The sequence below is a fragment of the Panthera onca genome, chromosome C1 (genome assembly GCF_046562875.1).
Source record: "Panthera onca isolate mPanOnc1 chromosome C1, mPanOnc1 haplotype 2, whole genome shotgun sequence".
Lineage (NCBI taxonomy): Eukaryota > Metazoa > Chordata > Mammalia > Carnivora > Felidae > Panthera > Panthera onca.
In genome coordinates this window covers 51287680-51417848 of record NC_138346.1, presented here as the reverse complement: position 1 = coordinate 51417848, position 130169 = coordinate 51287680, and the positions used below count along the sequence as shown (strand labels likewise).

Genomic DNA, 130169 nt, shown 5'->3' with positions numbered 1-130169 from the left:
CTGAGTGTCTGTCAATGGATGAATGGATAAGAAAATATCACATACACACAGACATACAAACACACAATGGAATATTATTTAGCCTTTTAAGAAAGGATATCTTGCCATTTGCAACAACATAGATGAACTTAGAGAACAGAGCATTATGCTAAGTGAAATAAGAATTTTTTTGAAGCTTTCTTTTTCTTTTTCTACCCTTATATATTGGATATTTTGGGCTCCTCACAATGATGCTCCCAGAACTCATCCCTACCATTTCTTATTCTTTCTAGGCCCATAACATTCTAGATCTTATTCATTCAAGGCACAACATAGTCCGGATGGAGCAGTACAAGACCTGCTTCCTCAAGAAATAGTGTGCACACAAAATGAGTTAGAAGAACTGCCAATTATTAGTGCAGAAACTGGAAAAATCCAAATAAAGTCTGTAGTAGAGTTAATGGTATAGTACCAATTTTTAAACATTAGATTCACAAATGTCCCATGATTATGGAAGGTGTAAATATTTGGGGAAACTAGGTGAAGAATATACAGGAACTCTCTGTACTATCGCTGTACCTTTTCTATAAATCAAAACTATTCCATTTTTTAAATCTCATAGAAAAATGTAAAAATTTAGAAAATAATAGAAGTTCCAATTCATATTGACCAGAGCCCAGGAAGCATGTAGAAAAATGAGTTCTATTTAGACCAAGAAGTCTAGAATATACTATTCAGTAGGGCCAAATTCACTGACATAAGTTCACTCACTTAAGGATATCATGTCTAATATTTTGGCATCAGCGCCTGTTAATAATCTGTTAGGTTAGCTAAATGAAGCCTAGATTAAATGATTCCTTGTAGTTAATGAGGTCTAAATGTCAGAACTTTCCTGGAATACTATAGAGGAAGAAGTCTAAAGGCTCAGGAAAACGGATAAGTTGAAATGGATCTATGATATTCAGTCTACCCTGCCACTCCCAAACCATCCCTTCAGGAGGAACAAAAGAACATTAACTTAACCAAAGTATTAACAAATACATTGGGAGAGGGGCAGTAACATCCTTAAAGAGCTCTGTGTTAGCTATCCTCTATTGGCCAGAAATGATGGTGGAGAATATTGCAGTAGAAATGAGTTGCTGATTTCATTGAGAACAATAAGATCCCAAAACTGTAGAGCCCAGGTGATAGGGTTAAACTACCAGGGATAGGAGGGTACAGTTATTACAGAAATGGAATTAAAATAAAGTGTTTTGATCTTCAGTGATTGTAGCAATGGCTCATTGACTATAGGGTCCCAACAAATGTAAATGATAGGCAGCTATTTACTATTTAACAGATATAGAAGAAAAACGTCTAGATATTCTGGACAGAAAAATAAGTTACCATAGTGGAGATTCACAGACTTCCTTAGCTCCCAGACTGAACCAACTCCAAGACTTCAAGTGAGAGAGAGAGACTTGCAACATGAGAACAGGAATATACTATGAATTTTCCCCCTTTAGCCTGCCCCAGGGGAACCAGTGCCCTTGTCCAGACTTACACTTCCCTTGGGAAAGGAAAACAAACCAGACCTTCTGGGAATTTTTAGACAGTAATTCTGAGTTTTTGTTGATCCCTAGCAACCCAAAATGCCACCATAATCTGCTAAGCACAGTAGGGTTCATAGAGTTTAGCCTGAGTCTAATAGTAAGTCTAAGAGGATGTAAAACCATTCTATGGTTACTTCCCTTGCCCTAGATTGTATAATATAAATATGCTTAGTAACAAGCAAAATCCCAGCATTGGTTCCTTGAGGGAAGGTAGAGCTTTTATCCTAGAAAGGGTCAACTTGAAGCATCTGAAACTGTTTGACACAGACACAAAGAAAGTAAACTAAAAGGAAAATTACACCTCAGGGTGAATTTCAAACATTAGTAGCACCACTGAAAGTCTGAGACATGCAGGACTGGTGATTCCTAACATATTCTCATTTAACTTGCCTTTTGGGCTAGGGCAAAAGTCATTGGTTCTTGGAGAATAAAATGATAATGCTAAAGAAAGTTACATTTTCAAATATATTTTCATAGCTGAAAAAAAAATCTAGCACAATCTTTGGCACCTGGTATGCAGTTAGTAATTAACCTGTTAAATGCTGGGTTTTTTAGTTATAGAAGAGAAAACGGAAACAATTTCCATGTACCTGGCACCACCAACAGCATATCTCTATTACCTTATTCCAGGACTATGTTAAAACTCTTACTGTCATAATATGGTTTGGAGGGAATTTAGTCATTCCAATATCCTAAGACCATCATACAGATCCACTATATTGATTTGGAATAGATAAGCAGAATGTAACAAGTCCATACATATGCCAGAGAATAGGAGATAAACTTCAGGACCCTGTCATATTGGTAAGATTTCTAGAGGTCCAGTGGTCCAGAACATGATGGAATATCTCTTTTTTTTTAATTAATTTATTTATTTTGAGAGAGAGAGAGAGAGAGAGAGAGAGAGAATCCAAAGCAGACTCCACACCGTTAGCACGGAGCCCAATGTGGTGCTTGAACCCACGAACTGCGAGACCATGACCTGAGCTGGAACCAAAAGTTGGATGCTTATCCAACTGAATCACCCAGGTGCCCTGGAATATCTCTTTTAAAGTGTTATAATGGTATGAGTTGATATAAGTTATAATGGTATAAGTAGTGTAAATGGCATAAAGGTATGGGTTGCTGCATCAATCAGGAAGGAAGAGATTCAACATTGGGTGGTTTCTCAAATTTTGGAGGCAGTATCCACAATTTATAGATGTGTTACTTCAACTCATTTGCCAAGTAATTCATGAGACTGGCCAGTTTTTGATGGATCTGAATTAAGAAAGAGTCTGAAATAAGTAGATCTAAGCTGTGATGCAAATGGTTCTTTCTCTTGAACCTTATGAGCAATAGATCTAAATGATACTGAAATGCCTGTGGCAGACTGAAATACTGTAAGGTGCTTCTAATATGCCCCACTAGGAAAATCACAGCCTAGGCCTTTAGAGTTTACATGGCAATGGTGTCCTTTCATAACAATTATCAACATGAAAGTAGTCCTCAGCTTTCTATAGACCCTGGAAGATAGTGAATGCCTGACTGTGGGTTACCAAATGATTATGCAATTCAAACAGTTATCATAAGTTGTTATCTGACCCACCAAACCATAAATCAATTTCTCTGGGATCTAGGACTTTCCCTGTTGTCACCACACTCTCCCACCTTTCATGGAGCTAATAATGAGTACATGTATCATAAGAACGATAACTGCAGTGACCACACAATAGAGTGTCTGCATAAGTGCGGAAGTGCAATGTCTGCATCTAGAAGTGCAATATAACAGGGGCAAGGTAGAGAGAGGGGCCACAACAGTGCATCTAGGTTGGTGTCTACCCACCCACTCACATAAGATGCAGTCTGGGCTTCTTAACTAATTGATCAAGTCAGGGTAGGAAAGAAAAGGAGAGATTGTGGGAAGTTGTATGTAGGCTGAGGTCCTGCACTGTATTTGTTCCACTCCAGATACTTCCATGTCCCACATTTTCTGGATTGCTAAAACATGGCTAAGAATGGATAAATCTTTGAGGAGATGTACCTAGGGCAGATATAGCATTACGTAGGTGGTCCAGCCAGTCTACCAATGGCATGGTAAGCAACAGACTATTGAAATTTGTCTTTTTTAGGCACCTGTTCCAGCACTTTATTGCCACACACTCTGCAGATGATATGTGCATGCAGTAGTCATAGGATCCTACGCTGGAAGGCCTAGCTTATTATTTTCTGGGCCATAAAGTGTAATCCATGTCTGATTGGAGGGTCTTTGGATAGCCCCAAAGTAAACAGTATTATACTCTCAATGCTTTAACGGTGTTATGTGAGCATCTGCAATTGCACAGCTTTAATAAATGAATCATCAGTCAAGTTGGGGATCATGGTGGGGTGGGATTGGTTAGCAGCTACCATTTGGCCCCTTTATCTAAATGCCATAAACACATAGCCTTCCAAGGGGTAACCTCATTATGGAGGCCAACCCAGAAATTCTGTTAGTTCACTTAGTCTATCACTCACTTGGTCTGATTTAAGGTTATCACTTTCATGGAAGCAGGGAGCAGATGGGATGATAATAATGGCCACACACTTTAAACTTCCCCCTCTTCTTGCTCTACATAGTGACCTAAAAGCATTATCTATCTCATATTACATAGTGTTGACAGAACACTGTTTATGCTGGTTACATGACAACCTTCACTGCTCTAGTTATAGAAAGTGGACTAGAGAAATGGTCTATTTATTTGGTCTTACTTTATCTAAAATTCTTTGCACATTCCACCCACCAGAATATTCAACTAGTAGTTTCACCTGAAGTTCCGGATCACGCTTCTTCTGTGTCACATCTTATGCAACTCCCTCGAAGCCCTTAATAACAGCCACGGGATATTGGCAATCTTTCTCCCCAAATCTTGGCATTCTCAGCAAATTTATTATTTAAGAAACTTGAGACTCCAAAGGACTAGTTCTTGTAATGTTAGTAATTATCCTTCCCAATCCTTGAAACTAGTCATACTGCCCTATTTGGGCTTTTCCCATTTCTAGAGTAGGTCTTTGATCTGCAGACCTTGGTATGCTGGCCCAGATGCCCCGTTTTTTTGTGCCAACTGTTGAGGGAACAATGTCAAACAACCAGACATCAAACACACCAGGCCTGTGATAAAACTCCTGAGAAAGAAACAGTAGCTGTTCAGGTCCTCCATTGCCTATCACATTCTGGGCAAGGACCCAGGGATTTAGAAGGCCACCCATCAGATTCAGAAAAGGCACCCTAGTCCTAGTGCTGTGGGGATTTTGATTGGGAAAACACTAGCCCCTCTCTGTCATGATCAGGGTTCTGGATCCCTGACTGCAAGTAGCTGACATTCTAGTAATACAAGTTACATTTTTCAAAAAAAAAAAATTTTTTTAAATAAAGAGTTAACAGGGCACCTGGGTGGCTCAGCCAGTTAAGTGACTGACCCTTGGTCTCGGCTCAGGTCATGATCTTGCAGTTTGTGAGTTCAAGCCCCACATCTGGGGCTCATGCTGGCAGTGCGGAGCCTGCTTAGGATTCTCTTTCTCTCCTTTCTCTCGCCCCTCCCCTTCTCGCTTGCGCCCTTTCTCTCTCTCTGTCTCTCAAAAATAAAAGAGCTTTTAAAAATTCCTCCTGAAAGGAAGAAAGAAAGAAAGAAAGAAAGAAAGAAAGAAAGAAAGAAAGAAATTAAAAAATTTTCTCCCTGTGCCCACTCCCAGAAAATCAACTGTGTACATCTTGGGATGCACATAGCCCACTCTGCGTACACTCCTTAACTCCCCTTGCTATTACTATGCACTATACGATCTCCTTTGTGTTGACAAAGAAGGGAAAATGTGCTGCTGGGAGAATGGTGCCAATCACTAATTTTCTGAATATGGCATCTCCTTCCACCTTAGCAAACTAGGGTCTTTCCTTGACACCTCGAAAATGCTCATTTCCTCACTCTACCTGTCTGGCAGAAGATGCTTCCACTATGCACTACTCGATTGGTTGAAGTAGAGTATTAGAGGAAGCTAGAAAAAAGTTATCATAGTAAACCTGAGATTCTCATTCTTGGAAAGTCTTGCTTGGAAAGTTGGTCCTTGCCTGGTGTCTGGGAATTTGGCTGAGAACTTCTGGAGGAGGGGGCGGGGCGGGGACACCTTTCCTGAATGGCTTGCTGTGGCTGAACTCTAAAACAATGTAGTTTGTGCTGAAAATCTATTTTCCTTCTGGGGGTCTAGAATTTTGGTGCATGCTAAGCAAAGGATGCCTACATTCCCAGCTCCCAGGAAAAATTTTGGTCACTTAGTCTTTACTGAGCTTCCCTTGAACACAACCCTTTGCACATGTGGTCACAGCACTTTGCACGTGTTGCCACAACTGGCTGCTGGAGTTGTGTCCCCTATGTGACTCTACTGAGAGAGGACCCTTGGAAGCTTCCACCTGGTTTCCTCCAGACTAAACCTGTGAACCTCCTCTCTTTGCTGATTCTGCTTTGTTCCCTTACCCTGTATTAAATCGCAGCCATGAGTACAATTATATTCTTATTCCAATGGATCATTCTAGTGAAGTGTCAAGCCTGGGGATGGTCTTGGGGACATCCCACACAGGGGACAACCTGCATAGCTATCCTAAATGCAGTGACTCAACCAAAAGACACCTATAAGCTCCCTCATTCCCATGTCCTTCTCTTCATTAGTTACAAACATCCAGAGCCATTCTCACATTTTACAGTGTTTTTCCTTGTGCTTTACTCAGTGATTTCTTCTGTCGATACACATTTCAGGGATTCCTCAAAGTTTCTGGTCCAATGAAGAGGGCACTTGTTCTGCAACAATGATGTGGATTTTTTTTTTTTAAATAAACTTCTCTATCATCTCCAAAAACCTGGGATATAGGTAGGCTGGCAGGCACATTTTATCAATTGATAATCTTATCTCCTGGCCCCCTATTGTTTATCGAGTAAAATGGAAAGACAAAATATTTCCCATATTTGGGACTGTCAACCCATATTTGCTTTGTACTTGCTTTCATTTCAATTTAGCAAGTATTTATGTAGGAATTAGTGCCAAGAAAAACCATCATTTACAAAATACACATACATGTGTGTGTTTGTGTATATATATGTGTGTGTGTGTGTGTGTGTGTGTGTGTATACGCATATATGTGTATGCGTGTGTACATTCCTGTCTGCTTTATTTTGACTTTTAGTTTAAGGGCTTAGTTACCACATAACTTTTTTTTAACACTAAAAACTGTAGTCTCAAAATAATTGAGATGTAGGGAAACAAGCATAAAAGAAAGGTTAACTACAGCTAAAGTTTGACCTACTTGTTGGAGATGAGAATATGAAATTATAATCATCACGGAAATATAAGCAACCACAAATTCAAATATTTTCAACACATATATCAAATACCAATTCCATTAGTGGATGCTGTAGGTGATTTTAAGATATCAATTATTGTGTCCTTACAAATTTGATATGGTCTAATAAGCTATTACAATTTACCCCCAAAATGAAACACTTGTGACAGGTTATTATGTTGTTTTGAAAAAAATATATGGAAATAACACCTAATTTTAGCTTAAATAAATGTTGTCAAAAATATTTCAATTAATTGATTGTGGTGCTCCTTACAGACTCCAGATCTAGACCACCCAGGCTGAAATCCAACATCTGCCACTTACTAACTGGGTCACATTGGTCAAGTAGCTTAACCTCTTCTAGCCTCAGTTTCTTCATCTGTAAAATTGATGTAATAATTGCACTTACCTCACAGAATTGTTATGACAATTAAATGTGTTAATACAAGTAAAGTGCTTGATAGAGTGTCTAGGACATATAAAGCACATGTAAGTTTTATTGTGATGATCATTATCATTTCACACTGGTTGGGAAGACAGGAAACATAGGTTATATTCTCATTTCATCCATTTACATTTCAGTGTCTTTGGCAAGTACTCATCAACTTTCCTGGGCCACAGTTTCCTCCCCTACAAATTTAAAGAATGCACTCCATCACCTCAAAGATTTTACTTGGTTCTGAAACTCCAAATTTATTATGTATTTTTTTTTGAAATTCAAAAACACCCATATTGCACCCTCATTTGATTCTGAGCTATTAAGCCCCAACTTGAGTCTTTATAGAACTTATTGTTTATACCACTCATTTGATATTTATTATTATATTATATTTCTACATGTGAACGTGTGTTCTTCATGTCCCTCCCCTTTGGCCAGATGATAATGACTTTAGGAACAAAGGTCCATTCTTTCCTCTTTGCACATGATAAATATTGACTTTTCATTCCATCATAATGCATGCATTGAATAGGCACCAAGCACTGTTCTAGCTAGACCTTGAGGGAAAAAGTAAATAAAATCTAATTCCTGATCTGAAAGAATTCATTATAATAGACCAACCAATGAAACATAATTACTATATGGAATGATAAATGCAATAATAATGGATGAAATCCTCAAATATGCTTGAATGGCTCACAGAAAATTATTTTTTAGAAGAAACATGAACAGGTCTTAAAAGATGAGTAGCAATGCCCCAGATGGAATAAAAAAAAAGAAATGAAAACAGTCCCCTTGTTATAACATATCTCATGCAGATATGATAGAACAAGGGTATCAAATTTTGATTTATATTATACTGATGCTGGTAAGGCTTTGGTTTCCCTAAAGCAGGTGGACATCCCGGATGTCAATTATCTGAAGTATAAATGTGTCTTCAAATGTCTTTCTCTTACCCTACCATGACCAATTCATCACCAAATTACATATATATATATATATATGTGTGTGTATATATATATATATATATACACACACACATATATATATATATATCTCCATATATCCTCTTACTTTTTTCTTGAATCTATTTATTTCTCTGCACCTACACTAATTCCATCATAGAATTTACATTCTGTTTTTTAATTTGTAAATTCTTTATTAAGGTATAATTGAAATATTAGTTTCAGATATGCTACATAACATTTATATATGTTGTGAAATGACCACCAAAATAAGTCTAATTAACATCCATCCCATACATAGTCACAGAATTTTTTCTTTTTTTAAAAATTTTTTTGAATGTTTATTTATTTTTGAGAGAAAGACAGAGCATGAGCGGGGGAGGGGCAGGAGAGAGGTATATACAGAATCCGAAGCAGGCTCCAGGCTCTGAGCTGTCAGCACAGAGCCCAACGCAGGGCTTGAACTCATGAGCCGTGAGATCATGACCTGAGCCGAAGTCGGACGCTCAACCAACTGAGCCACCCAGGCGCCCCAGTTTTTTTCTTATGGTGAGAACTTTTAGCATCTATTCTCTTAGTAACTTTCAAGTATGCATTACAATATTATTAACTACAGTCACCATGCTGTACATTACATCCCTAGGACTTATTTATTTTATGACTGGAAGTTTGTACCTTTTGACTTTCTCCATCCATCCCACCCACCCCCTACTCCCAGCCTCTGGCAATCAACAATCTGCTCCCTGTATCTATGAGTTTGGTGTTGTGTGTGTGTGTGTGTGTGTGTGTGTGTGTGTGTGTGTGTGTGTTTTAGATTCCATATGTAAGTAAGGTCATATGGTATTTGTCTTTTTCTTTATGTCCTTTTTCACTTAGCATAATGCCCTCAAAATCAATCCATGTTGTCACAAATGACAAGATTTCATTCTTTTTTATGGCTAAATAATATTGTTTTACATATATACTACATTCTCTTTATCCATTCATCTATCAATCAACATTTAGGTTGTTTCCATATCTTGGCTATTGTGAATAATGCTGCAATGAACATGAGGGTGCATAGATCTTTTCTAATAAGTCTTTTCATTTTCTTAGGGTAAATACCCAGAGGTAGAATTGCTAGATCATATGGTAGTTGTATTTTTAATTTTTTGAGGAACTTCCATACCGTTTTTCATAGGGGCTGCACCAATTTATATTCTCATCAACAGTACAAGGGTTCCCTTTTCTCCACATCCTCACTAACACTTGTTATTTTTTTTCTCTTTTTGATAATAGTCATTCTGACTAGTATGAGGTGATATCCCATTGTGTTTTTGACTTGTATTTCCCTGATGATTAATGATGCTGAACACCTTTTCATATGCTTCTTGGCCACCAATATGTCTTCTTTAAAAAAATGTCTATTCAGATCCTCTTCCCATTTTAAAAAATTTTAATGTTTATTTTTGAGAGAGAGAGACAGAGTGCAAGCAGGGGAGGGGCAGAGAGAGAGGGAGACACAGAATCCAAAGCAGGCTCCAGGCTCTGAGCTGTCAGCCCAGAGCCCAACATGGGGCTATGAAACCTGCCTACAAAACAAACCGTTGAGATCGTGACCTGAGCCTAAATTGGACACTCATCTGACTGAGTCACCCAGGGCCCCACTCTGCCCATTTTTTAAATTAAATTGTTTGGGGTGTTTGCTATTGAGTTTATAGGTGTTTATATTTTTTGGATATCAACCCTTTATCAGATATATAACCTGCAAATATTTTTCTCCCATTCCAAAGGCTGTCTTTTCATTTAGTTGATGGTTTCCTTTGCTGTGTAAATTCTAGGTATCAGAATTCCCCAAGATTTTATCCTTGGCTCACAGCTTTTATTCTGCATACTTTCTCTGGGTACTCTTATTTATACTCATGGCTCCAGCTACCACAGATTATTTGATAATCTCCTATTTTTTTCTTCAGTCTAAATATTCCCCATGAGATTTAGGCCAGATATATTTATTCGGACATAATCTAGGATCTTTGAAATAGATATATCCAAATCAGAACCCTTTATTTTTTCCCCCGATCCTCATTCAGTGCATGTATTCAGCTACCTATACCAGAACTAACCTTAGATCCTTCCTCTCCTTTATTTCCCATATCCAAGCAATAACCATTTCTTGCCAAATTTACCTTCTCTAGCACTCACTCTTCTAATTGTTCTTCCTTTCTCATCTGGTTCCCTTTGTATTCACTTTCCAAAAGCTACCAGAACAATCTAAAATACAGCCTGAGTCCCTTACTTTAAAAGCTTTAAGGGGCTTCCTCATTACCAAAAAGATAGTCTATGTTCTCATCATAGCATAAAACCCACTGTGATCAGCTCCCTGCTTGATTCGCCAGTTTTCTATTTTGCTTTCCAATTTACTCTAAAGATTTTGTTGGTACACACACAGTGTGACATAATGATTAGCATCGCAGTCTTTGGAGTCAAGCTGCTTAAGTGTGAATCCCAGGTCTATCACATATTTACCTGTTTCCGCAATTGTGAAATGGATATAATTATAGTCAAAATAATATAAGAATATTTGGAGGACTGAATTAATACGTGTATACTTAGACTACATATTTACTATTACATTAGGCTCTTCTAATATTTCTGCCTTTGTTCACCTCCTTCCTTCTCTTTCTTGCAATGTATTAGTTCAGCTATGGATCCCATTCAGTCAGTTTTTTATAAGCTTACATTTGATTTACTACCCATGAAATTGTTACCAATTACAACGTATTTCATATTAGGGTTAATGTCTTAAGCAGGCATCCTCACAATGTTTTTTTTTCTTTTGATGGTTGCAAATGTAGCTACTTCCACTGTTCTGTGTTCCACAGATCAAAACTGAAGTTTTTGTACCAAACCATTTAAATGTAAAGGTGAGAGAGAGAAGTATGGATAACTCCCCAGTTTCTAGCGTGAATGACTAGGAAACCAGACAATACTGTAGAATGCTCAAATGTTTGTTCTAACACACACACAAATATTTTTATTTCTCCCAAGTTTCCTACTGACTCTTCAGCCCGCTAGATAAAGCTCCCCTTTATCCACAAAATTTCCCCTCTCTGCCACACCCACCCACCAACCAGAAAAACGCTCTATAGCTCTAATTTCCCTTTAAGAATATGGCCACACGGAAATTGCACGCCTAAACCCGCCTCCCAGGTTTCCCTGTCACCATAGCAACGGGAGAAGGAAGGGGCGGGCTCCCTCAACCTACGTCCGGCCTGCCGCGTGCGCCAGCCGGTTTAATGCGGGGGCGCGGGCTTCTGGGGTTGAACAGGTTTTTCAGCTCCGGGTTGGACCCGGAGCCGGAGCCGGATTCAACGCTGATGGCCACGTCAACCTAAAGCTAAACCGCCCTCCCCACCCAGCTGCCGCCGCGCCCGCCGAGTTGCTGCGGGTGTTCCCAGGCCGCATCCTCTCCGCCTTTCCCACAGTGCCCCGCGCCAGGCCCCGCCCCGGTTCGCCGTGGGGACCGGGGCGCGAGGAGCCGACTGGAACTGCAGCGCTCGTTGCTGCCGGTGCGGCTCGTCCTCCCCCATCCCGAGCGCGGCGGCCCGGCGGTCGGAGAGTGCGCGCTTTGTTAACGCGCGCATAGCTTGCGCTCGGCCGGGTGGGGTCCGCCGCCGGGAATTGAGGATGGGGGAGTAGCTGCAGGAGGCGACCCCGCTACACTGAGGTGGGCATGGGCCGGGGCCCGGGGCTCTGTAGGAGCCGGCGGCGGCCTGGGCCCTCCTGGAAGGGAGAGCGCAATGCCTGTGCACCTCAGTCTCCCCTCCCTTCCTCTCTGCCCCTGCGACGGGTTTTGTGTTCTCGCTCCCCATCTTTTTCTGATTATCTACATCATCACCCTTCTGACCTCGTCTCCCCACGTCTTGCTACAGTTTCTCTCACTTAAGCCTCAGTCACTCAGTCTCTTTTCACCCTAACCCGGCCGGAGACTTCACACACCAGCAGCACTTCTTGGTCTCTTTCACGGGACTTCCCCAACTTTCCCCTCTCCCCGCATCCTATTCTGGGGTGATGGCAGCCAGAAATCCTTCATACTGCCTTTACCTGCAGCTTCCACCTGTCCCCGAAGCTTGGCGGAGATCAAGTCAACCACACCCACGCTGACTGAGAACGACCGCTAGCAACACCACTTGTCCCATAGTGGTATTGGAGAATATGTTCTCTATTTTCCTCTAGTTTTTTAGTCTGATACTTGTTACTCGCCATCACTATGCTTTACAAAGTTATGTTTTGGTTGCATGAAACAAGTTAGAAATGAGCCAAAGACCGTTCGCAGGTAAGGAGAAGATTTAGACATTTAGGATTAAATGAAGAAAGGAGAAACAATGCTAAGAAGGTTAGATTTTTCAAAGTGTTTTGGTATCTTTTGTGATCTGATGAAGTGGAGATTATTGACCCTACACAGGTGAGCATGTTAAAGTAACTGATTCCTTCTCCTTTTCTGTTTCCTTTTCATTTTTATTTATCTTAGATGTAAACTTTGCGATAAAATTACACTGTTAACTTGTAGTTATTATTCGACTATTTATATAAAGTAGTCCCTACTTACATGTAGTGTAAGGACCTTTTGAGAAAATTCGGAACAAACCGGCCATACTAAGTATGTTGTCTAACAATGTAAATTCACTGCCCTTGTTGGAAGAGGTGTATGAAAAATACTCTTTGAAAGGACCCTTCCTTCCTTCTAGTCCTTCCAAAGGATATTTTCTACAAGTGAAATCTGATTAAAATGAAAACGATGTAGTCTTACAGTGGTAAAAGAAGTGGCCAAAAAGGAAGTGGTTTTACAAAAGAGCTGTGCTTAATTAAGCTAGATAGAAAAGGAAGGAAACGTTTTTTTCCCAGACTTGTGTTCTGGTGCTGATCAGAGCAAATCATTGAATTTGTTTTCAAAGTGTTCTAGCTAGCTACAACCGCACACTACCCTTTACACTTACCTCCTATCTTGAGTGGTTTCACAAATCTGGCTACCTGGATATGGAAGCAGTGAAGGGGCCCCCAAAGAATAGAGCCTGGGCACTCACCCTGATTTGCCATCAAATGGAGCTTGTATTACTGGCCATGTTATTTAACAGCGTTATTGCTGGGTTTTTTTGTTTGTTTGTCTTTTAATGTATTTTTAACTACCTTGTTTCCTCTCTTTAGATTGACATTTTGGGAGGAAATTTCATGATGCTTGATTCGCCCTGGGAGTAATGTGAACAGAAGTTCTCAAACCTGCATATTCTATCAGTTGGAACCAGCGTGTATCTTAATGTTCACTTAAATCAGAACTTGTGTAAGAAAAAGAATGGGAGTCTGGTTAAATAAAAATGACTACGTCAGAGACTTGAAAAGGGTCATTCTGTGTTTTCTAATAGTGTATATGGCCGTTTTAGTGGGCACAGATCAGGATTTTTACAGTTTACTTGGAGTATCCAAAACTGCAAGCAGTAGAGAAATAAGACAAGCTTTTAAGAAATTGGCGTTGAAGCTACATCCTGATAAAAACCCGGTAGGTAGTTTTCTCTTTAAATACATCTGATTAATGTATTTCAGTGAAGTTTTGATACATAGTTAAATTTTAAGTGCTCAAAATGCTTAAAAACAATCACATGTCAAAAGTCACAATTTAGCTTCTGTACTAAAAAACAGAAGCAGCAAAATATTCTGGTTGAGAACAGTGTGAAAGAATATTGATATCAAAAATGCAATTCCCTGTTAATTTGAAAACTGAGTTGTACCAGTTCCATTACAGATGTTAATTCCAAAACCAACGATAATGTCTATGGGGTAGTTGAAGTAGTTTTCTCAGTAAAGTAAGTTAAGAACAAGTATTTTATAACTGTAATAGGAAAATTACTCCCTTAGAACTTGGAAGTTTCTTGCTAAAAATGGCAGTAATAATAATAACATGCTTCAACTTGTACTGTTTTCTCCATGCACAAATCCCACACCAGAGTCAGAAATTATTACAAATGAAAACTTAAGAGCAGCCAAATCCAGGTAATTCCAGGCATAAATATTTGATTATGTATTCAATTACGTCATCTTTCAAAACTAATTTAGTTTTAATACTTATGGTATTTTTTATAATGTATCTAATTATTTTAATGAGATTTAACTCCTCAAGGATTTGAAAGGTATGGTTTATAATTTTCTGTTTTCTATATAAAATGCCTAAAAGAGGGTTATTTTATTTTGATTGCATAAAGTTCAGCAGTAGAATCAATATTTCACTAAAACTTGTTAGTTGGTTATCTTTCCCTGGAGATTTACCTTCTATTAATATTTAGAATTTTTATTTTTTCATATTTTTCTTTAAAATTTCAGAAATATGATTTTTAAGTTTCCATATGAAAGATAGTAAACCTTTTACATCTAATTATTATTTAGATGAAAGCATTCTTCAAAAACCAGTTCTGTGAAAGAGTAACGAATGAGGAACATTTCCAATCCAGTTTTTGAGTTTTACTCTGATACTAGTCTCATTTAATCATTTGATGGATTGGGGGACATTTCTGTTTGTTTGTTTTTGGTTAATATGTTGATTTTGCCTCAAATAGAAAAATTACCTACAAATTTCTTTGTAATTGTCTTGGGATAAAAAATAATATTTACAAAATTAAAGGTTTCAAGGTTTTATTAGTTTTTCTCAATTGCATTTCATGTAAGGAATGACTTATATTGTAGGGCCATATCTTTCAGCTTTTTGAGGCCTCAATTCTCATTTCTCTGTTCTTTTCTTATTCTTTTTTTTTTTTTTTTTTTTTGGAAGATTATAGTTCTTCAAAATACTTTCTAATTTCAATCCATAATAACCCATTTCATACTGTATTCTTCCTCCTTATTTTGATGTCTGTTCTCCCAGAAATTTCAAGGTTAAATTAAAACTTCATAGAGGTTTTGGAGATACTTGATCACATATCTGAAACAACTATTATGTCTAATATTTTAATAGAATAACCCAAACGCACATAGTGATTTTTTAAAAATAAATAGAGCATATGAAGTACTCAAAGATGAAGATCTGCGGAAAAAGTATGACAAATACGGAGAAAAGGGACTTGCAGATAATCAAGAAGGTGGCCAATATGAAAGCTGGAATTATTATCGTTATGATTTTGGTAAGGTGATATGATACTCTGTGAAATCTTGTTTTTTATTTGAGTAAATTTAGAAAATTAATTTTGTTTCACCACTTAACATAGGCAGTTAACATGTGTCACCTTGACTCTGTTTAATGTAACATGGGAGCTGCGTTCAAAAGGAAAGTCAGGTGGTATGTAGATATTGTCTGCACAGATGTGAAGGTATTTTGGTTATGATCTTGTTAGATACTTTTAAAATAAGGATTGTAGTTTAATTAAAAAAAGAATATTTGCAGTAGATGTTAAATCCTAAAGCCTTTTAGTATTTTTAAAGCATCATATTTTCCAAGAAAATCTGAAGTTTCCTTTAAGTTTAATAGTGGTCAGTTCAGTAGAAATGCCATCCTTCTCTTGTGGAATCCTTATTAATAATAGGATTGACGTGTTGACAGGAATAAGAAATGAGGGAAGTGTGGAGGGAGGAAGCAAGTTAAAGAAATCAAGGGCAGGTAAAGTAAACACAGGTATCCAGCAAGGCTAGAGGGAGCATTTGCTTACCCGGTATTTCTCTTCATTATTGATTAGCCTCAAATGCACACTAAGAACTGAGGTATGCTTTTATATTAGACTACATAAAATATTTTAAATTCATATCTGGAGTATTTGTTTCTCAAGACTGCCTTTTTTTTTCCTTCAAAATAGTATTTTCTAATATATCACTGCAGCTCAGTAGTATATATCTGATATCAGTAGACTACATTTCATGGGCTAAAATCTGGCCAGCCACCTGTTTTTGTAAGGTTTTAATTAATCCTAGAATTATGAGAATATGATAATTAGAATAAAATTATGCTCATTTATTTGCATATTATCTGTGGCTTCTTTCACTTCAGGGGCAAAATTGAATAGTTGTGACAGAAACCATGTGTCCCACAAGGCCTATTTAACTGGCCTCTGCAGAATAAGTTTACTGACACCTGGTTTATATCCATCACTAGTATTATTTTGGTATCTTATATAGAAACAAATTTTCTCACACTGGTTTTAATTACGATAAGTAAAATTTGTATTAATTAAGTTGGTCTTTGTCTCTATAAGCATTCTAATAAGACTTTTAACAGTAGGAAATACTTTAGTGATACTATTTATTTAAAAAAAAACATAATCAGAAAAGGAAGTGACGTCTCTAGTTAACAGTAAGGTATCAGTGTCAATTTCCTAGATTTTGTTGAAACTACATAAGTCATCATTAGGGGAAGCTGAGTGAAGGGAACATGTAAGTCTGTGCTATTTTTACTACTTCCTGGTAGTCTATAATTATTGCAAAATAAAAAATTAAAAAATAATAGAAATTTTCTGTGGAGATGAAATTATGGGTATTGGGAACCCCCAAACATAGCTGCAACAGTCCATATCGGGAAACTAATTTTTTGTTTTTTATCATTCTTTAGATGCATTACCAGTGGTATTATTTACTCTTGGTCTTTCTGTTTATTGCACTTTCTTCAACTTTGACATTTAGTATAGTAATCTGATTTTTTTGGTGTTTAAAACAAGACCTAAGTAATCTGTTTCTATGTGGTAATTTATTTTTATGATAAACTGTTAATTTTATAATGTTTGCTTTTAAATTAGGTATTTATGATGATGATCCTGAAATCATAACATTGGATAGAAGAGAGTTTGGTAAGTTTGTGGGCATATGATTTTCTAAAACTGGTCCAAGACCAGTCTCTTACCTAAAACTCTTGAGGACAGATATATTTGAAATTTAGAAAATTTTTTGATTGCAGCAAGATAATGTGGTATTGTTAACTTTTTAAATATAATAGTTTTACTAGCAAAAATAGGTTTATTCAGGAATAGCAGAAAAAGTAATGTTCTTTTATGGAGGAGGAGGAGGAAGTTCAGAGGGGTTGTTTTGAATGAAAGTCCATTAGAAAAGCAGGAATTCAAAGTGATGACAGTTTCTCATTAGCTGATTTGCAGGGGTAGTCAATTTCTTATAAAAATTCAGTGTACATCTTTTCCTGTTCTGACCTGATCATTTTTTCCTTTGATAATTCTTGTGTTAGGGTCTGCAGTTGATAGTTTTTCCTGTAATTGACATTGAGTCATGTGATTTCCACCTTTTCACTTTCCCAGTCCACTTTAGTGAGGTTTTCCTGTATTAATTTTTACATTTCCCCCTTTTGATCAAGATCTTTTTCTGAAAGTATACCTAATCAAGAGTCAGTTATTTCATATTTAATGGTTTTGTTCCTCAATCCCAAGAAGGATCTTTCAGGAAGGTACATAGCAGTTAGAAGCCACTTATGGCCTCATTTCATTAATGAGGAAGGCAAGGAAAGAGAACTCTCATGCACTTCTCGTGTATAGTTCATATTTATAAAGATCGTAAACATTGGAGATCATTTCTTTATTGGGTACATGATTGTTACAAAAGATTGGCAGACAACAAAATACAACACTTAAGATATATGCAAAACAAGAAGTAACAAAATTCTTGGTTCTAAACCAAGACCCGAGATCTGAAAGTAGCTAACTGAAAATATTTATTGGCATTTATTCCAACTTCAGGGAGAAAAGTTCTCCCTGCAGAGTTATGGGTGCCTTCTGGAAGTCCCACTTAAAGTGGCCATGAAAGCAAAACGGTGAATACTGCAAAAGCACACTGAATTAACCAAGTGCATTTGGGAGGATACTGTGCAAGTATAAACATGAAGTAATAGCTAATCAACTTCTTGCAAAAAATAACAGAACCTCAAAAAAAAAAATAGCAAAACCTCAAAGATGTATTAAAACAGTATTGTTATCTCAAAAGAACTGTTTGGAAACAAATGTTACCTAATAATACAGCCTGTAAGGTTGCAAATTGAGAGGCCATGAATTTAGATAAGAGTTTTAGAGTCAGATAATAAATGAAAGAAAGACTTGTGGATTCCAAAGCTTCTAATCCTTCAGAAAAAGCAGCTAAAGAATTAATGTGATCACAGAATCATGATGAGGGTGTTTCTGAAAGGCCATAATCAGAAGAAGAGATTTCCCCCTTTTTGCAGAGGTTTGGGAAATGCAGGCAGTCTTCCCTTCTCTCTCACATGCAAAGAGAAAAAAGGGAAGTTGGGTGTCCAAAAGCGAGGGACTTCATCAGGTTTTGTTTTGTTTTTTAAGTCCTAAAAGCTGTGCTTGGTGTTTCCAAATAATAGAGTCAGGTTTGTCTTTTTTTTTTTTTTTTTTTTTGGTAAAGCATATAGAGGTTGAGCTATAAGAGAGAAGTTTGGAATCCAGTTTCAACATTGGCTAGTCAGTCCAAGAAAACGTTGTAATTAAATACTGGTTTTAGATTTGAGGGAAGTCAGGATGCAATGAAGCCTCCCAGAATCCAAATGTAGCCCTTATTCTGAAATCAGGTTTTGTTCCCTGGTTTTGTTTGTCTACACCCTAAGTGTAGAACCTAAGTTTGAGCAAACTGCATTTTTTCTTTGGAGACTTTATGTCCAAGTCCAAAAGTTTTAAAGGGTAGGTATTGTCTTCCTGTGAAGAGGTTTGAGAAGGGCAGCAGAGAAGCAAATGTAACAAAGTAGAACCTGAGAAAACTATGTCATCCAAATCAGCTTTTAAGGTTTGGAAAAAATGAGAAGGACTCTCTGTGACACCTTAGAGCATTATTGTTCAGGTATATTTCTGTTCTTCCAGAATACAAACAAAAATAAATTGGCTAGCCTTACCAACTGGAATACTAAAAGTGTACTATATAGATAGTAGTGAAAAATTTGCTTGTGTGGGAATAGATACCTGTAGCCTATGGGGGTTAGGAACAACAGGGTGCCAAGTGATAAAAATGTTATTTATTGCTTGGAGGTCCTGAACAAACCTCCTTTCTTGGCCATTTAGTTTTCTCATAGGTAAAATAAGGATGTCATGGGCACTAGTGCAGGGAATAATGAGACCCTGAGCCTTGTAATCTTCTGTGTGGGCTGGATGCCTTGAAGGACTTCTTTAAGGTATTCATTAATTCTGGGGAGGGGGTTGAGGGATCTGTTTGAATCTTGATGGGAGATGCACTGTAGATTCTGCCAGTATCAGTGGAAGATCTTGCACATAAAGAGGATGGTAGCCGATCCAATAGGAACAAATGATCATTGTCCCCAGGCTCCGCTGTGGTACCATCAGATATGATAAAAGATGTTGAAGGGTCGTTTAACTTACCTGGTTGGGTATTTTAATTACCAATCTCAAATTGTAAAATTATTCCCCCTTTTGGGAGAAAGGAATTCTGGCATAATATTTTCTAAGAAATCTCAGCCTGATAACTGAATGGGGTGGCAGAACTAAGGAGAAAAAAGTGTGTACTCCTTAAAGGGCCTAGACAAAAGGGGATAGGATGATAGATAGGAACCTGCAGAGGTTGATTCAAGACCCCCACTGTTTGAACTGTTTTAGTATGCTGAAGCAGGTCTATTTCATAGCAGTGAGATGGAGCTTCCAGACTGTAGCTCTGGTGTCAAGGACAGAGAGAAATGCATTCCCAATCTGGAGAGTGATTTCCCCAACCTGATGAAGTGGGAAGATTGGGAAGACCACTTGTAGTTCCTTGGAGTCCCATCATTGGGAACTAGGAGGACATTGGAAAGGCTAGCTAGAGGGCTGAAGATGTCTGAAGCATTTAAGAGGGTAACAGTCTTTTTTCCAATGTTCTGGCTCTTTGCAGTAATAGAAAGTAGGAGGTTTTTGGTTTTGCTTAGGGGCTTTCATTTGCTGGAGTTGAAAATTAAGAATTTTAGCGGTCTTTCAGGTAATTCGTCTAGGGTGCAAGGAGGCTGGTTTGCCAAATTAAATCTAGAGGGGACATAGTTTCACATTCATCTTGGTTCTTTTAATTAAAAGAAAAAGACCCCAGTTCAGCCTGCTAATAAACATAAAGTTAAATGCTACCTGTGTGGATTCAACATCTACAGCAAGATCAGAATTTTCTTTAAAGACAGTTTGAATGATTGTAATAGTCATGAATAGATTCATCAGGCTTTTGTGCAAGCCTAAATTTAGTTCCAATCAACAGGCCTAGGAAAGGCCACTGTAATTTCTCCGTGGAGGTTTCCAGCCAAGTGTTCTGATGTCTTGCCAAAAGTTAGGGATCTGTTTGTGTATTGAATCCCTTTCAGGATGTTTCCACTGGGCTAGTTTCTCCACTCCTTGGCCTGGCCCAGTTCATCTACAAGCATGTAGACTAACTGATATATATCTGAGAAACCAGGATGGTAAGTTTGAATAACACTGCTAAAATCTTCAGCAAATCTATGGGGGTCCTCAGTCACTTTAGGAAACTCTTTAACTATGGCTTGTGAATTCAGCCTTAGTCCAGGGAACAGAAGAAATTTGGGGGTTATTTGGATCCTCAGAAGTCTCTAATGGGGCAGGTTTTAAAAGGTTTAGGAGAGGAGAGAGCTGGGAGAGATTCTGAGGAAGAGAAGTTCAGTGAGAGAATTTGCATGAGGAAACCAAGGGTATAGAAGAGGTGAGGCGTGAGGGAGGATGATGGCAATGGAGTTGGGCTTGAGCAGGAGGGGGGCTGCCAGGAGTCTTGAGACCAGATGGGTTGGGGAAGGGAGGCCTTGGAAGCCTTTTTGTCTTTTTTTAGTTGTTTGCCTCAGTCAGTGTAGAAATTATATTTTATAGAGGCAATTTTAGGTTCCTGATAACGTTTGGATGCTTCCAAATGCCAATCCATGTAGACATCTCATTCAGTTTTGACAGTTGTAGAGCCATGTCTATCCAATTTAGTTTTGCGAAAAGTCGGTTTAAGGAAATCAAAAGTTCACTGTAATGGCCATTGAAGTTCTAAATTATGTTTAGTTAAGTGGGTCCATTTAGTTAGAAATAGGCATGAGGAAGGACCGTAGTTTTAAACATAAAACCAGCTGGGGCCCTAGAAGTGGAGGTGCCCTAGAAAAACATTTTGATGACTGGGATCCCATTTCTTAGAGGTTTTTTTTCTAAGGCAAAAAGAAAAATTCCAATAGATACAGCCTGATTCCATAAGGAATCAGACTGAAGACCAGCACAGTTCCAACAGGAACAGTCCAGTTCCAGAAAAGAGGTGACCGAAGGCTAGCACTTTCCCAACAAAAACAGTTTCTATAGAAATGGTGTGTCACAAAAAGGAGTTGAGCCAAAGGTCGACACAGTTCCAACAGAAGCAGTCTGGTTCTAAAAAGGAGTTGGACCAAAGGCCAAACAAGTACTCTTAAGGACAAAGCCTTGAAACAAATCCTGAATAAAGCTTGGAGAGCTTAGAACACAGAGAACAGAACTTGAAATCCAGGAAAAAAGTTAACCTCAAACTCCAGGTTTGTAAGGAAGCAGTATGCTCAGTTGGCTCTGTGGATACCTGCGCTTGTTTGCTCGCCAGTCTCCTGGTTGTTGGGGGTCCTGTCTGGATCCCATGGCTGATCACCAAGTAATAATAATGTAACATTAAAATAGTTGTTTTACTAGCAAAAGAATGGGTTTATTGAGGAATAGCAGAGAACTGCGTTTTGGGATATGCAAGCTAGGGCAAGATTGTAGGCAAGGTCCAATAAACAAAGGAGAAGAACGTTATTTTATGGAGAAGGAGGAAGTTGGGAGGGGTTCTGAATGAAAATCCATTGGGAGGAAAGCAAGAGTTCAGGGTAATGACAGTTTCTCGCGGGCCGATATGTAGAAGTAGTCAATTTCTTATAGGAAATTCAAATACATCTTTTCTTGTTGAGGCCTATAATTGATGATTCTTTTCTGTTGATGATGATTCTCTTGGGGTCTGTAATTGACAATTCTTCCTGTAATTGATGCTGAGAGGTATGGCTCCTCATTCTAGTCTCTGACTCTAGTGAAGTTACCCTTTAATAATTTTCACAGTATAGGGGCACCTGGGTGGCTTAGTCAGTTAAGCGTCCCACTTCAGTTCAGGTCATGATCTCGCGGTTTGTGGATTCTGAGCTGATAGCTGAGCCTGCCTCAGATCCTGTGTCTCCCTGTCTCTTTGCCTGTCCCCTACTCGCACTCTGTCTCAGAAATGAATACATGTTAAAACAGATTTTTAATTTTTTTAAATAATAATTTTCACAGTATACACCATGTATCAAATAATGTTCTTTGCAGAATGTGGGGCAGTATACTTTTTTAAGACAGTGTTTTAATTTATTTGAGAGAGAGAGAGAGAGAGAGGGACGTGCACATGCAGAGAAGGAGCAGAGAGAGAGAGGGAGAGAGAGAATCCCAAGCAGGCCACTTGCTGTCAGCACAGAGCGTGACACAGGGCTCCATATCAGAAACGTGAGATCATGACCTGAGCCAAGATAAAGAGTTAGATGCTTAACCGACTCAGCCACCTAGGCATTCCTAAAACGTTATAATTTCTGCCAAGAAATGCATAAGTATGTATACTAAAAAAAAAAAAAAAAAAGTAAAAGTAATACATAGCCCCAGATCAGGTCAGGACAGGTTTGGAAGCCCGGGGAACTTGCTGCGAACTTGCAAACTTCCAGTTTGGGAGCTTTTGGATTGCAGAGTTAGGGGTAACTTTGTGGTTATTTTGGAAGCAGATTTCTTTTGACTTTGATTTATGTGAAAATGGATATAAAAATACAGTTCTATTGCAGTTTTCCATTGCATTTTAGAAAATTTTAAATACTGGATTAGTCTTACACTTTTCAGAGTTTGTACAAGTATAATGAAATAGGTTTACTCTTTTCTATTTTGATCAGTATATTTTATTTCAAATTTCAATTGTTTTGCTCTATTATAATCTCTAATTTAGAAATGAAAAATAGCATCTAGCTGCAATAAATGTATATGTATGTTTCTTACATACATCATTATAAAAATATATATTATAGTTACTTGATTTTGAACAGTTTCTTCTGACCAAGAATTTTATTCTTAGTTTTTACATCCTGTCGGTAAGCTCCAGCCTACACAGAGCTATCTAGTACATCACTTTGTCCATAGACTCAACACATGAACGCTTGTTCAAGTTCTGAGTGGAGTGAATAGAAAACGTACCTTCCATCCAAAGGAGATTGAAGAAACTTTGATTATTTTAGATTGTTGGTAGACAGAACTGATGGTATGAGCTGCATGTAGTTGTAGGAACCTATTGCCTTCTTGTATGGTTATTATTATCGCTCGTCTGTTAGTCTGCCAGTGAGTGTTTTGTGGACCAGTGGGGCAGAAAACTGGATTTGGAGATATAGTTGGAGGCACTGAACAGAACTTGCAAGCTAATGAGCCCACCCAGGAAGGGGAGACTTCCCTGATGTACACTGTATATGGGTTCAAACTTTTTTCAGTGTGTCACTATGGAACAGTTAAGAATTGCTAATATTTCATATAGAACCCCAAGGAGTAGTTAAAAATACAGCCACAAAACCTTAGAGGTAAGTTTTCAAAAGCAATAAATAATACTGATAGGTTCAGTGTATAGTTGTTGCCATTGCATCTCATGTCTGATACTACTTTGTGTGTTACTGGGGTGAGACTAGCTGGTCCTGAGTGAAGTTTTAGTTGAAGAAGCTGAGGTGAGGTGGCAAGAGAGTAGTATCAATTTGTACTTGTATAAATATCACATTAGCCTTCTTGGTTGTGGGTCTCTTTCTATTACCAGTTATTTCTATTCGTTTGGGTTACTCAGGCTTGTCTTTTGTATAACTAATCACACGTATAATTACAAAGATATTTTAAAGTTATGTATGTTCTCTCTCTTGAGAGGAGTTACGCTATCTTCTAGGGTGAGGTCACTAACAATCTCAGATCAGCTTTATCCAAGCAGGGACTGCGATCGAAAAGCTGAGCTTTTTGGACTTTGAGAGGACTGGTCACTTTCCAGTTCATCTTTATTCACAGGACGCTTTCTTCTATGTGTCCACTCCCATTTTTGTCCCTCTAGCCTCCTGAATGTATTGAAAACTCTGCTCAGTATCTTGCCTATCAACTACCTTTTCTAACATTGGCTCTGTGATTTCCACCTGCTCCCATACTTTGGCCCCCCAATTCTTTACTACATTGGTAATTCTCTGATGCTTTCAACAGAAATCTTTTATATTTTGTCCAATTTTGCAGTTGTATTGGGAGAGTTAGTCCAAATTACATAGTTCACTTTTATCAGGAGTGAACTCCAGAATGCTTAACTATAGTACAGAAGAGAAAATGTGTTTAATAAATTCACTTTGAAAGCTTTAAAAATGTTCTTCTTCCCCTTGAACATGGTGCATATTATCTTTTTACATGTCACAGAAGAATATGATATCTGTCATGATAAGCAGGTTCTAGACAGTATCTGCAGGAGCAGAGGACATCTTGCACTTACACTAGTCATTCTGAGTAGTGCCTACACAGTATAGGCATCCTTTTGAAGAAATGCTCAAGAAATGACAGAGGAGCTCACAGCGCCTCTGCCTCTTTTTTCCTTTTTCTTCTTTTTTTACATCCCCATCATTTCCTAATAAAGAGAAATCTAGGATTTTGTTCAATTAAAGTTTGTCAGAAAACTTTTCTTTGGAGAGTAGTGTTATTTTCAGGGTCTTCTTATCATGAACCAGACATACTTAACACTAGTTAACACAAGGTATAAGGGCATCTAGCAAAACTTTCCATTCAGTGTGTTGGAAATGATGCAAAGCACAGCCCATAAAGGGTGAATTTCTGAATATTCTGGGCCTTGTTTGCTAGAGTAGGTGCAATAACTGGATCCTTAGTTAGGTTTTGAAGAATCTCAGGAATGTGGGCTATACTGGATTGCTTCTCATCGACGTAGGCTTTTTTTTTTTTTCTTGGAACCCTTTTCCTTGGACCAAGAATGATGAAATTCTAGCATTGGAAACAATTACACAAACTTCCTTTAACTAATATACTACATTTTCTACCTTTTTCCCATAATATATCAGGGAGTGAATTATTCCTCAGTCAATAAAATGAATCAATGAAAAATTAAATATCCTCTAAAAGGCTTCATTTTGAGGGACAAAATTGTGGCAAAGTTTTTTTTTTTAAAGTGTAGTGTCATAGAGCTGTTGTTGTTTCAAAAGAGTGCTGTCTGCCAGCAGGTCCTGTGCTGCCTCTTTCTGAGTTGTTACAACAAAGTCCTGTCAACTAATATGTGGTCATATTAGAATGTTTTGTAGATAAGTAGAAGAGAATGATATTAAAATACTGCTATAATTAGTGAGCAAAAGTTCCTATTCCAGGCAATTAATATTTATCATATTTAATCCTCACAACAGTCCTCAATATTACTAGTTTTATTTTCAGAAATTACAAACTGCATTTCAGGAAGAAAACATATGCTTAAGTTCAGCTAATAGGTATTTGTGGTATATTTTATTTTAATCATCTATGTTGATTGTTTATCCTTGAGGTGCTCCTTTGTGATGGAGAATTATACATCCCACTCTGTAGAAGTCAGGCGTGACTATATGACTTGCTTTGGCTGATGAAATGTGAACAGAAGTAATGGATGTCACCTCTGGCCAGAAGTTTTTTTTTGTTTGTTTTAATTTTTTTTAACGTTTATTTTTGAGACAGAGAAAGACAGAGCATGAACGGGGGAGGGTCAGAGAGAGGGAGACACAGAATCTGAAACAGGCTCCAGGCTCTGAGCTGTCAGCACAGAGCCCGACGCGGGGCTCGAACTCACGGACCGCGAGATCATGACCTGAGCCGAAGTCGGCCGCTTAACCGACTGAGCCACCCAGGTGCCCCCTGGGCAGAAGCTTTAAAAGCTAGCATGTGTTCACCATTTTGCTCTGTCATGAGAAATAAGAATGTTCAAAATAGAGCCTTCTCCCTGCCAGGGGTCAGCGGTGAAATGATTTGGAAGAGCGTTGCAGCCAACTTAGTGTAAGATTGTGATAGATGGTAGAATAAACCTTTATTGTCAGCCCATGACATAATTGGAATCATCTGTTTTCTGTAGCTTAACCTTTCCTGACTGACACAGTACAAGACAGGACATGCGCTCAAATTCATGTCAAAGCCCATGCTTATGCTACTCTTTTTTTTTTGTTGTTTTTTAAGGGAAATAAACCTATTAGCCTAAGAGTTATTCATCAATGTTTTCTTATTGACCTATACCCTATACTTTAGTTTTCTCTTACTTTGTAATTTATGCTTTTCACTCTTAGATCTATCTCTGTTATCTCTTCTCTTTGTGACCTCATCCTATTTTGACGTTTTTCTGGGCCACAAAGTTACTAGCTGTGTCACATTTTAAAATATACTTGTTTTATTCTATGTTGCTGGGTTTTGGAAAAACATCCCATTGAGCTTTAATAACATGGCATTAAGAATATTTTTAATCTTAGTCAACAAGAGTGGGAACAGAGCAAACATGATAGAAGTGCTCTATGAAAACGAAGTACCAAATAGACATTTTTTCCCTCTGAACAAGGTTTTGTGTCAAATGCCATTCAGATTTGTTATATGTCATATTTTTATTGAAGACTTATAACAGTCCTATTTTGTCTAATCATTACTTTATCTTTTCATATATAAATACCCACCTCATTAGTTATTTATAGCTAATGAAATAATCCCATTTCTGTTAAAGTTTGCACTAAGTTTATTTAAATTTCACCTAAATTATTACCAGTTGGGGGCCTAAGTCAGGGTGGCAATTATTTCAACCACTTAGAGTGGTTTGTTGGTCATACTTTCTAAACATTGCCACGGAACAACTTATCCTAAATTACACACTTTACCTGTAATATACAGATTAACTTTTTTTTCCATAGATCCATGTGTCTTACAATTGAAGGTAAACATTGAATCTTGCACGTTTCTATCTAACCTAAATTAGTTATGCATATTTAAAATAGTATGTTTGAGGGGCGCCTGGGTGGCTCAGTCACTTAGGCATCTGACTTTGGCTCAGGTCATAATCTTGCGGTCTCTGAGTTCAAGTCCTAGTATGGGGCTCTGCTGACAACTCAGAGCCTGGAGCCTGCTTTGGATTCTGTGTCTCCCCCTCTCTCTGCCCCTCCTGCACTCACATTCTGTGTCTCTCTCAAAAATAAATAGTAAAATAATAATAAATAAAATGGTATGTTTATTTTGGTATCTTACTATAATTACATAATTTATGAAACTTCCTTAAAATTACTAATAACTGATTTTGATAATGAAATTATACAGAAACACTTATACCAAAAGCAAATTGTCTTTGCCTTTTTACCTTGAATGTTAGAGTGCATCCTTACAGGGTTAAAAAAGTTTTTGTTTATTTTTTGAGTATAGTTGACACGGAGTGTTACATTAGTTTCAGGTATACAACAAAGTGATTGAACAACTCTGTATGATGCTGCTCTCACCACAAGTGTAGCTACCATCTGTCACTGTGTAACTCTATTACAACAGTGTTGACTATATTCTCTACAACTGTCTTTTATTCCTGTGACTTATTCCATAACTGGGAGCCTGTATCTCCCACTTCCCTTCACCCATTTTGCCCTTTGCTCACACCTTCCTTCCCACTGGAAACCATCGTTTGTACTTATATGTCTGATTCTGCTGTTTGTTTATTCATTTGTTTTGTTTTTTCGATTTCACATTAAAGTGAAATCCTATGGTGTTTGTTTTTCTGATTTATTACAGTTAGCGTAATACCCTCTAGGTTCATCCATATTGTCATAAATGGCAGGATCTCCTTTATAATGTTTATTTTTGAGAACGAGACAAAGTGAGCAGGGGAGGGGCGGAGAGAGAGGGAGACACAGAATCCAAAGCAGGCTCCAGGCTCTGAGCCATCAGCACAGAGCCCAATGCGGGTCTTGAACTCACAGACTGCAAGATCACGACCTGAGCCGAAGTAGGATGCTTGACTGAGCCACTCAGGCGCCCCCATGTACACCACATTTTTAAATCCATTAATCTGTCAATGGATACTTGGGCTGCTTCCACATCTTGGCTGTTACAAATAATGCTGCAATAACCAAAAAGATGCATGTTATCTTTCAAATAGGTGTGTTTGTTTTCTTTAGGTAAATACCCAGTAGTGAAATCACCAGATCATATGGTACTTCTGTTTTTAATTTTTTGAGGATCCTCTCTGCACCAATTTACATTCTCATCAACAGTCCACCAGTGTTCCTTTTCCCCATGTCCTTACCAACATTTGTTATTTTTTGTCTTCTTGATTCTAGCTGTTCTGACAGGTGTAAAGTGATATCTTATAATGGTTTTGATTTGCTTTTCTCTGATGATTAGTGATTTTCATATGGCTAATGGCCATCTGTCTGTCTTCTTTGGAAAAACATCTGTTCAGATTCTCTGCACATTTTTAATCAGATTGTGTGCTTTTTTGGTGTTGAGTTGGATAAGCTTTTTATATATTGTAGATATTAATCCCTTATCAGATATATCATTTGTGAGTATCTCCTCCCATTCAGGAGGTTGCTTCTTTTGTTGATGGTTTCTTTGCTATGCAAAAGCTTTTTATTCGGATGTAATCCCAGTAGTTTATTTTTGCTTTTGTTTCCTTGGCTTTAGGAGACATATGTAGAACAATGTTGCTGCAGCCAGTGTCCAAAGAAATTACTGCCTGTGTTCTCTAAGAGTTTGGATCGGTCATTTTATAGATTATAATGCATAATGTGTTGTTGGCTGGATATCATGTGGTATTCAGATCCATTAGCTTAACAAATACATATTTGTTTTAAATTGTTAAAAACCTTGATCTAATACTTTTTAATAATACAGTTTTCCAAGGTAAATGACTTAAGGGCAAAGTTTAAATTTAATCCCCACAGTCCTACTATATTGTGTAGTTCTCGTCTTTCATCCCCTCAGAATTTGAAGTAGCTGTTGGAATTGACTGACACAGGTATTTAAGCTGTGCTGCAGATAGTAGATGAACTTCAGTCCCCATCTCTCACTGTTTCTCTTCTTCATCTCTCTCATCCACACAAACTCCTGGATGAGGTTTGGCTGCTGATGCCTTGTGCCACCTCTTTTCACAGTTTCATGGTGACAAGTGTCCTGAAGCTCAGGGTTGCTCTTTATTCAAGTATGTGCTTAAAAGGTTTTTTTTTTTTTTTAAGGTATTGTCAGTTTGATAGCTGATACACGGCTGACCCTTGAACAATGAGGAGGTTGGGGGAACTGAGCCCCCTGCCTCTGCAGTTGAAAATCCAAATAAAACTTTTGACTCTCCCAAAAGTTATTAATAGATTTCTGTTGATAGAAGCCTTACCAATAACGTAACAGTTAACATATATTTTTCATGTATGTTATGTACTGTATATTTATAGTAAATGAGAATAAATTATTAAAATCATAAGAGCAAATACATTTACAGTACTATACTGTATCAGAAAAATACACATATAAGTGGACTACACAGTTCAGATCCATGTTGGTCAGGAGTCAACTGTAGTCTGTTCTCTTTTTATAGAAAAACTTGTATAGAAAATGACAAAGGCAGTATGAAAGATACAGGCCTGCCTTCTTCATTCTGATCTTAACAAAACTTTAAAGTATGTAGAAACCTTTAATAAATAATTCTAAGTTGTTTTGGTTTTATATACTTTAGATGCTGCTGTTAATTCTGGAGAACTGTGGTTTGTGAACTTTTACTCCCCAGGATGTTCACACTGCCATGATTTAGCTCCCACAGTATGTATTTTTTACATCCTGATTATTAAAGTTTTATTACTTCTAATCTGTTGAGTGCTTTTTTAATGTATGAGGATTTTTTTCTATTAATAGTAATGATAACTATCAATTGTCAAATACTGCATACTTGTATGATTTTAAAATACTAATAATACATAATGAATGAATGAATGAATGAATGAATGAATAAATAAATAAATAAAAATACTCTCCTTTGAAAATGTATAGGTTGGAGAGTGTTCAAGCAAAGACAGATTATCTTATCAGAGAAATACTTGTTCATTTTTTCTCATAGTGGAGAGACTTTGCTAAAGAAGTAGATGGATTACTTCGAATCGGTGCTGTTAACTGTGGCGATGATAGAATGCTTTGCCGAATGAAAGGAGTCAACAGTTATCCCAGCCTCTTCATGTTTAGGTCTGGAATGGTAAGGGGTAAAGTTGGCATTTTTTCATTTGGAACCTTAATGATAAAAATACTAGTGAAAAACCACTATGTCGTTTTGTAGAATGTTTTGGTTTTTAAATCCTATTTTAGGTGCCATCTACCTAGGCTCTAGTCATAGTAAACATTTTGGATTATGTTATGAATACATTCAATGCCATTACTTTGACCTTTTTTACTTCAAAATTAAATGTTTGCCATCAGTTTCTGTCTTAACACAATTTAACCATTATAAATGTTGTACTCTTGAGAGAGAGTGCTTATTGTATATAAAATAATGTACAATTAAAAGTATTCAGTAATACTTTCAGTGAATTTTTAAAAGAAATAGTAAAAGATGCTTCTCTTTTTACAAAAAAAATAAATAATAGGCCGCAGTGAAATATCATGGTGACAGATCAAAGGAAAGTTTGGTGAATTTTGCCATGCAGCATGTTAGAAGCACAGTGACAGAATTATGGACAGGTAATTTTATTTTCTTCATTTGTTTTATTTTCAAGGATACTTTGAAAATGGTATTTTAAGTTTTCTCCAGTAACAGGGTTAACATTTTGGTCATATTGAAATTTTAAAGTATCTTTTCCATGTTTTTTAGAAGGGAATTTTGTTTTTTAATCTGACCTCTGCTAAATAATTGGCATTTAACAAATGAATCTTATCTGTATAGAACAAACAGTTAAGATGTGGGAAATGAATATGATGTGATGTGAGGTGAAACAACTTTCAAAGTAGAACTGAATGTCTAGTTAACGAAGTGTTTTATTGTTCTCGTAAGTGTACTGCATCAGGCCATCACTTCCTGCCCAGCCAGTGTAATTTGAAAGTTTAAAAACTCTGACTTCTAATCTTAGACTTCTGATGCATCAAGTGACTTTAGGTGGATTATTTAACTACTCTGTGGTACCCATGAAATGGTAGTATTCACATCTAGTAAGGTGTTCGTGTCATTCATTAAATACAAGTTACGTCTCGGAAACCGTGTTAAATGTTAGAGCTGCAGTAATAAAATATATAATCCCTGCTTCAAGGGCCTCATTATTTTAGCAAGTAAGGCATGAGTAAAACCATTAAAACGCAATGTAGTAACTACTATGATAGAGGCAATCTTAGAGAAACATGAAGAACATAAAAACTCCGATGTGGAAAAGAGGAAGGGTTAGAAAAGACTTCTTGAATGAAGTCAGACCCAACCTGCCATGGAAATGAAGCCTTTAAAGATCACTGTGAACTTGGTAAACTGGCAGTGCTTCATCATGAATCTGACAAAAAGACGGGCAGTGAGTGGAGTGGCCTGGGGGGAGACATGGCTAGCTGAATGGGCAGACAAAGCTCAGACCACAGGGGCCTTGGTTGCCACTTTTAGTTTCTTTCTTAATGAAATGATGAATTTAGATTTTATGTGATGAAAACAATGGAGAGTTAGTATAGGAATTTGACATGCTTCAAGAGGATTTTTATGAATTCCGGAATTCAAAAAATAGGTAATTTGCTTTATTTTCTTTTAAGGAAATTTTGTTAACTCCATAGAAACTGCTTTTGCTGCTGGTGTTGGCTGGCTGATCACTTTTTGTTCCAAAGGAGGAGGTAATTTTACTTGTTACTTTGTTATGTTGAAGAAATCATAACACTTAATTTTTAGGTGGCAATATTTTTTTCTTCAGTTTTATTGAGATATAATTGCCTTATAACATTGTGTAACTTACGGGTATACAACCTATTGATATACTACGTATATTGCAAAATGATTACCACCATAGCATTAGCTAACATCCCCAACCTGTCACATAAGGACAATTTCTGTTTCATGGTAAGAACATTTAAAATCTACTTTCTTAGCACTTTTTGAGTGTATAATATAGTAGTATTAGTTATAATCACGATGTTCTACATCACGTTCCCAGAACTTGTTAATCTTATAACAGGAAGCTTGTACCCTTTGACTAGGTGTCAGTCTTAAGTATGCTACCATAATTGATTATTCAGTACTTCAAACTATAATATATATCTGAGCATAATTTTTTATTTATTGAATATCTACCTTTTTTTGTTATTTTACACTTGTTATAAAATTATTAATTTGTTAAAGTTTCATTTATAACTTTGTTTGGTGGACAAGTTTTCCAGCTTAATTACATTCATTATAATTATACCTTCAGATAGCCACAGATGTGTTTGGCAGTTTGCAAAAATGATTAGTCATTGGGGCGCCTGGGTGGCTCAGTTGATTAACCTTCCATCTTCGGCTCAGCTCATGATCTTGTAGTTCGTGAATTCAAGCCCTGCATCGGGGCCCTGTTCTGACAGTGTGGAGCCTGCTTTGGGTCCTCTGTCTCCCTTTCTGTCTGCCCCTCCCCCACTTGTAGTTGTTGACAGATGTAACCCTCCCCAAATAATAATTTTTTGGTATTATGGACTTTTCTTCATACTTAACATATAAAAAATGTATGTATGTTTGCCTTATAAAATTATATACTTGAAGATGATAACTTTCCATTTCTAGGAACCTTTCCACCAGTAAATTAACTTGAAAATTCAGTACCCCATGTACCAAACCACAAACTCCATTCAAACAATGAGATTGGCCCAGTGTTACAAAATTCATTAACATGTTTTTATACGTTTAATCCTAACATGGGTCTTTAACCCAAACTTTACCTATCAGCTTTATACTGTTCTGTTGCAAATGAATTGCCTTGCAGCTAAAATGAATCACTCACCCTATCCTGTAAGACCCATGTTAAGAAGGTATTGCCTTCAAGCAAAAATAACCCTTAGTCTAACAGTGAGGGATTTTGTTCCATTTTGGCCTAATGCAGAAATTTCTGTTCATTCCACATATTAAGAAAACTTAAACTTTCTGATATTCTTTTACTTTTCATCCCAGGTAAATTGATTTTACGTGTCTTTATAGGCTCTGTGGTGCTACAGTTTCCTTCTAAATCTGTCTCATTGTATCCCAATATTCATTTTTTTTTTTAAACGTTTTTATTTATTTTTGAGACAGAGAGAGACAGAGCATGAATGGGGGAGGGTCACAGAGAGAGGGAGACACAGAATCTGAAACAGGCTCCAGGCTCTGAGCTGTCAGCACAGAGCCCGACGCAGGGCTCGAACTCACGGACTGTGAGATCATGACCTGAGCCGAAGTCGGACACTCAACCAACCGAGCCACCCAGGTGCCCCCCAATATTCATATTTTTAAGAGCTTCCGTGAAAATGAAGAAGAAGTTATTTTAAGATTGTATAATATTTTAGGAAGGAAAGCTTCTATATTCCTTTTGTGAGATTAGCATTATCCTGATACCAAAACCAAAAGACCCTACAGAAAAAGAGAACTACAGGCCAATCTCTCTGATAAACATAGATGCAAAAATCTTCAACAAAATATTAGCAAATCGAGTCCAACAGTACACTAAAAAAAAAAACATTCACCATGATCAAGTGGGATTTATTCCTGGGATGCAAGAATGGTTCAACATTAGCAAATCAATCAGTGTGATACATTACATCAGCAAGAGAAAAGATAAAGATATGATCATTTCAGTAGGTACATAAAAAGCATTTCACAAAGTACAACATCCATTCATGATAAAAACTCTCAACAAAGTAGGTTTAGAAGGAACATACCTTAACATAATAAAGGTCATATACAAAAAACCTACAGCTAACATCACACTCAATGATGACAAACTGAGAGCTTTTCCTCTAAGATCAGGGACAAGACAAGGATGTCCCCTCACCACTTTTATTCAACATACTAGTAGAAGTCATAGCCACAGCAGTCAGACAAGAAAAAGAGATGAAAGGCATCCACATCGGTAAGAAAGAAGTAAAACTTTCACTGTTTGCAGATGATATGATACTATATATAGAAAACCCTAAAGACTCTACCAAAAAACTATTAGAACTGATCAATAAATTCAGTAAGTCACAGGATACAAAATTAGTATACAGAAATCTGTTGCATTTTTATACACTAATAATGAAGCCACAGGAAGAGAAATTAAGAATTTAGAATTGCACCAAAAAAAAAAAAAAAACCAAAAAAAAAAAAAAACAAAAAAACCTAAGAATAATCTCAACTAAGGAGGAGGGAACTAAGTTTAGTTCCCTCAACTAAGGGAAGACCTGTACTCTGAAAACTATAAAACACTGATGAAAGAAACTGAAGATGATACAAGCAAATGGAAAGATATTCCATGCACATGGATTATAAGAACAAATGTGGTTAAAATCTCCTATGCTATCCAAATCAATCTGAAAATTTAATGCCATCCCTCTCAAAATACCAACAGCATTTTTCACAGTAGAACACATAATCCTAAAGTTTGTATGGAACCACAAAAGACCCCAAATAGCCAAAGCAATATTGAAAAAGAACAAAACTGGAGGTATCACAATCCCAGATTTCAGGATATACTGCAAAGCTGTAATAATCAGAACAATGTAGTATTGGCGCCAAAAAAGACACATAGGTCAATGGAACAGAATAGAGAACCCAGAAATAAACCCATGCTTATATGCTCAGTCTGTGACAAAGGAGGCAAGAATATACATGGGAAAAAGACAGTCCCTTCAACAAATAGTGTTGAGAAAACAACCACTTTAGTACACCATGATAAACACTAATTGTTTAATCCCTATATTGTACACCTGAAATTAACACTGTGTGTTAACTACTGTAATTAAAATTAAATAAATAAAAGACTGTTATATTTTAAAGGTTCTTTATATGTTTTTATCATATAGATTTGTGACATTTTAGTTCCCCAAAATCATGAGATCTCTTCGATAAAGGGGATTGTTGATAGGAGCAGATTTGAGAGTAAGATCCAAAAGCGATTCTCTTTAACTAGAAACCTTAGGAAATTAACAGGAGAGAATGGAAAAATGTGTGAGAGTGCGTATGCACATGTGTGCTTGTGTGTGTGTGTATATGCACATGTGTAGTATGAAACTTAGTAAATGTGTCATTCTTACCATTGGAGTCCAGTCAGTTGCCTTAGAATCAACATGGTAGTTTGTGGGAGGAAAGTCAAAAGGAAGTATAGACTTAATAAAGCTAAAATTATGTCATAATTTTTTTTTCCTCCCTAGATTGTTTAACTTCACAGACACGACTCAGGCTCAGTGGCATGTTGGTAAGCATCAGCTATTTTGCAAAACTATATGGCCATGTTAAGAAAGACATTTAAAAATTGATTCCAAATATTTCTTTGTAGTTGCTTGAACATTTAACTCACTTATTTATAAATTTTGTTTTTTGATAAGTGTATTCATAGCTATAAAACTTCCTAACTAGAATTTTGGTGCTTTTATTCACTTTGAATATTCTGTAATTTAGTTATGAATTCTTCTTTAAACAAAGGAGTTTATATTTAGTGTTCGTATCATCTCCCAATTTTTTTTTGTACTGTTATGTTTTGTTATTTTGTTGCATATTTAGCTCTCATCATGCTATGGTTGAGGACATAATATGTGTGTTGTTGATACTGTAACACTACTGAAGTTCCCTTTGCTGCCTGGGAGTTTGTCAGGAAATTTGTGAAAGATCTGTGTGTGCTCAATATGTTTTCTGTGTCTATTAGGTATAATTTTTTTATCTACTAGACCAACTTTATTAATCATGTTACTCCAATCTGCATCATTTATATTCCAAGTAAAGTTTTTTAAAAGTTTTAAATTTACAGTACAAAAGTTGGGGCTTTCTAAATAAAGCTAAATCCCTCGAACTTTCTCTTTTACTTACATGCGACCTATTTTTTGTTGCTTTGCATTGTAGGATGGTCTTGTTAACATAGGATGGATGGACTGTACCACCCAGGACAACCTTTGTAAAAGTTTGGATATTACGACAAGTACTACTGCCTATTTTCCTCCTGGCGCCACATTAAATAACAAAGAGAAAAGCAGTGTTTTGGTATGAATTACTTTAATTTCTTTACATATAGGTGAGCACACACATTCAAACATAATACACCATTTTGTAAACAAGGAAACGAGTCCATTTATAATGTTTAATTATTTAGAACAAATATTTAACTTTTGGGATTCTGTTTAATGGTAAAGTCTACTTATAAGGATTATTTTTTACAATGGTATCAACCATTAAAATTTACAGCCCAAAAGTGTGGAAAACATTCTTAGGTTGTATGAATTTTCATTGGTTTTCATTTAAGTGTGTATTTTCTAATGTTAAAATATAGATCATTTGTAGGTTTGGCTCAGAGTCAGTATCTGTTTTTTTTAAAGCACCCTGTTAGATTTTCTGGTATATACTTAGTTTGGAGATCACCAGTATGGTTCACCTCCCTAATTTTATGAATGAGGAGACCAAGGTTCAAGCTAGTTATCAAGAAGCTGAGATAAATAATGGGATATTGGATAGATCCCCTAAAGAACCTCAAAAGAAAATAATAAAAGACAAACTTTCATAAGTTTGTGTCTCTGTATTTTAACTCTGCTTTTTTGATGTTGACAAAAATAACATATTCATTACTGAAATTCATTAATGGGTATAGACATGTATACAGGCTGGGCACCTGGCTGGCTCAGTCAGTGGAGCATGTGACTCTTGATCTCAGGGCTGTGACTTCAAGCTCTACGTTGCATGTAGAAATTACTTAAAAATAATATCTTTAAAAAAAAAATGTATAAAGACAGATGGAAAATTCACTAAAACCAAATCACCCACAGACAAGCACCATCAAATCTTGATAAATACTCTTCCAGATCTCTACTTACATATACCTGAATTATGACTTCATGCTGACAACTCTCCAGTTTTATCTGTGGCCCAGACCTCTGGCCTCCACTCCAGATATATATATATCCTACTGCCTGAATTATTCCACATCTCCCCTGGGATATGAATTGATGTCTCAAACTTAGATGGCTATAACTATACTCCTAGTATTCTCCCATAAATCTGCTCTACCCACAGTTTTCCCAATCTCAGTTGATAAAAACCCCATCCATTATCATTCAGGCCAAATACTTTGGAGTCCTTCTCGATTCTTATTTTTCTCATATTCTTCTGTAACCTATGTCAGGAGAATCTGTGGCTCTTTAAAATCTTTCTAAAATCCACTCCCACTGCTATTAGAGCATTTATCACCTTATAATATACACTAATATCTTACCTTTTTATTTTTATTTTTCTCCCACAATACATTTTTAAATTTGGATGTTTTTACTGTTATATGTCAAATCCCTAGAAGATTATCTGGCATGTAAGTGGACAATATATATAATGCCTATGTATATTATATGCTATGTGCTAGAGATATATATACATATCAACAATCCCTAAGTAGCAATCCATTGACTAAATGTGACCTACTTAATCAGTGCTCTCTTGATATTTAAGTTACCTACTGTTTCATGATTATAAGCAGTGTTGTAATGAACAATGTTTTTTCATCTTTGTGCACTTCTTCAATTACCTATTTAGATGAAATAGCCATGGCAATTTTAATTTTGTTTTGCCAGATTGCCCCTACAGAAAATTTCTATTTATACTGTGCCACAGTGTATGAGCATGCCTCTTCCCTTAACATAGGCTCTTGCCTTCAGTACCACAATCTCATGTTTTAGTGAGATCTTTCTGCTTTTTGATATAAAACTGCAAGCTCAGATGCAACCCTAGGAGACATACATCAGTGATTCTGGAAATACTGTAATACTGTAGTAACAGAGAGTGATGAATTAAATAGTCTTTGTCTCTCCTAAAAGCATTCAAGTTTTTAAAAAAGTAAAATAGCTTGTGGTCTGTCTCAAAGTGAATTGATTGAGAAAACATATGGTCTATGAGAAAACATATGGTCTAACATAAACATCTTCTTGGTTATCTCTTAAATACCGTTCCGTTTTCACTATTGGCAAATCTTGCCTTATGTATTCTAGCAACAGTGTTTTCTGCTTGGTGGTTTGTTTTGTTGGCCTCTGAGTTTATTTACTTGTATGACATATGTAGTTTATATCTTCTTTAAACACTCTCCTTCCCAGGTAAATTTCAGTTATAGTACTTGACATCCATCTTTTCCCCCTTTCCTAACCCGTATATTCAGCAAACATTTATTTACTGAGTCCTTATTGTCAACAAAATTGTACTGGGTAATTGGGTAGAAAATTCACTTAATTTGATAAATGTCCACACAGTATAGTGAGTCACTACAGTATGGCCCCCATTGTTTTAAGATGTGTTATTTATAACAGTGTTTTACACCATTCATATCCTAATGTAATTCTAAAACCCAAAATGCCATTATCAAAGGTAATTTTGTGGTTATCTGCCATTTAAAAGTACCCAGTATTTGTTTGCATTCCATCAATAATGAAAAAAATTCAGTTTGTAATAAACTGATTTATTGTGCAGTGACTGTAATATACTAGGTTATATTAAATTATTAATTTTGTGTCCTCAAACACATATTGGGAAATAATCCCAAAAACAAGTTTGTAACTTTGCATTAGATATAAAGAGGACTTTGGGTACTATAATTAGGTTATTTTGAGGCAGACAGAGCTATTGTCCCAACTGATGTAGTGTGTTCTGTAATTGAGAAAATGGTCACCAAATGACACTTTTTAAAAGTGATTTATGTGTATATTTTATAGGGGACATGTTCTGTGTATAATGAATAAAGAACTTTTTTAAGAGGGAGGGGAGGGAGGAAGGGAGAAATTCAGAGGTTAGACAATATCCTTTATAAATGTAAGTACCACGTTTTACTCTACAACAAACAGGTTTATAATGAGATTCTATTGGATTAGTCACTTACATATTTATATAAGCTGCTATAGGAGTATTTTTAGTAAAACCTTCCTAATAAATGTGACTGATGTCAATGAACTGTAGTATCATGGCATGAAAGTTTTGTTTGGGCCTTGTAAGCCCTTTGGTAACAGAAAATATTTCATATAGATCTTTAACAATATGCTAAAAATCTAAGAAAAGAAAAACAAGCTTTAAGGAAAGAAACTTAGAAAAAACCATTTTCTATTATGTTATACTCGTCATTTCTATCCAAATGGTTACTCCCATGTTGAGCACAGTTAAGCTCTGAACACCATGGTAGTTCCAACAAGTTTGTACTGGAGTTTCAGATCTTTCAAGTAGTACTTGAGTTGTAAAGTTTATAAAGCATTGGCCTTCCACAAGACATGATTAAGCGTTAAAATTAATCTGAACATGATACAGTTTTTCCCCAGTAATTCAGAGGTTACTCCACATTATCATGAGGATTATTATAGAATGCGCACCACAATTAACAGAAAATTCCATATAATGTAATTTTACATCAGTGTTTTTAAGAAACAGCCCAGTTACACAGCTTTTTAATGATTGGCAAACTATGGTACACTTTTTTAAAAATACAACATTTAGAATAAATAGCTTAAAAACTTTAACTTTTGTGATTTTTTTTTTAAAGAGTTCTCTAAAAAAGGACACTAAAATAAATGGGTGTTGATTAAAAAGATTACAGTATAATTCTTTTATTTTAGTTCCTTCATTCACTGGATGCTAAAGAAATATATTTGGAAATAATGCATAATCTTCCAGATTTTGAACTACTTTCGGCAAATACACTAGAGGTAATGTTTCTATTAATAATGATAAATGGTAGTAAATGTTGGTAGCATTTCACATGTTAACATTTTAAAATCAGCATTTGTCTCATTCATCACTAGACAGAAAGTAGCAGTTTCAAAGGATTTCATATACATATCAGTTATTCTATATTAAACTCTAATTGCTGGAGTTGCAACTTCATGGTGGGTGTAGAGTTCAGGAAAACTTAACCAGTCCTGAATGACGTCTTTCAGCAGGAGTGTCAGAAAAGTCAAGATTTTTTATCACAAAGCAGCTGTGGATCTGTTTTGGAATTTTATGTTCTTGCTTATAGAACTATTTATATTGTTCACTGAGAGTTAAGCAGCTTTAGCAATACTCAGTTTGCAGTAGAATCAACTTTTTTTTTCTACTTCTTGATCCCAGAGCCTTCCAAGTCGTATCCCTACCAAACTGCTAAGCCTAAAAATAGTTTACTTCCCTACCCCCAAATTTTTAGCTATATATCATTAAAATTAGATACATTTTTTGGTACAATTGTCTGCTTTAAGATTTTATAACTTAGTGATTTTTATCTTCTTTAGTAGAGGATTGATTTACATTGCATTATTGCAAAGAAATACACAATAAGCATAAATGGGTCTGAATTTTAGACAGTATTTTGAAGTAATGGGTAGGTGGCTAAAATTTAGGTCAAAGAAATAAAGATTAGAACCCTTAGAATTTCTTGACTCTGACATTATTTTTCACTTTTTCCCCCCTTTTTATCACTTCTAAGGATCGATTGGCTCATCATCGGTGGCTCTTATTTTTTAATTTTGGAAAACATGAAAATTCAAACGATCCTGAGTTGAAGAAACTAAAAACTCTACTTAAAAGTGAACATATTCAAGTAAGGAAAATGTATTCTGCCTAGCCTTCTGCTAGTGTGCTTTCCTACTAATTTAATATATAAAGTTATATTTTAAGGAACGTAAAAATGTTTATTTGAGATTCTAGGTTAAGAAACTCCTAAATGCTTTTGTTCTTCTTTTGTAGTTTTGTTTTTCTGTTAAAAACCAACAGCGATATCTAAAAGCAGTTAACTTTCATTTCTCTTGGATAGTTGGCATGTGATATATCTGTATCAGAAAGTTTTTCTGAAATGCATACTATAGAAGAATGTCTTCTCCTTTTTACAATTCTTGTTTCTTGGGGCATCAGAGGGGCTCAGTCGGCTAAGCATCTGACTCTTGATTTCCGCTCAGGTCGTGATCTCATGGTTCAGGAATTCGGGCCCCGTGTCAGGCTCTGCACTAGCGCAGAGCCTGCCTAGGATCCTCTCCCTTGCTTTCTGCCCCTCCCCCTCTCATGCACGCATGCACTCTCTCAAAATAAATAAACATTTTTAAAAAATAAAGTAAAATTTGTATTTCTTTAATTTGTAATCATAGTTTAAAAATTAGGATATATAAAGAACAAAATGAATTAAAACAAATATTTAAAAATTACCCATATTCTCACTACTATTAATGGCTCTCCTACAAAATTTACTGTGTAACCTCTCAGACTTTTTCTGCATATGTTGTAGTATGTGGGCATAGGGATATATGTGCACATACATACATATTGTAATGGCCATTGTGATAGACATACATGTCAATTTATATATGAACTTTTTAAATAAAAATGGATTCACTATTACAGTAGTCCCTCCTTTATCTGCAGGAGATATGTTCTAAGATCCCGAGTGGATGCCTGAAACCACAGAGAGTACCAAACCCTGTATATATTATGTTTTTTCCTATACATACATACCTATAATAAAGTTTCATTCATAAATTAGGTGCAGTAAGAGATTAACAATAATAATAAAATGGATAATTAAAATAAAAGTTATGTGAATATGGGCTCTCTCTCAAAATATCTTACTGTACTGTACTCTCCCTTGTGAATTGATATGAAACCGTAAAGTGCTTACATGATGAAATGAAGTGAGGTGAATAATGTAAGCACCATGGTGTGTTGTTAAGTTACTCCCGACCTGACAGTGCTTTAGAAGAGAATCCTGTGTTCTGGACTACAGTTGGACAAATGGAAACTGAAACGACAGAAAGTAAAACCACTGATAAGAGAGGAACTACTATATTCTCTTTTGTAGAATTTTCCATTTGACAATGTCATGTATTTTCTTAAATGCCTTATAAGGTCCCTTATGCTTTTCTTATATGCATATGTATATATTTATATGTATATGTGTGTGTGTGTGTGTGTGTGTGTGTGTGTGTGTGTATATATATAAATTTAGCCTTTAGGGATGGTGATCAATATATATATTATTAAATATATATGATGGTAAATATATTTAGATATTTAATCTATGCTAAATAGATGATAAATATCATATTTAAATATATATGATGATAAATATAGATATTTGATGATGAATATAGATACGATAATAAATACCTATATTTATCTTCATATAGATACCATCATCCCTAAAGACTAGGTAGTATTTCACTATATGATTACACCATAATTGTTTAACAGATCCATCTTATGTTTTTTCTATTTTATGTCAAAAATACATACCGTAAAAATGCAGTATGAGGAATTTTCTTAATCAAGATTTTTTTTTTTTAATTGTCCTCATTACCAGTGTCCTCCATAATGTTTATATCGTTTTGTATTCTTACTGGCAATATGTGAGTAGCCATTTCTCCACACCTGTGCCAATCATGATAGTATCATTTTTTGTAATCACCATTCTTATAGGCCAAAAGTGATATATTAATAATATTCATTTTCATTTATTTGCTTTCTAGTGAGGTTGAAAAAATCTTTTGTGATTATTAACAAATCATAATTTTTCTATTTTCTCTCTGTCTCTGGCCTGTTTTCTTTCTTCTGAAAGGAGATTTATCTTTTTATTTCTTAGTGGATCCTCTAAAATCTTGCAAATATTTTTTCATGGTTTATCATTTGCCTGTTAGTATTCTTTATGCAATTTTCTTTCACACTGTATGAAATTGTCAACCTTTCTCTTATTTCTGCTTTTGAGGTCTTAAAAAGTTTTCTATCTCTCCCACTCCAAGATTATATAAGTGTCTTCTGCATTATCAGAAGAGTGGATGTCTTAAGCAACTTCATGTTTTCTAGAATATTTTCTCTCAAGTTTTTGAACTCTCTAGGAGGCTTTGTTTTTCCTTCACTAAACTTAGTTTCAGTGTTCATTGTAAATTATTTCTATCTCTTATTTTCATGGCCAGTTAACTTCTGTTTAGAAACTGTTAGAGCAATGGCATTTCTTTATGAATATTTAAAAAATGAATATATAAGATTTTGTTTTCATCAAATTAAATTTTCTCCTTTAGGTTGGCAAGTTTGACTGTTCCTCTGCACCAGACATCTGTAGTAATCTCTATGTGTTTCAGCCATGTCTAGCAGTATTTAAAGGACAAGGAACCAAAGAATATGAAATTCATCATGGTAAGAAGGGAAAAATGATAAAAATGTGTATGTATTTTCAAATAATTTTTTATTTGTACTTTCTACCTCTTTAATTATTTTTTAACTGAAATGTAGTTGACACACAGTATTGCATTACTTTCCGGTATACAACAGTGATTCCACAACTATGTACGTTATGCTGTGCTCACCACAAGTGTAGTTCTCATCTGTCACTGTATGGTAGTATTAATAATACCTTTGACTATATTCCCTGCTCTGTACTCCATGACTTACTTAATTCCAGAGCAGGAAGTCTAGCCCCCACTCCAATTCACCCATCCCTCCAATTATCTCCCCTCTGGTAATCACCAGTTCTTTGTGTCTATGAGTCTGTTTCTACTTTGTTTTGTTTTTTAGATTCCACAAAAGTAAAATCATATGGTATTTGTCTTCTCAAACTTATTTCACTTAGCATCATTCATTTTAGGTTCATCTGTGTTGTCACAAATGGCAAGATCTCCTTCTTTTTCATCAATGAGTAATCATATTCCATTTGTGTGTGTGTTGTCTGTGTGTATATACACATCCTCTTACCCATCTATTGATGTACACTTGTGTTGCTTCCATATCTTGGCTATTGTAAATAATGCTGCAGTGAGCATGGGGTGCATATATCTTTTCAAATTTTGAAAAAAAAAAAAAAACAAATTAGTGTTTTTGTTTTCTCTGGGTAAATAACAGTAGAATTACTGGATTGTATGGCATTTTTATTTCTAATTTTTTGAGGAACCTCTATACTGTTTTCCACCTCTATACTGTTTGCCTACCAGTTCTTTTTTCTCCACATCCTTGCCAACTCTATTTCTTGCTTTTTGGTATTAGTTGTTCTGACAGGTGTAAGGTGATATCTCATCATGGTTTTGATTTGCTTTCTCTGATGATTAATGATGTTGAGCATCATTTCATTGGTTTGTTGTCCATTTATGTATGTGTCTTCTTTGGAAAAATGTGTCTTCTTTGGAAAAATGTCTCTTCAGGTCCTCTGCCCATTTTTAATTGGATTGTGTGTGTGTGTGTAGAGTTGTAGGAGTTCTTTATATAATCTGGATATTAACCCTTTATTAAGTATGTTATTTGAAAATCTCTTCTCCCATTCAGTAGCTTGGCTTTTTTTTTTTTTTTTTTTTTTTATTCCTTCACTGTGCAAAAGCTTTTTATTTTGGTGTAGTCCTAATAGTTTTTGCTTTTGTTTTTCTTGCCTAGTAGACAGGTCTAGAAAAATTGTTGCTAAGGTAATGTTGGAGATTACCACTTACGTTTCCTTCTAGGACTTCCATGGTTTCCGGTTTCCCATTTAGGTCTTTGATCCATTTTGAACTTATTTTTGTGTATGGTGTAAGAGAGTGGTTGAGTTTTATTCTTTTGCATGTAGCTGTCCAGTTTTCCCAGCACCACTTACTGAGGAGACTTGTCTTTTCTCCATTGTATATTCTTACCTCCTTTTTCAGAGATTGACCATACAAGCATGGGTTTATTTCTGGGCTCTCTATTCTGTTTCTTTGAACTAAGTGTATGTTTTTGTGCCAGTATCATACTGCTTTGTTTACGGCAGCTTTGTAGTGTATCTTGAAATGAGGGACCATGATACCTCTAGCTTTGTTCTTCTTTCTCAAGATTGCTTTGGCTCTTTGGGGTCTTTTGTGGTTCTTTTTACCTTGCTTTGTATAAACGTACTCACTGTAAATAACTTTGCTTTTATTAGAAAATAGGTTTCTTTTGGAGAAAGATATTTTGAATTATATTTAGTTGCTTTATTCTCTTTACTCTTCTTTTTAAAATTATTCACTTTTGGGTGCCTGGGTGTCTCAGTCAGGTAAGCTTTCGACTTCGGCTCAGGCCATGATCTGATAGCTTGTGGGTTCAAGCTCCGTGTCGGACACTGTGCTGACAGCTCAGAGCCTGGAGCCTGCTTCAGATTCTGTCTCTATCTCTCTCTCTGCCCCTCCCCCACTCATGCTCGCTCTCTCTCACACACGCACATGTGCTCTGTCTCTCAAAAATAAACATTAAAAAAATAAAATAATTCACTTTTTTCTGCTATTTTAGTGTTTGAGCAAGAATGCTGGTGACATATCAGGTTAGTGCAGACTTTAAGGGTCTTGTGAACAAAGTAAACAACACCTATAGTTTTCGTTTCTAGTGTGCCAAATGTAGCATTTCAACTATGGGCATTTTTCAGATTTTTCTTCCACTAAACTACTAAATATTTCTATGACTACTTTATCTCTCTCTGTCTCCTCATTTGGCCTGATTCTTCATGTTTGTTTTTGTGTTTTAGGTAGATCAGTTATATCTGGTCTAGAAGGAGTGGCCTTCTGTAGAGAGTGTCTTGTTGGGCCCAGAAGCCCAATCCCTCCTGGCCACCAGAGCCAGGTATTCAAGGGGGGTGTCCCCTGTGTGGCTGTGTGTGCCCTTCTGTTGGGCTGAGCCACATTTGCTGCGGGTATGCTGGTGGACTAGGTGAGAGACCCAGCCGTAGCTGCTGTGGTCATACTTATGGGGGGAGGGTTAGCTCCTGGCACAGCTAGCTTCAAGACTTAGTTCCTTGCTGGCTGTCAACCAAAAGCCTCAGTTCCTTATCACTTGGATCTCTCTGTAGGGCTGCTCACAGAATGACAGCTGGCTTCTCCCAGAATAATGATCAGAGAGAGATACACAGACGTAACAGCAATATCTATTATGTAATCTAATGTCAGACAGGACACACCATCATATCCACCATTTGTTGTACCCTGGTACAACACGTACGACAATGGTGTGAGTACATGAGGTAATAGTCACTGAGGACTGCCTTGGAGACTGGCCACCACCAGAGCTAAGTATGGGTTACACTTAGGAGGAACAATCTTCTGAGGTAAGAGAAAGCAATCTCTTTGCCAAGATCTAAAGTGTAAGTGATGGTTGACCAAATGAAGAGTAGCAAGCATGTTCCAAGCACAGGAACCAGCACAAGTTCTCTTAGACTCTGAGATAAGAGAGAGCCTCATCCATTCTTAGAAAGGAGGATTTCAAGATGGAATTTTGAGTGTTTGAAAGGATTGAGACTTGAGGCTGGAGAAGGCCTCAGAGTTCCAAATTCTGTATCATCTGTCAGGCAAAGGAATTTGGACTTTATCCTGAGGGCAAAGCAAATGCTCTCAGATTTATGCAGACATATGATTTAACTAGTGTTACATTTTAGGAAAGCAACTGGCCACCTAGAATGGATAGAAGCACAATTAGAGGAAGGGAAGGCAGATAGAAACCTGATACAGTCATTCATCTAAGAGAAGACGGCTGCCTTATCTAAATAATGGTAATGTGGTTGAAGGGACTTAGACCAACCTTTAAATACAAAGTCAGTATTTATATATAAAGTCAGTATAACTTGACAATTGTTTAGATGTGGGGAAGTAAGAGAAAGAAGCCCAAGTTTCTGACATTCACTTGGCAATTGAGTGACTGTACCATTGAGTGAAGAGGAGAACACTGAGGGGAGGAGTTGATAGGGAGTAGACATCCCCAATCTGTAGTTGAATGTAGGCCTAGGCCTCAGGAGAGGAATTTGGGCTGAAAAAGGTAGATGTAAATAATCATCATATCAACGATAGTTGAAGCCTTCAGTGAGAATGAGCTTGTGGAAGGGTGAGTAGAGAGACAAGATCAGGGCCCTAAGGATGATCAAAGATAGAGGAATGTGTAAACCAGTTCAAGAAGCTGCAGCTACAGAGTAAGAAAAAAGGAGAATGTGGTATCATTTATAATTGTATTTAAATAATTGTGAAAATATTTCTTCTGTGCTGTGAATTCTCTGAGGATTGTATCTTTATTCTTGCATGCCCTATGACATTTAAAACAAGGATGACACATAATAGGTATTTGACTTAATATTGCCTATTAAGTGAATAAGTCAAAGGGCACATGGGAAAATGGACCAAGTGCTAATTGAGAAAATCATTATTTGTCAAACCAAAGAGTATATTCTTTAGGCAATAGTAAATCATCAAAGTCCTTTAAGCAAGGAATAGTGTAATCAGACAAATGTTTTTGTAAATTAACTGTGGTAGCAATGAAAAAATGGATTAGTTACGAAAGATAGTACACAAAGACCAGCTTGGTTATTGTAATAGGCAAGACGGAATTTAGGCACTAGTCTAATTGGTCTTGGTCCATGGTACACCAGCAAAGAAAGAAGGCGAGTATCACTCTGGGAAATCTTAGGCACCTGGTGGATGATTATGCCAATGCCAACATAGGGAAGGTGAGAAAAGGAGCAAGTTTGGGGGGGAATAACTCCGATTTTAATATATTTTAAATGTTTACATGACATCCATGTAAATATCTTCACTGGGCAGTTGGTAATACAGGTTTTGAATTTGTAAGGGAGGTTGAGTTGGAAGAAACAGGTTTAGTAATTAGGCAACAGTAATAGCTCGGGTAAGCATAAAGAACACAAATAGGGGCACCTGGGTGGCCCCGGTTAAGCATCTGACTTCAGCTCAGGTCATGATCTCACAGTTTGTGAGTTCAAGCCTCATGTTGGGCTCTGTGCTGATAGCTCAGACCCTGCTTCGGATTGGGTCTCTCTCTTTCTCTGCCTCTCCCCCACTTGTGTTCTGTCTCTCTCTCTCTCAAAAATATATAAACATTAAAAGAATTTTTTTTTTTAAAGAACACAACAAATATTGCAATGAAGTGATTACTCTGCCTTTGAGGATGAAACCTCACCAAAATCAATTTGGTCAATAAGTTTATCTTCCTTTCTTTAATATTTTAAGTCTAAAAACTTTGAAATGTTTCTATGGATAGAAAGGCGGTACGTGAATTTTAATTTTTCTCTTATTCGCTTTCAAAGGAAAGAAGATTCTATATGATATACTTGCCTTTGCCAAAGAAAGTGTTAATTCTCATGTTACCACACTTGGACCTCAAAATTTTCCTGCCAATGACAAGGAACCATGGCTTGTTGATTTTTTTGCACCAGTAAGTTATTTTTATCTGTCAAATGTCAGTGTTTCAAATTTTCTCTTGTCACAGCAAAAAGACATTTGCTATATAATCTTGAACACTAGAATTGTGTTACTCAATTTTGGCCACTATCACATATTGCTTCTATGAGAGCAGGATTGTACTTGCCCCTCTAAGGGATAAAATACACACACACACACACACACGATTTACCACTAAGTATGATTTATCTAGCATATATTGCTTGTTGCAGAAATGTGGCTTTTTGTTTCATTTAGCTCAGCGCTTATGAATATTTTTTTCTTCCGTAGTGGTGTCCACCATGTCGAGCTTTGTTGCCAGAGTTACGAAAAGCATCAAAGCATCTTTATGGTCAGCTTAAGTTTGGTACACTAGATTGTACGGTTCACGAGGGACTCTGTAACATGGTAAGGCTAAGTATAAAATAGTTATTCTAATCAACATTTTTGTAAAATAGTTTTTAAGTTATACTGACAAAAGCTGTCTTTCAAATGTATATCTACATTTAGAAGAGTAACATTATTTGAACAAATAATTTCAACAAAATGATATAAAATTATGATTGGATTAAAACATGAGTAGACAACATAACTGAGTGAATGTAGACATGGTCTTATTTATCAAACTTGGGAAAATATTGTTTATTTGATAAAATACATGGTCATTCAAGTATTTAAAATCTTTATGATTTTTGACGTAATATCACTTTTGGCAGTCTATAGTTTTATTCTAGGTTTTCTTCATAATTCTCTTCTAAGTGTAGTTAGTAGCTAGAAATTTTAAAAATGAACAAGCTTTTTGAAACTTTTGTATACATAAAAATATGTTCTTAGGTTAATTAATATTCATTCTTCATTCCAAGAATAACTAGAAATTATATACCTCATGATGAAAGTATATAATACCACTTATAAAACATACTTGGAACAAGTATATGAAACCTAAATCAAATCAAGCTGTGACATCAGTGTTAAGGAAATCTAATGATAGAGGAACATGTTAAGTGACACCATGGGCATGAACTCTTCAAGTCCCAGCATGTAGAGGATTTTACAGGACAAACACCTAATTTACTGGACAGATGACATTGAAAAGCAGAAGAGATTAAAGAGACTCAAAAGACATATCCTTCAAATGAAGTGTTTAGGTCTTCTTGTTTGGATGCTGCTCAAACCAAGTGCAAAAAAATGAGCAAGGAATAATAGGGGAAATTTGAACACTGACAGGGTATCTGATAATTATCAGGAATTGTTCATTTTTAGATATTAAAATGACAGTGTAGTTGCATTTCAGGGAAAGTCCTTATATTTTAAATATACTGAAATATGGATGAAATGATAAATCATCTGGAATTTGCTTTAGAATAATCTTGATGTAGGGGTAGAGTTGGAAGGGAGAATAGATGAAATAAGTGTGGTGAGCAGATGATTGTAGCTACAAGAGTACTTGAGAACTTATTGCTCTCTGATTTTGTGTGTATTTTAAATATTTTTTAAGAGGAAACTTTTTTAAAAAGAAGAAGAGAAAAGGGGGAAAGGGAAGGGAAAAGAAAACAATAGGTTTTAAAAACATAGTAGAAGTTAATGTAGGGTGAAATCTTTATGGCATCTGTGTAAGGAGTAATCTCTCAGTCCACACACACAAGGTAAAAATTAATGTGAATGATTTTAACTATATTAAATTAAAACTATTACCAAAGAAAAAGACACTATGAAGTTAAGACAACAGACTATTTGTAGCACTTGTAACTGATAAAGCATTAGTGCCAGAATATTTCAAGGCTACAAGTCAATTTTTTTAAATAGACAAAATAAGAAAGTTTGTAGACTTTTTTTTTTAGAAAAAGAATTCCAGCATAAAAAATGTTGCATTTCACTAGTCATCAGGAAAGTACAAATTACAGCAATCCATCAAATATACAAAAATTTAGAAATCTGACATTACAAGTATGTTGATAAATTATCCAGTCACACAATGTAATATCATAGAGCATTTAAACTAGGTCTATCTTTACCAGCATGGGTAAGTCTCAAAAATACAATGTAAGGTGACAAAAACAAGTGCATAATAGCTTACAGAGTATGACAGAATTACAGAAAATTTTTAAGTGCTCAAACATTTTACTCTACTGCCCAGGGATACATAAACATATCGCAAAGGAGGAAAACATCAGTAGAATGGATATATACTTATTTGAGGACATCAATTGCTCCTACTTTCATGAAGGAAAGCAAATAGGATCAAGAAAAAAGACCTAGTAATACCAGTGTGATAAAGAAGTTAATCTTCCTTAAATATAGGGAAGGGGATGTGTGGGTATTTGTTAGATGATTTCTCTCTTCATTCTGTTTGAAATTTAACTGAACTATGTTTAAACAATAAGGCCTTTGGTTTTGAATGTCTTATATGTGACTTTGAAAAGATGCTAAGCAAGACACAAACTTAATGTGATAAACAATAATTATCTTAATTTGAATTCTTCTAGTTTTTCTTTTTATCTAAACTATTAAATATTCTTTAGATAATTGAGTAAAATGTAAGGATTTAAAACTGTGGTGTCAAATTCACCTGCAGTAGAGGCCAAGGGTCATTACTCACTAATGAGTAATTAGTTGTTGTGAAGAATAGACTAGAAACTACATGTTTAAGTGCTAAAAAGATTCCCAACACATGCTAATCAATCACTAAGTAGATTAACAAAACAACAATTATATCTGAGTTATTTGAATTTACACTCATTTTACAAATTTTGATAAATATTTCCATTGTTTTTCCTAAAATTATTTTTGAATCCTAGTCAATTTCAGAAAATTCCAATTTTCTACTGAGTGCTTATCAACTTTAAGGATGCAAAGTTTAGCTATAGTAAATTCACAAGATAGCCTTGTTAACTTTTAGAAAAGTTAAAACTTCGAAGAAATGCTTCCTGGGCCAGTGTTGATGTTACTCTGAGGAGGAACTTAACAGTATTTTGTACTATAAAAACTACCTTGAATGATGAATAAAAGATGGCCATATTCTTAGGAAATGAGTCACAATTCCTTAAAATATGGTTGTATACACATTATTATCCTTGCTCCTTTGTTTCCTTTATTTTCTTCTAGACAAATTGGAGTATTATGGTTTCAAAAACTCAAGCCAGAGATTAGCCTACTCTTTACAGCCTTATCCTCTTGGTTCAGGAGAGTAAAAAGGGCCCACACTCATAATTAGCCTTGCTCACTTTTCAGTGTTTCATTGCCCGTGGATTCTGTGGCTAATGGAGTAGCTATAAAAAGGGTAATTTATCAGTGCAACTGTAAATCCATTTTCTTTGCCAAATTTGGCCAGGCTAAAATTTTGCAATAACCCAGCAATTTAGCAATGGACTTTTTAAATGTTGTTACTTAAAAGCAAGCTGGTTATGAATTTGAAACCAATAGGTAAAATGCATAAAATCTTTCATTTGTATTCTCATTCCTAACAGTATAACATTCAGGCTTATCCAACAACAGTGGTATTCAACCAGTCCAACGTTCATGAATATGAAGGACATCACTCTGCTGAACAGATCTTGGAATTCATAGAGGTATTTTAAATTAATTTAATTTGTAGTATTGTCAATTGTAGAGGTAATTTAAATCATTATTTTGAAACAGCGAGCAAGTGAGGGAGGGGCAGAGAAGAAGAGAAAGAATCCCAAGCAGGCCCCATGCTGTCATGGCAGAGCCTGATGCAGGGCTTAATCTCTTGAACCGTGAGGTCATGACCTGGGCCAAGATCAAGAGTTGGACATTTAACCAACTGAGCCACCCAGGGGCCCCTAAATTTTTTTTAAATAGTTTTTCATTTTGTGCTGTATTATTTATTATTATTTCCCCAGTGAAGCTAACACTTTTGTTAATATTACCCCATCATTGTAGACTAAAGCTTTGTTAAAACAGTATTTGGAGCAAGTGAGCTGTTAGGGAAGTTGTACAGTATCTCCATTCAGACTGTCAGGAAAATATAGAATAGTAGGCTTTTCAGTAATAATTAGAGGGTTATTTCCAAACCACTCATTGGTTCTAGAATAGAACTATATGGCCTTTGTAGACATCTAGGCACCTCTAAGCTTTTTGTCCCATCTCCTATCACCTTAAATACAGTTGCCTCTTTTCCCTACCTAAGATGATTTTAATGATACATAATAGCAAGAAAATATACCTTGATTTCAGAAGATTAATGGGCAAAGTCTAAATTAATTAGGAATCATTTGTCCTTTTTAAAATAATTCACTTTAGATTGTATTTTAAATATAAATAAGTATATTTTGATTCTTCAGAAACAGGAATTTTGGGGGGCTTCTGTGTGTCTCAGTTGGTTGAGCATCCGACTCTTGATCTCAGCTCAGGTCATGATCCCAGGGTTGTGGGATTGGGCCCCGTGTTGGTCTCCAAGCTGAGCATAGAGACTTCTTAGGATTCTGGCTCTCCCTCTCCCCCACTTGTGCTCTCTCTAAAATTAAAAACAGAAACAAAAATAAACCAGGAACTTTTCTAAGTGATAACAGTTTGCCAAGAATGTATCAATACCTTTTTATATCAGTTATAATGAAAGTTAAATTCTCTTTAGGATCTTATGAATCCTTCAGTGATCTCCCTGACACCCACCACTTTCAGTGAACTAGTTAAACAAAGAAAACATGATGAAGTCTGGATGGTTGATTTCTACTCTCCATGGTGTCATCCATGTCAAGTCCTAATGCCAGAGTGGAAAAGAATGGCCCGGGTATAGTACAGTAGTTTATTTAAATCTTAACATTTAGCATTCATGTGTATTTAACAGAATTGTTTTAAAACGGAGATGAACTCACCTCTAGATTATCACTCCCAATAGCTTTAATTACACCACTTAGATTTCAACTCTGTTTCTGTCTGATAGGTGAATGGTATAGAATAATCTACCCTTACTTTTTCCTGTGTCACTTGTTTGGTATGTATCTGACCAAATTTCTGCCAAAGTCAACCCAAAGATCCCTTTATTTTCTATTAAAATTTTTCTACTCCTTTATTTTTAGAGCTTAACAATACAGTTTCTTCACAATATTGTGGGACTTAAAAAATAGCTTTGATCAGTAAAACATTTGGAATTTTAAGATTTCCTACAAATAGACATAGTGTTATAAATCATGAAAGATTGGGGAAAAGTTATTTCAATATGAGAATGGAAAATGAAATCAACTTTTATATTTCTAAGAAAAAATGAACAAATGGAAGAGTTAAAAGTGATTTCTAGTATTTAACATTTAAGATAATACAATTTTGTGCTCTTCTCAGTAAAATTTTTAAATTCAAGCATGAGTCAGTGTGCTGCAATGCATGTCTCTATTTGAAAAATAACTCTTTGAAATACCATTGCAGAGGTCTTCGTTAGTTCCTGGTTTCTAACACTTAAGTTTTAGAAATACTTCATTTCCCCCCATAAGGTACATGTATGAAATCTGTTATTTAATCTGCAGTAATTGTAGTAAGGTCTTAACTGCAACATTACATTTTCAGTTCATTACTATATATATTCTGTTATGTTTTAAACCCTTACCCATTTTTATTTGGTGAAAATCACTGGTAAATAATATAAGAACCATCTCAAAATGATGATTTTTCTATTGTAAACATAGTTATGGAGGTAGTTTTATTGTTATCACTTTGATCTATTTTATCTCTCCTTTTTCTCTTTTATAGACATTAACTGGACTGATCAATGTGGGCAGTATAGACTGCCAACAGTATCATTCTTTTTGTGCCCAAGAAAATGTTCGGAGATACCCTGAGATAAGATTTTTTCCCCAAAAATCAAATAAAGCTTTTCAGTATCAGTAAGTGTTGCCTAAAATTTAAAGACATTTATTATAACCACTTATTTAGACAGTTAAAATTTAAAAGTTATCTTAGGGGCTCCTGGCTGGTTCAGCCAGAAGAGCATGTAACTTTTGATCTTGGAGTCATGACTTCAAGCCCCATGTTGGGTGTAGAGATAAATAACTTTTTTTTTTTAAAGCTTATTTATTTGTTTATCTTAACTAAATAAAAGTTAACCCAACAAACATTTTTGGGGAGTCCACCATGTTTTAAGATAGTGTGCTAAGGAGAACCTCAGAAGATGAAAAAAAAAGAATTGAACAATCCCAATGTTCATGAAGCTGGCACTCCAGTATAGAGGAAGATAAAGAGAGGAAGTACTAACATTTATTAAGTCAGTGTTTGGTTTCAGGTACTGTACTTGATCCTTTGCTCACATTATTTCCACTGGTCCTCACATATACCCTGAGAAATAAGAATTACTACCCTTTCCTACTATTACAGATAAGTAAACTGATCCACAGACCTTCGTTAACTTTCCCAAGTCACACTGCTGCTTGGGGTTTCAGCCCAGGTCTGTGTCAGTGCCCATACTTGTTTCTACAACACCACATGGTATTTGAGGTAGACAACTCAGTGCAAGGCAGAATATAAGGAATATTCTTTGAAAAGTAAAAACAGACTATGAATTTCAAAGAAGGAAAGGATCACAACTATGAGAGGAAATCACGAAAGGCTGCATTTATGAGGTGGCTTTTGACATGGGTCTTAAAAAGTATGTAGGAATTTGATAGACATAATAACCAGAGTAAATGTTCAGAAACTGAAGTCTCGGACATTTTGAGTTTCACCATTCCCATGCTTCTATAGGAGATGTCCAGCAGGCAGCTAAACATTTAGGACTACCTGGAGCACAAAAAAACATCAAGACTAGAGAAAAATGTATTTGAGAAGCCATGTAAGCAGCGTTTGTAGCTAGGTGTAACTGAGAAGAGAGATGCTAAGTAGTCAGTCAAACTTTTAAACTGCTGCAATGAGATTGTTTTCTGAACATATCCAATAATAGGAAATAGTATTTACAACTTTCATATTTGCTCTTCTTTCAGTAGTTACAATGGTTGGAATAGAGATGCTTATTCCCTGAGGATTTGGGGTCTAGGGTGAGTAATTAAAAGTATGCATCATTGCATAAAATAGATTCAGTGCTATTTACCTTCGTCTTATGTCTGCAGTTAAATTTACTGTAAGTTTTTTAAGGCTCTCACATTTTAAACTACTTAGTAAAGAATTATAATTTACCAAGATAGGGTTGTGCTTTATTGTCATTCTTTGAAGTCAGTTTTAACTTAGAAACTTTTGCTATATTTTAGACGTTTTCCTTGGTTTCATATAATGAAAAGTAATTTTGATCCCTTGCCGCAGATTTTTACCTCAAGCATCCATAGATCTAACGCCTCAGACTTTCAATGAAAAAGTTATACAAGGGAAAAATCACTGGGTGGTTGATTTCTATGCTCCTTGGTGTGGACCTTGCCAAAATTTTGCTCCAGAGTTTGAGCTTTTGGCTAGGGTAAGTCTTGTCTATCTATATAAGTAAGTTGTAGTTACATGCATGTTTTAAAAATTAGATTATTTAAAAATTAGATAAAATAATTAGGTAAAGGTATATATGATTCTTTTTTTCTAAGAAGTTTCCTGTGAATTTTTTAAAAATCCCATTTCATTTCTATGAGTATCATCTTTGTGGTAGATTTCTTCCTTCTTTATTAATACTTTTGGCTAACATCTCTATCTTGATGGATGACATCATCTAACCATTAGAGACAACTCATTTCTCTTGCTTATTCCCTATTTCCTTCCTCCACCATTACTCTGCTGCCCACCAGCCCATCACTAGATCCTGTCCTGCCTCTTAAGTGCCTTTCAAATCTGTCATCTCCTCGTCATGCCCTCTGCTAGCCTTTCTCTTCAAGCCCTCTTCATCTCTTCCAGACTTCTCATGTGTGCCTTTTAACGAGTCTCACATTGCCAGTCTGCCTTATTCAGTTCTGCCCTGCTGATCTTGCTAAAATACTGCCTTATCTGGCTTCCTGTTAGCCAAGTTTCTTGACTTACAACCTTGATTGCAGGTCTCTGGTGGGACCCTTCCTACCTCTTCAGCTTTATCTCTGTCACCACCCCACACCTCACAGTTCAGACACAGCAAAATACTCCAGGTTTGCTGAGCAGATACTGTTCCCTCTCTCTAAAATGTCTTTTCGTTATTAGTCATCTGAATCTTTCTCTCCTTATCCTACAAAATCCAGCTACATTGGCACTTCTGTATTCTCTGTCCTTCTCAGTGTCACTTTGATGTCTTGTACTCCATTTGGTGTACTTACACAGTGAATAAATATTTAGATATCTATCTCCTCCATAAGACTGGAGCTTCTTGAGGGCAAGGTACAGGTCTTATCTGAGTCTGACTCAGGAAATGCTTATAAAATTTAACTGAATGCATAAACAGAATACAGTCTAATTTTTTCTTGTTTCTGTCCCCATCATCCTGTTAATGACCTAATCCAGACTGTTAGCATTCTTGCTTCAGGGAGCTTTGCCTGGGCTACAAAACACTCACTTAGAATGAGAAAGCTCCAGTTTCACCAGTCTAAAGCAAAAGCTGACAATCCTAACCCATCAGGATTTTTTAGCAAAGGGACTTCAAAGCTCCTAGGTGTCATGAAAGATTATTTGTTATTGGATCATCCTTCAAATAAGTTCTTCATCTTTCCCGCTTACTTGATCTTCTTTTCCTCTTGTGCTTCCTTTTTCTCCAGTAATTCTAACAAAATGGTTTCATTCCCTTGTATACTGAAAAACTTAGCTTAGTTATATATTTTATAACACACCTATATCTTGGATATGCCAGAAAGTTATTAAATATGAAAAAGATCATTCAACAAATCCTAAGCACTAGGTTAGAAGCATTACGGTAAGTACTAGAGCTATAGAAATTGAAAGACAAAAGTTACATGTCTGAGGTTTTATTCTAGTGGGAAGATAACATGCAAATAAATACATTTAATACAGCAGGATCATTGCTCTAGTGAAATGAGAGGGGAGCAAGGACATGGGAGGAAGAAAGAGTCTTGCCAGGAAAAGACAAAAGGCTCCACCGAAAACTTGGGATTTGAGATGAGAATTACAACATGACCAGGAGTCTGGCACATGACCAGGAGTTTGGCTAGAGAGTCCTCCGAGCAGAGAGGACAGTATTTGCAGAGATGCAGGGATGCAAGAGAGTGGTGCATGTTCGGTCAACTTCACTGTTGGTCCAGACTACCAGAGTGTAAACACAGAAGGGGAATGGCAGAAACTCAGGCTTAGTAAATAATTGAGGAGGAGAAGGTTTGGTCCTCTTTCTTTGTGATTTCATATTGTTCAGAATAAGTTCTGTATAAGCACTAGGGGAAAACTATTGGATATGGTAGGATCCATTTTACATTTTAGAAAGAGCACTTTGGATGGAACTGTACACAGGCCAGCAAGGCCAGAGAACGATATGAGAGCACCAGAAACAATATGGTGTTCCTTTATAAGCAATTGAAGATACAAGTCAACTAATGTTAAAGATAAATATTTTGTAAATTTCTCTGACCTTCAGTATAAGTGTGTTTCTGCATGCAGCTTTGCTGCTGCCCTAACCCCTCTTGAATAAGCCGGCATTGGCCACAAAACTAGAGGCAGCAAAGGTATTTTAATTGTCCTGAAGTGAGAGATGTTATCTGAACCGTGATGAAGGTAATGGTGATAGAAAGAATGGGACAAATGTAAAAGAGATAAAAGAATAGGATTTAATGTCCAATTAATTGTGGTAAGTATGACAGAGAAAGAAGTCTAAGATGACCCTAGTTTCTGGCTTGAATGAGGGAATAGTAGGACAGAAGGAAGAGTAGGTAAAGGGAAAGGATCCGTGTTGGAAATCATCTGTGCAGGATGCTTATTTAGTTGACCAGGCCAGTACATAGGTGAGTGTGAAATCAGGGGAGGTTGGGCTAGGCAGCACATCTCGGCACATTTATATATAAAATCTCCCTTGGGAGATTGCTTACAGTGAAAAAAGTGTTCACCATAGATGCAACTGTGATTAAATACTATAATTTGAGAGGCAGGTGTAGAAAGAGGTCCCCATGCTAGAAATGAGATAGTACAGCCTGAGGAGTAAGAAAGCTAAGAGAATAGTGATAAATGCCAAGAAAGAAAAAAGAAAGGCATGTTTAGCAATGTCAGGTACCCATTAAGACTGAAAAGTGTCCATTCAGTTTGGTCAAGTAGTCACTGCAGAACTTACAGCAATTTCAGTGGAGGGAGCAGTAAAAACAGAAGCTAGACTAAAATCTGTTGATAAATGAGATGATGAGGGAGGAAAAGCAATGAAAGACTAACCTCAAAAAAAAAAAAGAAGCAAGGAGGTAGCTAGAGGAACCAGTACAATTAAGAAAAGAATCCTGTTTTGACCACATGCACATACCCCAAAGAGCATGTAAGACACCTGACAGAGAGGAACTGGAGAATATAGGTGTCGACAGCCTTCTGCAAAATGAAGAGTGTTACCTCAGCAGGTGAGACCAGAGAATGGGAGAAGGTGTTTGAGGACAGAATCGGGAGTTTGTGGTGTGGTGGACAAGGTATGGGGACCAGGAAGGAGTTTTTCTTGATAAGAGCCACTAAAAAATTTGGAAGCAATCTTATTAGTATGGAAAGGATTAAAACTTAAGTTTTTGAAATAAGTCTTTATTATTACAAAGATGGGAAAATTTTAGTATCATGTTGCCTTGTGGTTGCCAAAATAGTTTATGCCATAGTGAATGGCAAACCCCACTTCTCTCTTTTCAGATGATTAAAGGAAAAGTGAAAGCTGGAAAAGTAGACTGTCAGGCTTATGCTCAAACATGCCAGAAAGCTGGTATCAGAGCCTATCCAACTGTTAAATTTTATCCCTACGAAAAAGCAAAGGTATGTATTTGGCGTTCCCGTATGTGCCTTTCTTTTAGCAGACCCAGTTGAAAAGGTTTGTTATTAGTGTGAAGGTTTTCATTAGCTTCTCCTTCCTTTGTCATGTTTTATTTTATTGCATATTACTGAAGCTTCTTTTCACATATACGTCAAGTGATTTTGAAAGGTTTTTCTGTCTCAAAGTTGATACGATCCACTCCTTAAAATTTTTATACTAATGAATTACAGAAACTACTAAAGACACATAGCAGGATACTAGAGTAGTTTTTTCCGAGTGGAGAAGTCAACATAATTATATTCTGTGAAGTTCTATATTTTCTACTTTTATACAATTAACATGTTACCTTTATTATTTTTTTTCCAGGAAAGGAAAAAATTAAAAGAATACTATCATACTTTTGAAGTAGACTAGTACCTGAACATTTGTCTTGAGGAATATTTATTAGTGGTTTAGACTACAAAATAAAAGTTAGGGTCCATGGCTTGATCACAACTCCCTTCTTTGGGCCACTGACAATATGCTTTTTTTTTTTTTTTCCCCAAAAAGAAAATTAGACATTTACCAATGGATCTTAAAACTCAGGCGATAACCTCTACTATCATTTATATAAATGCATATATCTTTCAACCACTGTAATTGCTAACTGAAAATACTCATGACTTTTGCTATCTTCCTGAGTAAAAGAATGATATTTTTGACAATAGAATTGTAATTAAATAAATAAGGATTTGCCATGTATTCATGTTTTATGGTAAAACATTTCAAATAAATATATTTTTTGAGAAGGAGTATCAGCTTAACACATCAGGTTATTTATTGGAAATTATATTTTAAAATAGAGTTAAAGAAATTAGATGGATTTTAGAAGTCTAGAATTGTCAACTAGATGTTTCAATGAAGGACTTTGATTGGTCCAAGAGGCTAATTCTGTCTTAAGAACAGCCTAGGGTAAACATCTCAGTGAGAGTAAAGGAGCTTATATCAGGATCTGAATTCACTTCATCCCTTTGGAATCACTAGCTCTGCTTTCTAATTCTCAGAATAGCTGAGAAATGGGTAGCGTAAGTAGGGGTCTCAGGTAGAATGATGTAAGCAAAGTATCAATATAATGAGCAGTCACAGAATTAATCTGGCCATAGAAGGAGCTCTTTGAAAAGATGATGTTACCATGTGTCTAGAGGAGCCCCGAGGACATTAGACACCAAAATGTCCCTGTACAAACCGAGACAGGTGGCATCCAGAAGACCAGACCAGATTTGAAAACCAAAGCAGAATAATGATTGCAGTTAACAGCAGTACAGACCAGCTGGGCAGGTACACACAAAAGCAAGATCTTAACAGATAGTGTGGAGTTCCCACTAGGAAGCAGGAAGCAAATGACTCCAGATCCAAAGTAAAGCTTGATATATTGACCTGCCCCCTTCACTGCTTTTCAGCCACCTTCCTACTGTGGGCAGATAAAAACCAGGAGATACACATTACTTTCTAGTGTTGTAGTTGGTCAGGATTTTAACTGTGCCAATGACATATGTATAAGATTAGAATGATTTGAGTCCTCTGGGGGATGGCTTTTCTTTATATTTTAGTTGTTTTGAATTAGATTAGATTAGTTAGAGCTGGCAATGCATTTTTTCCAAGGAAATACTTTAAATGTGTTCATAACAGTATCATATTTAAGTAAATTATGAGTTAACTGCTTTGTAGCATTATTTCCTTGAAGAAATTTGACTTTTAAACATTTAGAACTTTAAGGAATAATCAAGTTTCTTAGATGCAAATGTCATGTTTTGATTAGACACCTAAAAGATTATAAGAAGAATGTTTTTTATTTTAGAGAAACATTTGGGGAGAGCAAATAGATACCAGAGATGCAAAAGAGATTGCTACCTTAATATATGAAAAATTGAAAAATCTTCAAAATCATGGAAAGAGAGATAAGGTAAGGACTAAATCTAGAGCTGACTTCAGCCAGCTTTATACTGTATATTTATCAATAAACAGGTACAATGGAAGCTTCAAAAAATAGTAAAGTTGAAATTTCTTAATTCAAAAATAGGACAATCAGAATGTAACCTCTGTATATTGAAAAGTGTAGAAATTTGCACAAGTACAACCATTTAAAACTTAGTGAACTATGGCCATAAATTATTTAGATTTTGTTAAAATGTAAAGTATTGACTTGTTAGGAATAAATACACTGGAGCCTCGTAACATTCTTTGCATAGCAGATTTTCTTTTGGTATAGTCAGGATGTATCAGAACCCATACTCATTTCAGCCCCTCTTAGAATTTTATCAAACAGCGCAACCTCTGCTATTCTTTGGAAGAAGTGTTCATTTTTTCTAAGTCATTGTCATTCTAGGACATACAAACAGACCAAAGAGTCCGTGAATGCTGGAATGCTTTCTGAGTGGAACTTAATAAAATGACATAGAAGTTTCTTGGATTGTTTCCCTATAAGGTGAAAGAAGAACAAAAGAACCAGCGCATATTCTGGAGAGGGGAGGGCTAGAGATGTCTGGCTTTATAGAACCGTATTAGAACTGCACACTCCGGTATAAAAAGCCTTACATCCTGTATCAAGGGTTACATTTTATCCAAATCTAAAAGATAGGAAAGAGATGGTTACAATTATTTCCTTGGGTTTAGGGAACAAAAATGTTTTTCTGGTGTTTTGATTTATTTTCGCTTCCTCAAGAGGTTTTGAAGTGTGACTTTTATCTTAAGTTAAACATTTGAGGGGCACCTGGGTGGCTCAGTCGGTTGAGCGTCCAGCTTTAGCTCAGGTCATGATCTCACAGTCTGTGAGTTCGAGCCCCACGTCAGGCTCTGTGCTGACAGCTCAGAACCTGGAGCCTGCTTCAGATTCTGTGTCCCCCTCTCTCTCTCTGCCCCTCCCCCACTCATGCTCTGTCTCTCTCTTATCTCAGAAATAAATAAACATTAAAAAAATTTAAAAAACAAAAAAAAAAGCATTTGAAACAGAAAATGTTATTAGTCATAGCCAGAATATCAGAATTGAAATTCAGTTTAGAAAGGTACCAAAATATGACTGTAAAACTGTAATTGATAGTATCTGCATGAGCAGGTAAGAACTAAGAGATATCCCTTTTCCTTTCCATTGTTACATTTAGGCAAGGTATATTTCATATGGTGATCCATTAAATTATTTTTTAAAAGATAAAGTACTATAAAGTAACCAACATTTTAATGTAAATTCATACTTTTTTTTTCAATCACTTTTACATTATTGTAGGATGAACTTTAATGATGATGAAGATGAAGAAGAAAGAGAAAAGGAATTCTAACAAATGACATCAAGAAGACCTCTTTAGGACGTTACTGCATTCTGGGTCGGAATAAATGAACATTGGAATTGGAATTGCACTGTCTGAATTCTGTACAACATTAGTATAAATGAAAGGTCTGCAAGCTTTTTCTGTAAAAGGCCAGATCGTAAATATTTTAAGTTTTGTAGACCATGTACAGTTGTCACATATTCCTTTGTTTGCTTTGTTTACAATCCTTTAAAAAGTTAAAAATTGTTCTTAGCTCAGGGCCATGCACAAACAGGCCAAGCCATTCAGTCCATGGGCCATAGATTGCTGACCCCTGGAAATGATACTAAAACTGGCTGGCTCAAACAGCAGCCTGCTCTGTCATGTACATACATGTCTGGGATCTATTCCCTCAAGTTTTGTGGCTGGCCTGAAAAGAAAAACTTGGCGTTTAGTTACCTGTTTTAAAGATCGTGTGAAATGGATTCTGACCATAGTTTCTTTAAAAAAAAAAAACACACGATGTGACAAGCAGATACCCTATTTTCATGCTGTATTATAGTGAAGAGATTTTCTTTTTTCTTTCCTTTCTAAAGGTTGAAGAACTGATTTTAATTTTTCACAATTGAGAAAAAATTTTTAACAATAAATCCAATAGATTTCTACAGCATCTAGAAATACCTGAGGAAAACAATATTTATAGCTATTAACTGGGCACTGTAGAGTATCCCAAATATATCAGTATTTAGAGTTCTATATTTTAAAGATCTATGTTCATTTATTTTCTGAATTGCTTCCATAAATGTTTTCCCTGTGATAGCAATTGACTTTTGAAGCATTGTTCTAATATTTATGGTTTTGCCTTTTGGACTTTGTTTTGATGTAGATCCTCTATTTGCCTTCCCCATAGTTGACGTTTTTCACTCTTGTCTGATTTGTTACTCAGATACAAAAAGTGTGCAGGCTTGTTTCACTATGACTCATAATGACATTGTGGTTATTCCAATTGTTAGTTTGCTGCTGGAGGCTGCTGTTTCCAGATAAATATTGTCATAACTGAACTTATTTTTTTAAGAAAATCAATTATATAAATCTAAGGATGGGATCTTTTAATTTCTCGGTTGTTCAGACTAAAAGAATCAAAGAAGTTTTTGCTCGCATTTTCACAAAACATTGTCAGTAAAGTGCAGTTATTTAGTTACAGTTGAGAGTTTATGGAATGGTAAATATTCTGATCAAAAGAGGTCAGTGAATTAAACAACAACAGTTTTCTCAAAAACTTACTAGGATTCTACTTTATTATATTGGAAACGTTTTTTTTTTTTTTAATGTTACTTTATCTCCTTCCCCAATATTTCCTCATAATTTTATCACTGTAATTTCTACAAAAACAGATTTTATTTTCAAATCTAACCCAATCCCTCATATTCTCTCCTATTTTGCTTCAGTTGTATCCTTGGAGTCCTAACCTTGGATTCCACATCATATACGTGGGCAGTTTCAGAACACCCACCACTTCTAACCTTAATTCAACCTTTCTGAATTATCAGTAATGGCAAGTGTCTTTCATTTATTAAATTTTCACTGCCTAGAAATCTTTCAAAATTGGCTTGCTTCTATAAGAATGTCAAAATCGAAGACCTAAAGAAGTCTTGGTAAATATTTATTGAATTAATGTACCAATTATTTGAATACCACTGTGCTGGACAGTGAAGCATATGTAAAAGGAATCCAAGGGATGGTCCCTGTCTCCTGTGTGTCTATAATTCACAGTTCTGACAGTGAACCCATAAACAGGTTTAAAGGTACCTAAACTACTACCCATACATATAATTCCAGACTTAAGAAACATTTTAGGCAGTAAAAAAAAAAAAATTAGTAAACAATATGTATCCTGTAACTTGGTCTAAGTATGTGCCTGTGGAATTGGCTCTAAAGCCAGGGCTGCTGGTAGTCATGTTAAATAGTGTATATATATATATATATACATATATGTGTGTGTGTGTGTGTGTGTGTGTGTGTATATATATATATATATATATATATATATCCTACAGTATCCATCAGGAGGCTATTGTCTACAGTCATCTCAGTGTCGAAACAGCTGGCAGAATTAAAGGTTTTAACAGCCATGTAAGTAGAGCACTCTGAAGAGTGCCTGATAAAACATGCCCTTTCTCTCAGAAACATCATTTTTGTGTGCAGCTGGCCTTGGGTATCACAGCACCGTATCTGGCAGACCAGGGAGTATTCTATCAGGCATCTGTATTTGGAAATTAGATACATTTAAATATGTGACTATAGGAAATTTGGAGTTTGTGTTTTTTATATTAATGTGCTTACTTATTCCAATTACTCAAAATTTTTTTTTTAATTTTTTTTTTTAACGTTCATTTTTTATTTTTGAGACAGAGAGAGACAGAGCATGAATGGGGGAGGGTCAGAGAGAGAGGGAGACACAGAATCTGAAACAGGCTCCAGGCTCTGAGCTGTCAGCACAGAGCCCGACGCAGGGCTCGAACTCACGGACCGCGAGATCATGACCTGAGCCGAAGTCGGACGCTTAACCGACTGAGCCACCCAGGTGCCCCCAATTACTCAAATTTTATTTAAGGTCTTTTATATCGTTTTTACTTAAAGTATATGATTAAGATAAAAAAAATGAGATTATTTTTTATGGTAAAAGTTTTCCTTAAATTTTTGCATTTTCTAACAGTATTCAAAGCAGGCATTTTCTTAGGTACAGTTATCAGAATTGCTGTGTTGTTTCCCACGGGACACATTTACATTTATGTAAGTCTTTAATGAGGTAATATTTTTAAGCCATTTTAAGAGAATTTTTGTATAATTAGTCCATAGGTTTACCAAACTCAGGTAAATGTCTTAAATTAGACTTATTTCGTCCATCCTAACTGTTAAATAGTACAAAGTTTAAATTAACAAAGTGCATTTTAAATTTTCTATAGTGATTCCTATAAGTGATTCTGAAGATGAAAAGGAAATGATCTTTGTAGTAATATGCTACTTCCACATATACTGAAACTTTTTTTTTATTTTAACGTTTATTTATTTTTGAGACAGAGACAGAGCATGAACAGGGGAGGGTCAGAGAGAGAGAGAGGGAGACACAGAACCTGAAACAGGCTCCAGGCTCTGAGCTGCCAGCACAGAGTCTGACGCGGGGCTTGAACTCACAGACCGCGAGATCATGACCTGAGCCGGAGTTGGACGTTAACCAACTGAGCCACCCAGGCACCCCATATACTGAAACTTTTAAATACACCCAGATTCCTCTGGTGAATACCTTATTTTCAGTAAGAGTAATGACAGGTCAACCACCACGCTAAATAGAACTGTATTATCATATCTAAAAATGTTAGTAATTCACAACTTGAGTCTCTTTTATATTTAACAGATTTGCACTTAGATTCATATCCTGTCACCCCGTTCCCTTGTTAGGAAGGAGTTGGATCCATTTTGTGAAAGGTGATTAACCCAAAGTACAGCTAGAGGCTGATGCCAGACTAGCTGATATGGTATCTTGATCAGTTCATTGCATTGTCTGATCACTTGATCATTCTTTAGTACCTGCTGTCCTCTTCAAAAAAGATCAAAAGACCTATTCAAAAAGATCTGTGCTGATGTCTATGAAAAATTTTTCCATGTTAATTACTGATAGAGAACTCTTCATTAAATAACTGCTATTCCAAACATTTTATGTGAGGAGGTAAGATACTAAAATATATGTATCGGTTCCAACAGAAGGTAATGAGATAGATAGGCTCCTGAATTCACCTTCTTCCATGGACACACTAAACATACAGATATGTACAAAACTATTCCCTCTGAAAGAAATCCAGACACCAGCCAAGTGACTCTTACACATCAGGTAAATGAGAACACACACACATACTGGAGTGGGCAAGAGAAGCTATGGCACAATCTCATCATTAACCCCATCCCCTGGTGCAATATCACAACAAGGAGGAAACTTTAAGACTGCCAACCAAGAACACCCAGAAAACTGTCCTTCAGAATTAAAAGTGAGAGTCTTCCAGAGAAGCAAAAGCTGAAGGAAGTCATCACCATTAGACAAGCCTTACAAGGAATATTAATGGGACTCAAACTGAAATGAAAAGGCATTAATTAGTCAATACAAAACATGAAACTATAAATCTCACTGGCCAAAGTATATACTTAAAATCACTGTACTCTAATGTGATGCTGGTGGTTCCATCATTTATAAATCTGGTATAAAGTTTGAAAGACAAAGGTCGTAAAACTATAATTGTTCATACTAAAAAGACTTAAATTCGGACATCAAATAAAGGAGTAAAAGGGTAGTTTTTGTAGGAGGGTAAAATTTAATTGTTAGCATCAGACTGATGTATATAAAGATGTTCTATGTAAGACTCATGGTGATCACACAGCAGAACCTGTAATAGATGCACAAACGTTAACGAGAATAGAATAAAATTAATATCTACACTCACAAGACAGCAAGAGAGCAAGAACAAGAGAACTATAAAACAGCCAGAGAACAATTAAGAATGATAGTAAGGCCTTCCCCATCAATAATTAAATATAAATGAATTCTCCATTCAAAATGCATAGAATAGCTGGATGGATTAAAAAAACAACACCCAATGACCTGCTTGCCTACTAGAAACACTACAGCTCTAAGGACACACATTAGCTCAGAAGTGAAAAGAAGGAAGTTGTTACCAGTGGAAACCAAAAGCTGATCTGGCTATGCTTATTAGACAAAATATACTTTAAGAGAAAGATTATAATAAGTGACAAGCTCATTATATAATGATAAAGGGATCAACCCAACAATTACACACCTAAATAGGAGCAACTAAATATATAAAGCAAATGTTAAGACTTAAAGGTAGAAATAGCAATAATAGGGTATATCTCCCCATTTTCGTCAGTGATAGGTCATCTAGACAGAAAATCAAAAAGAAAACATTAGACCAGATGAACAGACATTTACAGAATTTTCCACCCAAAAGTTGCAGAATAGACATTTGCAAATGAACAGGGAACATTTTCCAGTATATATCATATGTTAGGCTATAAAACAAATATTAATAAATTTAAGAAGTTTTCAATCCTATCAAGTATCTTTTCTGATGGTGTAAAATACAAGGGAAAAAAAAACGAGGAAAATGATGTATGTGTGAAGACTAAACATGCTACTGAACTATCAATTGGTCAAACAAAATGCCTGGAGACAAATGAAAATACAACCTACCAAATCTTAGGGGATGCAACAAAAGCAGTTCCAGTGTAAGTTTATAGTGGTCAAAAACCTACATTAAGAAAAAGGAACAATCTGAGAGGGGAAGATGACAACAGAGTAGCAGTCCCCTCAGCTCACCATGTCCCATGAACACAACGACATAGCTATCATATGTCGTTAAACACCCCAGAAATCAATCTGAAGACTGGCTGATAATGCTCCACAACTAAAGGTAGAAAAGAGGCCACATAAAAGAAGGTAGGAAGTGTGGAGATTCAGCTTGGGAGAGAAATGGATTGTGGCTGTTGCAGTAAGGAGGGAGCCAGAGTCCCAGGGAAGGGCAAGAGACTAACAGGGAAAACTAATCCCTATAGCAATTGGCTTGGAATGTGAGAAGGCCTGAATTTCATGAGTTCTTACAACCAATGGGACTTAAAGCCTGGAGTGTTAAAGGTTAGTGTGTTTGGTTCCAGGAAAGCTCGGAGGACATTGGGACTACTTCCTGGAGGAAAGGAAGGACAAACAGCCTATGGACATACAGTGTGGAAACAGCAATCTAATGAGAACATGGGGCACATAATAGGGAGGTTAGTTCATCTTTGACTATGTGGCAAAGAGGCAGCCTTCACAGAGAGACCTCTCCAGGAATAAAGGAGCTGGCAGAGCCATTTCCTTCACTCCACTCAGCATAAGCACAGGGCTACCTGTGGTAACCAGTGTAGTACCCAGGGAACTTGCTCCCTAACTTGCTTACACCAAGCCCTGTCTCCTGCACCCTAGTGGAACCACCCTTCCCAGTCATACTTGTCTGAGTCCCAGCATGGTGGGGATCTCCCCCAAGAAGGCTGGCCCAAACCCCTGCCAATGCCACACTCCCAACACAAATTTGCCAAGGCCTTGGTTCCAGTGGCAGTGGTGACATTTCCTATTTCACAAATAGACCAGAGCACACCTAGTTAAAATACACCACATTTGGGCCAGGGACCAAACACAACCTACAACAGACAGGCAGAGCCTCTGCAGATGGCTGGCCTGGAGGATAAAGCAGTCAGGACACAACAGCAGAGCACAGACAACACACACTGCAGACATTCCCAGGAGCAGCAGGTCCTGGGGAACAAGGGATACTACAATACAGGGCACTACAGGACATCTCCTTCATTAGGCCATTACCCTCAAGAAGGGGAGACATAGCTGACTTTCATTACACAGGGAAACAGGCACAGAAACACAAAATGTGAAGACAGAGGAATTTTTCCACATGAAAAAAAACAGGACAAGGCTATGACTGAGGATCTAAGTGAATCAGATACAAGTAACGTGCCTGATGGGGAGTGTAAAACTGATTATTATAAGGATACTACCCAGACTTGAGAAAAGAGTGGAGACTATCAGTGAGACCATTAACACAGAGACACAAATAACATAGCAGAGATAAAGGGCTCTATAGACAAAATGAGAAACATACTTTGTGGAAAGTGTTAAAGAAGCAGAATGAATCAATAAGCTAGAAGACAAAGTAATGGAAAGTAATCAGGCTGAACCAAAGAGAAAAAAAAAAAAAGAATTATGCAAAAGAAGAATAGACTTAAGGAACTCAGTGACTCCATCAAATGTAATAGCATTCATGTTGTAGGAGTCCCAAAGAAGAAGGAAGAGAAAAGGGGACAATTTATCTAAAGAAATAATAGCTCAAAACTTCCCTAATCTGGGGAAGGAAACAGATATCCAGACCAACAAGCACAGAGAACCCCCAACAAAATCAGCAGAAGCAGATCCATATAGACATATGACTTATATCCATAAGACATATAATGGCAAAATATGGTTATAAAGAAAAAAATAATAAATTCAGCAAGACAAGACAGCTGCATACAAAGGAAACCCCATAAAGTTATGAACAGCTGTTTCAGCAGAAATTTTCCAAGCCAGAAAGGAGCGTCATGATATATTCAAAGTGTGGAATGGGAAAAACCTGCAGCCAAGATTATCCAGCAAAGCTATCATTTAAGAATAGAAGGAGAGACAAAGAATTTCCAGACAAACAAAAATTAAAGAAGTTCATGACCACTAAACCAGCCCTGCAAGAAATATAAAAGGGGACTCTTTGAGAGGAAAGAAAAGACCAAAAATCACAGTATGAAGGTAGGATACACAAAAGCAGTAAAAATGAATATAAATTAAAAACTACCACAAGAACCAATAATTCCACTTCTGGGTATTTATCTGAAGGAAATAAAAACACTAACTAGAAAATATATTTGTACCTCCTTTGCAGCATTATTTATAATAGCACAAGACATGGAAACAAACGAAGTGTTCACTGATGGATGAATGGGTAAAGAAAATGTAGTGTGTGTGTGTGTGTGTGTGTGTGTGTATACTACATTTTATACATATGTATATATGTATATACTACATACATACATATATATGTATGTATATATGTATATACTACATACATACATATATATGTATGTATATATGTATATACTACATATATGTAGTATATACATATATATTTTATACATATGTATATATACTACATATATGTAGTATATACATATATAGGTATATACTACATTATATGTGTGTGTGTATATATATATGTGTGTATATATATGTGTGTATACACACACACACATATATATATATACACAAAATGGAATATTATTCAACCACAATAAAAGGGGAAATCTTGTCATCCCATTTGATGGGATAGACCTTGAGGACATTATGCTAAGTAAAATACGTTAGACATAAAAAGACAAATACCTATTAAGGAGGGCATTTACTACGAGCTCTGGGTGTTGTATATAAGTCATGAATCACTGAATTCTACTTGTGAAACCAATACTGCACTGCATGTTAACTAAAATTTAAGTTCAAAAAAATGGGAAAAAAAGGAAAATACCCTATCGTCTCATTCTATGTGAAATTAAAAAACAAACTTGGTGACATCATGGCAATGTGAGTCTTTCCTTGTTTTTCTCTCTCCTACGATTTACAACTAATCTGACATCCATAACTGAACAAAAGCACCTATACAAAGCATTCCAGGATATCTAGGAGATCCATCCATCTATGTATCTTACGTGGGTGACTTTGGACCTTGGAGCAGGCTTGGGGTGCCTGGGTGTCTCAGATGGTTAAGTGTCTGACTTCATCTCAGGTCATGATCTCACTGTTGGTATGTTCGAGCACCACATCAGGCTCTCTGCTGTCGGTGCAGAGCCCACTTCAGATCTTCTGTCTCCCTCTCTCTCTGCCCCTCTTCCACTTGTGCACACACACTCATGCTCTCTCTCTCTCAAAAATAAATAAACATCAAAAAAGAAATAAAGAAAAAGGGAAAACGAACAACGGAGAAACAAAATAACCAAGAGGTAAAAGGCAGTAGCAAATCCTTACATATCAACAACCACCGTAGGTATGATTAGACTGAACTCACCAGTAAAAAAGGCACACAGTGGATAGATGGGTAAAAAAGTAAGACCCAAGTATAGAGTGTCTACAGAAGACTTATTTCAACTCTAAAAACACATGTAGACTCAAAGTGATGGGCTGGAAGGTGATATTCTAAGCAAGCAGAAATAAAACAAATAAATAAACTGGGTTAGCCATAATTTTACTGGACAAAATAGACCTCAAGCCAAAAATGGCAATGAGACAACAGTCATTATGTAATGATAAAGGGATCAATATATCAAAAAGATACAACAATTATAAATATATTTGCTCCCAACACCTGAGCACTGAAATATATTAAGGTAATACTAACAGATCTTAAAGGACAAATAGACAACAATACATTAATAGTAGAGGACTTCAATACCCCACTATCAGCAATGGATAGACCTTTTCCAGATAGAAAAGTCAACAAGGAAACATTGGAATGGAATAATGCATGAGAACATTCCATCCAATAGCATCAGAATACAAATTCTTCTCAAGTACACATAAAACATTCTTCAGGATAGATAATATGATAGGACACAAAACAAATCCTAGCAAATGTAAGAAGACTGGAATAATGCCAACTCTCTTTTCTGACCAGGAGTGGTATGAAACTGGAAATCAACAAGAGCAAAGCAAGAAAATCTACAAATATGTGGAAATTAAACAGTGCACTTTTACACAACCAATGGGTCAAAGATGAAATCAAAGAGAAATAAATATTTATCTTGAAAAAAATGAAAATGGAAATACAACATATCAAATTTTGTAAGATGCAGTGAAAGCAGTTCTGAAAAGAGAGTTTATAGCAATAAACACATATATTCAAAAATTAGAACCGAAATAAATGACCTAACTTTACACCTTCAGGAACAACAAAAAAAGAACAAACTAAGGCTAGCAGAAGGAAGGAAATCACAAAGATCAAAGCAGACATAAATGAAATAGAGACCAGAAAAACAAAAGAAAACATCAATGAAACTAAGACCTGTTTTTTCAAAAAGGTAAACAAATTCCGGGCACCTGGGTGGCTCAGTCAGTTAAGTATCCGACTTCAGCTCAGGTCATGATCTCAGTTCATGAATTTGAACCCTGCATCGGGCTCTGTGCTGACAGCTCGGAGCCTGGAGCCTCCTTCGGATTCTGTCTCCCTCTCTCTGTCCCTCCTTTGCTCACACTCTGTCTCTCTGTGTCTCTGTGTCTCTCAAAAATAAATAAATGTAAAAAAAAATTTTTTTTAAGATAAACAAATTTGACAAGACTTTAGTTAGATTAAGAAAAAAATAAGTCTCGAGAGAATGGTCAACATGGCAGAGAAGTAGGGGGACCTGAAGTTCCCTTGTCTCTCAAACACAGCAGTGTTGAGGCCAGAGGACTTGGAATTCCAAGAGTCTGTGCTGCAGAGTGACAGAGACATCTCCAAGAGCCCACGGGGACAACCTGGCAGGCCATAGGTGCATGACTGCGAACTGGGAGAGATAAAATAGGCAGCATAGGCATGGAGGGCAGAAATTAGAAAGACAAATTAGGAGAGGCAAAAAGAAAAGAGAGGCTGTGGAAGTGTAGGAATGTATTTGGACAAGAGAAAACCCCTGGACCCGGGATCAGAAGAAATGGAGAAAGATCCAGTTTCTAACTGTGGGGCTTTCTCCAGACTGGGGCCGGCTGCCCTGTTCACATGCCTGGGGAGAAGGGGAGCCAGACCCTGGCTTGGTAACTAGCTCAGAGGTACAGCTCGTAGTCAGAAAAAGCAATCCCCTCCTTTGAGTGCTGTGGGAGGAAGGTATATAGCTGGTCCATTGCTGCAGAGATCAAGGAACTAAAAAATAGTCATGACAAATTAAGAAATGTTGTACATGAGGTGCAAAATAAACTAGATGTGGTGACAGTGAGGATGGAAGAGGTAGAGGGGAGAACAAGTGAAATAGAAGATAAAACTATGGAAAATGATGAAGCTGAGAAAAACAGATAAAAAAAGTACTACACCATGAGGGGAGAATTAGAGAACTAAGTGAGTCAATGAACCATAATAATATCCGTATCAAAGGAGTTCCAGAAGAAGAAGAAAGAGAGAAAGGGGTAGAAGTTTTACTTGAACAAATTATAGCTGAGAATTTCCCCAATCTGGGGATGGAAGCAGGCATACAAATACAGGAGGCACAGAGAACTCCCTTCAGAAGTGACAGGAATAGGCCTTTTCCACGACATATCATAGTGAAACTGGAAAAATACAAAGATAAAGAGAGAATTCTGAAAGCAGCTAGGGATAAACGGGCCTTAACCTACAAGGGTAGACACCTAAGGGTAGTAGCAGACCTGTCCACTGAAGCTTGGCAGGCCAGAAGGGAGTGGCAAGAGATATTCAATGTGATCAATAGGAAAAATATGCAATCAAGAAACCTTTATCCAGCAAGGCTGTCCTTCAGAATAGAAGGAGAGATAAAGGCTTTCCCAAACAAAAACTGAAGGAGTTCATGACCACCAAACCAGCCCTGCAAGAGATCCTAAGGGGGACCCTGTGAGTGGAATGCTGCAAAGACCAGAAAGTACCAGAGACATTCCACAATCATGAAACCTACAGATAACACAATTACTCTAAACCCATATCTTTCAATAATAATGCTGAATGTAAATGGACTAAATGCTCCAATAAAAAGACACAAGCTATCAGAATGGATAAAAAAACAAAGACCCATCGATCTGCTGTCTACAAGAGACTCATTTTAGACCTGAGGACACCTTCAGATTGAAAGTGAGGAGATGGAGATCTGTCATGCTACTGGAAGTCAAAAGAAAGCTGGAGAGTCCATACTTATATCAGGAAAAGTAGATTTTAAACTAAAGATTGTAATAAGAGATGAAGAAGGGCATTATATCATAATTACGGTGTCTATCAATTGAGAAGAGCTAACAATTATAAATGTTTAGGCACCCAATTTGAAAGCCCCCAAATATATAAAACAATCACAAACATAAGCAATCTTATTGGTAAGAATGTAGTAATTACAGGGGACTTTAATACTCCACTTACAACAAGGAACAAATCACCTAAGCAGAAATCAATAAAGAAAGAATGGCCCTGAATGATACACTGGACCAGATGGACTGGACGGATATATTCAGAGCTTTTCATCCTAAAGCAGAATATACATTCTTCTCAAATACACATGGAACATTTTCCAAGATAGACCACATACTGGGTCACAAAACAGGCCTCAATAAATATAAAAGAATTGAGATCATACCATGCACATTTTCAGATTACAATGCTATGAAACTTGAAATCAACCACAGGAAAAAGTTTGGAAAACCTCCAAATGCATGGAGGTTGAAGAACATCCTACTAAAGAATGAATGAGTCAACCAGGCAATTAACAAAGAAGTTAAAAAATATATAGAAGCAAATGAAAATGAAAACACGACAGTCCAAACCCTTTGGGATGCAGCAAAGGCAGACCTTAGAGGAAAATACATTGCAATCCAGGCCTATCTCAAGAAAAAAAAAAAATCCCAAATACAAAATCTAACAGCACACCTAAAGAAACTAGAAGCAGAACAGCAAAGAAACCCCAAGGCCAGCAGCAGAAGAAAAATAATAAATATTAGAGCAGAAACAAACAATATAGAATCCAAAAAAAAAAACACAAACCATAGTAGAACAGATCAGTGAAACTAAGAGCTGTTTTTGAAAAAAACAAACAAAATTGATAAACCCTTTGCCAGACTTCTCAAAAAGAAAAGAGAGAGGGCACAAATAGATAAAAACATAAATGAAAAAGACATATCACAACCAACACCACAGAAATACAAACAATTATCAGAGAATACTATGAAAAATTAAATGCCAACAAACTGGACAACCTGGAAGAAATGGACAAATTCCCAGACACACACACACTACCAAAACTCAAACAGGAAGAAATGGAAAATTTGAAGAGACACATAACTAGCAAAGAAATTAAGTCAGTTATCAAAAATCTCCGAACAAATAAGAGTCATAAGCCAGATGGCTTCCCAGGGGAATTCTACCAGACATTTAAAGCAGAGTTAATACCTACCCTTCTCAAGCTGTTCCAAAAAATATAAACATAATGAAAGCTTCTGGACTCATCCTATGAAGCCAGCATTACCTTGATTCCCAAACCAGACAGAGACCCCACAAGAAAGATGAATTACAGGCCAATATCCCTAATGAACATGGATGCAAAAATTCTCAACAAGATACTAGCAAATCAAATTCAACAACATATTAAAAGAATTATTCACCATGATCAAGTGGGATTCATTCCTGGGCTGCAGGGCTGGGTCAATATTCGCAAATCAATCAATGTGATACATCACATTAATAAAAGAAAGGGTAAGAACCATATGATGCAATAGATGCATCAATAGATACAGAAAAACATTTGACAAAATACAGCATCTTTCTTAATAAAAACCCTCAAGAAAGTCAGGATAGAAGGAACATACCTTAACGTCATAAAAGCCATATATGAGAAGTCGACAGGTAATATCATTCTCAATGGGGAAAAACTGAGAGCTTTCCCCCTGAGACCAGGAACACAACAGGGATGTCCACTTTCACCACTATCGTTTAACATAGTGTTGGAAGTCCTAGCCTCAGCAATCAGACAACAAAATGAAATAAAATGCATCCAAATTGGCAAAGAATAAGTCAAATTTTCAGTTTTCACCAACAACATGATACTCTACATGGAAAACCTGAAAGAGTCCACTAAAAAGCTGCTAGAACTGACTCATGAATTCAGCAAAGTCACAGGATACAAAATCAATGCACATAAATCAATGCACATAAATTGGTTGCATTTCTATATACCAATAATGAAGCAACAGAAAGAGAAATCAAGAAATTGATCCCATTTACAATTGCACCAAGAACCATAAAATATGTAGGCATAAGCCTAACCAAAGATGTAAAAGCTCTGTATGCTGAAAACTATACAAAACTTATGAAGAAAATTGAAGAAGACACAAGGAAATGGAAAAACATTCCATGCTCATGGATTGAAAGAACAAATATTGTTAAAATATCAATACTACCCAAAGCAATCTACACATTCAATGCAATCCCAATCAAAATTGCACTGGCACTCTTCTCAAAGCTATAAAAAACAATCCTAAAATTTGTATGGAACCATAAAAGACTCCACATATCCAGATTAATATTGAAAAAGAAAATCAAATCAGGAGGCAACACAATCCAAGATTTTAGCCTCTACTACAAAGCTGTGATCATCAAGACAATATTGTATTGGCACAAACATAGACACATGGACCAATGGAATAGAATAGAATAGAAAACCCAGGATTGGACTCACAAATGTATAGCCAACTAATCTTTGGCAAAGCAGGAAAGAGTATCCAATGGAAAAAAGTCAGTTTCTTTAGCAAATGTTGCTGGGAAAACTGGACAGCAACATGCAGAAGAATGAAACTATACCCTTTCTTACACCATACACAAAAATAAACTCAAAGTGAATGAAAGACCTAAATGTGAGACAGGAAACCATCAAAACCCTAGAGAAGAAAGCAGGCAACAACCTCAGTGACCTCAGCCACAGCAATTTCTTGCTCAACACATCTCCAAAGGCAAGGGAAATAAAAGCAAAAACGAACTATTGGGACCTCATCAAGATAAAAATCTTCTGCACTGCAAAGGAAACAGTCAACAAAACTAAAAGGCAACTGACCGAATGGGAAAAGATATTTGCAAGTGACATATCGGGTAAAGAATTAATAACCAAAATCTATAAAGAACTCACCAAACTCCACATCTGAAAAACAAATAATCCAGTGAAGAAATGGGAAGAAGACATCCAGATAGCCAACAGGCACATGAAAAGATGCTCAACACCACTCATAATCAGGGAAATACAAATCAAAACCACATTGAGATATCACACCAGTCCGAGTTGCTAAAATGAACAACTCAGGAAACAACGGATGCTGGAGAGGATGTGGAGAAATGGGAACCCTCTTTCACTGTTGGTGGGAATGCAAACTGGTGCAGCCACTCTGGAAAACAGTGTGGAGGTTCCTCAACAAATTAAAAATAGAACTACCCTATGACCCAGCAACAGCACTACTAGGAATTTATCCAAAAGATACAAGAGTGCTGATTCATAGGGGCATATGTACCCCAATGTTTATAGTAGCATTTTCAACAATAGCCAAATTATGGAGTCTAAATGTCCATCAACTGATGAATGGATAAAGAAGATGTAGTTTATATATTCAATGGAATACTACTTGACAATGAGAAAGAATGAAATCCTGCCATTTGCAACCATGTGGATAGAACTGGATGGTATTATGCTAAGTAAAATAAGTCAGTCACAGAAGGATAGATATCTATGTTTTCACTCATATGTGGAAATTGAGAAACTTAGCAGAAGACCATGGGGGAAAGGAAGGAGAAAAATAGTTATAAACAGAGAGGGAGGGAGGCAAACCATAAGAGACTCTAAGTACAGAGGAAACTGAGGGTTGATGGTGGTAGGGTGGGGGGAGGGGAAAATGGGTGATGGGCATTGAGGAGGACACTTGTTGGTATGAGCACTGGGTGTTGTATGTAAGCGATGAACCATGGGAATTTACCTCCAAAACCAAGAGCACACTGTATACACTGTATGTTAGCCAACTTGACAACAAATTATATTAAAAAAATAAAGTAAAATAAAATAAAATAAAGACAAAAAAAGAAAGAATTTGACTCAACTATAATTAGAAATTAAAGAGGAGACATTACAACTGATACAACAGAAATACGTAGGGTCATACAAAACTATTACAAATAATTACATGCCAACAAATGAGATAACCTAGAACTACATACATTTCTAGAAATAAGCAACTTACCAAGACTGAATGATTACTAAATGATTACCAAGACCCATGATTAAAGAGGTTAAATCAGTAATCAAAAACCCAACACAGTGGCACCTGCGTGGCTCAGTTGGTTGAGTGTCTGATTCTTGATTTTGGCTCAGGTCATGGGATCCCAGGGTCATGGGATCAAGCCCCACCCACATCAGTCTCTGCTTGAGCATGGAGAATGCTTAAGATTCTCTCTTTTTCTCCCTCTGCCCCTTACCCTTCCTCGCACTCTCTAAAATAAAAAAAAATCTATTAAAATTAAAAAAAAATTAAAAACCCAACTCCAGGATCAGTTTCACAAGGGAACTCTACCAAACATTTAAAGATGAATTAACACCAATCCTTCTCAAACTCTTCCAAAATACTGAGTTGGTGAGAACACTCCCAAACTCATTCTATGAAGCCAGCATTAGCCTGATACCAAAACCAGATAAGAACACCACAAGAAAAAAAAACAAAAACGCACTATACTATAGACCACTATTTCCAATGAATATACATGCAAAAATTCTTAACAAAATATTAGTAAACTGAATTCAAGAACACATTAAAAGGAGTATACACCATGACCAAGTGGAATTTATCCCTGAGATGCAAGAATGGTTCAACATACACAAATCAATAAATATAATAGATCACACCAATAAAACAAATGACAAAAATCACATAATCATCTCAATAGACACAGAAAAGGCATTTGACAAAATACAACATTCTGTCATGATAAAAACTCTTAAAAGACTGGGTATACAGAAAATATACGTCAATATAATAAACTCCATATTTGACAAACCCACAGCTAACATTATATTCAATGGAAAAAAATTAAAAACTTTTCCTCTCAGATCCAGAACAAGGTCAGGATTCCCACTCCCACAATTCTATTTACTATAGTCCTGGAAGTTCTAGCTAGAGCAACTAGACAACATAAAGAAATAAAAGGCATCCAAGTTAGAAAGGAAGACATAAAATTATTATTATTTGCTGATGATATGTGTTATATATAGGAAATTCCAAAGAGTAAAAAAACTGCTGAAAAAAAGTAACAATTTCAGTAAAGTTGCAGGATACAAAATCAACATACAGAAATTAATTGCATTCCTTTACACTAATGATGAATCATCTTTAAAAAAATCCATTTATGATATAAAATACTTATGAATAAATTCAACCCAAGAAGTGAAATATCTGTACAATGAAAACTACTGGACTTTGCTGAAAAAAATGGAAGACAGCACAACAAACAGAAAGATATCCTATGTTCATGGATTGAAAGGATAAATATTGTTACAATGTCCATACTACCTAAAGCCATCTATAGATCCCATGCAATACTCATCAAAATACCAAATGCATTCTTTACAGAAATAGAAGAAACAATCATAAAATTTGTGTGGAACCACAAAAGATCCCAAATAGTCAAAGCAATCCTGAGAAAAAAAGAACAGAGCCAGAAGAATTCTGCTTCTTGTTTTCAAATTATATTACAAAGTCATGGTAACAAAAACAGTATTGTACTGCCACAAAAGAAAACATATAGACCAAAGGAACAGAAAAGAAAGCCCAGAATTAAATTCTGACATATAGAGTCAACTAATATTTGACAAGGTAGCCAGGAGCTCGATGAATAAAGGATAATGTCTTCAACAAGTGGTACTGGGAAAAATGGAGAAACACATGCAGAACGATGAAATTGGACCTCTATCTCACACCACTCATAAAAATTAAATCAAAATGGATCAAAGACTTAGACATAAGATCTGATGCCATAAAACTCAACATAGTGAAGAAGCTCCTCATTCTTGGCCTTAATGATGGTTTTTTTTGGACATGACACCAAAAGCACAAACAACAAAAGCAAAAACCAATAAATGGACTACATCAAACCTACAAGCTTCTGCACAGCAAAAGAAACAACAAAATGAAAAGACAACCTAGAGAATGGCACAAAAATGTTGCAAACCATATATAGGATAAGGGGTTAATATCCAAAATATAAAGAACTCAACTTTTAAAAAATCCAAAAAAAATGGGCAGAACTAAGTAGAAATTTTTCCAAAGATGACATCAAAAGGGGCAAGAGACATGTGAAAAGATTCTCAACATCACTAATCACCAAGGAAATGCACAATGAGATATCACCTCACATCTGTTAGAATGACTGTCATCAAGATAAGGGAAAACAGGTGCTGGTAAGGATGTGGTTAATAGGGAACACCTATACACTGTTTCAAGAATATAAATTTGTCCAACCATTATGGAAAACAATAAGGAGATTCTCCAAAAAATTAAATATATATCTACCATATAGTCTAGCAATTTCATATCTGGGTATGTACTGAAGGAAATGAGGATTTCAAAAAGATGTATGCATTCCTCTGTTATTGCAGCATTATTCACAGTAGTCGAGATATGAGGGCAACCTAAGTGCCTGTCGACAGATAAATGGACCAAAACACTGTGGTGTATGGACACAATGGATTATCACTCATTCATGAGAAAGAAGGATATCCTGCCATTTGCAACAACATAGATGGAACTTGAGCACATTATGTCAAGTGAGATAAGTTAGACAGAGAAAGACAAGTAATATGTGATTGTCACTTACATGTGTGTAATCTAAAAAGGTCTGTAAAAAGGAACCTGTAAAAAAGCAGAGTAAACTGGTGGATCAGGTGGTGGGAGGTGGGGGAAGAAGACCGATGCCATTTAAAGGTACAAACTTCTAACAGGTACTAAACAAGGTATAGAGATCTAATGCATAGTAAGGTAAATATAGACAATATTGTACTATTATAATGTAAAATATATCATTACACTGGCAGTAATATTACAATATACAAATGTATCAAAGTAACACATTTAAATTTATGCAAATGTCATATATCGAATTGATGCAATTAGGAAAAAAAGAAAATCTTAGATACATAGAACAGATTGGTAGTTGCTAGAGGCAGGGTGCAGGGAAGAGGGGGTTGAAATGGGTGGATGTGGTCAAAAGGTGCAAACTTCCAGTTATAAAATAAATAAGTCCTGGTGTTGTAATGTACAGCATGGTGACTGTAGTTAACCATACTGTATTGCATATTTGAAAGTTGCTGAAAGTAAATCTTAAAAGTCCTCATCATAAGAGAAAAAGTTCAACTATGTATGGTGATAGGTGTTAACTGGACTTATGATGATCACTTCACAACACACATATATCAAATCATTATGATGCACACCTAAAACTGATACAATGTTGTATGTCATTATATCTCATTTTTTAATGAGTTCGTGCTGGGTTTTGGAAGATATCAAATCAGTATTCAAAAAACTCAAATCCTTTGTGACCATATTACAAAACAATAAAACTCTGGGCAATAAAAACATGGTTCTGAGGCCAGTTAACCTGCAAAGAGACCCACCTATGCATTGAAGTATCTGTTGCAGGTCTTTGGATAAAGTATTTGGCTCTGACACTATATACGTATTTTATATATATATATATATGTAATATATGTGTATGTGGATGTGTATGTATCAGGAGCCATCACCAATGGAGGCAGTAACACAAGAAAATAAGACAATTTATCTTACATGTGTTAAGATGACTAACTAGTTAATTTATAAAACACCTATGTTCTCTTTCTCTAGTTACCATGAAAATTATAAAGGTAAAGTCTGTACCATCTTTCCGTTGTTTCTGAGTAAATTTAGACTTATGTTAACTAGTCTCCAGCTTACTCTCCTTAGTTCTGTGTTTTAAATATCCTTTACTTTCTATTTTGCTGTAGGATTGAAAAACTTTTTAATGATTTATAAACGTGATATGTAAATTTATATAATAAAATGTCCAGGTTTAGAACAGGAACATCTCATGTAGTTTACTAAAAAAAACTGAGGATATTAATATGTCAACTATACTGTTGTTTTTAAAAATACCTCAGCATTCCCTGCTCATGGATTGGAAGAATAAATATTGTCAAAATGTCAATACTACCCAAAGCTATCTACACATTCAATGCAATCCCAATCAAAATTGCACCAGCATTCTTCTCGAAACTAGAACAAGCAATCCTAAAATTCATATGGAACCCCAAAAGGCCCCGAATAGCCAAAGTAATTTTGAAGAAGAAGACCAAAGCAGGAGGCATCACAATCCCAGACTTTAGCCTGTACTACAAAGCTATAATCATCAAGACAGCATGGTATTGGCACAAAAACAGACACATAGACCAATGGAATAGAATAGAAACCCCAGAACTAGACCCACAAACGTATGGCCAACTCATCTTTGACAAAGCAGGAAAGAACATCCAATGGAAAAAAGACAGTCTCTTTAACAAATGGTGCTGGGAGAACTGGACAGCAACATGCAGAAGGTTGAAACTAAACCACTTTCTCACACCATTCACAAAAATAAACTCAAAATGGATAAAGGACCTGAATGTGAGACAGGAAACCATCAAAACCCTAGAGGAGAAAGCAAGAAAAGACCTCTCTGACCTCAGCCGTAGCAATCTCTTACTCGACACATCCCCAAAGGCAAGGGAATTAAAAGCAAAAGTGAATTACTGGGACCTTATGAAGATAAAAAGCTTCTGCACAGCAAAGGAAACAACCAACAAAACTAAAAGGCAACCAACGGAATGGGAAAAGATATTTGCAAATGACATATCAGACAAAGGGCTAGTATCCAAAATCTATAAAGAGCTCACCAAACTCCACACCTGAAAAACAAATAACCCAGTGAAGAAATGGGCAGAAAACATGAATAGACACTTCTCTAAAGAAGACATCTGGATGGCCAACAGGCACATGAAAAGATGTTCAACGTCGCTCCTTATCAGGGAAACATAAATCAAAACCACACTCAGATATCACCTCATGCCAGTCAGAGTGGCCAAAATGAACAAATCAGGAGACTATAGATGCTGGCGAGGATGTGGAGAAACGGGAACCCTCTTGCACTGTTGGTTGGAATGCAAATTGGTGCAGCCACTCTGGAAAGCAGTGTGGAGGTTCCTCAGAAAATTAAAAATAGACCTAACCTAGGACCCAGCAATAGCACTGCTAGGAATTTACCCAAGGGATACAGGAGTACTGATGCATAGGGGCACTTGTACCCCAATGTTTATAGCAGCACTCTCAACAATAGCCAAATTATGGAAAGAGCCTAAATGTCCATCAACTGATGAATGGATAAAGAAATTGTGGTTTATATACACAATGGAATACTACGTGGCAATGAGAAAAAATGAAATATGGCCTTTTGTAGCAACATGGATGGAACTGGAGAGTGTGATGCTAAGTGAAATAAGCCATACAGAGAAAGACAGATACCATATGGTTTCACTCTTATGTGGATCCTGAGAAACATAACAGAAACCCATGGGGGAGGGGAAGGAAAAAAAAAAAAAAAAAAAAAAAAAGAGGTTAGAGTGGGAGAGAGCCAAAGCATTAGAGACTGTTAAAAACTGAGAACAAACTGAGGGTTGATGGGGGGTGGGAGGGAAGGCAGGGTGGGTGATGGGTATTGAGGAGGGCACCTTTTGGGATGAGCACTGGGTGTTGTATGGAAACCAATTTGACAGTAAATTTCATATATTAAAAAATAAAATAAAATAAAATAAAATTAAAAAAAAAAAAAGAAATTGTGGTTTATATACACAATGGAATACTACGTGGCAATGAGAAAGAATGAAATATGGCCTTTTGTAGCAACGTGGATGGAACTGGAGAGTGTGATGCTAAGTGAAATAAGCCATACAGAGAAAGACAGATACCATATGGTTTCACTCTTATGTGGATCCTGAGAAACTTAACAGAAACCCATGGGGGAGGGAAAGGAAAAAAAAAAAAAAAAAGAGGTTAGAGTGGGAGAGAGCCAAAGCCTAAGAGACTCTTAAAAACTGAGAACAAACTGAGGGTTGATGGGGGGTGGGAGGGAGGGCAGGGTGGGTGATGGGTATTGAGGAGGGCACCTTTTGGGGTGAGCACTGGGTGTTGTATGGAAACCAATTTGACAATAAATTTCATATATTAAAAAAAAAAAAGAAATTGTGGTTTATATACACAATGGAATACTACTTGGCAATGAGAAAGAATGAAATATGGCCTTTTGTGGCAATGTGGATGGAACTGGAGAGTGTTATGCTAAGTGAAATAAATCATACAGAGAAAGACAGATACCATATGTTTTCACTCATATGTGGATCCTGAGAAACTTAACAGAAGACCATGGGGGAGGGGAAGGAAAAAAAAAGTTAGAGAGGGAGGGAGCCAAACCATAAGAGACTCCTAAGGACTGAGAATAAACTGAGGGTGATGGGGGGTGGGAAGGAGGGGAAAGTGGGTGATGGGCATTGGGGAGGGCACCTGTTGGGATGAGCACTGGGTGTTGTATGGAAACCAATTTGACAATAAATTTCATATTAAAAAAATAAAAAACAAAAAAATAAAGTTAGAAAAAATCTAAATGATAAGAAATTTCTTCCATCTCCCCCCCCCATCCCATAATTTACAATTATCTTCTCTGAGGATAAGCCAGGGCTTTCTTGTGTCCTCCTCTGTTTTTAGAACTTAACACACAAAGTGTATACTCTAATTAACCACCAGAAGTATTGTACAATATTGTTAAATCTGTTTAAAATTAATTTGTCAGCAATTCAATTGCATTAAGAAGTGTTGGCCAGAGGTTATAAATATTTTAATGCCTAAAAGTTGTAGGTGATTGTCTGTATGTTTAATTCACAACCCTTATAATACTTAGGGAGTATTGCAGTAGATATAATCGACACTTTTTAGAAGTTAGTGCTTTCTATTGTATATTTAAGTTAGCTTTACCTATCAAAAAAGCAATTATTCCTTCAATGGGCATTTTCTCAATTGATTTTTATGACTTCATAATTTTTTTCTCTGTAGAAGTCCATTTGATAAATTTCCCTAAAAGATTTTAGTGAAAAGCAGTATCAGGCACCAGCAGATGGCAGTGAAAAATAAGCAGAGACATAGAAGATAATTCATTACTCCTAGAAAATGCTGTTTCTACCTTAGAAGTGAATGAGACTTACACAGCCTAATTTGCCTTTGTTTTTCACTATCAAGATCCTGAATATCAGTCATGTACATTTGACCATAAGAAATTGCAAAGAAACTAACACTGTAATTTGAATCCCAAAATGTATAGTCTAGTATAGCAAACAAGCCAAAAATAAGTAAATGAATGAATGATATGAAAGAATAAATTCAAGAAGGTCTTACAGGCACATATACTACTGTAGACAGATAAACATATGGACCTATATTAGGCCTGATTGGATTCCCAGCCACAAAAATGGTGCCTGGATAACTAAGTGTACATGGATTACTTCTAAGAAGCCATAAAACATTTATTAAATTATACTGATAATACCTCATTTTTTAAATATTCAAAATTCTCCTCATATATTTTGGTATTTCTACTACTACTATAATTTATGAAACATGAGGCCCACTGTTTGAAAAAAAAGAGCTCTCTGGTCAAAGAAATGGGTTTCCTACAGTCTAGCCCTGGTTCAACTACTTAGTAACTCTAAGTTTGGACAAACTGCTTACCTCATCTCTCCATATCCTGATAAACTCATATGCTAAATGGCAAAAAAAAACCAAAAACCAAAAAACAAAACTAGTTAATCAAGTAGTCATGTAGATAAAATGAGAGAACATGTCTTTTTTTTTTTTTTTTTTTTAATTTTTTTAACGTTTATTTAGTTTTGAGACAGAGAGAGACAGCGCATGAATGGGGGAGGGGCAGAGAGAGAGGGAGACACAGAATCGGAAGCAGGCTCCAGGCTCTGAGCCATCGGCCCAGAGCCCGACGCGGGGCTCGAACTCATGGACTGTGAGATCGTGACCTGAGCTGAAGTCAGACGCTTAACCGACTGAGCCACCCAGGCGCCCCGAGAACATGTCTTTTTAAGAAAAACTTATGCAAGCAACAAAAATCAGGAATGTGAGGATTTTGCAGGATAAACGACATAGTTTCTTTTTTGCGCCGCAGTAGAGTGGAGCGGGGTGGGGGAAGGTAGGAAACAGATCACATACACGCAGGAGTGGGGAGGGGCAGAGGGGCAGGGAGAGAGAGATTCTTAAACAGGTTCCATGCCCAGCACAGAACCAAACAGGGAGCTCAGTCTCAAGATCATGAGATCATGACCTGAGCCAAAATGGAGAGTTAGAAGGTTAACCCACTGAGCCACCCAGGAGCCTCGATAAGTTTTCTTAATGGGGAAAAAAAAAAAAAAAAAAAAAAGGTAAGAAAAAAAGGAGGAAAGAGGTGCCTGGGTGGCTCTGGGTGGTTGAATGTCCAACTTTAGCTCAGGTCATGATCTTGTCGTTCTCGAGTTCAAGCCCCGCATCAGGCTCCTGCTGACAGCTCAGAGCCTGGAGCCTGTTTCAGATACTGTGTCTCCTTCTCTCTCTCTCTCTCTCTCTCTGTCTCTCTGCCCCTCCTCTGCTTGCACTCTTTCTCACTCTCGAAAATAAACATTAAAGGGGCGCCTGGGTGGCTCAGTCAGTTAAGCGTCCGACTTCGGCTCAGGCCATGATCTTGCCGTCCGTGAGTTCCAGCCCCGGGTTGGGCTCTGTGCTGACAGCTCAGAGCCTGGAGCCTGTTTCAGATTCTGTGTCTCCCTCTCTCTCTGACCCTCCCCCATTCATGCTCTGCCTCTCTCTGTCTCAAAAATAAATAAACATTAAAAAAGATTTTTTTTGAAAAAAATAAACATTAAAAAATTTTTTTAAGAAAAAAAGAGGACAGAGTAACTTCTACATTAAAAGAGAAATTAAAGAGAGACACTTTTGAGTCGTATCAGTCAAAGGCAATGTGTGGACTTTATGTGGATTTTGACTTGAAGAAACAGACCACAAAAAATTTATGAAACATTTGAGGATATTTAGAACACTGACAGGATATTTGATATTAACCAAATATTATTTGGGAAGAGGGAATAATGGTGTTCAGGTGTGCCAACAATATTTACAAAATAACAATGTCTGGAATTTGGTTTAAAATAATCCCTGACCAGATTACCTGGGTGGCTCAGTTGGTTGAGCGTCAGACTCTTGATTTTGGATCAGGTCATGATCTCATGGTTTGTGAGTTTGAACCCCATGTCAGGCTCTGCGCTGACAGTGCAAAGCCTGGTTGGGATTCTCTCTCTCTCTCTCTCTCTCTCTCTCTCTCTGCCCCTCTCTCACTTGTTCTCTCTCTCTCTCTCTCTCTCACAAACTAAATAAACAAACTTTAAAATAAAATAAAATATGAGGCACCTGGGTGGCTCAGTCCGTTAAGCGGGCAACTTCGCCTCAGGTCATGATCTCACAGTTCATGAGTTCAAGCCCTGTGTCAGTCAGGCTCTGTGCTGACAGCTCAGAGCCCAGAACCTGCTTCAGATCTCTCTCTGCTCATCCCCTCCTCATGCTCTTTCTCTCAAAAATAAATTTTAAAAAAAATTTATTTTAATTTAAAATAAAATAATCCCTAACTGGGACATTGAAGGGAGGTGATGTAGAGGAGGGAAAAAATTATAATCCAGGGATTGGAGGTGGTTGTTAATACCTCTTGAAACAAGATTCACTGTATCCTAAGTATTGGAGCTGAATAATGGATAAATAGGGGTTGATTATGTAATTCTATTTTTTCTGTTTGAAAGTTTCCATAATAAAGCTTAATGACTAAGTTTAGCTTTTAAAAGGCAAAGTGTTGTCTTTATAACTAAGATGTTATTGAAATTTTATGCAGAACTCCAAATGACAAATTTATAATCATCTGTTTGCCAGGTAAATCAGTGTATTAGGAGAGGTAGGAAAATTACAGAATAAAAATGGAATTGGTTGGCACTAAGTAGGACTACTTTGGAAGAGAGTATGTGCAATTTATTTTCCTTTCATTACTCTCTCCCAATTTGGAACCTGAGAGCCATTTCACTATTTAGAGCCTATGTAATTGGCTCCAGCTATCAGAATGCCTGAAAATTATGATCCTGTTTCCTCCTCAGGTCATAAGACTTAATTTCTTCAACAGAATTAACTAGAGATTTTCCAGTCAACCCACACTAACAAAACTAAAGACTGATTATACACAAAGGTTCACCATCCTCTGCATGGGCAATCTAACTGAATCTGCCTGAAAAGGCAGGGCACACCATGGTCCTAAAGTAACCATTCCTCCTGTTCCCAAGGGCCATTTCTTTGGCTGGCAGCACCTAGCACTTGTCCTTGATGGATATACCACAGCATCCTGGATGGATACCACGGCTTCAAAGAGCCACCATCAGTGGTTGCTCATCTCAGGGATGCTTTGTCCTAATCTAAATTGCTCTTTCCTGTCCTGGATCAATCAATCTCTTTCTCTCTCTGCAGCTCAACACCTTTGTGTTATTATCACAGTACTGCTTCTATATGAAAACTTGTATTTCTAAGAAACAAGGCTTTCCTTTAAACAGCTCTTTAAGAGATTTTGTGAATTGTACAGATGATTCTGAAGACTTCTGAATAATAATGCTTATTTAAGAAACATGGTACACCACAGGCACTATAGTTACAACAGTACATAGTTATGTAATTAATGACTGAAATGGATTCGCATGGATTCTGATCTGTAATATACACCCCTTGCCCCTTTAATTCCTTTCTGTGTTCCAAGGCAGAGCACAGACCTTCCTCTGGCTTTGAATGTGCTTCCATAATCCTTGGAATGTACAGTCTTCCTACCCTCTCCCTGTGTTATTGAGTACAGCCCATTATTCCTCTTGATGTTACCTGAATTCAATCCTCCAGAGAACCTAGGAACAACGTTCAAGATTTCTTTCATATCCCAGTGTGAGGTACAGATGCACCTATACACATTGGGTCCAGAGACATTCTTAGGTAAGCCATAGTGCCCCAAGTTGGAGGCACAAACTCGGTCCTGTAAGTTTAATAGTGATCAAGGAGGAAATTCCTTTGGTTTGAGAGGAGAAAATTGAGAAGGATTCAGACACCTAATGTTTGCTATAATATCGTTTTCAGATTTCACAACAGTCTGTGAACAATTATTTTTAGTTACTATGAAGTTCTCTTCATAGTGCCACTCAAATCAGGAGATGAGAGCTCCAATGGAAATAGTGGGAATGAAAGGGTCAGAATGAGTAGCAGGTCTGCAATAGGGACCAGGGGTTTGGAAGAATTAATGATAGTGGTAATTTGATAATGTTCACCTGTCTCATTTTGCAATACAAAATATTAAACAGGGGTGGTAGCTGATGCACATGGTAAAGTTCCAGCCAAAAAAGAATTATCTTTAAAAAAATCTTTTTCATTGAAAAAAATATTAGCTGGAATCAGCTAGAGAACATATTCACCTAAACACCAGCCTCAGCCTAACCCCTCAGTATTCCTAGAACTGTGAGTCCTACTTCTAAATCAGACACTTCGTGTCTATATACTTGGCTACATTAGGTATCTCATATAAATGGAATCATACACTATTTGTGCTTTTGTGACTGGCTTATTTCACTTAGCGTGTCTTCAAGATTCATCCATATTGTAGTATGTATCAAAGTTTTTATTTCCTTCTTTCATTTTAGAGAAAGAGAGCAAAGTCAGGGAGAGGGGCAGAGGGAGAGAGCCACTCCACAAGAGCATGGAGCCTGACATAGGGCTTGATCCCATGACTTGAGACAAAAATCAGAGTTGGACACTCAATCAAATGAGCCACCCAGGTGCCCCACAGAGTTTTCTTTCTTTTTTAAGGCTAAATAATATTCAATTATATTTATGTACCTCATTTTGTTTTTCCTTTTATCCATTAAGGGAAACTTGGATTGCTTCTACCTTTTGGCTATTGTCAATAATGCTGCTATAAACATGAGTATACAAATATCTCTGATGCCCTGATTTCAGTTCTTTTGGATATAAACCTAGAATTGGAATTGCTGGATCATATGGTAATTCTATTGTTAGTTTTTTGAGGAATCTCATAATGTTTTCTATGGTAGCTGCCCCGTTTTACATTCCCACCAACAGTTCACAAGTATTCCAATTTCTGTAAATCCTCACTTACCCTTGCTATTTTCTGTCTCATACTAGCCCCCTCATGAATGTGAGGTGATACCCTGTGGTTTTGATTTGTACATTTACAGCTTTTTAATTATTACTTTTTTCATACCAAAATATTTTATGGGAAGTTAGCTGAATTATATTTTCATTCTTGCTTCATAGTATTGTCCCACGTGGATCCCTTTTACATCCTTCACCTCATCCTTGAAATAGAAACTCCATCTTCCTTTATGAAGCCTTTATTGACTTCCTTATTCTATATTGATTTCTAAATTTCTAAAAATATTTCACTCTCTACCACATAGCTTTGTTTTTGTTTATAAGAAAGCATTAGCTTTTATTCAGCCCTGTATTATTCTCCAATTATTCCATATGTTGTCTTCCAAGATAGTTAGGTCTTCAAGAGCAAAAGAAATTTGTTTTATACTTATAACCTTCAAGAGCCACTGAAATACTTTCGGGTACTAAATACTTGGTAGTTTGTTCACTTAATTTGCATGACTTCCTGCATGTGAAATTTGAGAAGTTTGCAGTGTAAATACTTTGGCTTTATAGACCTGAATACTTACATGCATTTAAATCTGGTACATAAAATGGCAAAAGTAAAAGCCATTATTTAATGAAGCATATTTTCTCTTCTCTCAGGTTACAACAGTAAGAATTATACTTTCCAGCACCAAATATCAAATAACCTTAGTTGCTTAATATATCAGTTACACTGCCTGCTAATATGATTTGTTTCTTGACATTGCCTTTATTTTCTATTTTACTTCTTCCAATTAATCATATTCATTTCTCTCCTGTCTCTTTCTACCCTTGTTCATTATTCTAGTATTTAAACTTCTATTCTAGTCTTTAAACTTTATGATTTGTTTTCAAGTAAATATTTTTAACATTCTTTCTTTGGGATAAAGTATAAACTCTATAAATCCACTGGATAAATACCCACACACAGATCTACCTTACATGAAATGAGTTCTGTCAGAAGAGGCCAATTCATCCATGATGGGATCAAGCCATAAAAACTGAATCCAAGTAGTAATTCTCCAATTAAAGAAACTCCACAGCCTAGTTTTCAGTCCTACTGAATCATAATTTTTTGGCGACAAAAGCTGGAATGCTTTGGTGTGAATAAGCCTTAACATAAAAAATCTTCCCCCAACCTCCAGAGTTAGCATTTAAGAGAGAAATGTGTTCAGGTGGCCATTTATACACAGTATTTTTCAATACTATTTTGCCCAAGTTAGTATCTAATGAGTTGCAATCCAGTGAAATTTTAAAGACACATAAACATCTTGAATGTTCAGCCCAGCTAGAAGCCAATGTGTATGCCGACACTATATTGGGGTAAACAGATTTGCCCATGATGATTTTATACCTGTTAGCAGAACCAGGTATAAAACTGGTTTTTATTCCAATTTGATTTTATTCCATGTCTTATATTCAAGACACTATTCAAACTGGCCTCTTCAATGAAATTTTTCTCAACAAGTGAAACCTGGCACCAATAATGACTATAGTTGACCCCTGAACAATGAAGGATCCAGGGATACCAACCCCCCCCCCACCCCAGTCAGAAAAAAAAAATCAATGAATATGGGGCCTCACAGTTGGGGAATTGAGCCCTGTGTCCAGCTCTGTGCTGAGTGTGAAGCCTGCTTAATATTCTCTCTCTCTCTCCCCCTGTCCCTCTCCCTCATATTCTTTCTCTCTAAAAAAAAAAAAAGAAAAAGAAAAAAGAAAAATCTTTGAATAACCTTCGTTTACTAACTTTACTAATAGCCTACTGTTGACCAGAAGCCTTACTGATAAATAGCCAATTAACACATTTTCTATGTTACATGTATTAATGTACTGTATTCTTACAATAAATCTAAAGAAAAGAAAATTTTATTTAAAAAATCAAAAGGAAAATATATTTACAGTGCTGTACTTTGTTTACTGAAAACTATACCTTATTTTTCCTCTCATTTCTTTTCTGATTAATAAATCAGCATCCAGGCATACAAATTGTACGCAGTGTTTCAAGACATTCCAATGTAATATATATAAGACAATTTAAAAACAGGAATTTAATCATTATAACTAAGCAATAAGATTTCTAGTTAGAATTTTTAGTATCACATTTTAATTAATTCCAACACGGGTATAGAACAGATGTTTAAAAGTCAAAAGTGCACTTTAACAGTGAATGTTTAAAGTGTTTTAAATTATATTTTGCATTTGCAAAGTGTAGAAGGCACAAATTTTAAATTTGATATCAGTACTCCTAAACAATATTCTAGAGAATCAGAATATTAGATTCAAACATTTACCTTGTAAGTTTAGGCCTGTTTATTTGTCTGTTTCCCTGACCTAGACTAGATGAAACTTGAACACCAAGACTGTATCTTGTTCATTTTTTATGACATGGGCTCAGCACTCAATATTTATTTGGAGATTAAATGAATAAAAGAAAAATAGGTGTAGAAGTCCACTTATAAGCAATCTTCACAAATGTACATAAATCATCAATGAACAATTGTTCTTCAAAGTCTGCTATAATTCTTTCATAGTTTTCACTATAATTAAATGCACTAACTGAAGTATATTGTTTACTGAACTAACTAAAATTATACTAGTGTGCTTGGTGATCTTTGTAAGGGGGGGTTTAGAGGGTGTGGAACAGGAGAAAAGTTTAAAGTCCAAAAATAACGTAAAGGACCTATTCAATTTTATTTCCTAAAAAACTTTTCATTAGGGCTGTTCTCAACCTTGGTAGAGTTGATTGGTTTCTTTGATAGCTTCCTATTTGGCACTTCAAGTTAATATCTGAAAAAGTCCCATCTAATGGATTGTTTCACCTATCTCATTTCTTGAAAGAACAATTCCTTGCACCCACCGATTGTAGACCAATTGGCTTATAGCAGTCTATTTAAAATGCATCCCAGTTTCTTTCTTGATAAATTGCAGGCCTGTAATTGCAAAGTGAGTAGATGTTAGGTTCAACTCTTCCACTAATGGAACACTGTGATCCTTTTTGTCACCTATCCTTTGGTCTGCCTGAATAGATGTCATTTATGAGCCAGCTGCATGAGGTCAACATGAACCCATATTGTTCAACAAAAATTCACTGAGCACTTAAATGAGACTAGGCTTTGTTGTATGTATTTCAGGTAGTAAATTAGATTTCTTGACCTCATGAGGATTTGATTCTAGCAGCGAGAGACAGAAAATAAAGTCCTAGCAGAAGGAAATGTTATGGCATATTAGAAGGAGATAGGTTATGGAATAAAGAAAAAAGCAACACGGGGAAGAGGAATCAAGTGTGCAGGGGCAGCAGCAAGAGAGTATCAGTATTAAACAGGGTAGGCAGGGTAGGTCTCCTGGAGAAAAGGACATCAATGGAGGTGAAAAACATAGCCACAGGGATATCTGCTGCTGGAAAATATCCAAAGTAAGAATAGCCAAAGAAGAGGCTCCAAAAATGCTTGGCAAGTTCAAGTTCACAGTAGCCTCCCACAGAGTGGAGTGACCTAGTTGGAGAATGATAGGAGTTGAGGAGAAACTAAGAGTAAAAAGGCAGATCACAGAGGGCTCTGGAGGTCATTTTAAACTTTTACTCAAAGTGAAATTGTCAAATTCTAGAACCAAACAGAAGATCCTAAAATCTTCTGAAGAAACACACACACACACACACACACACACACACACACACACACAGCTACCTTCAGAAGAACAAGAATCAGAATGTAATTAGAACTCTGGATATGTTGGGAAACTGTGGAAGGAAGCCTTTCAAAGTTCTGAGAAGAAATTTTGAAATCTAAAATTCCATACACGCTTACCCAGGCACAAATAGCAGGCAGACAATGAAGATTTTTTTTTCTTAGGTGGCTAGTTAACAGTATGCCTCCACTGAATGAAGGCTTAAACAAAGATACATAAAATCCAGTTAACAATGGCTCTAACTCAATAGAGCAATGAAGCACAATCACAGGACAATAACGGAGCAAGAAAAGACTAAAAATGATCCAGGTTGGATTGGAGCCAGAAAGACAGGACCTGGGAAAGAAGTCTCAGTAATAAGGAGGAAGTACTGGGGCACATCTATATCTGTAGGCTTGAGAAAAACTTGGGTACATAGGAAATAAATGTGGAATTGAAGAATGCCCTCAGACTCTCCTCTAAGTGATGATGCCAGTAAACCTACAGAGTAAAAAAATCTAATTCTAGCCTACCACTTGGCTTTTCAGTGGACTGTTTTTTTTATAAAGCAAATAAATTTTTCATAAAAATGCAAATACTGTTATTGACTTTCAGCTTAACAATATAAAATATACATTGGCTTGGATAAAGGGAAAGGACTACTGTCCTTACCTTCCAGAGAGAAGGGAGACTTTGTAGTTCAGGGATTGCAAAGTCACATAGCCTAGTAGGTGAAATAAGTGAGGGCCGTTAGTACATGCCCTATCTAAATGGGGCAGCAGTTTCTCAGCTCCAAAATATTATGGGCATGTAGAAACCGAGACCTAGAGATTTCAATTTCCCAAGAAAAGTGAGAGTCTGGATTTTTATGAAAAATGTTTCAAATGTTGTCAACTACTTTAAAATATTACAAAATATTAGGGTGCCTGGGTGGTTCAATCAGTTGGGTATCTGACTTTTGATCTCAGGGTCGTGAGTTCAAGCCCTCTGTTGGGGAGCTCCTCTGCATGGAGCCTACCTAAAAACAAATAAAATTTAAAAAGCATTAAAAAATATTATAAAGGTCGAACAATGCCAGATCCAACCTGGGGTTTCCAGTTTGTGACACTGCTACAGCAGAGAGCAAAAAAAGGTGTTTGAAGGTACATACTTGACCAGTGGAGAAGCTGAGCCAGCACCAGCAGCTTTGGAACACTATAGGGCCATCTGCTGAAATCAAGCTAGGGGATCTGTCTTAAGGCTGCAATGACACTGCAAGCATACTGTTTGTGTCTACTTCAGGAGGAGTCTAGGGGAAATTACAAAAGATAACTTTCCTTTTCCCTCAGCCACAACTAGGTCAGAGAGCAGTGATAAGACTGTAGAAGAAAGGAGGAGGAAGAAAAGAGGTGTTGGGTGTGCTAAATCCTCACCTATTATAAGAGAAATCAAATCTCAATGTCTAAATTAATGTATTTTAAAGCGCCATAAGCATGCTAAGTATCTGAGGATGAATTACAATAGGGAAATTAATTAAAAAGTATGTCACAGCAGGGGCACTCAAGTGGCTCAGGTGGTTAGGCATCCACCTCTTGGTTTCCGCTCAGGTCATGATGTCACAACTCATGAGTTCGAACCCCACATTGGGCTCTGCACTGACAGTGTGGAGCCTGCTTGGGATTCTTTCTCTCTCCTCCTCTCTCTGCCTCTCTCTTGCTTGCTCTGTCTCTCTCAAAGTAAATAAACATAAAAAAATGTGTTTCGCAGCATATACCAAAACTACTTTTGCATTTATCTTCTGCCCAGCAACCCTACTGCTAGAAAATCTACACTGAAGATATGCACAAATTTTGTCACTACAGCATTATTTGTAATTTCAAAATACTATAAACAACCTAAATACTCACACATAGGAAACCGAATTTATAAACTATAGTTTATACTCAATAGAGCACTAGTTGGCTGTGAAAAAAATTTGTTTTTTTTTAAAGGAAGATTTATAATAAGCTGATATGGGGTGATTTCTAGGATATACTATAAAGACAACAATGCAAACTTCAAAAGATTATCTGTATTATGTTACCTTTGTCTAAGAAAGACAAGGAACTAAGAATATACATGTTTATTTTTGCAAAAAGAAACACAAGAAGGATAAATGAGAAATTAAGGTAATTGGAGACCTACATGAGGTATGGTAGAATGGGGTTGAACGGATAGAGGAGACAGTTACCTTCTCCGAGTATACCTTTTTGTACTTTTGAAATCATGTTAATGTTCCACATGTTCAAAAAATAGAATTGTCTAAGATGAAATGAAAACCCTCAAAATTAATACAAATATAAATGAACCCAAATATACTTCAAATAAACTACATAACTGAATTGAAGGAGAAGGGAGAACAAATCCTAGAAACTTTTTTTTTAAGTTTATTTATTTTGAGGGTGGCGGGAGGGGCAGAGAGATAGAGGGAGAGAAAGAATCCAAAGCGGGCTCCACACTGTCAGCACAGAGCCCAACATGAAGCTCAAACTCACCAACTGTGAGATCATGACCTGAACCAAAACCAAGAGTGGGATACTTAACCAACTGAGTCACCCAGGCACTCCTGTAGGAACTTTAAAAAATTGATTCAACTATACGCCTACAGTCTAGGGGAAATGCAAATAAATCTTGAACTATTTTTAACTGGTTTGTTTTAGATAGTGATATGGATGTAGCCATTCTTAAATAATTCTTTGTATTTGGTAGGAATGAGCAAATGAGTTCACATGTTAATGTTATTGAGAGACAAGATTCTCACTATGGAAGAAGGGAAGCTAAAATATGGAATGAGTAAAGTCAAGAAAAAAACCCTGTGGGGTTGGATTGGAATTAGGTACATGGGTGGATAGATAGGCAATTGGATAGATTAACTAGATTATCTAGGTTGGTATACTGGAGTTCACTTCTACTGACTCATGAAAGTCAATCGTCCATTTCTTTGCACAGACACATTTAGTGATTTCATAATGGTAGCTTGAAACCACCCACAGTGGGAGTGATTATACCTTGAAAATTGGCAAATGCTAAAAATCAAGGCTTTCCATCCCTACCTGCCCCTCCCCCACTGGGTAGTTGTTAAACTTTCCAGTTCATTAATAAATGATAGATGAATAGGTTTCCTAGCTCTATCTCCTTAAAAGGCCTAGAAGCAATTACATGCTAGTGGAAATAAGAACATGTACTGTTCAGATCTTAGTTTCTAAATATCATTCTCCACTTAGAAAAATGACTAATTTCAGGGCTGCAACAGGAAAGTTACATGGTAAGCTTAGAACATCTTTCTGTGACAAAGTAAGGAGTGATCAAAAAATGATGGGGGCCAGGTGCCAGGGTGGCTCAGTAGGTTAAGCATCCAACTTCAGCCCAGGTCATGATCTCACAGCTAGTGAGTTCAAGCCTCACGTCGGGCTCTGTGCTGACAGCTCAGAGCCCGGAGCCTGCTTCAGATTCTGTGTCTCCCTCTCTCTCTGCTCCCACCCCTGCTTTCTCTCTCTCAAAAAAATTAATGAACAAAAAATTTTTTAAAAAATGATGAGGGCCTTTCTCATAAGGACACATAAGGTAGCTTGAGAGGTCACACCCTGTCCAAATCTGGGGCATCAGTTGGGGCATCAGTATAAGGACAGTAATGAATTTTAACTCACTGAAAACATAAGAAATCCATGAAAGAAAAGGGAGGAGAAAGGGAGGGTGTGCACATGAAAGAGTGAGAGAGAGACATCAGCAGGCTCTTAGAGTAGAATATGAACTAATAAATGTAGAAGGAGTGCTTATAAAATCAACACACACACACACACACACACACACACACACATGCACACTTGAGAGAGAGAGAGCAAGCGTGAACAGAGCAAAGGGCAGGGGACGCGGGGTGGGGAGGGTGTGGGGAGAGAGAATCCTAAGCAGACTCCATGCTCAGCACAGAGCCTGACATAGGGCTCAATCCCACAACCCTAGGATCATGACCTTAGCCAAAATCAAGAGTCAGATATTCAACCAACTGAGCCCCCCAGGAGCCCCTAAAACCAACATTTTGCAATGATACTAGTAAAGACTAGTTCAGGAAGTAATCATCAAGGGATACTAAATCCAGGGGGAAATTTGATGAAGAGCAGGACAATTTCCAGGGTCTCAAAGTCTTTCCCCACAGATTCCTTATTAGTTCCAAGGAAGAAAAGAGGAACTATGAAGTGGAAAGAATGGGCCACATGTTGATGAGGTGATATTATGAATGTAGAGCAGAGAAATAAAGTACGCCTCCAGACAGGATGCTCTGAGAAGGAAATATTACTTTTATAGTATTCCAGCTGAATACATATAACCTAAATCTAAAAAAAGAAATCAGACAAATTTAGATTGAAGAACATTCAAAAACCTCAGTATCAAGGAAAATATTTGAAAAGACACTTAACCAAAAAGATATATATATATATATATATATATATACACGTATATATATATATACACGTATATATATATATATATATATATATATATATATATATATGACAAACACACAAAATTAACTCAATGTAGTTATTAGGGCAATGCTTAAAACCACAATGAGATATTTCTATGCACTTAACTAAAATTAAAGAGACTAACCATTTAGAGGCACCTGGGTGGCTCAGTTGGTTGAATGTCTTGATTTTGGCTCACGTTGTGATCCTAGGGTCATGAGATCAAGTCCCATGTCAGGCTCTGAGTTCAGTATGGAGCCTGCTTAAGATTCTCTCTCTCTCTCTCTCTCTCTCTCTCTCTCACTCACTCCCTCTGCCCCTCCCCCACTCATATTCTCTCTCTCTCTCTCTCTCTCTCTCTCTTTCTTAAAAAAAAGGAAAAGAAAAGAAAAAGTAATAACCATTTAAGGTTAGCTAGAAGTTGGAGAATCTGGAACACTTCTATAATGCTGTTGGAATGTAAAATATTTCAACAACTTTGGAAAAGTTTGGCAGTTTCTTAAGAAGTCAAATATATACCTACCATGTAATCCACATATTTCCTTGTACGCCTAGAAGGGAAATATGTCCACACAAGACTTGTACATAAATGTTCATAGCTTTATATGTAACTGCAAAAACCTGCAAACAATCCAAATGTCCAACAACAGGAGAATGGGTAAACAATCTATGCTAATATGCAAAGAAGTATTTCTCAACGATAAAAACAAAATATTGATACATGCATAAACATGTATGATTCTCAAAATAATTATGCTGGAAGAAAACAGCATACACTTCATCATTCCATTTATATAAAAGACTAAAAATATAAATAGCAGAAAACTTATCACTGGTTGTACGGAAAATGGGAGACAGTGGATGGCTGGAGGAAGAAATTACGATGGACATATGGAAACTTGTATACATATTTCAAAACTTACCAAATCATACAATTTATATACAGTTAGTTGTGTGGCAATTTTATCTCAATAAAGTTTTTTAAAGTAATGTAAAAATAAGTGTTAACACTGTGAAAGAGAAAGGCTGAGGAATTATTTCAGAAAAACAGGTTAAGAAGAATAACAAATACAATTTAATCTTGCACTAAAAGAGAACAAATGTTCTAAGGGACATTGCTGGGACAATTGATGAAACTGGAATATAAACTATAAATTAAATAAAATATTGAAGAGTGACTTTTTATGTGGATTGTGGTTATGTAAAAGAATATTCAACTTGCGGTTAGAATGCACATACTATAGTATTTAAGGGTAAAAGGCTACAATCCACAAAACTACACTCAAGTAGTTCAAAAATTAATGTCTATCTTTATCAATTTCCATATTTGTATGTAAAGTGGGAAAATTATCAAGCAAACGTAGCAAAACATGAAAAATTGGTGAATCTGTGTAAAACGTAAAAACAAAAAAAATTCAGTGGCCATGTCTGGTAAGACAAGAAAGGAAAGGACTGGTATAAAGGATTACTGTTTTTTTTGGTTAAGCTTCTTTACACTATTTTACTATTAAAATGCTGATATATTGGGGCGCCTGGGTGGCTCGGTTGGTTAAGTGTCCGACTTCGGCTCAGGTCATGATCTCGCGGTCTGTGAGTTCAAGCCCCGCTTCAGGCTCTGTGCTGACAGCTCAGAGCCTGGAGCCTGTTTTGGATTCTCTATCTCCCTCTCTCTCTGCCCCTCCCCTGTTCACGCTCTGTCTCTCTCTGTCTCAAAAATAAACGTTAAAAAAAATAAATAAATATGCTGATATATTTATTACTTTGGTTTTATTTTTATTTTTTATTTTATAAATTTAATTTCTGTATGAAGAAGATTCATGCATTGAAAATGTCTTCATTTGGAATCCCTTTATCTTATTGGATTGTCACTTACTTTTAGCCATACTTTTTCTATTTACATTGTTATTGAAATGTGTTATTTAACATACAGTGTAATATTAGTTTCAGATGTGTCATATAGCAATGCAACACTTCCATACAATACCCAGTGCTCATCACCACAAGTATACTCCTTCATTCCCATCACCTATTTCACCCATTCCCCTACTGCTTTCCCCTCTGATAACCATCAGTTTGTTCTCTATAGTTAAGAGTCTGTTTCTGGGTTTTCCTCTTTTTTCCCCTTCTATATTCATTTTTTTTTTTTGTTTCTTGAATTCTACATATGAATGAATTCATATGGTATTTGTCTTACTGAGTGAATTATTTCTCTTAGCATAATACTCTCTAGCTCCAACCATGTCATTGCAAATGGCAAGATTTCATTCTTTTTTATGGCTGAGTAATATTCCTGTGTGTGTGTGTGTGTGTGTGTGTGTGTGTGTGTGCAAATCTTCTTTCTCCATTCATCAGTTGATGAACACTTGGGCTCTTTCCATAATTTGGCTATCGTTGATAATGTTACTATAAACATTAGGGTACATGTATCCCTTCAAATTAGTATTTTTTAATCCTTTGGGTATGTACCTAGTAGTGCAATTGCTGGGTCATAGGGTAGTTCTTTTCTTAACTTTTGAAGAACCTCCATACTGTTTTCCAGAGTAACTATACCAGTTTGCATTCCCACCAACAGTGTAAGAGGGTTCACCTTTCTCCACATTCTCACTAACATCTGCTGTTTCCTGTGCTAATTTTAGCCATTTTGCTGGTATGAGGTGACATCTTATTATAGTTTTGATTTGCATTTCCCTGATAAATGATGTTGAGCATTTTTTCATGTGCTTTTTTGACCATCTATAGATATTCTTTGGGAAAATGCCTATTCATGTCTTCTATCAATTTTAAATTGGATTATTTTTTGAGTGTTGAGTTTGATAAGTTCTTTATAGGCTTTGGATACTAACCCTTTATTAAATATGTTGTTTGCAAATGTCTCCTTCCATTCCATCAGTTTTCTTTTAGTTTTGTTGATTGTGTCCTTCACTGTGCAAAAGCTTTTTATCCCAGTAGTATATTTTTCCTTTATTTCCTTTGCCTCAAGAGACGTATCTAGTAAGAAGTTGCTACAGCCAATGTTGAAGAAGTTACTGCCTGCATTCTCCTCTAGGATTTTGATGATTTCTTGTCTCACGTTTAGGTATTTCATCCATTTTGAATTTGTTTTTGTGTATGGTGTAAGAAAGGGGGCCAGTTTCATTCTCTGGCATGTTGCTGTCCAGTTTTCCCAATACCATTTTTTGAAGAGATTTTTCTCATTGGAGATTCTTCCCTGCTTTGTTGAAGATTAATTTACATATACTCTCAGGTTTGTTACTGGGTTTTCTATTCTGTTCCACTGATCTATTTGTCTATTTTTGTGTCAGTACCATACTTTCTTGATCACTACAACTTTGTAGTATAAATCAAAATCCGTAATTGTGATGCCTCCAGCTTCACTTTTCTTAAGATTGCTTTGACTACAGAATCTTTTGTGGTTCCATACAAATTCTTGGATTGTCTGTTCTAGCTCTGTTAAAAATGCTGTTGGTATTTTGATTTGGGTAGTATAGACATTTTAATAATATTTGTTGTTCTGATTTATGAGCATGAAATGTCTTTTTTAATTTCTTTATTAAAATTTTTTAAAATATTTGTTTATATTTGAAGAAGAGAGAGATAGGAGTGTGAGTAGGGGAAGTGCAGAGAGAGAGAGAGAGAGAGAATCCGAATCAGACTCCAGGCTAGGAGTTGTCAGCACTGAGCTTGATGCAGGGCTCAAATCCACAAGCCATGAGATCATGACCTGAGCTGAAGTCAGATGCTCAACCGACCGAGCCACCCAGGTGCGCCTCTCTTTCCTTTTTTTTACGTCATCTTCAATTTCTTTCATCAGTGCTTTGCAGTTTTCAGGGTACATATCTTTCAGTTCTTTGGTTAGGTTTATTCCTAGGTATCTTATAATTGTTGGTACAATTGTAAATGGGATCAATTCCTTGATTTTTCTTCCTGCTACTTCATTATTGGTAAGAAATGCAACAGATTTCTGTATATTGATTTTGCATCCTGTGACTTTACTGAATTCGTGTATCAGTTCATCAGGGATGTTGGTCCATAGGTCTCTCTCTCTCTTTTTTTTTTTGTTTTTTGTTTTTTGTTTTTTGTTTTTACTTCTTTTTATTTATTTATTTATTATTTTTTATTTTTTAAAATTTACATCCAAATCAGTTAGCATATAGTGAAAAATGATTTCAGGAGTAGATTCCTTAGTGCCCTTTACCCATTTAGCCCATCCCCCCTCCCACAACCCCTCCAGCAACCCTCAGTTTGTTGTCCATATTTATGAGTCTCTTCTGTTTTGTTCCCCTGCCTGTTTTTATATTATTTTTGTTTCCCTTCCCTTATGTTCATCTGTTTTGTCACTTAAAGTCCTCATATGAGTGGAGTCATATGATTTTTGTCTTTCTCTAATTTCACTTAGGATAATAGCCTCCAGTTCCAACTGTGTAGTTGCAAATGGCAAGATTTCATTCTTTTTGATTGCTAAGTAATACTCCATTGTATATATATACCACATCTTCTTTATCCATTCATCCATCAAGGGACATTTGGGCTCTTTCCATACTTTGGCTATTGTTGATAGTGCTGCTATAAACATGGGGGTGCATGTATCCCTTCGAAACAGCACACCTGTATCCCGTGGATAAATGCCTGGTAGTGCAATTGCTGGGTCATAAGGTAGTTCTATTTTTAGTTTTGTCAGGAACCTCCATACTGTTTTCCAGAATGGCTGCACCAGCTTGCATTGCCACCAACAATACAAAAGAGATCCTCTTTCTCTGCATCCTCGCCAACATCTGTTGTTGCCTGAGTTGTTAATGTTAGCCATTCTGACAGGTATGAGGTGGTATCTCATTGTGGTTTTGACTTGTATTTCCCTGATGATGAATGATGTTGAGCATTTTTTCCTGTGTTGGTTGGCCATCTGGATGTCTTCCTTGGAGAAGTGTCTATTCGTGTCTTTCGCCCATTTCTTCACCCGATTATTTGGTTTTTGGGTGTTGAGTTTGATAAGTTCTTCACAGATTTTGGATACTAACCCTTTATCTGATATGTCATTTGCAAATATCTTCTCCCATTCTGTTGGTTGCATAGGTCTCTTTTTAAGTGGAGTCTTTGTCTGGCTTTGCTGATAATGCTGTCCTCATAGAATTAATTTGGAAGTTTTCCTTTTCTATTTTTTGGAATAGTTTGAGAACAATAGGTATCAACTCTTCTTTAAATGTTTGGTAGAATTGACCTGTGAAGCCATCTGGTCCTGGACTTTTGTTTGTTGGGAGATTTTTTATTACTAATTCAATTTCTTTGCTGGCTATAAGTCGTTTCAAGTTTTCTATGTTTTCATGTTTCGGTTTTGGTAGTTTATATGCTTTTTGGAATTTACCCATTTCTTCCAGGTTGTCCCATTTATTGGCAAATAGTTTTTCATAATATTGTGTTATAATGGTTACTTCTGCTGTGTTGGTTGTTATTTCTCCTCCCTCAGTTGTGATTTTATTTATTGGGTCCTTTCTCTTTTCTTTTTGATGGGTCTGGCTAAGGGTTAATTTGTTTTATTGATTTTTTCAAAGAACCAGTTCCTGGTTTCATTGATCTGTTCTATTAGTTCTTTTAGTTTCTATATCATTTATTTCTGCTCTAATCTTTATTATTTCCCTTCTTCAACTGGCTTCAGGCTTTGTTCGTTCTTTTTTTAGCTCCTTTAGATGTAAAGTTAGGGTTCGTTTTTTTTTTTTTTGGAGATTTGTCTTGATTCTTGAGGGAGACCTATATTGCTAGTTATTTCCCTCTTAGGACCACTTTTGCTGCACCCCAAAGGTTTTGGACCATTGTGTTTTTATTTTCATTTGTTTCCATGTATTTTTTTATTTCCTCTTTGATTCCTGGTTGACTCATTCATTCTTTTTTTTTTTAACGTTTATTTATTTTTGAGACAGAGAGAGACAGAGCATGAACGGGGGAGGGTCAGAGAGAGAGAGGGAAACACAGAATCTGAAACAGGCTCCAGGCTCTGAGCTGTCAGCACAGAGCCCAACGTGGGGCTTGAACTCACAAACCGTGAGATCATGAACTGAGCCAAAGTCAGATGCTTAACCGACTGAGCCACCCAGGCACCTCATCATTATTTAGTAGCATGTTGTTTAATCTCTTTATTTGTGGTCTTTCCATTTTTTTTTTCCTATGGATGACTTCAAGTGTCATAGTGTTATGATCAGAAAATATGCATGGTACAATCTCAATCTTTTTGTACTTGTTAAAGCCTGCTTTGTGACCTAGTATGTGATCTGTTCTAGTGAATGTCCCATATGCACTTGAAAAGAATATATATTCTGCTGTCTTAGGATGTAATGTTCTGAATATATCTATTAAGTCCATCTGGTGCAGTGTGTCATTCAAAGCCATTGTTTCCTTGATTTTCTGCTTAGATGATTTGTTCATTACGGTAAGTGTGGTGTTAATAACACAAAAATAGTAGGGGACATTATCAATTAGTTCCTTTATGTTTGTTATTAATTGTTCTATATATTTGGGTGCTTTCATGTTGGGGACATAAATATTCACATTTGTTAGATATTCTTGTTGTATAGTCCCTTTATTAAAATATAGTGCCCTTCCTCTTCTCTTGGCACTATCTGGTTTAGACACTCTTTTTTTTTCAGTCTTTGGTTTAAAATCTAGTTTGTCTAATGTAAGTATGGCTACTCTGGCTTTCTTTTGACATCAATTTTCATGATAAATGTTTCTCCATCCCTTCACTTGGAATCTTCAGGTGTCTTTAGGTTTAAAATAAGTCTCAGGTAGGCAGCATTAGATGGGCTTTTTTTTAAATCCATTGACACTTTATGTCTTTTGATTGGAGCATTTAGTCTATTTACACTCAGAGTAATTATTGAAAGTTATGTATTTAGTGCCATTTATTACTTGTTTTGTCATTGTTTCTGGAGATTTTTCTCTGTTCTTTTGTCCCTTTTGGTCTTTCCTTTCTACTCAAAAAGTGCCCTTTAATAATTCTTGCAGGGCTCGTTTAGTGGTCATAAACTCCTTTAGTTTTTGTTTGTCTGGGAAATTCTTTATCTTTCCTTCTATTCTGAATGATAGTCTTACTGGATAGAGTATTCTTGACTGCATATTTTTCCCAGGTAGCACATTGAATATGTGCCACTCCCTTCTTACTTGCCAAGTTTTTGTGGATAGACCTGCAGCTAGCCTTATGGATCTTCCCTTGTAAGTTAGGGACTTCTTTTGTCTTGCTGCTTTTAGTCTGTTTTCTTTATTGCTGTATTTTGCAAATTCAATTACAATGTATCTTGCTCTCGGCCTGCTTTTGTTTGTTTTAATGGGAGGTCTCTGTGCCTCCTGGATTTGGATGTCTATTTCCTTCCCCAGATTAGCAAAATTCTCAGCTAAAGCTTTCTTAGCAAAGTTTTCTTCTCCCAGAAAGAGGAGAGACAGAAAGAGGCAGAAAACTTGTTTGAAGAAATAATAGCTGAAAACTTCCCTCACCAGAGGAAGAAAACACATTTCCACGTCCAGGAAGCACAGGGAGTACTAAACAAGATGCACCCAAAGAAATCCACACCAAGACATATTATAATTTAAATATCAAAAATTAAAGATAGAGAATTTTGAAAGCCACAAGAGAAAAGCAACTTGTTACATATAAGGGATTTCCCCATATGACTCTCAGCTGATTTTTCAAGAGAAATTTTGCAGGCCAGAAGGCAGTGGCATGATATAGTCAAAGTGCTGAAAGGGAAAACTTACAACCAAGAATACAGTACCTGATGAGGTTATTATTAAGACCTGAAGGGAGATAAAGAGTTTCCCAGACAAGCAAAAGCTAAATGAGGTTATCACCACTAAACCAGCTTTACAAAAAAAAAAAAAAAAAAAAAAAAAAATTAAAAAGAGTTCTTTAAATGGATAAAAGGTCACAACTAAAAATAAGAAAATACGTGGAAGAGTGGCACCTGGGTGGTTTAGTCAGTTAAGCGTCAGACTCTTGGTTTCAGCTCAGGTGATGATCTCCTGCTTCATGGGTTCAAGCCCCATGTCGAGCTCTGCACTCACAGTGCAGAACCTGCTTTGGATTCTTTCTCTCTCCCTCTTTCTGCGCCTCCCTTGCATGCTCTCTCTCTCTCTCCCTTTCTCTCTAAATAAATAAATATTCTTAAAAAATAAAAAGAAAATATATGAAAGAAAAATCTCAATGGTAAATACAAACCTACTGAAAAGGTAACAGGTCAACACTTATAAGGGTAGTATAAGGATTAAAAAAGACAAAAGAAGTATAATAAACTTTATATACAATAATTAGTTAAAAGATATAAAATATGACATCAAAAACATAAAATGTGTGTCGGGGGTAAAAAATGTAATGCTTTTAGAATGCATCCAAACTAGAGAGCCACCAACTTAAAATAGACTTCTATAAATATAGGTTGTTATATATGAACTTCACAGAAACCACAAACCTGTGGTTTGATACACAAAACCTGTAATAGATACATAAAAAATGAAAAGAATCCAAACATTAAAGAAAGTTACCAAATCACAAGAGAACAAAATAAGAGAGAAGAGCTATACAAGTTAGAACACAATTAACAAAATGGCAATAAATGCATACCTGTCAATAATTACTTTAAACGTAAATAGGCAAAATTCTCCAAACAAAAGACTGAGTGGCTGATGGATAAAAAAAAAAAAAAAGTCAATGTATATGCTGCCTACAGGAGACTCATTTAAGATCTAAAGACACACATTGACTGAAAGTAAAGGGATAGAAAAAGATAGTCCATGAAAATAGAAGTAAAAAGAAAGCTGGGGTAGTAATATATAATATAAAATCAACTTTAAAACAAAGACTGTAACAAGATAAAGAAGAGAATTACATAATGATAAAGGAATCAATCCAGCAAGAAGATAAAACTTGTAAATATTTATGCACCCACCATAGGACACCTAAATATATAAAGCAAATATTAGCAGTTGCAAAGGGAGAAATTGACAGCAATACAATAATAGAGAACTTTAACACCCCACTTGCATCAGTGGAGAAATTATCCAGGCAGAATATGAATAAGAAAGTATTGGCCTTGAATGGCACATTAGACCAGATGGGCTTAAAAGAAATATACAGAAAATTCCATCTGAAAGCAGCATTTTTCTCAAATGCACATGAAACATTCTCCAAGATAAATCACATGTTGAGCACAGAACAAGTCTCGATAAATTTAAGAAGATTGAAATCATATCAAGCATCTTTTCTGACCACAACACTATGAAACTAGAAATCAATTTATAAGAAGAAAGCTGGAAAATAAAAAGAAACACATGCAGACTAAACAACATGGAATTAAACAACCAATGGGCCAATGAAGAAATCAAAAAAGGAACAAAGAAAGTACCTTGAGACAAATTAAAATGAAAACAGAATCCTCCAAAATCTATGGGATGCAGTAAAAGCAGTTTAAAGAAGGAAGTTTATAGCAACAGACACCTACATGAAAAGAGAAGAAAAATCTCAAATAATCTAAACTTACACCTGAAGGCACTAGAAAAAGAAGAGCAAAGCACAAAGTTAGTATAAGAAAATAATAAAGATCAGAGTAGAGGGCACCTGGGTGGCTCAGTTGGTTTGAGGCTGTTTGACTTTGGCTCAGGTCGTGATCTCATAGTTCGTGAGTTCAAGCCCTACACTGGGCCATCTGCTGTCAATGCAGAGCCCACTTCAGATTCTCTGTCCCTCTCTCTCTGCCATTCCCCTGCCAACGCTCTCTTTCTATCTCAAAAATAAATAAACACTAAAAAAAAAAAAATCAGAGTAGAAATAAATAAAATAGAAATCAATGAAACTAAAATCTCATTCTTTGAAAAGATAAAACTGATAAACCTTTAGCAAGACTCCCCAAGGAAAATAAAGACCCCAAATAAATAAAATCAGATATTAAAGAGGGGAAGTTACAAATGAAACCAGAGAAATGCAAAGGATCATGAAAGACTACTATGAACAATTACATGCCAATGAATTGAACAACCTAGAAAAAAATGTTTGAGTTCCCGGTAACATAAAATCTTCCAAGACTGAATCAAGAAGAAATGGAAAATGTGAACAGACTAATCACTAGTAATGAAATTGAATCAATAAGCAAAAAAGTCCCAAGAAACAAAAGTCCAGTACCAGATGGCTCCAGGACCAGATGGCTTCACAGGTCAATTCTACCAAACATTTAAAGAATAATACCTATCCTTGTCAAACTATTTCACAATATTGATAAAGAACTAATGCTTCTGATTCATTCTATGGGGCCAGAATTACCCTGACACCTAAACTAGACAAAAACACTATAGAAAAAGAAAATTTGAGCCCAGTATCCCTTATTAACATAATGTAAAAATCTTCAACAAAATATTAGTAAACCAAATTCAACAATACATTAAAATAATCATAAACCATGATCAAGTGGAATTTATTCCAGAGATGCAAGGATGGTTTAATATCTGGAAATCAATCAGCATGATACACCACATTAACAAAATGAAGGATATAAATCATATGATCATCTCAGTAGATGTAGAAAAAGTATTTGACAAAGTACAACATCCATTCATGATAAAATCTCAATACATTGGGTATACAATATACCTCAACATAGTAAAGTCCATGAATGACAAACCCATAGTTAACATACTCAACAGTGAAAAGTTGAAAGCTTTGCTCCTAAGATCAGGAACAAGATAAGGATTGTCTTACCATTTTTATTAAACTTAGTATTAGAAGTCCTAGACACACAAATTAGTCAAGTAATAGAAATAAAGGGTATCCAAATTGGAAAAGAAGAAGTAAAAGTGTCACTATTCATGGGGTACCTGCATGGTTCAGTTGGTTAAGCATCTGACTTCAGCTCAGGTCATGATCTCATGGCCCTTGAGTTTGATCCCCATGTCAGGCTCTGTGCTGATAGCTCGGAGCCTGGAGCTCCTTCCGATTCTGTGTTTCCCTCTCTCCCTGCCCCTCTGTCTCTTTCTCTCTCAAAAATAAACATTAAAAAAAATTTTTTAAGTGTCACTATTCACAAATGACATGATACTATACATAAAAAACCTTAAAGCCTCCACCCAAGACTATTAGATAAGTGAATTCAGTAAAGTTCCAGGATATTAAATCAATATACAAAAATCTATTGCATGTCTACAACCTAATAACAATCTATCAAGAGAAATTGAGAAAATAATCACAATTACAATTGCATCAAAAAGAAGAAAATACCTAGAAATAAATTTAAACCAGGAAGTGAAAGACATGTACTCTGAAAACTATGAGATTGATGAAAAGATACAAATAAATGAAATGCTTTGTCATGAATTGGAATAATTAATATTGCTAAAATGTCTGTACTACTCAAAGCAATCTACATATTCATTGCAATTCTTATCAAAATACCAATGACGTTTTTCACAAAACTAGAACAAATAATCGTAAAATTTGTATGGAACCACAAAAGACTTTAAAGAGCCAAAGCAACTGAAAGAAGAACAAAGCTAAAGATATCATGCTCCCAGATTTTAAACTATACTACAAAGCAACAGTAATAAAAACAGTATGGTACTGGCACAAAAATAGATACATAAGTCAATGGAACAGAATAGAGAACCCAGAAATAAACCTTTGCTTCTATGGTCACTTAATCTACAACAAAGGAGGCAAGAATATAGAATGGGAAAAAGACAGTCTATTTAATAAACAGTGTTGGAAAAGCTGGACAGCAACATGCAAAAGAATGAAACTGGACCACTTTTTTACACCATACACAAAAGTAAACTCAAAATGGATTAAAGATTTAATTATCTGAAACAATAAAATTCCTGAAAGAAAATATCTGCAGTAAGCTCTTTGACATTGGTCTTTGCAGTATTTTTTTGGATAGGTCTCCTCAGACAAGGATAAAAAAGTAAGATAAGCAAATGAAACTACACCAAACTAAAAACTTTTTGCCCAGTCAAGGAAACCATCAATAAAGTCAAAAGGCAACCTACAGAATGGGAAAAGATATTTGCAAATGATATATCCGATGAGGGGTTAACATCCAAAATATGTAAAAAACTCCTAAAACTCAGCACCAAAAACAAACAAACAAAAACCAAGCAATTCCATTTTTAAAAATGGCAGAGGACCTGAATAGACATTTTTTTCCAAAGATGCACAGATGGCAAATAGGCACATTAAAAGGTGCTCAACATCACTTGTCTTCAAGGAAATGCAAATCAAAACTACAATGAGTTATCACCTCATACCTGTCAGAATGGCTAGTATCACAAAGACAAGAAATAATGAGCACTGACAAGGATGTGGAGAATAGGAACCCTCCTGCACTGTTGGTGGGAATGTAAACTGGCATAGCCACTGTGGAAAACAGTGTGAGGCTTCCCCTAAAAACAAAAAATAGAAATACCATACAATCCATCAATTCTACTTCTAGGGATTTATCCAAAGAAAATGGAAACACTAATTCAAAAATGTATATGCACCCCCATGTTAATTGCAAGATTATTTACTATAGCCAAGATATGGAAGCAACCTAAATGCCCATCAACAGATGAATAAAGATGTGGTATATGCACACAGCAGAATATTATTCAGCCATAAAAAAAGAGTGCAATCTTGTCACTTTGACAACATGGATTGACCTAGAAGGTATGCTAAGCGGATTAAGTGAGACAGAGAAAGACAAATACCCTATGATTTCACTTATATGTGAAGTCTGAAAAACAAATGAACAAACAAAAACAAAACAGAAACAGAATCATAGATACAGAGAAGTGTATGGTTGCCAGAGGACAGTAGGATGGGGGGTGCCAAATAAGTGGAGAGGAGATGCAGTCTTCCAGCTATGAAATAACTATGACATGGGGATGTAATATACAGCGTAAGGAATATAGGGAATAGTGAGCAATAGTCAATAACATAACAATATTGTAATATGATGATAGTAACCAGACTTGCTGTGGTGACCATCGTATAATACACAAAGATATCAAATCACTATGCTGCACACCTAACACTAACACAATAATGTATGTCAATGGTTCTTCAGTAAAACTTTTTTTCAAGAATTCCAGATTGAAATTCTCTATGAGGAACTTTTTGATCTCCACAAAGTCACTCTGGCTCTAATATTTTGGGGGTGGTCAAGGCCTCAGATTCTATTCCTTTGAATCTGGTCCTGTGCAGACTGGGTGGCCCTTTATTTCAACAGTATTCTTGCATGTCCCCAGCTTTTTCCAAAAAATCTTTTCCTCACCCAACTCCGTTGGCTGGTAAATCTCCACACTTAACCAGCAGCACAGAAGAGCTGCAGTCAGGTCCTGGTCAGGAAATAACCTCCAACTCACTACCACTCGAAATTTTACAAAAGTTCAATTGAGACAAATAATAATTATGGACAGTGGCCTGCAGGATCTACGGTCCATTCTTCCCTCTAAATAGTCTAAAATGTTTTCTTAAATTAAGCCAGACCAGCAGAGCTCCACAAACCTGACCACATCTTCTGAAATCCGCACCCCTGTAGAATTGCTTTTTACTGAACTTGGCTTTGGTGTTAGTTATACATTATGACACAGTGAAGGATGTTGTAAGAAACAGCCCTATGAAAATATGACAGCCTTTCTGGAGAATAGTGTCCGCTTCATTACATAGTGACTTCTTTGTGAGAATTTGTAAGAGAATTTTCTTCCTGGTCTCCCAACCAGAAATAATTATGCTACCCTTGAGCAACTAGCTTATTTTTATCTCCTAAACACTGTGAATCATGTAACTGATCATTTTTCCTTCTCGATTTTGTCTGCCAAAAATCTTAGAGGTAAATTTGTGGTTGGTCTCTAGCAGGACTGCAGGATCTTACAATTTCTACTTTGTGTATTATCTTCACTTGCAGCTTCATTGTTAAATCAGGAAAGTATTGTGGAGCCAGAATGGCTGAGTTTGAGCTCCAGAGCTCTACCACTTATTACCTGTATAGTCTCCATCACTTCTGTGTGCCTCAGTTACTTCATCCATAAAATGGAGAGAATAATAGTACCAATCATGTGGGGTTTCCTTTATACTGGTTTCCTCTTTCACCAATTTAAAATTTTTATTGTATGTAAGCCTTTTTAAATGCTTCCTTGAACAAAGCTGGGTGTAAACAAAAGCAGATGAACACAAAATGCCAACATGTATGTAGCAATTAAGAATCAATTACAAGTAATCAATATGAAAGTATTAATTTTTATAAAAATAAACTTACACGGTAACCATAGTATGGATTAGCATCTAAGTAGGCTTGAACCTGGCACGTCAACCTTTTAGAAGCCACTAGAAGTATGATCATGTTCTGATTTGCTTCTAATTACAATTTGTCCTGATGAGTTTCTGTGAGAAAAGATTCACCCTTTCTACCACCTAACTGTTCAAAGACTGCCACTGGGAAACTGCATGAAACTCTTAATCAGTACATAAGCCAGTAGGAAAAGGATTTCTTTGCTTTATCCTTGATGAGTGAGGGTCTGGGCCTCTAAAGGAGCATCCCTCTGATTTCTCAGCACCGCTGATGTGCATTACGCAAAGTCTATTTCTCATCTACTTTTTTCCTCTCACTCTGTCTCTGATGATAGCTATTGGGAACACTAGCCTTGGGCTTTGCCCAGAGATTATCAAAAGGATCCCTTGCTGTGCAAAAATACTTTCTTGAAACTATCAGTTGCTACGAATTAGAGCTTTGTTCCTTTGGCTAACTCACAGCAAGGTTTCTCCTACTATGATGAAAGCAACCCCCAGAAGAGGCCTTATATTAAGTTGTCTCAAGCACCTTGAGGTAACTATTGCATTTTAACTAAAAACAGGTTTTAATAAAAGAAGGGAGTTAATAAATATTTACTCAGCACCCACTTTGGGCTCTGCAGGCATTGGATGCACACTATTGCAGTATTCCCTCATAGAGCATGTTAATGAAGGGAAACAAGGAATAAACAATGTACCAGATGATAAAGGCAAAAAGAAATCAAAGCTGGAGAAGGGGAGAGAGGGATGAGGCTGTGAGGGATGGAGGGACACTACTTAGGGTAGTTGGGAAGGCCTCACTGATGAGAGAAGAGAGATCACAAGAGGCCTGCGGTGAGGGTTGGATTACAACTAAGGAGAGGAAGGAAGAACCACCCAGAGAGTAGGGGCTCTGGAGTTAACTTTGCTGGTTGCTGAACAGCAACCAAGTTCTGAGTCCTAATCTTGGCTATCAATTCCCCGTCCTGCTTAACCTCATCTTTCAGATGAAGGTAATAATGTTTGTCCTATCTGTACCTCAGAGCTACTGATGTTTGAGTTAATGTTTAGAGATTATTTTGAACCCCACAGGCAAGAAACATTAGAAAGCACAAGGTGTAATTACAGGTTTTTTCCACTGTATTTCTCTGTTTCTCTCAGTTCTGTATTATGATGATGATGATGATGATGACAAACAAACAAACAGAACTGGTGACCTAACCCTCTCCCTCTCTGTGAGTCAACCTTACAGGTTAATTTATACATTCTTCATCTATCAAGGACAGTCCTGAGATTGTCCTCTATACTTTTGGTCAAGGTCCACATAAAACTAAGAAGAAAATGTTCTGTAGTTTAAGTTAAACAAACTCTCTCAGTCAGTTACTGCTGGACCCAGTGTGGAAGGGTTAATGCTTACTAGGAGAGTTCCCTTAGAGACTCTGTATTCTCAGAAAAGCAAAAGAACACAGCATGTCACCAAGTCCTTGGTAGGCAAAAGAGCTATGTAAACAACAGCTGTGGCAGCACCTTGTTTAATGTGTCAACTGTTCTAGAGAGCCAGACAGAACCTTACAAGACATAATTTTTTGGGTCTGTGCAATTCAGTTACACTATTTTCAAAGTCCTCAGATTGTATTCTAACTTCTTCTCACTTTCTCTTTTAACAGCACAATGGGATAAAGCTGGAGGAAACAGGATGACAAAAAAATTTTATGAAAATTTTGTTAAGTACTGATATTGACTGGAAACATCAAATGTTCATGAAAATATTTGTAATTCCAGTCTTTAAATACTTATAATGAAATTTAAAGACAACTTTTTTTGATTGAAATTGCCAAACATATACCAAGAGAAAGAAAATAATGTATTGAGTCCTCAGGTACCCATCACACAGCTTTACCAATTTTCAACCCATTACCTGTGTGTTTCATCTATGCCTCAACCCAATTGCCTGTACTTCCTGAATTATTTTAAGCAACCCCCATCACTTCACACTTCATCAGTAAATACAGTCAATTCTTTCTTTTCTGTGTAGTTTTTTTTTTCTATAAATTCATCACATTGTATTACCTAGGACTGAACTATTCTTCCCAGGGGAACATAGGATTAGGTTCCTGAGAGTCTCAGGTCACATTTTTGACAACTGGTCAATATATGACCTTATTTTAGGTGTATTTTCTCTGTACAGTACATCACAGCTTCCTTGTGCTTCAGAGCACTAGACAGCACCTTAACACTATGTTTGGAGGCCATCTGAAACAGCAAAATAACTAAAAACACTTAAATGTGAAAAACATGGCACTAAATAGACTATGAGGACACTTCTTTATGGTATGAGAACTGAAACAACAAGGCAGTGAACCACCTTGTTCAACGATAGCTGGAAATGTGTGCATCAGACCTCTCTAATTTTGTGCTACTCAGCACATGTCTGGGAGTGACCATGGAACCATGATGAATATTGATATTGGGTTTACAAACCCATTTTAGTGAGTAGGCAAATACATAAATATGAATCCACAAATAATCAATCAACTATATTTTGACATGTATTTCATGTAAGGAGTCCTTTTCATTAATATAACCACAATACCTTTTTTTTTACCTAGCAATTAAAAAAAAACAGTATTTTTAAAGACATTTGTCATTCATTAATAATATTCATTCAGTAATGACATTCATTCAAAATGATATTCAAAATTTTCGATGACAATTCAATAACATCAGTCATTAACTCTAACATTTATTAAGCACTTAACATGCTTTAATAATGGCTGAGACTTAAATTTGTTAAAGACAAAGTTATGGCAATAATTAAATATTCTATAGGTTGTCTACAAGAAACTCACTTTATTATTCCTCTCCCCTCTTTGAGATAGTGGGTTTTTTTTCCTTTGGATATATAGCCATAAATGGGACTACCGGGTCATAAAGTAGTTTTAATTGTAACTTTTGTAGAAAACTCCATACAGTTTTTCCACAGTGGCTACACTAATTCACATTCTGACCAACACTGCACATCCTTTTCTCTTTTCTTTTTTTTTTCTAATTTTTCTTAATGTTTATTTATTTTTTGAGAGACAGAGAGAGACAGAGCGTAAGCAGGGGAGGGGTAGAGAGAGAAAGGGAGTCACAGAATCTGACACAGGCTCCAGGCTCTGAGCTGTCAGCACACAGCCCAATGCAGGGCTCAAACCCACAAACTGTGAGATCATGACCTGAGCTAAAGTCAGATGCTTAACTGACTGAGCCACCCAGACACCCCCCCTTTTCTCTTTTCTCCACATCCTGAACACTTGTTCTTTTTGGGTTTTTTTTTTTGTTTTTTCATTTTATTGGGATATAATTGACACACTGCACTATAGAAATTTAAGATATACATCATAATGACTTGACTGGACAAGAAACCCACTTTTTTAAAAAAAACTTTTTTAATGTTTATTTATTTTTGAGACAGAGAGAGACAGAGCATGAACGGGGGAGGGTCAGAGAGAGAGGGAGACACAGAATCTGAAACAGGCTCCAGGCTCTGAGAGGTCAGCACAGAGTCCGACGCGGGGCTCGAACTCACGGACCACGAGATCATGACCTGAGCCGAAGTCCGACGCTTAACCGACTGAGCCACCCAGGCACCCCAAGAAACCCACTTTAAAGAGTTTATGTTTAAGTAATCCCTACACTCAACTTGGGGTTCAAACTTACAACCCTGAGATTGAGAGTAATATGCTCTATCGACTGAGCCAGCTAAGTGCACAAGAAACCCACTTTAAAGATAAAATTCTATATAGATTAAAAATAAATTGATGGGGGAAAAAAAGTAAAGTGATGAAGAAAAATATACCATTCTAACACCAAAAGAAAGCAGGAGTCATTTATTAATTTCAGACACAGCAGACTTCAGGCCATGAAAATTATCAGGGATAAAGAGGGGCAATACCTAATGACAAAGAGGTCAATTCTCTAAGAAAACATAATTTTTCATATGTATGTGCCATAACAACAAAGCATCAAAATACATGCATCAAAACCTGATAGAAATGCAAGGTGAAATAGAGGAGTTTACTATTAGAGTTGGAGATTTTAACACTTTGCTGTTAGAAATGGACAGGGGTGCCTGGGTGGCTCAGTTGGTTGACCATCCGACTTTGGCTCAGGTCATGATCTCAAGCCTCGTGAGTTCAAGCCCTGCATTGGACTCTGTGCTAACAGCTCAGAGCCTGGAGCCTGCTTCGGATTCTGTATCTCCTTCTCTTTCTCCTCCTCTCCAGCTCACACTCTGTCTGTCTCTCTCTCTCTCTCAAAAATAAGCATCAAAAATTTTTTTTAAAAAGAGAGAAGTGGACAGACCCAGCAGAGAGAAAATCACTAATAGTAGAACTAAGCACCATCAATCAACTAAATATAATAAACATTTATAGACTATTTCATCCAATAACAGCAGAATACACCTTCCAAGTTCACATGGAGCATTCACCAAGATGGAACATATTAAAGGTCATAAAACACACGTTAACAAATTTAAAGCAATATAAATCACACAATATCTTCTGTCATACCCCCAATGGAATTAAACTAGAAATTAGTCACAGAAAGATAACTGAAAAATCCTGAAATATATGAAAATTAAAGAACACACTTTTAAACAACACATGAGTGAAAGAAGTTATCTCAAGAGGAGTTTTTAAAATATTTTGAACCAAATGAAAATGCAAACACAACTTCATAAAATGTGTGTGATGCAGCAAAAGCAGTGGTTGGAAATTTATAGCATTGAGTGTACACATTAAAAAAGAAGATCTACAAATCAATCATCTAAGCTTCTGCCTTAGGAAACTACAAAAGGAAGAGAAAATTAATTTTAAAGTAATCAGAAGAAACATTAAAAATTCAAGCAGCAATCATTGAACACACAAAATAAAGAAAATTTAAAATTCAAAAGCCAAATATGTTTGAAAATTTAATAAAGTTGATAAGCTTCCAAACTGACTAAAATAAAAAGAAAACCAAAATTAATAATATAAGAAATAAAAGAGGAAACATCACTACAGATCCTATGGAGATTAAAAGGATAATAAAGAATACTATCAATAACTTTTTGTCCACAAATTTGATAACCTAGAAATGGACCATTCCTTGAAAGACACAATCTACCAAAACTCACACAAGAGGAAATAAACTGCCTAGCCCTGTATCTATTCAAGAAATTGAATCAATAATTAATAATCAATAACCTTACAACACAGATTACATCAGGCCCAGATAGGTTCACTGTTGAATTCTGCCAAACATGAAAGGAAAAAAAAATTATGCCATTTCTACAATCTCTTTCAGAAGATAGAAGCAGGGAAAACACTTTTCCAACTCATTCTGTGAGGCCAGCATTACCATAATACCAAACCAAAGACATTATAAGAAAACTACAGATCAATCAGGCCCCTGGGTGGCTCAGTTGGTTAAGCATCTGACTTCGGCTCAGGTCATAATCTTGTGGTTTGTGAGTTCAAACCCCATGTTAGGCTCTGTGCTGACAGCTCAGAGCCTGGAGCCTACTTTGGAATCTGTGACTCCATCTCTCTCTGCCCCTCCCCCACTCACACTCTGTCTCCTGTCTCTCAAAAAATAAATGTTAAAAAATATTTAAAAGAGAAAACTACACACCAATATTTCTCATGAACATAGATATAAAAATCCTCAGTAGAACATTAATAAATCAAATCCAACAATGTATAAAAAAGAATTATACACCATAACCCAATATGATTTATCCCAGGTAGGTTAGTTCAACATTCAAAAATCAAGTTAAGGATGAACATTAAAAGTTAAAGAAGTAAATGTGATCCATCACAACAAAGGCTAAAAAAGAAAAATCACAAGATCTTATCAATAGATGCAGGGAAAAAAAAAAGCATCTTAAACAATCCAACACCTCTTCATGATAAAAAGTCTTGGTAAGCTAGGAATAGAGGGAAACCTCCTCAACCTCATTTTTAAAATTAGACCAAAAAGTTATGGCTAACATTATACTCAACGGTGAGAAACTGAAAGCTTTCCTACTAAGATGAGGAGCAAGGCAAGGATTTCCCCTCTCACTACTGCTTTTCAACCCTGTAATGGAAGTCCTGGTGATGCAATAAGAAAAGGCAATTAAGACTTACAGGTTGGGAAGGGAGAAATAAAACCACCTTCGTTTGCAGATGACATGATCATCTATGTAGAAAATCCTAAAAAATCAACAAATAATACCTCCTTATAGAAAGCTCACATAAGCAATTATAGCAAGGTTGCAGAATACTGGGTTACTGTTCAAAAGTAAATCACTTTCCATATACCAGCAGTGAACAAGTCAAATTTGAAATAAAACACAATATCATCTATATTAACACTTCTAAAAATGAAATACTTAGGTATAAATCTAACAAAATATACAGAAGATATATAGGAGGAAAATGACAAAACAATGAAAAACTATACAACTATAAAACTTTATCCTTTTTTATCTGTCCTCTCTACATGTTCCAACCTCACTTTCACTCTTTTTGATCCTCTTCCACCTTCATTTTCCTCTACATATTATAGCCTCTAGCCATATTCACCTCATCTCAGCTCCTGAAAGACCATACCAATTTCTAGGTGTCTATGCCTTTGCACACACTATTCTAATAAGCTTTCATTAATTCTATTATTAGCTATTTAAAGGACTATAACAATGTTAATACAACCTTTTGTAAACTTAGAGAAGAAGAATACAAGTGAAGTATATCAGGGCAATTTGAAGAACTCACTTTCAAAGGCGGGACTACCTTCTTTCCAAAACTGCTTTGTCAAGGTCACTGACAAACTATCCTATGGTCTCCATTTGCTCTCCATTTTCTGCTCTCCATTTGCTTAACCTCTCAGTAGCACTGATGACTCTCTAGTAAAGCAAACTGCTCTCTGGCTTCATTGACCCTACCTTCTCCTGTTCTGCTTCCTCACTGTCCCTGTCTCTAGTCCACCTGCTTCTCTCCTACCAAACCTCTAAACATCAGTGTAACACACGACTCCATCCTCAGTCCTTCTGTCCTCTGCTCTGCCTACATTCACTTGTTGCACAATCTTATACATTCCCGGGACTTCAAATACCATCTATTTGTCAATGGCTCTCTCGTTTAGGTCTCCAGCTCTCACTTCTCTACCAGGCTCCAGATTCATTTATCCAACCGCCTATTTGACATTTCCTTTTGGAGATCTTAAAGGTATTTCAGACTTTACATATTCAAAACAAAACTCTATCTCCCTTCCCCTCACTCCAAATTCTTATTTCTCCCATGTTCTTTTTATCTCAGCAAAATGGCTTCACAGCTGCTCATGCTAAAAACCAGGAATAATCTTTGATGCCTATGTTCACTTCAGGTTCTATTATCTAATTTGTCAGCACATCTTCTTAATGCTACTTACCAAATATATCCTGCCTCCTCCTCCCTGGAAGAAAAGGAAATACTGTACTACTAGTTACAATTCTCAGCATCTCTTGCCTGTGTTACTGAACAGCCTCTTAACTGGACATCATGTTTGTACTCTTACCCTTCCACAATTTGTTATTTGTTGAGTAGAAGTAATCTTCATAAAGCATAATCAAATGTCATTCTCTAGCTGAAGAATCCCTCAATGGCAACCCATTTTATGTAGAATAAAATTAAACCTTTTCAGCGATTGAGAACAACTTTGATGCAATCCCTGCCAATTTCTCAACCTCCTCTGGCACTGGCCTCCCTCTTCTACACTACTCTCCAGCCACCCTGGCCTTCTTTCTGTCCTGTGAGTTCCTCAAAATCATCCTCTCAACCTCTGGGCCTTTGCACTGTGTTTCTTCTGCCTAGAATAGTTTGTCTTTCAGGTAGTTATGTAATTGGCTCCTTCTTGTCATTTAAATCTCAGTCTGAGTCTTACCTATAAAAGTCTATTCTTGAAAATCTTGCTGCTCTTCTTTACAAGAACCCAGTCTAGTTTAGGTGATTGTGTGTACAGTGATTCTCTAAAATGAGACAGGAAGCACAGGGGATTTTCTGTTTTTGTTTTTGTTTTCTTTAGAGACAGAGATGGGTTGGGGAAGGGGTAAAGAGGGGAGGAGAGAGAGAATCTTAAGCAGGCTCCATGCTCAGCACAGAGCCTGATGTGGGCTCGATCTCACAACCATGGGATCATGACCATGAATCGAAATCAAGAATCAGAGGCTTGAAACACATGGGCGGCTCAATCAGTTAAGCAGCTGACTTCAGCTTAGGTCATGATCTAGCAATTCACAAGTTCAAGCCCCATGTCAGGCTCTGTGCTGACAGCTCAGAGCCTGGAGCCTGCTTCAGGTTCTGTGTCTCCGTCTCTCTCTCTGCCCCCCACTTACATGTACTCTCTCTTTCTCTCTCTCTCAAAAAAAAATAAATAAAAATTTTAAATATTTTTAATTAAAAAACAAAGAATCAGAGGCCTAACCAACTGCAGCACCCAGGCACCCCAGGAAACACAGTTTTAAAGAAAATGAGTTCAATTTATAACCTGCTGAGTTTGAGACAGGATGCTACCAAGCAGTTAAATAGATGGAACTTGTCTTTAGGAAAGAGGTATGGTTGAATATGTAATTCCCAGTGCATTGTTTGCAGCAGAATGAATGAAAGGTTTGCCTCAGGAAATCAGAAAAGAAATATTATAAAAGGACTAATCACAGAACATCATGAAATGCCACCCATTTTATTGATGAGCATAGGAAAAGTTACCAAAAGGCCCTGGGGGATAAGAAAGAATAAGAAAGCCATTGACAAATGGCGATGCAAAGCAAAGGAGAAAGAAGTTTCCAGAAGAATAAAGTGATAAACTCTTAATTTCATAGCAGAGTTTAAGTGGAACAAAAAGGGTTCATTGCTTTTGGAACTGAGAGGTCATTGATGGCTGGAGCATCAAGCCAAGTTGCAACAGATATGAGGTAAGAAGTGAAGTGAGGATCTTCGACTGCTTCTTTATGGAATGTTTGTCTTCTTTGTCAATTAGGCCCCATGATGTCAATTAGCCCAGTCTTTCCAGTATATTCCTGTTTTCTAGAACTCACTACAATGTTAGATACCTCGTCAGCACCCCTACCTTCAACAGTACTTACCTAATCAGTGAATTAAAGGGAGACATTGTGGGAGAAGAGAGAAGGGGGAAAGGAAAGGGGGGCTGTGGAGAAAAAGAGAAATGGAGACAGGAAGGGAAAAAAAAAGAGAAAGCAAGACAAGGTAAGATACAGCAGTGAGTAGACAGGATCTAAAGGTTTTCAGTTTGGGAACATCTTGAGTATGGTTATATGTGGAGGCAAAAATAACCCATAGGGAGAGTGTTAAGACACAGGAAAGAGAAAAAGAGAAAGAAAGCTCTGTGAGAGGGTGGGAGGGGGGACCAGGAACTAGTCAAAGGATAAATTTTATATTGATAATCCAACAAAAATTAAGTCTCAGTGAAACTGGCAGAATGTCACTGATAAGTCATAAATGATCTGTACAGGATAACTTTCAATTATTTAATAATACTATTATCATTTTCTTATTGGCTTGATAATGCAATTATATGAAATAGCTAATATTAATATCAGAGTTTAAATTCTTGATTAAATCTTTAATAACCCAGTTAGAGTTTGTACTTGTTCCATTAGAATTTTAATTTTTTAGAAAAAAATTTCTTCTTTAGCTATAAAATGCATTACCTATGAAGGTGAGGTAGAAATAGGACCAAGAATAAGGAAAAGAAAATTTAATTTTCACATCAAATAAATGGCTGAATCTAAAAAAAAAAAAAAAAAAAAAAACAACTGTCATTTTGCTTTGCCAGTATCAGAACGAATAGAGGGCGACAGAAGAAAGAAATAAGGTTTGCTGTTAGTCAATGTCCTTTGAGGAATGTAAACTCCCCTCCACTTCCAGAAAAGAAAAAGAAACTAAGTAGTTACTAAACTCTACTGTGGTGTTGTAGTAATGTAGCCAAATTTCTTGTTTACCAAAATTCGACTGTCATAACATTCGTCCGGTATGTTCCTACCTAGAGAACAAGGCTCTACTGATTTCTTTGTGCTCTCTTAAACCTTATTTTGGCCTCACCCCCCCTAACCCAAGGAAAGAAATCGGAGTTTTCTCTAATTTGAATCTTAGTTGAAGACAGGCAAAGTGGATAAATTTATTTCATGCGTAACTAGGACACAACATGAGATTCTTCCTCTCTGTTTCATAGGATCCTTGTCAGGGTTGCCCTCTGGAGATCACCATTTTGTAAGAAGACTGTGAGGCTCAGGAAGTCAAAGGAACTTGGTTACATACCACTCAATATCAACAAAATTAGGACTAGATCTCAGGTTTTGTGACTGCTAAACCAGTTCATTTCCTACTAACCATGGAGTGCCAAAAGCATTTGCAAATATTTGTGGCTACGAAATTAACTGAGATACAAAGGTAAGGTGAATCCAATCCGATTCTTCTGAAGTAAATTTCAAACTCCACTTCTTTCCCACTCAATGTCACCCTCTTTCACTAATTCAGAAATCAGTGAACCTGTTCATTGATAACCAGAGACCATGTTCCCATTTTGCTTTTGGGTCATTCTATATCATTTATTAATGCTTCCTGTAGTGAGAATGGGCACTACAAACAAAGGGGAAGACTACCTTGGTCTGGTGAATTTGCAGAGTCTTTGAATCTAGATAGAACTTTGAGACAAATGGTCTATTGAGATTTTGTGATTTGTTTTTGTTTCATGTGTAGATTCTTGTCATATGAGCAATTGTGGGTGCGTACAATGTGCCACTCCATAAGCATCTGTGCCCCGACCCCAATGACCAAATCACAGCCTCTTCTGCACCCCCTACATTCTCTCAGCCCTCATGTATCTTGTTCCAGCCCTGTGTCAATTCTGACAACTCCCCAGGGATAGCCTGCCTATACTTGGAGCAGTCACCTCCACCTGAGGTACCCTGCCTATATAAGGCCCTCTTGGGCACCTCTTCATTCCCACCCACGCCATACACACACACAACTGAAGTGCAGGGGACTCTCACACCCCAAGATTTCTTTTGACCAAACGGAGATGGAGAGCCATTGGATAAATTTTTCCACATTTTCCTTCATCCCCATTATGGCCTAGAACACAGTTTTGCGTAGACTTAAGCAAATCTCATTCTGCTTAGGCCCCAAAAGCTCGGTCTTTAGAGTCTTTGAAACCCCATTCCTTCTAATTCTTGTTTCTTGGGGAGTTGTCGAAGCTAGCTTGTTGTTGTTCTTCTAGAGAGGAGAATGAGGAAGGAAAAAAGTGTGGGGAATTCAATGCTTATAAAAGTGTGCCTCATAGTTCATCCGAGAGAGGGTGGCACTGATGTTAGGTGACACAATCACAAACCCTCTTGTCCTTATATTTCTGGGCGCATTCAGAGAGACAGGGAGACCCCAATACACTTTTTAAAAGTTTCCCTTAAATCCTCTTACATCCATTATAGCTTCCTCTAGTTTTCTCCCCTCAAATTTCTCTGCTAAAGCTTCTCTGAAAAAAAAAAAATGTTACAGAGAGGGAAGGAGGCAAACAATAAGAGACTGTTAAATACTGAAAACAAACTGAAGGTTGATGGGGTGCAGGGGAGAGGAGAAAGTGGGTGATGGGCATTGAGGAGGGCACCTGTTAGGATGAGCACTGGGTGTTGTATGGAAACCAATATGGCAATAAATTATATTTAATATAAAAAATAAATAAAATCTCAATCTTAAAAAAGAAAAAAAAAAGCTTCTCTGCCCAGGAAGTACTTCTCAAATTCAAACCTTCCCTCTCTTCAATTTTTATAACATTCTCACCCTTTTTTCCCCTTAAACTCCCTTTCCTCCACCTCCTTCCCTGTAGCATTGACTCTATCCCCTTCTCCAAAACTCCATTATGAACAACAGTAGCACTTCTAGATGTTTTCTAGGGCTGAAAATACCTTAGGATATGCAGAATGAATTCAGGATTCATATCAGAGCAGTGGTTTTTTCCAGTGTGATCCCTGAAGCAGCATCAGGAAGCATTGGAACTTGACAGAAAGGAAATTCTCAGAACTCACCCCAGACTTGGTCAGAAACCCTGGGAGGAGAGCCCAGAGATCTGTTTTCCCAAGCTCTTTGGGTGTTTCTGATGAGAGCGAAACTTTGAGGGTATAACAGTAAGCACTGTCACGTGGTTCTCATTGAATCCTCACTGTAGATCAGAATCACCTGGGGAACATTTACGACGTAGAGATTCCTGGGAGACTAACCTAAAAGGCAGATTTAGGTGGGCTCTGATGGGGCCCAGAGTTTGCCCAAAGTAAAATCGCCTGATTTTACCATTCGGCCAGGGTGCGACACCACTGCAGTATCCTCAAATAAGAAGTAAATAGGACAAGAATTTTTCTATTGTGAAGGGTTTGGGAGGTGGGGAGGTGTGGGGAGGGAGGATATGGTGCTAGTTTCCTGGTTTAAGTCCAACATGTTTAATACTTTTATAACGTTAACTCTAAAGTAGTCATTCACATGAGCATAGAGCACTACTGCCTGCCCAACTTTTTAAAACTTGTTTCAGTAAAATATATAAATGGTCTTTAGAATCTCTGAGCACATGTGGTAGAACTGCTTAAAGCAAGCAGCGCTGTTCAAGCAGCATGGACACCTAGATGGACGACAGAGCCCTTGTGGTTCACGGAGGGCTGGCTGGGTGCCTTTCCCCTTAACAAATATAGCAGGGCCCTTTTGGTTTGCACCCTGGGCGACTGGCCTCCTCACACCCTCCTCTCTGCCCCCAATGCTTTGGAACACCACTGCAATTCTGCTAATGTCTTCAGACAAAGGCATCATTTTATTCCGTTTTTATTAATAGCAGCAAGTGTTGGAGACTTTGTAGACTGAACCCGGTGGGGAGACAAGTCAGAGACCGTGTGTGGATTTAAGCATTATGCCACCTCATCAGGCCATTTTCCACTTTCTTTTCATAAGGACCAAAATAGACAATGGGAAAAACACCAATTGCAATTTTCCAAATGGAAATGAGGCACTGCTGTAGGGGTTCACCAGGAAAGTTTATGTTTAGATAAAATAACACAATCACACAAATCTCTACCTTTTCTGGTATAATTTGCCCTCATTACCACCAGCTGATTGGATTGGGGAGGTTTCTTTTAAGTAATCATATGGCATGTAGTTGGAAGTGGTAGAAAAGATTGACCAACATATTCAAGTTTCAGTGTTTTCATCTTGGTTGCATGAATTACCTTGATTAGAAAATCAATTACAATTAGCCAAAAATCCAGTGTGTTATCTGGTTACCCCAGGAACATTTACTTACCTACAGTTCAGCAAAAATCACCAAAAGGCATGTGGTATTTATAAGGAACTGGAGTGCCAGCTTGTCTCTATGTCCAACAACAGTAAAATATTTTAAATATTTATTTTGTGGGGCGCCTGGTTGGCTCAGTCGGTTAAGCATCCGACTTCAGCTCAGGTCACGATCTCGCGGTCTGTGAGTTCGAGCCCCGCGTGGGGCTCTGGGCTGATGGCTCAGAGCCTGGAGCCTGCTTCTGATTCTGTGTCTCCCTCTCTCTCTGCCCCTCCCCTGTTCATGCTCTGTCTCTCTCTGTCCCAAAAATAAATAAACGTTAAAAAAAAAAAAATTAAAAAAAAATATTTATTTTGTGCTTGCAAGAGGCTGAATGAGCATAAAGGAAATACATGAGACGGGCACTATGGGTATCCTCCAAGGGAAAACACATCTGTTCTTCTGTTCACGATATTCTAAACACTTGCTGGGAATGGATACTCACTGCAAAAACTACCTGCTGAGAATTCCATAAAACCTTGACTCTTGTCTTTGAAGTTATTTGCAAAACTCGGGGAAAACAAAAGTGGAAGGAAACACTGTGGAGGCAACTGGAACGCTGATCCATGTTTGACACATACTGTCATACACCTTTAAAAGTGTCACCAAGCTGTCAGTGTTTTTAGACATGTACTAGAGTGCTCACCTTGAACTTTCCCCCACACACTCTTTTGTTTTTTTATTTTTTTTTCATTTATTTGTTTTTGAGAGACAGAGAGAGCACAAGTGGGGAGGGACAGAGAGAGAAGGAGACAGAATCCAAAGCAGGCTCCAGGCTCTGAGCTGTCAGCACAGAGCCTGACGTGGGGCTCAAACTCACAAACTGTGAGATCATGACCTGAGCCAAAGTCGGACACTTAACCCACTGAGCCACCCAGGCACCCCTCCCCTTCACACTCTTGATGTGCAGAGCCTAAAAGTAGCTGGGCAAGAAGTGGACAAATTTGCACTCAGTGATTCCAACCCCTTCTGAGCTGGCAGGTGACCAACCCCTGTCAGAGGACCCAGGAAGTCTTGACTAAAGGCCCAGCGGTAGGAAATCAAACATGCACTGTGGTAGTAGAGAGACCAGATGAGGAGCATGGCCACTGCACCCAGCCCAGTCATCAAAGAGAGACAGAGCTTCTAGGCCACGATGGTGGCAGATTCCAGTCCTTGACCTGACCCAGAGAGGTGACCTCTGTGAGGAACCCTCTTGGCTGAAGTAGCACCAAGGTGGTGATCTTTGTTAGACATGTAAAAGCATCTGCAGTCAGACGGTTTGTTCTAGCCATCTTCTGAGGCATGACTGAAGGCCTGTGAACTCTAAGGGAGATGTTTTGTTTGACTTCTTAAAAAGGACCACTTATGCACAGGAAGCTCAAAGACTTGGTGCCCCCTACTCCCCTTTTGAATAATTATTACTAATACAATTCTAGGTGTAAGCAGTGATAAAATAGTAAAAAATAGAATTTAAAATATGGTGGGCTTCAGATGCATAGATACAGACAGATTAGTGGTTAGCACAGGGGATGGGGAGTACAGGTGAAGGGGATTGAGAAGTACAAACTTCTAATTATAGAATAAATACAGCATGGGGATGCAATGTATAGTATGGACAATATAGTCAACAACATTTACTTGACTTTGTAAGGTGATAGATGGTAACTAGACTTCTTGTGATCACTGCTCAATGTATCACTAGATAGAACCCCTGAAACTACTATCATATTACATGTCGATTTCACCTCAGTAAATAAACATAAAAAGAAAAGAACAATGATGGATTTTTAGGAGCCTCTACTGAAGTTGAATGGCACTGTCACCCCTAGAAGATGAAACATGAACTTCAGCCTTAATCCTTAGCCCTTTTCTCAGCCGTCTGTTTATTAGATATATTGAGCCAAAGTAAAAACTGGAATTTTTCTGCTCCAAAATTATATGATCATTGAATACAACAAAATGATTTTCTGAATTTGGTAGAATTAAAGGGCCAAAAGCAGAACACAGAGGACGCAATGCTGGAGTGAATCCCAAAGGATGTGTGTAAACTAGTCAGGATAACAAAGGGCAGGATTACTTAGACCCAGAGAGGCCATAAAAGATAATATCCTGGGATCTTCATCAGAGAGATGTAAAAATATTTTGTGCCCACAAAAGTATCTTTTAGTGCTGACTATATATTGTGTCACAAAAACAAAACCTACAGATTATAGTTTATAAGTTGAAAAATACAAATGTAGACATTTTGAAAATCATAAAAATAGGTAACACTGAACTTTTACTAGTGGCCAGGCAGCACGTTAAATGTTTTCCGTGAGTTGCCTCACTGGATTGTCTAGTGGTCCTGCTAGGTAAATAACGTTATTACTCCCCCACTCTAAATGAGAAAGCTGAAATCTGACAGACTTGATGCTGGATTTATGACTAGCTCCTGAACTCAGCCTCGTGACTATGATTATACATCATTACAGGGCCTCATCGATATCACTTTCTCCAAAGATAATCAATGTATTAAGATCCCCAAGAATATTTATCACCAAAGCACATAAAATACCAGAATTAACGTCTTGAGGATCCTGGGAAGATGGCGGCATAGGAGGACGCTGGGCTCACCGCACGTCCTGCTGATCACTTAGATTCCACCTACACCTGCCTAAATAACCCAGAAAACCGCCAGAAGACTAGCAGAACGGAGTCTCCGGAGCCCAGCACAGAGGAGAGGCCCACGGAAGAGGGTAGAAAGGGCAGAGAGGCGGTGCACACTCCACGGACTGGTGGGAGCGAGCCCGGGCGGAGGGGCAGCCTGCCGGCCAAGCAGAGCCCCCGAGTCTGGCTTACAAAAGCGGAGGGGCCAGACGGAGTGTGTTCTGACAGCAAGTGGGACTTGACATCTGAAAGGTTATAAGCTAACAGCTCTGCTCGGAGAACGGGAGGGCTGGAGGACAATAGGAGGGAGAGTTGTTGAGCCCCAGACAACAGAGTGCAGCTTGGCAGGGAACAAAGGCGCTCGCCAGCGCCATCTCCCTCACCCATCCCCCAGCCAAAATCCCAAAGGGAACCAGTTCCTGCCAGGGAACTTGCTTGCACCACGAAAACACCCAACGTGTACTTCTGCGGATCCATCCCTCCGGCAGGTCTGACTCCCTCCCGGTCCCTCCCAAAGCGGATCTCCAAAGGAAAAGCGAGCTGAGCCTGCCCCTCCCGCCCCTGTGCACCTTGCCGATCCACCCCAGCGAATACGCCAGATCCCCAGCACCACAAGCCTGGCAGTGTGCAAGTAGCCCACACGGGCCACGCCACCCCACAGTGAATCCCGCCCCTAGGAGAGGGGAAGAGAAGGCACACACCAGTCTGACTGTGGCCCCAGCGGTGGGCTGGAGGCAGACATCAGGTCTGACTGCGGCCCCGCCCACCAACGCAAGTTATTCAAGACAGCACAGGGGAAGTGCCCTGCAGTCCCCCACCACTCCAGGGACTATCCAAAATGACCAAACGGAAGAATTCCCCTCAGGAAAACATCCAGGAGATAACAGCTAACAAACTGATCAAAAATGATTTAAACAATATAACAGAAAGTGAATTTAGAATAATAGTCATAAAATTAATCGCTGGTCTTGAAAACAGTATAAAGGACAGCAGAGAATCTCTTGCTAGAGAGATCAAGGGACTAAGGAACAGTCAGGAGCAGCTTAAAAAGTGCTATAAATGAGCTGCAAAATAAAATGGAGAGAACTACGGCTCGGATTGAAGAGGCAGAGGAGAGAATAGGTGAACTAGAAGATACAATTATGGAAAAAGAAGAAGCTGAGAAAAAGAGACATAAAAAAATCCAGGAGTAGGAGGGGAAAATTAGAGAACTAAGTGATGCACTAAAGAGAAATAATCTACGCATAATTGGTATTCCAGAGGAGGAAGAGAGAGGGAAAGGTGCTGAAGGTGTACTTGAAGAAATAATAGCTGAGAACTTCCCAGATCTGGGGAAGGAAAAAGGCATTGAAATCCAAGAGGCACAGAGAACTCCCTTCAGATGGAACTTGAATCGATCTTCTGCACGACATATCATAGTGAAA

At 36.8% G+C, this 130169-nt stretch overlaps 1 protein-coding gene across 2 annotated transcripts; it reads left to right on the top strand.

The window, feature by feature from the left end:
- Positions 1-11573: 11573 nt before the first annotated feature.
- DNAJC10 (DnaJ heat shock protein family (Hsp40) member C10) lies at positions 11574-63750 on the top strand. 2 transcript variants are annotated; one of them, XM_060622110.3, is made up of 23 exons: positions 11574-12025; positions 13504-13852; positions 15299-15464; positions 17064-17114; positions 29992-30074; positions 30370-30501; positions 30890-30983; positions 32025-32102; positions 35616-35659; positions 36301-36438; positions 40026-40115; positions 40871-40984; positions 43449-43563; positions 48419-48546; positions 48843-48959; positions 52019-52120; positions 53146-53301; positions 54255-54388; positions 55478-55531; positions 55794-55941; positions 59247-59366; positions 61202-61306; positions 62624-63750. In XM_060622110.3, the coding sequence occupies exons 2-23, from the start codon at positions 13649-13651 to the stop codon at positions 62633-62635; spliced, it is 2385 nt and encodes a 794-aa protein (XP_060478093.1). In that variant the 5' UTR covers positions 11574-12025; positions 13504-13648; the 3' UTR covers positions 62636-63750. The 2 variants fall into 2 exon arrangements, with proteins under 2 accessions (XP_060478093.1, XP_060478094.1); XM_060622111.3 differs by lacking the exon at positions 11574-12025 and adding an exon at positions 12032-12763.
- The last annotated feature ends 66419 nt before the right edge of the window (positions 63751-130169 follow it).

Coding starts and splice junctions, on each gene's coding strand:
- DNAJC10 (XM_060622110.3), top strand. CDS start 13,649: ATGGGAGTCTGGTTAAATAAAAATGACTACGTCAGAGACTTGAAAAGG. Junction 40,985..43,448: donor TTAAAAGTGAACATATTCAA/GTAAGGAAAATG, acceptor TTTCTCCTTTAG/GTTGGCAAGTTTGACTGTTC. Junction 55,532..55,793: donor CTGAGGATTTGGGGTCTAGG/GTGAGTAATTAA, acceptor CCCTTGCCGCAG/ATTTTTACCTCAAGCATCCA.